This window comes from Manacus vitellinus, unplaced genomic scaffold, assembly GCF_001715985.3.
Source record: "Manacus vitellinus isolate BGI_N305 unplaced genomic scaffold, ASM171598v3 scaffold_28_pilon, whole genome shotgun sequence".
Taxonomy (NCBI): Eukaryota; Metazoa; Chordata; class Aves; order Passeriformes; family Pipridae; genus Manacus; species Manacus vitellinus.
Window position 1 is genome coordinate 3,553,317 of NW_021940122.1, and position 144,179 is coordinate 3,697,495.

General features: G+C 42.1%; 2 protein-coding genes and 1 long non-coding RNA gene across 3 annotated transcripts in view; 1 reads left to right on the forward strand and 2 right to left on the reverse strand.

The window, feature by feature from the left end:
* Positions 1–2,276: 2,276 nt before the first annotated feature.
* On the reverse strand, positions 2,277–28,731 carry DPT (dermatopontin). The gene is made up of 4 exons (XM_008922495.3): positions 28,412–28,731; positions 18,034–18,159; positions 8,349–8,456; positions 2,277–3,429 (listed from the first exon to the last, which is right to left on the reverse strand). The coding sequence occupies exons 1-4, from the start codon at positions 28,708–28,710 to the stop codon at positions 3,363–3,365; spliced, it is 600 nt and encodes a 199-aa protein (XP_008920743.1). The 5' UTR covers positions 28,711–28,731; the 3' UTR covers positions 2,277–3,362.
* A 29,510-nt stretch (positions 28,732–58,241) lies between these two features.
* On the reverse strand, positions 58,242–67,778 carry LOC108640065. Its single transcript, XR_001920913.2, has 2 exons — positions 67,531–67,778; positions 58,242–60,093 (listed from the first exon to the last, which is right to left on the reverse strand). It is a non-coding gene; the product is annotated as an uncharacterized LOC108640065 (long non-coding RNA).
* Positions 67,779–139,514: 71,736 nt separating this feature from the next.
* The window catches only part of ATP1B1 (ATPase Na+/K+ transporting subunit beta 1), a 24,867-nt gene continuing 20,202 nt past the window's right edge, over positions 139,515–144,179 (forward strand). Inside the window, exon 1 of the mRNA XM_018074473.2 lies at positions 139,515–139,570. Within this exon, the coding sequence (XP_017929962.2) occupies positions 139,515–139,570 (56 nt within the window). The remainder of the gene's footprint in view (positions 139,571–144,179) is intronic.

Here is a 144,179-nt window from a genome sequence, read left to right on the forward strand (position 1 = left end):
TCCATACTGTTGTTATTTGTTAAATAAATAGGACTTTATTTCCTGATATCTTATTTTTTAAAAAATAAGGGCTTATTTAAAATGTTAGGCTTTGTGTTGGCTCTCAGATCAGGGATGACTTTTACTCAGTATAGTATAAGTGTAGGTGGGGTGCTTCTGTGTCACAGAACACATGAGAATAAAGAACTGCTGTGGGCTCCCTGTACTGGGCATCTGTGCTCAGTTGCACTTGGTCTGACTGGGCACAACTCTGTTCATTTCCCTGCACTGCCATCTGGTTTGTGTTTGCACGAGGGAAAGGTGGTTCATGTTCAGTAGGGTGTCCTGAGCAGGTTGAAAGGCTTTCTTATCCAAAATGGCTATTAGGAAAGTTAAAGCTATCTTGATCAGGTTTTGAAGCTGGCAAACTTTTGCAAGGCAGGCTCATCATCACCTTACTCTGTCTTGAGGAATTTGGGCTGGAACCTTATCGACTTTGGAGCAATGTCTTCCCACACACAAAGGTTACCTGAACATTAAAAGCAGATGCTGCAACTTAGATTAAATCTTAGACAAAAACTAAGTTCAGTTCCTACTTTTGCTAACTAGTTGTCCTAGGACTTCACAGGAACCACTCTTTCACTTCCTTGGTTCTGCTTTTTGGGTTTTTTTGCACATCTCATTTCTGCCCTCCCCCAGGATACATTCTGTTTCCCACCCATGCCTTTCCTCATCTCAGAATTACTTAACTTTCTGAAGAGGAGTTCTGTGAAGTGTATCCTACACAGATGCACTGGTAGGGTGGAGCTGGGAATAGAGCATGGGCAGAAACAAGGGTTTGGGACAGGGATGAGAGAGAAAGGTGGCATTAGCCAGCAGTGTGCCGAGGTAGCCAAGAAGGCAAACGACATCCTGGTCTGTATCAGAAGTAGTGTGGCCAGCAGTACTAGTGAAGTGATTTTCCTTCTGTACTCAACACTGGGAAAGCTGCACCTTGAGTCCTGTGTGTAGTTTTGGGCCCCTCAGAAGAAGAAAGATGTTGAGGTGCTGGAACAAGTTCAGAGAAAGACAACAGAGCTGGTGAAGGGTCTGGAGCACAAGTCTTATTAGGAGCAGCTAGAGGAGCAGGGGTTGTTTAGCCTGGAGGAGAAAGAGGAGGCTCAGTGTGGGGGGAGACCTCATCACTCTACAACTATCTGAAAGGAGATTGTAGCCAGATGGGGATTGGCCTCTTTTTCCAGGCAACCAATGATAGGACAAAAGGCAATAGCCTCAAGCTGCACCAGGGAGGTTCAGGCTGGACATCAGGAAGAATTTTTTCACTGAAAGGGTGGTTAAGCATTGGAATGGGCTGCCCAGAGAGGTGGTGGAGTCATTGTCCCTGGGGGTGTTCAAGAAATGATTCGACATGGCACTTAGTGCTATGGTTTAGATGCCATGATGGTGCTCGGTCAAAGGCTGGACTCAGATCTCGGAGGTCTTTTCCAGCCTTAATGATTCTATGATTCTATGATATGGGACAACATGACACTGCAGCTCCAGGATAAGAGACCAGAATTACTCCTTTCTGTGGCACTGAGGGTCTAAATCAGCTTAAGATGATATTGCACTGTCCCCTCAAAGGCCTTCATGAGCCTGTGGTGTGCACAGAGAATGGAGAGCAGCCTAAGTTATCAAGATACAGTTCTGTGGGAGATAGGTGTCCACCTAGAGCAGGTGTTCTCAGAGATGATCCTTCTATGCGTAATTTTAGTGTCCAGCCTTTTCCATCAACTTCTTGGCCTGTGTGCCTTCTCTTCTGGTGTTCTCTTCTGTAGCTCCTTTGGCTTCTTTTGCCTGTCTGCCAGTGTTAGCTAACAAGCTTCTCCAGCTTCCCTAAGCCTCTTGAATTCTCTTTCTCACTGTTACTTCTGTGTCTCAGCAACTTACTCTCACAGAAATTCCCTCATCACCTTTATGGTCTCTGAGAATGAGAGAGGGTTTCTTTGTGTGCAAATTAATAAACTGGTGTAAGTAAAATCAATGAAGAGCAAGGCTACAGCAATGCAAAAACTATTATTCATTTATTGGACAAGTTTTAGTGCTCACGCTTGAGGGTATGGTGGTAACTATGTTAAAAATGCTTGGAACACGGAAACTAACTGGCTGACACCACTGTTTCCCATGAAGCTTTGCAACCTTAAATTGGTACATGTGGTCATCACGGCCCTTGAGCCAGCACAACCAAAGCCACTGCTAAGTTTACCATTGGCTTCATCAGCTAAGAAACTGAGTCCTAAATTCTGGATTGTTCAGGAGCGAAAAGCCTACCTGAGATGTTCCTGAAAGAGATCAATAGTCTTGTTGGATTACAGCTGCACAAGGGTGGTGCAGTCTTGAAGCATGGTCATCTTGTACTTTACAGGGAATAGGATCTGCAAGTTGAAGGAACTGAGGTCATCTAAGTCATTAGCTTTATTTGTCTATTCTAAACCAAGAATGTATTGCCAAGGGTGGATGGATGTTGTACAGGCACCCATAGTGGAAACCCAGTCAACCTGAAAAGCAGACTCCTGATGAGCATGATATCCATATTTACTGAGGGTGTGAGTGGTCTGACCTACTCCTGGGTTTGCCCAGAGTAGAGCTCCTAGCTGTTTATGTTATTAGAGGCTTTTAAGATGATATGAAAGAGACTCTCAGTACAGCTGGGTTAGGCTTCTCTTTTTATTGATGGATCTACTCTCATTTTTATCAGATATTGATGTGTTCCAGTGTTGTAAATACCTGGAATTTCCCTGTGTAGGCAGACCTTTGTTGCAATGGAGTTACGCTGAGGTCTGTAACAGGTAACACCAGATGTAGTTACATCAGAGACCTCCTGGTGCCGTTTCAGCACACTTCCAGCTACTAGATGCTGGGAAGCTGGTAGGGATGACTGAGTTGATTCCAAGTACAAAGCAGAAAACAGGAAAGTCTAGTGTATGTTGGGAAGCTTATATTATGTTTCCAACTCATTCAGAGTCACTGTGCTGGGAAGCAATTTATATGGAGTTGCTATGTGAAAGAAAGTTGTATGTGTTCAGAATGGCTATATGTATATATAAGAAAGGTAACTGCATATGCCATAGAATTGTGTATCATTAACATGTATGTCTTAAGCAATTTTTATTGGGGTATACAACTGTCAGTGCAGCTTTAAAACATCCTCCGAACTTGCTGTTGCAAGCACATGGGCTGGCAATTTATTTATTAGCTCCAGAGGGAAAGAATTATATCTTCAGCAGACAGCTGATGAGTCTTGGTACTTTTTTTGTAGCCTAATTGCCCTTCTTCTGTAATGACTAACTCTCATTCCACCCTGTCCGTCCTCAAGCTTTCCAAGCGGGGTACATTCCTTCTTTTTAAACGTTTTGAAATGGGCAATCATAGTCTGTCATCCTGCAGACAATAAATTTCCACTGACGATCCCTGCATGAAAGAGAGAAAAGAGATCAGTGAGTCAGAACTGCAGAGGATGCTATACAAGTAAGAATAACTTTATACCAGGTATTGTGGCAACAAAAACATCTGTCTGCCATTAGCTGACTTTTGTCTGAGTGCTTTGTGTTTTCACGGGCTGGTAGTACATTAAATATGTCTGATATTCTTTCATGCTCCCTTACAGGGCAAGAAAATCGGTTCTCTGAATAATTACACCTCTGAGTATTCCTCAGAAAACAATGATTCTTGATGGTGATCAGTCCTAAATTGATTTTAAATTAGAGACCAAGAGGAAAAGGATGGTTCTGTCAAAAGTTGTTGTCATGTGATATATTGCTTAGGAATGTGTAAAAACTAAAATACTTGCGTGATTTTCAAGCCATTTCTAAGTGAGGAGTTATTCATCCAGCAAATTTAACTTCTTTCTTTTTTATATCTTTCACTACTAGGTCTTCTAGCTAGTGTCCTGTATTACAGATTTGAAGGAATCAATAGTGAGAGAAATTAAATTCATTTCTCATCCTTGATCTCCACAAGTCTCATGTGAGGAAGAGTAAGCTTTATAAGTGTAAGGAGAGTTCATGGTCTTCTCAATTTGTGAGTGGTGGATGCCTGTATTCTCTCTCAGGAGAATGATATGAAACATACTAACAATTTTTAGTAGGAAATCTTACTGAAGCAACAGGATTCAACAGTGGAGACCTGTGATTTAGTGTCCAATAGCTGCAACATTGGCTATTTCCACCTTAAACAATAAGCTGCAAATTTCCACCTTAGTTTATTCTGCATTAAATTTTCCTTTGACAAAAAGGTATGAGTTCAGAGAGGAACAGTTCCCTCCCTGCTGTGGAGGGAATGTTGAATTTAGGCTGCTTGTTACTGGCTAACATGAATTTAGATAAAAAGTTCAGTCCTTGCAGATGGCAGCTGCCATTCAAATTGGTAATGGGTAGTACTCCAAGAGGTTTCTGGAAGTTTGGATTCTGCTAATAGTGATCTCCTAAACCCAAGGCATGGGACAGGTGATGCTGCTGGCGTGACTCAGTAGGAGCCTGCTTTTTGAGACACCTGCACAGTACTGGTTTTTGAGAGGGGGAACTGGTGCCAAATCTGCTGCCTCTCAGAAATGTGCTGAGACACCTGAGCCCAGATTTTGGTATTAACTGTGCTTATGTGGTTTCATTGACTGGCCGACTCTATCCTGGAATGAGATTAACTCGACTCTTAAACTCTTCGTAGGTATAAATTGTCCCATTTCAGCTTTCGTTAACTGGGATTTTTTAATTGGAAATATACTATGCTACTTCACCAGTTTATGCTGAATGTCATTTGGAACTGGGTCTGTCTCATGCTTCTTAGCAAGTCTGATTTTATATAATGTTTGAGTTTGGTTTTCTTTAGATCTTTCCCACATGTTTTGTAATTGTAATTTCCTCATAAAACTGTTACCAAAGGTTAATGAAATGCAAGATTCATTTTTAGGTTTATTTTAATTCCTCATTTAGACTATGTGCATGCTCTTCAAAGACGGTTATTACTCTTTTGGTCACTAAGCTGCCAAGAGAGATAAAAAAATAAAGAGGACTCATATGTGGATTAACAGGATTATACTGGTCAAAATTAAGGTCTGCTAAACTAGCACCCGTTGTCAGAGAGACTTTAGTTTTAAAATCTTAGGTCAAGTAATTTTTCTAAATTAGAATATTGTAAAATTAAAAGTCAAGTTCTTTAAAATAAATGTATTTTAGTCACCTGAGTTAATAACATGCTTTAAAATATTGGAACAGAATTATTTCTGAAGTTTTCATTTAAGCTTGTACTTGCAGACACTTTAGCATAAATGCACATGGTTGATACATTTAATGGCTTGTTACCTTTTTTTTCCTCATTAATTGTGTTTAAAGTTAAGCATATACATGTCCAGCTTTTCAGGATGCAGATAATTACTTTGTACTATTGCTGCTGTGTTCTTAATTCAATAGTTATCATCCTGTTTCAATTTGTAGATCCCTTACAAATTTACCAGTGGGGGTATAGATCCCGTCAGGAATTTCCCAATATGGCATACTCTAGAATATATCTGAACTTGCCTTTGCAGATCCTTAACACCACTTTGTAGGTGTCATCCCCCTCAGCTGCTAATTCCATGTATTTTCCTTGGCTTGAGGAATCAATATTGAACTGTCACTTTTGCATTCCAGATCTCTTGTGCTGTCAGATTTAAATTTTTGATGTATAGGGAAAATATCTTTTATCTCCAAATATTGTTGAATAATCTGTTTCCAATCCAGTTAAAAAATTCTGTGAATTCCTATTCATATTGAGTTTCACAAAGACCTCTTTATTCATATGAAACTTATTAGGGACCTTATGTACCCTATAATTTAGCTCAGCTGAGCTTGGTAGATGTCCAGCTTGTCCAGGCATTTCAGATGCACTTACTGCTGGAGTATCTGGGTCTCGATTTATCTTTCAGTGATGATGTCTGAGCAGTTGAGAAGTAACTGACTATTCAGATCACCCAAATAAATGGAGCAGAGAGCAGTTTTGGAAAAGAAATGAGCTTATGACAGTCTGCATGTGCTATTTTTATACTACGTAGCAGAGGACAAGCTGTGGCACCTACCAAGCACGCCTGGTAATCCCCACCTCCCTGTCCAAGCTACTCACTTGCAGGTTGGGCTGCAGTGAACAGTGAATGTTCCAGTGGTGTTCTCTGGGCTTGAGAGGCTGATCCAAACTTGCCACAGCGACACAACAACATTCCACGAGGAAGCCATACCATCATCAGTTAGCACATTTCAGGGTTCAGGCTGAAGCTATTTTGTTGTTTGTTTCTTTGGGTTTAATTTTGGAAGGTATTTTGCCAAGGGTTTACTATGTGGGCAGTTTCAGTTGTTTACAGCCTGCCTCACATGCCCCATGTCCTTCTCTGAAACTTGGCTGTATCACTCTGTCGAACAAAAGATACTCTTTTCCTGCAAATGTTCCCTTACTTATGTCCTTAGGTCATCCCGTCTGCATCAGTGTTATCACCACACTCCCCAGTGGGTTCCCAGGGATACTTCAGGTCTCTGCTAATTTTTTCCAGCCGTTTCTGTCTTGCTTTATAGACAGTTGTTTTTTTCCTTTTGACCCATTTAAAATGAGACTAGAAAATGTAAACATTAACCACTTCTGAAGTCTGTTCTCCACACACGAGCAGGTAAAACCCCTGATGATCAACAACAACTTATTCATTCATTCCTGATACACAGGCATGGAAACTCACCGAGAACAATTACAGAAAAGGTGGGAATACCACCATTCTAAACTTTCTGCATCCTTTGCCACAAACATCACATGCTGTCTCAAATATCTGTGTATCAACAATAACCTCAGTGATGCAGTGTCTTAGCGAGCAGGAAGGGAGGATGTGATTTCTGCAAGTTTATCCAAAAAGTCTAAAAATACCTAGCTGTTTGAAGTGATTGGGAAAGCTTAAACTGCAACACCTTCAGAGGCTTTCTTTTGTGCTCAAGAACATCATGAACTAAATAGTATGGACACAAGTTTAATATGCTTGAAAATGAAAAGCAATAACAAAATGTTTACACAGACATGCTGCACATCTGCATGCTTCTGGCAGGCTGAGACTTGAAATAGCTTTTTCTTCTGTTCTGCCTCAACCAGCTGCAAAGAACCATTTAGGATGACAAACTTTGCTGACTCTTGTGAGCACGCCCCTCAGGAGGAGTGTTACAGCATGAATTTGAATTCTGAACTGGGATAGCAGGAGTTTTTTTTCACGTCATACGCTCGGCAACACAAGTTGGCTTTAGTCATTCTGGAAGCTGGGGGCCAGAGAACTCACCAGCACAGAAAAGTTTTCTAGTGTGAGATAAAACATTTTCTCTGTAGTTTTCACCTGCTAATACTGCATATAGCCAGTCTTGGCAGACCAGTGCAGCACACCTTGTCTTGCTGTCTGTGCCATGTTTGATAACAAATGCTGTAATATACTGGACTGAGGTGTCTGATAAATGACACCAGCAAAGAAATAGCTCACAATTGATGTATTAGAGGTTAGTTCAAAAGAATCAAGATGCCTCTCCCACAGTCAGGTTCAGTGACTGCTTACACTATCCATAAGCCTGCTCTGTAGTCCAGGGCAGATGGCACTGTCCAAATTCTAAAGCTTTGCAGTTCGGCACAGTAAAGAGAGAAAGACACTTCCATTTAACTGAGCAGAAAAATTATGCTTTTATTTGCCTGACTGCAACTTCAGTAGCCATAGGGCCTCTCCCAAGAGCATTAGTAAATGTCAAGAATTGACCAGGACTGATCAGAAAAAAGTAGCTAACTAATTTTCTGGAGAGGGATCAATGTGCACTGCATTACCTTAATTCCTGATGTGGCCTCAAATCTGTTAGAATTGTGTTCAAATGGATTGGGCAGTTTACAGCATTCACATTGCAGTTTGTGTGGTCTTATCTTTGCTGACAGATTCCCTACTTCTTTTCAAAGAAAAGTGGACCAAAAGAAGTCCCTTGTCCCCTGAAGGGACAGGGTGTTCAGGCTGTGTTTTTACCGACCTCAATGAAATCTACTCCACATAGAGGTAGGTGAGAAACAATACTGAAGGTCTGTTACACTTTGTGGAGCTTAGATTCACCCAAACCTCCCACTGCTATATTTTTCACTACTCAGATGGACATGACAAATGATCCCCTTGAGCATGAAGATGCCTTGTTCCCAATACACCACCCTGGACAATGAATCTTAGGACTGTGAACTTTGGTCCTCAGAAGCAACTAGCCTGATGCTGAGTACCACAGCAGATGATGTGTAGCCATGCATTGTTGGGGGCAAATGGAAAATAAAGACTTCTAAAAAAAATTTTCTAATAAAACAAGTGAAAAGCAAACCTGTCCACCGCAGAGAAAGTTGTGGTTGCCCCACGGATGTAATAGTCATAAGTGTACATCATCATGTCCATATCTTCCCCGTAGTGTCCTGGATATTCTGTTGTTAACCTTTATATTAGGGGAAAAGAAGATAATATAATTTACTATCTTAGAGAAGAATCCTGTTGACTGAATACAACTCAATTAGTAGATTTTTCCTGCTTTTTAAAAAATTCTTGTTTCTTAACAGCACCACAAGATGCAGTCTCACCTATGAGACTGCCTTTCTCTTCTATACAACCAATTCATGTAGCTATTTGAATAAATTTCAATAACTTTAGAAAGGTGAAGAGCACATTGTATACATCTGCAGATCTGGGATAAAAGCAGCCTGAACAAGAAGGTAAAGCTTGTCTACTACTTATATCTTTATTGCAGGGTTTTGCTCCAACCTCTTGTGAGTCTGTTTGGTTTGTTGTTGCAGAGTGCAGTAAATGTTGCCAAGCCAAACAGCTACAAGCATTTATCCATTTATGAATTATATTAAATGAATGTGGCAATTAATCCATTCCTTTTTGCTGTTTCCATTTTCTGCCTAATTTATAGCATAAAAGTATGGGCCTGGACAATATTTGTGCAGTGTATTTCATCTAAGAACCTCAACATGCTTCTGCAATTATTAATCAAATTATGATTACTGCTTTCCTGGGAAATAGGGAAGTAATACTGTACTTCATTTTACAGATAATGAACAGATTCAGGAACAGGCTGGGATCACAACCAGTACTTTCTGTCAACATTATGTTGCAGGTCAGGAGTGGAAACCTGGCACTCAGTCTTTCCTTGTATTACACCATTTTACATAGGAGTTGCCTGTGGTGTTGTGTCAGCTTCACTCTGAAATAGCAAAGGGAAGAATCAGGTTCCTTGTAAGGGAGATGCTGTCCCCATGGAAATAAACAGCTCAATTTCTATTGAGATTAACAGGATGAAGGTACCTTTACAGAAATTCTGACAACTGTTTTCCTGACTGAATCCAGCCCAGCAGCAGTACTTGAATGATGCTTGAAGGTGATTCCAGCACATCCCACCAGCACCCATGTACATGTTTACATTTGGTTAAATCAATGGACTTTAAACACAGGCTTAAATATTTTACTCACTAGGAATATAGTTATTGGGATGGTTTTGAATTTTTATAAGGAGGTGCTTTGGGATGTTTGGAGCCCAAACCAGTAACTGTTGGAGTACTCAGAAACTGAAAGTTTACCTGAAAACTGAGCTGCTTTCCAGGTCATTTTCAGCTTTTGAATATGAAAGAAAAGCATCATTCAGTTGGAACATCATTCCTAACAAATCATTATTTCTTGACAGATGAAAAACAAACCCGAGTGTGAAACTCAAGTATGGCCTTATAAGAACCCTAAGTCTCACTTCTTTGAGCATGTCTCATGCTTGTGTCCCCTGTCCTTTGACCATGGCAATTGTCAAACACATTCTGAGTTATAATACAAGGACACCCACCCCAAAGTGTGTTTCAGAAGCAGAAGATCAGGTCTGGTCACAGCATCTGTTGTCAGAGCTTTGACTGAGGACAGATGGATTTGCAAAGCCCTCTCAGTGCTGTGCCATTGGCAAGAAATATCAGCAGAATTTCAGAGTTCATGCAGACAGCTGCTTTGGACTAGGAGAAATAGAAGAAACCATGTCCATTGGTCCCTCAGCCAGAGTACAGTCCCCATTTTTAGTTTACTAATTTGGTGCCTGATAGCACATCTTCAAAAATATCTGAGTCCTAGAAGGTTTTAAAATGTTGTATCAAGACAAGCTATGGACCATGATTTAATTTTGCCTTCTCCCATCAACTCCAGATTTTGAGGCTTTTTTGGGCTATTATTATGAGAAAACACTAAGACGTGTGTTTATACATGTTCCACCAGTTGTGTTTCAAAACATCTGTTTGGCACTCAGCAAGGAAAATGTTCTGTGAACTTGACCAGCAGTGTGTGCTGGGCAGACGAGACCATGCACAACACAATGTTAAAAAGCTGCTTCATGCCCTACTCAGAAACAACTGAGAGTCATTTCTTTGAACTTGTTTCATGAGTTTCTCAGTTGAACAGTGAATCTGATGACAAGCTTCTGAATTGCTGTGAAGGGTCTCACAGACCTTTGGCAGAAGCATGCAGTGTTATACTGAAGTGCTATGAGAGTGTTCATTTAGCTTCCCTCTCTTTTCTTTCTGACTGCTGTCACCTCCCTCTCCCTCTCTACTAACTTCTCCACATTACCATTGAGTCTCTTAAGGCTCCTCCGCTAAGAAATGTTCAAAAAGCAAATATATGCAAATATTGCAAATAAATGATTTGGGGACTTGAGCTGCTCTGAAGTGTGTCTTGTTACATAGACAGATGCCTACTGACTCCTTTTGTTCTGGAGAGAAAAATTATAAATAGCGCTACGGCAGCAGTGTTCAAGTTCACTTGAGTCTGTGTGGTCTAATTCAGTTCTCTTTGATGTTTGCTGCACTCATTTGTGAAACTGTTCCCCTAAACCAATGCATCTCAAGGTCAGCTGTCTTGCACTGTAGCCTTTAGAAGGAAATGCAGTTGATTGTCCATGTAGCAGGGTTCTGTGGTGTGACCCAGCCCTTTAATATTATCTCCATTTTTTGAATCCTGGGGGTAATTCACACAAAATATGTGGACTGAGAAATGCTCTAGTGTTTAATGCAAACATTATTATCGAATGCTCAGCTGAAAACATTGTGTGTTTTACTCACTAATGCATATAAAATGCATATCAACTTGTGAACCACCTACCAGGGGCCTTACAGACATGTAATTTAGTTACAAACATGGTAGCATTTGTAAGCCAGATGTGGCAATGTATAGTTTGTACCTGAGAGGAGTCATGAAACCAGGGAGAGACACTTTTTGCCCTGATTAGTGAGGGCCTGCTCATGAGGGTTTAGATTTCTAAGGAGTCCAAGCCCAAGGGCAAGACTTGTTTGGGAAGAGCCATCCACAGTAACTTGCACAGTGCCCTGTAAGCACTTAATGGCACTGAACTCACAGCAAAGAAAACTTGACTAGGGGAGCAGTGAGAAGCTTAGGAATTGCCAAGTGTCCAGACAGAATTACTGCTGCTCTTTGGGGTGATATAAGTTCTCTAAGACCAAGCTGGGGTGCTTGTGGTGCCTGAGCAGGTATATCACAAAAGGTCCTAAAGAGAGACTTGCAAAGCAGCTGTGAGAAAACATGTGATCTTAGACCAAGGCACTGAGTAATTTGGTGCCAAACATATGCCAAGGGGCGTTTGTAGCCCCTGTGTAGGGGCTATCAGGGTGCTTTTAGTGGAATTGTCTGTTAAACCCAGATATGCACATAGCTTTTAAGTCTGGGGAATGACTTGTGGGAGAGAAAAGAGTACTGTGAGACCTTTAACAAGTGGTAGTATTTTCAGTCTGTATGATCTATTTGCAAAAAAATAGGGCTCATGAAATTGCTTTTCAAAGCCACTTAAGGATAGTATCTGGTGTTTGGTGTTTGATAGTTGGACACGAGACTTAAAGCACTAGCAGCGTTGTCCAGAGAGGATAAAGCAGGTAATTCTATGTTAAAAACATGGGAGCAGTCTTGTGAAAAGGGATGTAAGTAGTTTGGCCTGTGTGGGGAGTGCAGGGATTGCTGACAGAAAAAGGTATTTTCATAATTTTTTTTTAGCTAGTATAGATTTGATGTGGAATGGTTTATTTTTTGAGTGGGTTGCATCACCCCTCCCATCCCCATGTTTTTCTAATGTACTTCATTCTAATCCTATAAATCTTGGTCGGGGTAGGAAATGTATTGAAAAAAGGCATAAAATCTTCAGGGTTACTGTTGTTTTTATTCTAGCCTGAAAATCGCCGTGTTGTTTATTTTCCATGGTGAAGAATTGCTATGGTAGAGATTTAATAGAAAACAGAGTTACTCATTTAGCACTGAGAAAAATGTTTTGTGCTAATTTACAATGATCCATGGCACTCTATTAACAATGGACTTCAGAAATAGTTATCATGAGTCTATTTTTTGCCAACAAGAAGATCAAGTCACAGCAGTCACCTTATTAGTATGTACAGCCTGCTCATTTAAGAAGTAAATGGGAACTGTGGGTATGCCTTGCCTTCAGATATCAAGCAGACAAAAGAAACGAGTCTTTTAAAATATCAGAGACAGTGGTAGAGCTCAGAGTTTCTTTCTCCAGCTGTTGAATATACTTATTCCCTGCTAGTAAGTACATTTTTTTGAAATGCCTACACTTTTCACTTCTTATGCAACTACAGTGCTAACAAGATGAATGGCTCCTCTTTAACCTTTATTTTCCTCTTTGCTGTTGAACTGTTCCTCTGACAATGCCACAGCCAAAAGAAGCAACTGTCACATTTCAAGAGGAAAAAGAGCTTTAACGTTAACTTTCTGAGCTTTGAGGACAAGGAGTGTCTCCTGAATGGCCTTACTGTTTCAGATGTTATTTACAAGCACTTCATGAATGTGGCTCTCCTAAAGGTGAATTTTTTTTTCAAGAACCATGAGCCTGCAAGTTACATTCAGTGAACATGGGAATTATAAACCTCTTTAATCAATTCATTTCTTCCTCCAGCTGGAAGACAGAAGTCATCTGCCTTCAAAAAAGCAAACAATGCTGAAAAGCCAAAGAAGGTCTTAGTAAGCTGGCTACAGACATTCCTGCAAATTCTCCCAGCATAGGTTGCTGGGATGCCAGGGAACTAGGGTTGTCCTGGAGCTCCTCTAGAGATGACCAGTTTTCTTGTGTGGCATTGTGATGTGTGTTTCAGGACTGAGTTCAAGCTTCGGGCTCTAAGATCATAGATTCACCTAGACACATCACTGCTCCCTTCTGCTTGTACTTTGTTGTACTGAAAATCACAAATTCTCACAGGGATGAGGAGCCATGAGGCTGGCACAGTGGGCCCACAGTTCTTCTTCAAGGCCTACATGAGTTAGTGCAACACAGATACAAGCAACAGCAGAGAGCTCAGGGCAACCTATGCCTGTTCCTCAAGAAAGACATGCCTGAAATAACATTAGCTGGCTTTCTAATGTTAATCAAATGTGTTTCTCCTAAGATATCTGTTGAAGATGGCCCTGGAGGTCAAACTATAAGGTTGTATTTGATGAGTTATAGAAACAAAAAAACAAACCAACCAACCAACCCCAACTCCCAACCCCAAACTGTTAAATACCTTAAAAAAGGGAAAAAAAGAGGGGAAGGGAATTGGGTTGCCCAGAACTGCATGTTTCCACTGTATCTATTCTGAGTTCACCTCCTGGTTTGCATCTCTGCTATTGGTTATCTCTGAGAAACCTGCATAGGATCACATCAGTTTCAATATGTCTTGTGTGGCAGGTCGAGTCAAGAGAACAAATAAGTACTTTTAAACCCCATGACTCTTGGAAAATGTAATTGTTGCCTGGACAATGTCACTATGACAGAGAGCAGCCACAGCTCCAGACAGACCTTCTGGCATTTGGACTGCTGGTTGTTTGGAGAGGGGAAATAGTCATAAACAGTCTGTGCAGACTTGGGCCTGCTCAGTGACATGTGTTTGCTTTTGAGAGTATGGAGTCAAGCCTTCATTTCTTGGCAAAGAAAAAAGTCTGAACTCTAATGGGACCACTTAGTGACACTGTCTCTGCATCTGTGATGGATATGCTTCCTTTAGGGTGCAAATCAAGACACAGTTTATTTTATTGTGGTAGCAATCCCTAGCCAGGTAAAGTAATAGGAGCTTTTCTGTGTCCTGTGAGGAATGTTAATTATTTTCAGTATGTTAAAAATTTGCAGAATTCATGCCAAGTCTTGTCATGATGAGGAAGGAAACAAAGTACTTGTAAAAAAATTTTACAAAGCAAGTGCAAAACTATGAGACTGGAAAAGATTAGTACATTTATTTATTATATAAGCTTACTGTACAGGTAAACTAGAAAAATTAATTGTGAGAAGATGAGCTGTGAAACAGAACTGTTGGGTTTTAAGAGTAAGGATATAGATTCTACCAAGTAAAATCCTTATGCATGTATTTGACTTTAACTGTGCTCTTAGGCAAAATGTTTAAGTGTGGGTTTCAGTCAGCATGCTGGTGTCATAAATTAGTATTCCAATAAGCATTAGCAGGTCTCAAGAAACACAGGAATGTTCCAGCTGTAAAAACCAGGTCAAATTCTAGCAAACCATTTGCATAGCTCATACACATAAGGAAAACCTGCCTTTATTCATTGTAGGGAAGGCCAACTCACTGGGGGAGGAATGTACTCCTGAAATTGAGGAGCCAAGAAAAACCACACATAAGGATCAGCTGCTGCTTTTATATTTACCAGAGAGCCCTCTGTGGAGAAAACTGGAAGAGGACGGGATCAAATACCCAAGGTAAGAGCTAATTTGAAACAAAGAGATTTTTTACACCTCAGTATTGACAGTTTTCGTAAAAATGCCTTTCTACCCATATTTAAGGATTCATACTTAAGGATTCATTGCACATTAAAATTTAAGGCTGCTGAGAAATTCTGCAGCTCTGATTGTCTTTGAATATGGATTTTCCATGGTCATACATGATCCACAAGGCTCTACCATCTTTCCATATTTTCTTGATACTACTTTTCCACATAGTCATATACCGATTGCATGCAAATAAACTGCTTCAACCAAGAAATAGGAGTCAGTAGCATGTTAATAAACATTCCTCCACAGTTAGTTTATTGACAGCTAGTTTCTGGAACAGAAAAAATGCCATTGGAAGTTGGGGCGGAAACTACAATAAATAATGATACTATATACTCACACATTTTTGTTATGTCTTATATGCATATACATTTTGAGGTCTTACCCATGGCCCAGAACTGCTTTGCAGATTGTTTGGAAAACATATTCTCTCTGTCAAATGCATCTTAAACAGAAGTGTGGAGTGTGAACAATATCTTGTGACAATAACTTGGAAATGCCCATGGAAGTGAGTGAGATCTCCTGGGCTCAGGGAATGGGAATTTTAGTTGCTGTACACTGAAGTTTAACAATTCAGCCCAGTCACATCTGTAGTAGTATAAGTGGGCCTAAAGGATGGGGTTTCACACTACCCCATTGCAGTTCATGTTGCTCATATATAAGCATAACAAGTAGTACTCACCTAGAGTATTAGTGCACTGTCTTGGCAGGGTGAAGGAAATAAAACAGGAAAGAAACAATTCCCAGAAAACAATAAAAAAGAGACAACTGTTTTGGAGGGTAGAGTTTATCTGCATGATGTGGATCCTCCAAGCAAAAAAATCCCCCTGTGTGGGACCCCAGGATAACTCTGGTGGAAAGGGACCTCAACAAGTCTCTGCTACAATCCTCTGCTCAAAGCAGGCTCAACCACAAGGTCAGACCAGGCTTCTCAGGCCTTTATTCAGTTCAGTCTTAAAAAATTCCAAGGAGCCTCAGCGAGCAACCTGCTCTACTATCTCGCTGTCTTCATTGAGGAAAAGATTTCCTTTATATCCCAGTGAACAGCTGTCCTGTCCTCAAGAGTGTCAGCTGCTCTCTCCAGTTTGGAATCTTATGCAAACTTGGTGAGCATGTGCTCTGTTTCCTTGTCAAGGTCATTGACAGAGATGTTAAGCAGGACAGGTCCCAGGGCAGACCATTAGTTACAGTTCTCTGCTCCTAATGGGCACCCAGGCAGGGTATCCCCCTTTAACCACTACCCTCCCAGCCTGTTAAACCCATCTAGTTGTATGTCCATCCAGACTGTAACATCCTAATTTGGATAAATGCATGTGGAAAGAGCTTATATCCACCTTGCTAACTCTAAAGGCAGAATGAAAGCGTGAAAGAAATTGTAAGAAATATATTGTAAGGAGACGCTTCAAGAGAGTAAGGTCAAACAAGACTCTCAAGTAGGAGAAACTGTATGAGAGACTCTCCAGGCCAAGGGTGGATATAGGAGTGTCAAGATAGACCAGTAGCTTGAACAGAGTGAAGTAGGCTCCTGGTGAGTGACTGAGTCTGGTACTACATGGTACAAGATGGTTTTATAATGAACCCATAAGCACAAACTATGCACCAGAAGCTTTTCACAAGCCAGGTGACAGGTCTTTCCAGAAGTTCTACAGTTCTTCTGTTCCAGAAGAATTGTGAGCATGTGGGATTTCTACCCTGCTTAGAGGGAGAAACACTTCACCTGCCTTTGAAATGTTGCCTTTTCTGCATGGAACTGCAGCTGAATTGCATAAGGCATTCTTTTCCAAGCATAAAAATGGAGTGTTGTCACTGTTGGAAACAAAAGGGCAGTATAGGAATTCATGTGCAGCTGGGATGGAAACTAAAGACTTCAGTAACCCCAAACATTTACATTAGGATTTGCCTTACACTGAATGTCAATTTGCAAGGCAGAGGCAAAGCTGTTCCCTGTTGTCAAGACAACGTCTAAGGGAAGCAGAACTGCCAACAAAAGAAGTCAGAGAAGATTTCTCTTGTCTCTCTGAAAATACATGCAATATTAGAGGAGTAAGATAAATTGGAAGAACTGCTTAAAAGTCAGAGTGAGTTTCCCTCAGAGGGAAGAACCTGGGCAGGTATGTAAATAAGCCCCCCAGTAGAGAACATTCGTAGGCAGTGTCGGCTGGAAAGAAGACAGAAGAATGTTCAAAAGAATGTTCAAAGAGTTTGCTACAGAATTTCTATAATTTGAAGTCTTTAAAAATAATAATAATAATAAAAACATTTCTTTTCTTTCTGGCTGCAAGTAGACCAAAGGATGAAAAACAAGGCACTGCTGTTGTGTTTGGCCAGTAGCCAGCCAGCCAAGTAAGACCAAGGGGCATCTAAACAGTCTGTATGGATCTCAATGGGAAGTTACTTCAAAGTTGAGGTCTGGAAACCAAGATTCAAGCACAGATTTCCCCCCCCCCCCTTTTTTTTTTTTGTTTTCTTTTCCCCTTAAATGCAGGCAGATTATTCTTTGTATCATTAAGAATAGCTGAATTTAACCTGACTGTAACCCTGGAGCATGAAATTATGAGTTCTGTTAGACAGAATGGACAGGAGCAGTATGAGCTTTCTCTACAGTCTGCTACTGTCTTCAGTCTTAATTTAGAGAAACCACACCTGCAGATAGACCAAAGATTAGGATTTGTAGCTCATTTTTTCCACAGCCTCTGTGAAGTTGCCAGCACCAGTTGTCATATTGTGTTGAGGTGAGACCACTTTTTTTTTTAAGGTTTATGATCAGTAGTTTGACTTTGGTCTTCAAACAGCCTTGAGAGAGGAAGCAAGTTGTATGCACTACAAATATTTTTTCTGAGGTAACAGGTCTAAGTTCACTCCTGTAAGTCATCGTGGCACAAATGTATAGTGCAGAGATGCTCTTACTACTGTAAATGTGCTGTATTTATAATGGGAAAATGCCATTTGACTTTGGAGACTTCTGTCATGGTTTCCAGTATAGCCAGGTACTGTGTTGTGCTGTTCATTGTAACTGTGCCCTCCTTCTCTTCCCTTAGCCATAGATCCTTACAATCCTGTAGCAGACTGGAAATAACATGCTTAGCCCCGTAAAAATCCATTTACTTTTCTCAGACAAGGTTTTTGACAGGCCAAGGAGGCAGAGACATTTCTAGGGATTGTTGGGGGAAAGAGGTTGACAGGTTTGGTTTCTGCTTGAACTCACCAGCATGAATATGGGCATCTCCGGCTATAGCGGCAGCAGTAAAATTGCCATTCACGGTCCAGCACAGATGGAAAATACTGGCTCTGGAAACCAGCCACCAGCCCATTGTTTGAGCAGGTTTGATACCTAATAACAAGGGGAAAGAAGAGAACACATAGGGAAAACATATTAGATTCCTGGAAATTTTCAAGCATTTCTGAAAACAGCATTAAAAAATTTGATATAGTGTGGAAGCTAAGGGTTTGGCTTTGTGCTGAGAAGCACTATTTGCACTTGCTGAGTCTTGAGTAACCATTTTGTTTAAGAAAGCAACAGTAGTTAACTAACATCTAAACATTTATGTTGCACTTAAAACTATTTAAACTGGTTTAAAGTATTTAATCATTCTAGTATGCTAACCAGGCAAGAAGGTTGTTCTAGTGTTAATATTCTCAACTGTTTACAAATCATGAGACTGACTTCAAAATAGTCCATTAATATTTTTGTCTTTGTTGGTATTTGAGGAATTGGGCTTTACTTAAACAATCACTTCAACTGCTTATCTGTTAAAAAAAAAGGACTCTCAGAAACTATTTCATAAGAGAAGTTCATTTATTTTTTATTTGCTTGTTTCACAACTACCTGTCTCGAGGAGAAGGGACTCTTAAATAAAAATGTTTAGGCTTGTGATGAAATCATGATTTGATAGCAATAACATAAGGAAAACTGAAACTCAGATTTTACAAAATTCTAAGACTCACATAAATTTTATGACTGGATTCGTGCTTTCTGTGTACTCGGGAATTCTGTCATACATGTGAATGCCTTCAAGTAGAATAGACATAGATCTCAAAGCTTCTCTGTCTGCAGACCCTTCAAACACCTGCACGCTGTTACCCAAAGTAGTTCAAGTGATAATCCATTTGAATAGTTTGCTTCTTGGACGTTAAAGACCAGGAGAACATGAAAATAGACAGGTCATTAATTTAGCTATTGAGCGTTCATTCTCTCGAGCACCTTCCTAGCCTCATTGTTTCCCTATTGGGACAATTACAGGAATTTAGTGCTTTCCATTTCCTTTCCTTTCTTTTCCCTTCATCAAGGAAAACTGGCAGCCTAGACCTGCACCTGCAGCAAACCTTGTGTGCGATACCATAAAATAGATTACAATTATATATCCAAAAGACACTTTCAGAGATAACTGTAGGATTAACAAATACCAAAACTTTCCTCTAGTTTCATTCAATGACTTTGTAGTTTATTCTAAAGACCTGAAGTTCCCAGAAGAGAAAACATATCATCTAGGAGGGTTTGGTGTTTGAAAAGTCATTCTATTGTGCATACAGGTGTCAGTGCCCACAAATAAACATGAGGCTCCAGTGTTTGTATGCAAAAGCTGAAAATTTGATCAATTTTGACCAGAGCAGGGACAAATTCCTCTGCCTAACTTTTGGCCTCCACCTTTGAACCCAGGGGTCTCTTCCCTATATTCCTTCCAATGTGTTCTGTTGTTCAGACAAGAGTATTTACATTTGTTTGTATCCCTGCATCTCCCACATGTCTAGGACCACACGTACTTGCTGTGCTTTGTGAGACTTTTTCAAGGACCTTGAGAGTTAAGTAGTGATGGGGACTCTGAGTTGCTATGGTATCATACCAAGTAAGGCAGTTTGGCTCTCACTCAGAGAATTTCAGCAGGCCTTTGATAGGAAGTTGCTCTGATTTTTGTCACATAGGCCATAGGAACATATGGCTAAGACTCTGTGTAAACATATTGGATAATTGCAGATGATTGGTGTTATCCTGGTGGAAGAATGGTTGAGACGCAGAAATACAGGAATCAGTTGTACCTGTTGCAAGATGAGCATTAAACTGTGTAAAATAGAACCAAAATTGTGCCTCTTCATCTTCTTCTGCCTCCCCATCCCTTCCCAGTTGCATGCCTTTGCATGGCTCAAGTCCTTGTGCCCCTGGGAGATTTTCTAGCTCTTTTGCGTAGGTGCAATAAGGAGAGCATTTTGTTTCTCCATATCCTTTGCATTTCCTCTCAGAGGCTCAGCACTGCCCTGCAGTTTGCTCATTCCCACCAATCAGCACCTGATATTCCTGCTCATACTTGTCTTTATGGAATGTTCTTCCTTCTTTTCCTGCCTACTCACATTCAGCCTGGGAAGTTCTGCCCTCTTTCCCACTGTCTTTGCCCTACAATAGTTTTTATTTTCTTGATACCTCTACTAATACAGTCCAATTTTGATGGAAAGATTAATTTTGAGAGAGATGTCACTAATGGACCCTTCTCTCTACAGGGAATTGAAACACAAAGCTAGCTAGAATAACACTTGTACGTAGGTATTTGGGCATCTGACTTTAGGAAGGTTTGGTTATTTTTGATCCTGATTCTGTATTGTTAAGATAAGTTTTATTAAAAAAATATAATTGGACTTGCTTTAAAAATTAGTTTCTTAGATGGAAGGTATAGCTGGACATAAGTAAAGTCTTAGAATTACATATAAAATAAAATATAATTATATTTTATTTTGAAATAATTAATAATAAAATTTGAAATACATATTTAAGTTCATGTCCACTTCTCTCTGCTTCTGTCTCACCCACAAAGATGTGCAATCTGTTATTCAAGCCCAATATTGGATTCAGTGAAAGAAAGATAATAGTGATGTTGAAGTACTTTTCTTCATCTTTATGGTAACATAACAATTTTTTCTTTGATCTTTTTAATTTTCAAGTAAAATCCAAATATTTCTTCAAAAATGAAGAGATAGTCTCAGAAACTGAAGTGCTTATTTGTGAGCTCATATAAAATATTTTCTTCTCTTCCTTTTACCAGTTGGCCTCTTTGCTACAAGCATTAAGTAATTCTTCAGGGGAAACAAACAACCCCTCCCCACACACCTTTTTAGTCAGATGCTCTGTGCACCAATCTGAAAACAACACTTAATAGGTGAGAATTTTTTCCTTCTCTGTTGAATTCACTGCTCTTGTCACAGCAAATCCTGCAAGCGAGTAGGGTGAATAAAAACTAGTGATTCAGGAACTTTGATTTATGGCCAAGTCAAAAAAAGCCTTTCTCACTAGACCCATTCTGTAGCACTTTTGTTATAAAGGATAGTTCAGTATTCAGAGTTAATATCACTGGATTCTCCTCACTCATGAAATCTCTGATATTGCTAAGAAGAGAGGAAGAAACCTCTTAGAAGGTGAATGCAGAAGAACATGAGAAATCAGCTGGGACTCTGTGGGACTAAACTTGGTTGTTTTCTTTTTCTAGTTGGCTCAAGTTGCAATGCACTAAGAGTTGCCTTTTGGATCTGGTACTGGGAGAAGAGGAGGTGAGCTGGTGAGGGAGTGGGAAAATTGGTGGTGGCGAGGGTCAGGTGCTCTTGAATGGGAAGTTGCCCTTCCCTTGTCTGCAGCTGTTGGAAATGACTGCAATGTTTCACAGAAAGTAAGTAAACTGTATAGCCTTATTCTGGCAGGAGTTCTGTGTAGTAAAGGGATATGGTATCTGAGACTTTCCTGGCCTACTGCAATTGCTGTGTAAAGCCTCTCCTCTGCCAAATCTTCTTCTGAACCGGTTAATGAGTGTTTTACAGCTGAGTTCTGTCATAGCAAGCAACCAAAGCGTGCATCCATGTTACCGATTTAATTCAGGTCAGGACTGCTCTCGTTGTTCACCGGTGTTTATCTGTGAGATCAAATTAGAGCTGGTTTGAAATAAACCTGCTCAAAATGCATATGTGGATTTTGGGTCCGTGCATGACCTGTTTCACTCTACAGATGCACTTAGATTGTGCCACATTATTTGCAAACATTAATACAGCCTTAGCCACCAAGTTTGTACCCAACTGACTGAACAGTTGCCTGCCAGACTGAAGACAACTATTGCTTGCAATAGTATAATTGTTTTGAGCAATGGCACCAGTTATGGTGACACTTCAGAATTATGCCTACATCTTATTATTGCTCTCTGCTAGACAAAGCCCAGAGTGCTGTGCCTGCCAATGCTGATGCTGTGTGGTAAACCTCTCTCTAAGGCCCCCTATCCCTTGAAACATAAGCAGTAATTTATCCAAAGAGGAAGTCTGTTCACTATAAACCTGCTCAGAGAAGCCCAAGTCAAGGTGCAGTAAGTGGTGCTGCTAGAGCCTATACTGAATTCCTGCTGCACTGCTCATGATAGTGCTTGGAATAGAGCTCCCTGAAGTTCTCTGAGCCTGACACACAGCTCAGTAGGCACTGGGTCATGCTGCATTGAGGGCAATTTGTTCCTTACAATAAGGCACCCTGAGAGCATCATTCCATGCCCCTGTGGAGGGGAGGCCCTATACTTCTCTCCTGAGTTATTTTTATGGAGTATAATTTGGTTAATTGCATGATGGGAGACTTATATAAGAGGCTGAGAGAAGTCTTAGGACACCTGAAACTGGCACTCAGACGGAGGGAATGATTTTCATGACTTTTGCATGTTTGATTAGGCCATGTCAGTCTCCACTAGCCACTTCTATTAGGTGTCTTCACTATCTGTTGTGGGATGGTGAGACATGTCTTGACTTCCACTTTCCAAAGACAACCTCTATAGCATCCTCAGCAATCTTTTTCTTTTGTTTAGGGGTCAGTCATGATTTATTTTCTTCTCCCTGACTTAAGGGAAGGCAAGACCCTGTTCACCCTGACGATTTCTTTTTGACTGTGACTGATGAGGCGCCCTTATCTACAGAAACACTCCTCTTCTCCTCAGATGCTCCCACTGGACTCAGTCCATTGCAGCTGTGCTAAAAGCTTGTAGCACTAGTCCTTTAACATAAACCCAGGGCTCTGAAGAAAATTAACTTGTTTGTGTAGATAGCACAAATGGGAGCATTTTGAAAGGGCAGCTGGATTAGTGGGTTTGGGTAATACAGCCTCAGATTTGAAACTTGGGATTGGTCAGATCGAGAAGAGAAGCAGTTCCTCGCAGATATAGCGAGTTGTGCTGCCAGTGCCTGAACAGGAGGCTCCTACAGACACTTCCTTTGTTCATTAGTCTGTCTTTGCACCTAGTTTGTGGGCACAGGGGGGTGAGAATGGGAGTGGAGACAGAGAATCTAGATATCTGTTTTTTCCAAGTCTCATCTAAACACTTTCTCAGAAGTCTAAACAAGAAAAAGACGCAATAAACATGGGTTAAACAGCACTTGGCTGGAAAAGTTTCTGCTCCGTGCTTTACAGCTAACTGAGGATATGGCATGGTTTCATCTCTATCATATGGTGTAAAACAAACATTTTTTCCTGGAAGGAAGAGTTGCTTTTCTTCATTTACAAGCTTTTGTTTGTTTGTTTGTGTGATCCCTGTCTTTTGGCCTGATAATTTTCAGACAAGAAAAATAGTTTTTCCCTAAGTACCCTGTTCAGAGACTGGTCTATACAGGCAAATCTGTAGTATTCAGCAAAGCAGTGAAGAGCAGTCTCACCTGCCATCACTCAGACCTTAAGTGGTGAAATATTTATAAAAGATCACGCTTCCTCCAGTACAACTGGACCTAAGAACATAAACATTGTGCTCCCTGAAAGATGGATTCTTTGAGATGTTGCAGAATATAAATGTTGCTGCAGAATCAAGGCATGCATTGCCCTACTCCAGACGTGAGTACCAAATTATCCAGGAACTGGTTCTGCTCCCAGTTGTTCTCTCTCTATTGAATAGCATCTTGGTTAGCAGATAGCCTCTGAAGGACTAAGGTGTTGGGACAGATTCAACAAAGCTTTTGTGCATGTACTTAACTTTAAATGTGTTCACTGATTAATGAAGGTGAGAATGTATCCCTGGTCACCTGATTCAATTGATTGCCAAAGTTTTCCCTATGAATCTTGTAACATGTTCACAAGCTCCTCATGAGCATTCAGTAAAACACAAAAACACGTAATCTCTTCAGAAGTGTATGTGCATATATGATTAACTTCAGGGATGCATTTATTGAGTGAAACACCATAGATATATTCTGAAATGCCACTAGGTAATTCTAGGTAACTGTCAGAGGAGATTGTTCTTCATGAGCCTGCTTGTGGAGAGAGATGGGGTGTCCCAGAGAGCAGTTTTTAGAGCACCTGTTTCTCTCCATTGACCCTGGAAGGAGGCAAAGGTCATAAACTAGGCATTGTGATTAGATGTCTAATGTGAATCTATGTCATAGTCCTCCTTCTGTTAAATAGGTTTTTTAATATCTGAAATATTCAAAGTCTTACTGTTTAATTCTCTATGTTCATATAATACCTAGTGTTAGTGAGGGAAGCAAACTTACCAGGAAGCTCTGTCAGTGGTTCCCTCTTGCCTCCCAACTCTCCTATCCCTATGCTCCACATATCCATTTCTGCCATTTCTCCCCAAGGACTAAAGGCAAAAGAAAATAATCTTTCTTCTCCGTTTTATATTCCCACTTCATTTTCTCTCTTAAGCTTTTCTTGGTTTGTTGTCTTTTCTAAATAAACCTCTCTTGGGTTTGGCTCTGTTGTGCAGCTGCACCATAGTCAGGAATGGTGATTTGTGAAATGCCATAAACAGAATTTGTCAAAGCTAATTTTTTTGGTGTTTCTGCCAGACTAGAGTTTCTGAGATATGGCTGAGAAACTGGAGGGAATTCAGAGAAGAGCTGTAGACATGATCAGTACTTGCTTAGGAGTGTTGGAATATAAAATTTCCAGAGGAGAACTAGAAGAATGGAGATGTGTTCAGCCTGAAAGTAAAAGCATGGGAGAAGGTGTGTGGGTGAGGGAAAGGCATAGCTGCTACCTATTATAAAGTTAAAGAGACTTTACAAAAGGATGCAGTGAGCTTTTTCACATTACTTAGTGAAGGTAAAGCAAGGAATAAAAAGCCTTGATTACAGCAGAGCAGCAGCTTTTGGTACCATCTCCCATGGCAAACTCCTGGAAAAGCTGGACAGGTGCACTCTTGGCTGGGTTAAGAACTGGCTGGATGGCCAGTGGTGGTGAGTGGTGCTCCATCCAGTTAGTGGCCAGTCACTAGTGGTGTCCTTCATGGATCAGTGTTGGGCCCAGTCCTGTTTAATATCTGTATTGATGATCTGGATGAGGGGATCAAGTCTACATTAGCAAATTTGCAGATGACATCAAGTTAGGTCGGAGTGTTGATTTGCTGGAGGGGAGGAAGGCTCTGCAGAGGAATCTGGACAGGCTGGACTGATGGGCCAAGACCAAGTCCATGAGGTTCAATAAGGCCAAGTGCCAGGTCCTACATTTTGACCACAACAACCCCATGCAGGGCTACAGGCTGGGGACAGAGTGGCTGGAAAGCAGCTCAGTGGAAAAGAATCCAGGAGTCCTAGTTGATAGCGGCTGGATGTGAGCCAGCAGTGTGCCCAGGTGGCCAAGAAGGCCAATGGCATCTGGGCTTGTATCAGAAATAGTGTGGCCAGCAGGACCAGGGCAGTGGTTCTTTCCCTGTACTTTGCACTGGTGAGGCCACACCTCAATTCAGGAAAGAGACTGAGGTGCTGGAGTGTGTCCAAAGAAGGGCAACAAAACTGGTGATAGGACTGGAGCATAAGTCCTATGAGAAGTGGCTGAGGGAGCTGGGCTTGTTTAGCCTGGAGAAAAGGAGGCTTGGGGAGACCTTATCACTCTTATAGCTGAAAGGAGGTTGTAGCCCAGTGGGGGTCAGTCTCTTCTCCCAGGCAACCATTGACAGGACAAGAGGACACAGTTTTAAGTTGCACCAGGGGAGGTTTAGGTTGGACATTAGGAAGAAACTCTTCACAGAAAGGGTGGTCAGACATTGGAATGGACTGCCCAGGGAAATGGTGGAGTCATTGTCCCTGGAGGTGTTTAAGAAAAGACTGGACATGGCACTTAGTGCCACAGTCTAGTTGACATGGTGATGTTTGGTCATCGGTTGGACTCAGTGATCGCGAAGGTTTTTTCCAACCTAATTGATTCTATGATTCACTGAAATTTTAGCAAAAACTTGTCAGATTTGTAGTTATTGGTGGCACAAGCCATTGAATATCCCTGGATGTGATATGCAAGGTGAAACAAAATACTGTGTGAAATAGAGCTGAAGAAAGAATATTACAGTCCATCCTACAAGGATGGGAAATGAACTATCAAGTCCAGCAGAGTGCTGTGTCAGCTGACATGAGAGTGATATATTGCTCACCAACAGATTGGGTTGTTGGGAGTTCAACAGGGAAGAGAGCTGGCCAAAAAGGAACTAATGGTACAGATGGTGACTCACATTTGTGGTCCCACTTGATTACTGAGTGAATCTCTTTAAAACTGGGGATGGCTCCAAATAGCATTGAGCTGGGCATGACAGAGAGAGAGAAGAGAGGCAGCTACGAGAAGTAAGAATGCCAAGAGAATAAGTAGGATTTTCAAAGGTCCCACAGGCTACATCTGTGCCATCACATTCATCTGAGGTTTGAGTCTGGACTTGGACACTCCAGGCTGGCTGCCTGCTGGCCAATACTCTCACTGCAGTCTGGGATGAGACTGCTGAGTTCTTGGGCAGCAGCAGTGTTGGCATGATGAAGGATGTTCTGGCTTAGAGCAAACCTCTCTCCATGAAGCACTGTAGATACAACTAGCTCAGCCCTGGGTGCAGAAAACTAAAAACTGGAGAACCCAACCAGACACAGCTTTATGGAAGATTCAGGGAAATAGCCCAAGTGACTAGGAGCACAAGTCCATCTTTGCAAAGGGGTATATGTTCCCTAATCACTTTGGTGATCTCCCCTACCCCCAAAATAGAAGAAAGAAAGTAGATCTATGCAGAGTAGACATGTAGATGTAAGGATGTTGGACTGGGAAGGTGAGCTGAGGAAGATGTGCTGAAATAACTCCAAGAGCTAGGAAAGAGAGAGAGAAACAGAGTTAAACACATTGAAGAGGGGTTGGAAAAGAAATACATTTGAAAAAAAGATAGGATTTGTTATAGGAAAAAGTGTAGGCAAGAAACAGAACAGTGTGGAAGGATTTTTTTTAAGAGGTGAAGGAAATGAGATTCAGATAATACACTGTGGATGCAGTCATGCTAAGCATACAGAGCATGGTGAGGAATGGTTAGACAGCAGAATAAAATGCTCTGTATAGACTTATGTGGTATCCTGTTTGCGAGAAGTGAACTTGAACAATTGCTGCCAGGGATTTTTAGAAAGAGAGTAATAATTTTATTTTGAACAAAACAAAGGTCTAATTCAAAATTATTATGAAATAAGTAGAAATTCCATCAATGTAAAAAAAATGAAGTGTCACCCAGGATTATCACACTGTCTTCTTTCTCCCTGTTTTGCAGTCCTCCCCCTTTCTTTTCCGTTCATATTCCAAAATTAAGTATAGGGTCAGTCTTTTTTTTTTTCCCTTAGCAATTGCATCAGCCATAGGCATGTATCACATGGTAAATGAAAGATTATGAATAATTCAGAACAAAATTTTGAATCATTTAAAAAGCAGAAACTTCACATCTCATTGCTGACCTATTCCTACATAACCAAATCTACAGAAAATCACGTTGCAATTTCTACAACAAAACCATTTCAAGCATTTGAAAATATTCCTGCATGCATTTCATTCTATTCAAAGACTATTTCAATCTCAGAGTTTTCCAAAACTCTGTTTCACATTTCATGAAAAAATAATCAGGAGATAATTAAATACTGGGCATATGCTGTCCGCACATGAATACTATACATATTTTCAAAAATTTTTGTGATGTTTGCCTCCAACATTGATGGAAAACATAACATGTCATTAACCAGTTAAACTGACTGTATTAGGGAACTAACATGATCTCCTGCTATCATCATGCACATACATGTATGCCACCATTATCACTTGTTAGTGTGAATTTTTGGCTCCTGTAACAACAGCACAACTAGTAAAAAGCCTTTGTCTAAGCCTAAGCCAAAAAGCTTAGCAATAAAAACAAGAAGGAAAAAGCCAGTGCAATATAGAGATTATTTTTCCTGGTGATAAGAGCATGACGATGGAATGAGGAGTTTTAGAATTTGTTCCCCAGTTTAATCACTGATTCAGTGTGACTTTTCAAGAGGGACTTTATCCTCTCCTCACTTAGGGTTCCTGACTGATTTTCCTTATCTTTGAAACAATAGCAAGACTGACCCACTTTACAGCTGATGTTTTGAGTGACCAAAGGACATGGAGTTTGTAAAGCACACAGCAAGAAATCGCTACAGAGAAGACAAATGTGATGCTGATCACCTTCCATGCATCATGATTAATGAGTCTGAGGCAGTCGTTCATGGCAGTGAAGCTGCTGGTTATCATGGCATTAATATGCATTTACATTGCTCTGGCAGTATTAGAACCCGCATTCCACAGGGGTTATCAGGGCAGTGCCCTCCAGGGATGGTTGGGGGTATCCTACCATTCGGTTCCTGCCCTGTTGATCTCTTCCCACCAGCACTCTGTCGGCTCACCGAGGCTCTGGGATGCTGGCATGCAGGCATAGTTCCACAGTCTGTCAGAGCCTTCCTTCTTGCTGAAAACACTTCTGACGGCCACGATCACCTGCCCATGTGGGCACTGGAAGTTAAAACCCTGCCGGTACACATTGACCCATTCATCATTATCTCCATAATTATAGGGACCATAGTAATAGTCACCGTACTGGCCCCATGCCACAGTCACCAGAGGCAGGAACACACAGAGAAGGACAAGGTCCATCCTGAAGATGTTCCTGGCTTAGAAATGCCCCGCTGGTTTGTTGGGCTGGCCCTTTTATATTGCATCTAACATTTGGCTTCCAGATGTTATATTTCCAGATCCAAGTGCAATGTGTCATTGCTTAGCAAACCTCCTCTGAGTTACAGCCACGTCCAATTAATTTTAAGGTGGAATTCTGCAAGTACAGTGAGTCTGCAGTGCCTAAGATCAGGGTCTTCCAACTGCCACAAACCATCTGTGATCCTTTACTGCAGAGCTACAGTATAGAGCAAGCTACACATCATAGTACAACTGTCACAGACATCCCACTTTTATCCTCAAGACAGCAGTTAAGTTTGAAAACTACTTTATTTGAAATTAAAACTCTATTTGAAGTTGCTGTTTTCCATCATTAGTAACATGTGACAAAATGTGATCATGTGTGTGTGTGACCACCCTCTTTTCCCTAGATGTGTGTGACATGATTCTGCCAGTGCCTAGAAAGAAGGGAATTGGGCAAGGTGAGGGAATTCACCACAGCTGTTGTAAAAACTCCTTTAGAAATTTTGATTTGGTTTGGTTGGAAGGAAGGTGGAGCCCAAATGACTGAGACTCTGTCTTGGCATGTAAGCAGCCCACCCTGAGAAGTAGGGCATTGGCTCCTTCTATGCAGAACTGATTTTGCTATAACTGTATGTGAGCTCCATGAAACTGTGGACCTGGCAGATGATTTAATTTGAGAATAAAGCACATAAGCAAGTTACAATGAGATAACCTTCATGTGTGACCAGAGCCCACTGAAATCTTCAACACGACCCTTTAAGCTACCTTGATTTTATCATGGGATAGAAACATGCTGAGGAACTGCTGTGTTGCAAATTCAGAATCTGACTTGCCATTTGGAAAGTGTATCTACACAACATCCTTGGGCTATTTCTTTATCAGGAACCTACTCTATTCAGGAGAGTGAAATGGTGTGCTTTACTTAACTGTGTACTTGACCCATAGAAAACTCTGGGACTTGAGCATGCTTTAATAACTAAGACAGTCCAAAGTCAAAGGATCTAGAGACTATTTCTTGCTGCAAGTTTCTCCTCCACTGTTTTTACTACGTCTCTTCCCCATTTGCCCCATGCACAAAAAAAGAAAATCTGAGCTTTTATTCTGTTGCTGGTACTGACAGAAAGACCTGTGATGGGTGACCGTGGACTTGCTCTTCTCTAGGCATCTCCAAACTCATTGTGCCTGGTCATGGCCTTGCAGGAGCATAAGCATCCCAGGAGCCAGGTGCCTTTACTTATAAACCTCGGATTTCAAAAGCTGCCTCATCTCATCAACCAGGTCCTTTTGTGCATTTAGCTAATGGCTTTTCTTGTATCTGAGCCTTGTTTGACAAAACTATAGGTGGTGGTCGGCTCTTTTCCAGAAAAACAGTGCAGCGATATCTCGGTTGTCTGTGTTCACAGCCAGTGCAGATCCACATGCACCTGGCAGATGAGAGTTGCTGATACAGCTCAGTGCCTCATCTCTAGCTGTAGCAGCCCCAGATGCCTGGGAAAGGGGGCTATGGAGACAACAGAAAAGACACCTTTCCTTGGAGCTGCCTTCCTCTAGATCTTAGGTATTAGTAGGGGACACAGGTAGTAAAAGTCTAAAGAGAGTGGAAATTTAAGATTAAAAACCCTGTAGCTAAATGATGGGCACTAGAGTGCATGAGCTGCATAATCTCACATGAGTTTTTCAGCTAACTCAGTAGAGTGTTTTTTTCCCTCTTACTTCCTTAGAAATGTGGTCACATCTGGGAGCACTACACACTGTTGTATATGCCTGAGAGGCATTCTGGAAGAAGTTTTAGCAGGAAGAACCACATTATCATATAGAAATGATCCTCACCTCACATAACCCTTTATAAGCACCATGCCTTAGAAGAAAGTTCTTACATAACCCACAAAATTATGGGCAAGAGTGGGGAGGAGGGCTCTATGGAGAATAGACTCACTTTTATTTTGCCTACCTTTGACATGCCTGGGAAGCTTTGAGGAGTCTGTTGTCATTTCTTACATAGAGTCTACCCTGCCTGATCCCAGTTAGCGAATAGGGTGGCACTTCCATCCTGCACTGTAACCAAGAAGTGGCTTGGCTGGGGGAAGAAGCTGTGCAGGGAAGGTAGTGAGCACGGCAGATGTGAAACAATAACTCCTTGTAGAGTCTAGACATGTCCTGACCAGGGACTGACTGAAAATCTACAGTTCTGCGTTTCTGGATCTGGTGCTTTCTGGGAACATTTAATATTAAATTTCATGTTTCTCTCTGAACTGAAGAAAACCAGAAGAGAGCAGAATTTCTTACAGGACAGACATGATGGGTTTTAGTCACCTTGAAGATAAGTAGTACTTCTGAGTGGGAGGAACTGTGATTTGAAAATTCCTGTAGGGGTTAAAAAAAGAGAATAGTGTGCATATGTGAATTTTGTTTCTCAGTAATAATTCATTCCTGTCTGCTGTTTCACAGCTTCTTGGTCATGGAGCAAAGACTAACAGTGATGTTTTCCTAACATTTCACGCCATTGCTCCTACCTAGATAATTCCACTGATGTTGCCGGTGCTGAGAGTGGCAATTTTAGCTACATTTCCATTGACTCACTGGCATGTTAACCACTGTGCCTTATTCTGTTCTGGCCAGTGAATCAAGTACAACAGTTCAAAACCCAGTGACTAGAAAAGCTGCAAACTAGTCTGCAGCTTGGTGACTTTGGTTGGCTTCAGCTACAGTTTGCACTATGAGAAAACACTGATATTTAAAAATCAGTTCCTGTCTGAAATTACTTGCCCTTTAATTTGACTTTAAAAACAGCGGATCCATACCTTGCACATCTAATCTTTGGAAAGGCAGAAAGTGTCAGAGAAGCAGCAAATATGAGGGGCTAAGTCCAATCTTTCATCAGAAGTGGAATCTATATTGACTAATAATTTTATTCCCCACCAGTTTTTAGAAATGCTGCATTTAATACACACAAACAAGTATTTATTTTCTGTCTTGGTGGCAGAAGAAAGTGATTATTCTTGGTACCTCTCCTCCCTGGCCTAACTTTGGATTTAGCTTGACTTTGAGTACAGTTTGGACTAGAGGCGTTAAGAGGAATGTCCTTTCCAACGTGAATTATTCTGTGTTTCTCTCCTGCTGAATTTGCTGTAGATGTAGCACTACTTAGTGCTGCAGGTGTTATTACTGCTTTGGAGCCATTAGGAGAAATGCTGCACTATTCTCTTACCATGCCATGTTACAGCTATGAAATGGAGAGAAATTGCAGGGCTTTGAACTAAAATCATAGATGCAGTAGTACTTATTGAAAGAGTAACAGTAGCCAGCTTAATGAGTTTTATTTTAGTACCCAAGCTCTACACTAAAATAAGAGCAAGAACAGTAAAGCTTTATTTATTATATGGCAAACACTGAGACACTAGAGCTGCAATGAGAAAAGCAAGGGTTCCGACTTGGTCAGTGACAGGTAAAACTAGATCTGTGTCTACAAAACTGAGTTTCATGAAAGTAGTGTCATGTGGTTTTATCAGAGTATCTGTGCTACTCAGGTTCCTGTGTCTGCAAGGTCTGATTCATGGGCAGCCAGTTTTTTCCCCACTATGAGGGCAGAAGTGGCATATGAAGGTGTTACCTCACAGCACTTCATCCTTTAGATGCACAGGAGCGATTCCATCCCATATTACTCAGGACTATAGCTAGAAATGAAACTTTGCATTTTCTGCTGAGGTGAAGGAGGCTGAGTGTGTATATCCTGAGCCCTGAAGTCCCCTATATGCAAAATAGGTGTGACAGGAGCAGTGACAGTAGCAGCAGCAATATACATCTGCTTCCAAGCTAATGCAGCCACATTGTGGCATTTCACTGAGAGAAGAAAGTGTTTTTCATGTCAGCTCATAGCTACATTGAGGTTGCACACTGTGAACACATTTTCCATATTTTATTGCATACTGTCTCAGTGTGATGTTGGCAGTTCTGATAAAGCAGAGTGGCTTGGATGAGTCAGGGAGGCTGCATGATCTGGGAGCTGTAAATTGAATTCAATTACTGATTACTTTTCCCTGTCATCTTTGCAGCATGACTTTTATATATATATATAAAAGCTTCCTGCACTGTCAGTACTTACGAAAGTTTGAGGATTTGGGGTTCCTTTATTATGTTTTTGAAATGACTTTAAAGAAGCCTTGGTATTATGGAGGACGAAGCTGCTAGAAGGCTATGCTTCATAAGGGATAAAGATATATCCTAGTCAAATTTTTAGCTCAGAGATATTATCTCCTTTCAGAGTAATGTATGTGGTGAAGGCTGGAGTTCATTTTTTCTATCCCCATTTACTTGATGTTCTCGAAGTACTTTAAGTTCAACCACCCTTTTGAAAAATAGGAAAGGTTAAAAAAATTAGTTTCCACAGTAGGCCTAGTGTCCACCAGTACCTCAGGGCTAGAAACAGATTTTAAACTCCAGCATCTAGGCACCAGTTTAAAATCAGACTGCAGTCCTGGGAAAGCCCACCTTTCCCAACCCCTTTTTCTTGCTACTTCCCTACAGAGATGCTGGTTCAGCTTCTATTTTGTGTACTTCTTTCTTTGCAAAAGGCAAACTACTGCTTAAGATCCTGTGATACTGGAGGATATTGCAGAGCTGTTTTCTTCTTGGAAGTAGCTGTAGAAAATTCTGGTATGATACCGCATGGAATATTGCTTTGAAGAAAGAAAAGCACTATCTGCAGTGCTATTTTTCCAAGTTAACATAAGCCTTTGAATTACTTTTGTAATAGCTTCCTGCCTGGATGTGTAGTATTAAATTAAGGATTAAGTAATAGAAGAAAACAGGAAAAGCAAAACTAAAGTCGTAAAGTCTCTGAGGAAGGGGTAAGAAAGCTGCACTTAAACATTAGTAAAGAAACAACTGAAACAAATTTTCCTGGTCTGGGAAGCTGTCTAGGTGCCATGATAACTGTTCTTCTTCTGCAACTCTAAAATCTATTATTTTGAAAACTCAGTTTCCAAGTAATCAGTGAACAACTGTTTCATACATTGATCATCATTGCTACATCAGATTACCCCCAAAGACTGCTCACAAGCAACAGTCTTAAACCTTTGTGAGAAACGTTTCCCTGCTCATGTAAAGCTTGGAGTGGGGAAAAGTTGGAGAGTGGAAAATAGCTAAATTGTGCAAGGGAAGGCAGCCTTATCAACTTCAGGGTTTGTGCAGACATCCTAGAATGGCTACATAGAATTTCCTAGTGTTCCAAGGAGCCTATTGCCATCATTACTGACTTCCACAGATCTCTTCCCAGAAGTAATGTCAAATAGATTTACTAGGGGATATTTAACCAGTTCTGATATAGCCTTTCTTCAAACCTGGGCATACTCAGTAACTTGACTATTATGTACATATAGTAAGAAGTCATGCACAGTTTATGAACAGAAATTGATGCACCTTTTTGGTTTGTTTTTGTTGTTTTTTGTTTGTTTGTTTGTTTCTGTTTGTTTTTTTGTTTTGTTTTGTTGTGCAGATCCACTAAAAGTGAAGAACTTCCTGCATGGTTTAATCATAATTGAATTCAGGCTTTTGTCACAGCAGTGGTAGAACTGTTCCTCCCTGCTCTGCTCCTCAGGCTGGAAATTTGTGCTGTTATAGTAACTCTTACCATTTATGCTAATAAATTAATTCCCCAAAGTTGTTGCAGATTATAGAGCTGTCATGATTACCAGACTCTTTCAGGATCATTACAACAAGGAAAAGCCAATTTGATGAGTGTGTGCTATTACAGTTTCAAATGTCAGGACAGGGCATGGTATTTTTTCCAATTATATGTCACTGCTAAAAGCTATGTGTTTTTTCCTAGTGCTTTTTACTAAAAAGGTCTATTGTCATTGCAGTAGCTGTTATCAGTGTTTCTTTTAGCATATATGCTTGAAATCCATAACAAATCTCTAGCTACAGTCCCGTATTAAGTCTAGACAGGCAGGGTGCAGTGTCTGAAGGTGAAGCTGCCAAAAGAAATTAAAAAAACCTTGACGCTACAGGAAATTCAGGTGGCATTGATTCAGGAGAGAGGCAGATGCTTCAGGCTGAGTCAGTGCAGAATCTTGTCACAGATTTAGCAGACAGCATTTTACCAGGACCTTTTTATACATGAGCTGAGGAACTGAATCCCCCTTTTCATTGAAGGTTTCTTTTTTTTTTTTAATGTATGTGTGTGGAGAGGATTTTTTTTTTTTTAACATAATAGCTTTATATTTAGTTTTTGAGCTAAATTCAAGTTTGGCTATCTCTCTGCTTTTGTTGGTTCTATCTGATACAGCTGGAGAGCTTTCTTGAAAGAGCAGTCATCACCAGATCAGCAGAGACAGAAATGTTCTAAAACTTTACATGAGTCCTTCAGAAAAAGACTTCTTCTCCAGTGGTCTCGTTGGACATTTGAGTGAAATTTCTACTAAATATATAAGGAGTCTTTTATAGATCTATGATAAATTACCTTCTCCCTCTTCCATCTTCTTCTAAGTTTGACCTCAAAATTTGTAGCTTTATATGGTTCTTGAAGCATATAGAAAGTTTGTTGTGATAAAACAGGCAGGAAAAATGTTACGTTTAAATGCAGAAGTTATGAAAAAGAATCAAGGTATTCTTAAGATACTCTCCATAGTCTGCAAAGAGATACAAAAGGGCCACCAGTCCTATTTTTTTTTTTATTTTTGAAGTCTAACACAAAGCTTGTTTTCAGGTAAGGGTCGGTTAACTTTTATTTCAGTTTAATCCATGGGAAACCTTTTAGATGCGGCCACAGCAGACAGCCGTAGCATTTTTAAAATCCATGGACTACTGACCTGGGGCTTAATACGGGCCACCCTTTTCCGTGGGGGTGACTGTAGCTGTCCAATTGAACAGTGTTAAGAGATCAGTCAGCTCTGGTCCTAGCCATGGAAACCAGCTGTTGTGGATGGGGAGCAGGTTTCTCCTTCAGAGGATTTTGGTATCATTAGAAAGTTCTCACATGGCTTTCTCTAGCATAGACTGTGACCTACAGTTCATAGCATCACTGTGAAATACTGGAGGGGAAAATCTGAACTAATCACTCATTATAACTCTGCACAGACCCACGGGGTGAGTCTGAGGTCAGGGTTGAATTGATCTTTGATGTGAGAATGGCAGTAGCTGTAATTCACTTGCTGGTCATGGGAATGGGCTGAGCCAAAGCCAGTTTTCTATGAGCTAGATAAGGGAAAAAAGGGCTGAGAATGTGACTTAGAAGCGTCTCAGTTTTACATTCAAAAGAGCCTATCTCTGCTTGACCTTTCAGCCTCATGCAAAGTGAATGCTGAGTAGGAACACTTATAGCTCATGGTTTTGTACTTTCTTTGTGTAGTTTTCTTTGTGTCAAAATAAACTCTTAAGAGTTCATAATGATTTTACTTTAACAGTCACTAAAGACAGATGCTATCTGGCAGCCAATATTATGTGGGAACTGAAATGAGATGCTTACTTGGTCCCTTTTGGCCATGTGCTTTGTGAATTTGGATAGCTGGAGTGACAGCGTAGACACTGAAACCCAGCTCCTGGTGCCCTCCATCCATTTTGCATTCTAGTCATGAGAATGATTTCTCTGTACTGTTTTGCTTTTGTGGTGCTGCATATGGTATGGGAAAGAAGTGGGGAGAGAGGAAGACAAAATTTGGGGAAGGGGTTTCTGCATCCTGCTACTATAATTCATTGTGATCTGACTTTCTGGATTTTCAGCCCCGCTCAGCCATCCGTCACTCCTCATGTGACTGTCACCTCATATTATTGCAATTAGCAACTGCCAGCCCCAGAGATTTGACATTGGAAGTGAAAAAGTCCCAGGAGCTCTCTGCCAATTTAAAATTAACCCTGTCATTACAGGACAGATTGTCCCGCTCCAGAAGTAGCTCCTGGGCGTTTGCACTGAGACAATCCCATGCTCCTGCTATTGTAAACCAGCTGCCTTGTTCCACTCTGCTTTGTTGTCCTTGTGTCCTCCCAGTTCCCAGCTTGCTTCACCCTCCTGCCTCCCTGCAAGCCACCCCTCTTTGATGCCTATGAGAACTGAAGCTGCTGATGAGAGTGCTCAAGCCGGCAGTCCCAGGTCTGTGGGTAGATGATAAATGTGGTTTTCTGTGCCTGTGCCAATTGAGGTCTGTCTGCTCAGCCTCAGAAAAGACCCTGCTGTTCCGTGCACATTTCTCTTTTTCCCCTCTGCCTTGGACTTCTCCTCTCCCTGTGCCAGCATTGCAGACTACAGAACCACTGGGCTCCCTGCCTGTTTATGTGGCCATTGGTTCATGCTGCTGTACAAGAGCCTGTCTTTGTTGCTGTGGATACCTCAGCCAGGTGGATGAAAGCTAGGTCAAACCTGCCTCTCACGCTACAAATTTCTCACCTTTGTAAAGGGCTTATAGACTTTCTCCAAATGTGACTGGCAACTGCTGCTGTCAGGGCCCTCTTTACATGGTATTTACGAATTTTGCTTCATTGTCTTGTAAGCAGGGGCTGGCTGGAGGTCATCCGTGTTGTTACTCTGTATAGCTAATTAGGTGCAGCTCCAGCTCCCCTGCTGTACAGAGGTGACCGCACTGACAGCTCAAAGAAGGGTTGCCTTCCCCCGGGAAATATTTCGGGTTGCAGACAAAATAATGGAATATGGAAAGTGCAACAGTATCAGGCACCCAATCTCCAAAGTCATTCCATCTGCTCAGAGTAATAGAGCACAGTCAAGTAACAAAGGTCTTGATGGTCCTGCAGTTCAACTGAGCGATGAACTATTTCAGTGAGTATGACAGGAAGATTTGACACTGCCCTGGTTCAGATGCCATTCTGATAAAATTTGCATATAACCAAAAATATATTTGTTTAACCTATTCTGCACCATCCTGTCAAGATACAGCTTTTTTACTCCGAACTTCACAAAAACTGGTACCCCTAGTCCTTTAGGATAAGGCCATACTCCTTTGCAGTAGTTCCACACTGCTGTAATTAGTTCTGATTCACGATGTGCTTCTCCCCCGCCCACCTTGTTCTTGCAAGCAGTTACAAATTGTTACAAAATGTCTATTTCTTAGTTTAACTTGTCTATGAGTCGGGGACAGATCAGCATCTCCTCATCAGCTCCTCATTGCCCCAAGAAGCGCAACTGAGAGTCCCTGAAACATGATTTCGGTATCTGGTCTTTACTTACTTAAGCCATGAAGTAAGTTCCTGAGCCTGCTCTCAGCTTTCAAGCACGCATATTTGCCTTTGCACCACACAGCTTATCGTGCCTTATACCTCCACATGGCAGGCCACATTTCTGTGAGCACTCTTGTATTTCGTTGGTGTGCCTCACATGGCACTAGATACCAGCAGTAACTGTGTTCACCAAGGAGGAAAATGCCTACATAACCAGTACTGCTTTAAGCTTTCTAATAACAGCAAATTGTGATGGCTTGTCAACTACATCCACAGAATAATGCATCCTTTCCTTTTCTTTGTGTTATACTCTGGGTTATTTTATTGCATTGAGAGGTCAGACAGCTTTATTAGGGCAGCAGGCTCCCTGTGTCTCTTCTCAGCTTTAGCCACTGTTCATTGTCAAAAAACACTCAGAGTCTGTGGAAGAGTAGCCTTGAGAGTGCATAACCTTGGTGTTATTACATGATTTATATGCATAAATGAAGAGAAAATAGTTGCCAGTAAATATAAAGATAGACACGGAAAGAATGAAAAACAGTCAGCAGAACTCTAGAAAATCTCTGGAAACAAAGTTATGTGTTTGGGTTTTTCATGAGGTGAGGCATTACAAAAGCAGGCATGACAGGCATTAGGAATAGTTTATACTTGTATTTTTTGACTGCCTTCAAGGGAATATGACAAGATTAAGAGAAATTTCTGCTCATTACTTAAATGCCTGGCTAAATTTTATGTCCATGCAGTGCAATTCAAAATGTCAGCACTCATTGGCTCAGGAGCTCATAGTTTAAGCTAACTAGAAATGCATGTGGATAAGTCTTGCACTATGAGGTTGAGCTGTCTCTGTAGCCATAACCAATGACTCTTTCTGGTGAAGCATGGAAGAGCTTGTCTTCAGTAGTCATCAAACATTTTGCTCCGGCTGAAGGAAATAAAGGCCAGAAGCTGCTGTTCTGTTATCCATCGGCAACAACACCTCATCTTCCTTATGCTGCCATGGGCACAGCATAGTTCCAGTTGGAAGGCACCTCTGGAGGTTTGTGGATCAACCTCTTGTTCAAATCAGGGTTGGCTGAAAATCTGACCAAATTGCTTCCAGCTTTTTCCAGTCTTGAAAACCTCCGAGGACAGAGAATGTACAGCCTATCATCTCTCCACCTGCAAATAGAAAGTATAAGTTATGTAACCCTAAAGTAGTACCTTTGTGACCAGAAGAACTTGGTAACAGAAGCAAAGCTGCTGTTACTCTGCTACTTGAGCACTCCTCTGCTCTGTTGTTGTCTTTATCACTACATCCTTCAAAGCGTGAGATTGAAAACAGTATATTTTTCACTTTAGGAGGCATGTCCTGCCTCTGTGACCTTAGAATACTTAGCAACATGGTTGCACATGCATACTACACGTGCAGTGAAAGTCAAACTGTGTCTCAGCCTATATTAGGCACATTTGCCAGCTCTCACCTGGTTATTTTTATGAAGGATGCAAAACCCAGCAGCTAAGAAGTGTACATCAGTGTTCTTTATGTTAGCAACGGGTCAGACCAGTTGCCTGGAAAACTATTACTATCCCTAGCCCAGTAGTGCTGCAACTCTCCAGATGCCCTGGGAACCTTGCTCCCAATAAAAGAACGGTGCTAATTGCTTGAAACCTTTTTTATATCTTCCTTCCAACAATATTTTTGTTGGAAGCTTCAGGATATCAATACTTCGGCTGGTTCAGTAAATCCGGGAGTCCTGGTTAATCAATCCTGACACACTAGGTTAGTCATAGCTCGACCTGGCTCTATCACTTGACTGTTTGGTCTCCTTAAACTGATATGTTGACTCTCCATATTCCTGTTTGGCCTTCTGCTCGTTTTTGGTATTTCTGGCCTGATGCTGTAAACTCACTTGTTAAGTTACTGTCTCATTATGGATTTGATAATTGATGCCTTGCAACCCCAAGTAAATGCCCGTGTTCTCCAACTATTAATTATTGTTGCTTGCTTCTTGCTCTCTGTCTTTTCATGGGAAGACTCAAGAACATCTGTCTTGTGCTACTGTGGAAGAAGATGGGGAAAAAAGCTGCCAAATATTCAGCAGAAAACACAAAAATGTTTCTTAGCCAATAATTACAACTGTTATGCCCATGTCTCTCTTGATACATGACTTCCTGACATTAAAAGAATTTAACATTTACATCTGCTTTTATTTCTTTCAAGAGCTTTGTATCTTTTTCTCCCATTTTAAGTGTTGTTGTCCTCTTAAAATTGTTTTTAATATTGGCACTATGGGGGCTCCCTATTTATTATGTCAAGTTTACTCAAGTTTACAAGCATGTGGGTCGACAGCAAGAAACTTCCTGGCTTTTGTGGCCTTTGGATCATGGTGAAAACAGTCTTTGCGAACCCATAACCCTGCAAACACAGATCTCAGAATCTTCCTGCACTGTTCAGAAGTGATGGAGAGTGATGAAGGAGAACATGATGCACAGTGCTGAGAATAAGCTGTGTAAGAAAAACAGAAACAGCAGGCTTCTCTCTCTTGTCCCTCTCTTGCTGCTACTGAGGATTTATGACGTTGTAACAGGCTTTGATGTGAGTTGAATATGAAAGCACTTCTCCCAGACTGTAGTACAATCAGCATTTTTGCTGCATTCGCTTCCTTGCTTCGCTTCAGTACTCCAGTGAGCTGACTGGCAAAACCCCAAGCTGCATGCTAAGATCCCTGCAGCACCGCAGGCAGAATAGTGCCCAAGATGCAGGAATAATGAAATAATGTACCTCGTAAGTGCCCTTCACTTAGTCAGAGATTCCCTGAGGAAAAGCAAAAAACCTGGAGAGGATGTTGCCAAAATTCCTTCTTTGCTGCAGAGATAATAATTTGCGTATAGTTACTGCTCAACGAATTGCCTGATACAGTCTTTGCCCTCCACAGCAGAGAACTGCTGACTGTCTTCATACACAACAGACAGATCCAGATTCCTATAAACATGAAGCTTGGATGATGGGATCACTTATTGTTTCATCAAGATGAAACCCAATTAGAAAAAGCAATTTCGCTGCATTATGTACATCTCTTACCAGCTTACTCTATCCATTATTGTCTCTAGCTTACAGTCTAAATATGAGACTCTTGAGTAAGGATCATTAGGTGTTCACAGTGCTGAACACAATGGGATCCTGATCTTCCTTCATCAATCACTATCACCATCACATCAGCATTTATTTGTTTACAGTGTCTGTTCTTTCAGTAGGAAGGTCTGCTGGGAAACAGCGGTAGTAAGAAGAAAGTGCTGCTTTTCTCAGCCATGCCCCATTTTAAGAATATAAATAGCACAGCTGTTTATGGCACCCAAAATTACATTTTTCCACAGATCCCAGTGGTTATTTTCTGAGTTAGCTTTTCTCTTTTATGCCATTCTGATACCTTTTTACACTGTAATATTTTATAGCTTTCTAGTGTTTTCCATTTAAGAATCCTGAGGTACAGAAATGTTGTGTCTATTTTACAGACAGAGGGAACTCAGGAAAAGCATGGTGAGGTTCACTTGTCATCAAGGTCCTGCACTGAGTTTGTAACAAAACTGGGATTTACAAAGCCCCAGCAGTTTACCACCATTTCCTTCCCTATTCCCATTCTTTGTGTCTAATCTTCCTCCTGTCTTCCTTTTGTGCTACCATTTTGCCAATGCCTTATCCTCTCTTTCAGCAGGTCTTATCCCTGAAAGTGAGGTTTATTTGCCATATTTGTGAATCTGGATCTGATCCCTAAATACTCCTTTCATGTATGCATATGCCGTGCAGCACTCGCACACTGCCAGTCCTGCTAACAACTAGGAAATTCCATAGCAAACTCCCAGCTATATCAGGGACCTTGGACACTGCCAGTAATTCTCATCTCTCCTGCTTTTTCTTTTCCTGTGACCCACTATAGTGCTGGCTTTTGGCTTTGTGTTATAGGCCATTAGTATTTTCCTTTATAAACAGGTCATTCTGAAATGTTGTGGAGCCTGCAGTATGTGTAGACTTCAAGAACAATTTTCCATTGGACTTTCCATGGATTCAGTATCTATTGTATCACTATGTGCAGTAGTATGTGGGGATGAGTTCCAATCTTTTCTCAGCTTGTTTTTCAACAAAGATTCCTAATATAAATTTTCTTTCAGTATTCCCAAATTAAAAAAAAAACCAACAAATTCTTCCTGAATGAAATCTTCAGTGTTTGTCCTGCAGTGCACTCCAAAAAACCCCGCAGTCATCTGTGTACACTGCAGCTGGATAAAGGGTCGTGTTTAGGGTTTGAGTGGATTTTTGGCTTTTTCTTTTTATCCTTCTCAAAAAAATAACTTCTGCACGTGGTTATTTGAAAAACCTCTGGGCAATGTAGTCTGTGAGGTAAGAGTAGCCAATTCAAAATTCTGATTCTTATTGGTGTGGGCACTCATCGTATTTTAGGCACTGTGTAAATGTCTTTTATGGATAGATTTGTTATCTTGTTTTTAATACATTGAAGCAAGGGGCAGCTGCTAAGGAGGAGGGGAGGCTCTTTGCCAATATAAGGACACCAGGAAGCTGTCTGCCAATTTCAGTAAGAGAGGAACATTTTTTTTCCCTTTCTACTCCTCTACTCTTTTCTAGTGCTCCTACTCCCTCACATTCACTCCTGGATAGAGGTAGGAGTTCAGTCTCCAAACTGAATCAATTCTTGCTCCCTTCAATAAGGCTGTCACCAGTACAAAGTGTCACAACAGTGTTTTTGTGTTGTGAATAGCTCTTCTCTCTGCACTGGGTTGATATAAGCAGGCTTGTAGCCCTTTTCCCCTTTATCCTGGTCAATGCAACATAAACACTGCAGATCACTAAGGCTGAGATTACTTGCCTGTACAAAGCTCCCCTAAAATGCCTTTAACTCCTGTCTCTCTCCTAAAAGCACCACAAGATCTCTGAAACTCTGTCTTTTGTCTGTGTGTGCTCAGAGGAAAAAAATCTTGATTTTAAAGACCTATTTTTCTGCTAATTTGTTTTACATCACCCACCAGTTATCTGTATGAATAAGGCATGGCCAAACAGTGATAAGAAAGAGTAGCCCCACGCTGATAAGCTGGCTACTAGCTGATCTGACTTTGCAGCATGTTCCTATTAGCTCTACCCAAGAAAAGCATCAGTGACTGGAGTAACAACACGATTGAGAGAGTCTCAAGGGATTTAGTCCATTCCAAGTGGATCAGCAGACTCGTGTTAGATGGTCTAGTACTGGTGGAATTGATACTTTTCAGATGGGACAAGAAATTAGCTCCTTGTTATGCTATTTTCCACAAGAGTAGACCGTCATAATGTCTGTGCCACTTCTTGCTAGATGCTAGTTAGTTGCTTCTGTCTTAGAATTTCCCAAACACTCTTCATTTGCAGAAGCAATCCTTCCTGCTTTCTGCCCTGGACTACTGCTAAGTAAGTAGTAGTTACTGTGTTGGGGGGACATTTGCCCTGTGTGTGGAGCACAGAGTATACTGGAAATAGCTGGTGTCAGCCATGCTGTAATGGAATGATGAAACTTGTTCCTGTTGCTTAATTTTGTAATTCATATCTATGAAACTATAGTCTAATGGTGGAGTATTAATCTGAAGACAGGAACTTCACATCAGCTAGGAAATCCATGTATGGCTGATAGAACAGCATGTAAAGTTGGCCTCTTGTTCCCCCTTAAAGTTTTAAGTGCACTTCAGCTCTTGAAGCTAACCCATTCTGCTGGAGGACTGCCCAGTCTTGCTTTGGCTTGCCTGTTTCTCTGGATTCCTGCCACATAAGAGATGTTAGCTACTTTGGTTGTGTTTTAGAAACGTGGAAACATGGAAAATGTGGCTCATGTAAGCTTATGATAATGGATTGCTGGACTCCTCTGGCTGATGTTGTCTTTCGCATTCTGCATTTCATGCTCAAGAATTCCCCTTGTGTAAACCTCACCCCTGTTGTTTGTTTGCAAAGAGAAGTCCTTTGGAGAGGAGACAGGATTTGCCAAGAGTAGGAAGGGAAAAGGGCTTACTGTGTAAGATGTGACATACTCTGTATCTCACTGGAGCGGACCTCTTAAGCAGGATCGTGTTTTGCTGCTCTCTGATGTCCTCTTTGCTGTACTGATGTTTGTCAATGCTTAATCACCAATCTGCACTGCTTGAGCTATCTTGTGCCTTGCTGAGGTCCACTATCATCCTGCAGCCCACAGCAGCCTTGTTTTTGTAACATCAGGGAGAGAAGAAAGCTGTCTAACAGAAGCTTTCAAACAGACAGCCACCACAACTTTTTGTTGGTAAAGATGAGGTAACAGGAGTGCAAAAAAGTTATTTATTTAGTAAAATATCATATATCCCTCTCCCTATTTAGATATGAATTCATATATCCCTTCAAAACTAGAGACTGGCAGTGCAGATACTGAAGTGCAACATTTTGTTGTGAGGCCCTCAGGCATATGGCAAGTTTCTCTCCATTTTCAAGGCATGGGCTCCTCACATCCCTGAGAATTACCTGCATAAGAGTGGTTGTGCTAAGGTACTGTATGGCTTCACAGCTTCCTTTTCCTTTCTTTGGGTGTGACCTTCTGCCAAAGGTATGGCAATATCTTGTCATCAGACTGGTTCCAGGAAAAGAAGGTTGGCTTAAGAGTTACAGACCAGGCTCATGAGAGTTCATTTTTTATTTGGCCCTCGCCTACTTCAAGTGCTTCGGCCATTTTTTGTTTGTAGGTCAGTGTCAAACTTCTTAAGCAGATCTTAAGACATGAACACAGGGAAGAGTGGTGATGTGCACATCTATCCCATGCTCTGGGCCTAATTGCTCTAAAGAATGACATACTTTGTCAAGTCTTGTTTGTAAGTACTCTCTTGATTCAGCCTATTTTCCACCACAAGAAAGGGAAGGTGAGCCACTTGATTTGCATAGCTCTTGGAGGCAAAAATTTTCAGAAAAATTAGTGCCTTGACATGGTAATTTTTATATGCATGTGGATGTCTTGTCAGCCCATGGTCATTCTACAGAGATAGCATTTCCCTGAATGGCTAGGTAATGCCTATGTGCACAGAGTGTATGAAGTGCTTTTGGTTTCTTATAAGATGAAATGCCCTTAAAATAAACCCTGGTCCCACAGATATCAAGAGCAAAGTTCCCAGTGACATCTGTGGTGTCAGAGTATTACAAAATTTGACCTCCTAGAAATGACTGAAGTCTGGACAGGACAAGTTTTTCTAGACTGCTAATAATTTTCTCTACAGAAAAATCCTTTTTCTTAGCCTTGTGTGCTGTGAAAACACCTTCTGCTTTAGAAATGGTCTTCCCATGGTGAGCAGGTCAAGAATGAATCATAACCACACATTTGATAAGAGAATCTACAGCTTTATGGGATGAGACCATAATGCTCTTTTTTGGGCATCATTGCGTCTCATAGAAAAATCCTGAAGCATTCATCTGAAAAGATTAGGGAGAAACCCAATTCCAGATCTGGGATTCAGCTACCCTGCTGTTTTTCCAGATCTGGGATTTAGCTACTCTGCTGTTTTTCCATGGTTCAAATTTCAAGTCTGGATTGGCATCCAAATAGAGGCAAACCATCCTTATTTCCCTATAGAAAATCTGAAATTGCAGGCTGGCATTTCCCTGACCTCTGAGTTGTTCCTGGTGCTGTGTTTTGTGGCATCAGCCCATCTCACCAGCAGCATTAGGTCAAAGGATAACCAGAGGCCTCCCTGTCAATGACAAAGGAGTTATGCTTTCTTCCCAGACATACCATTCCTGCTAAGCTCTGAAATGAAGCTGGCCCAGGAGAATTGCTCAGATGTGCAGGTCATGGGCAGGCCAAAGTATGTAATCTTGAGTGAGTCAGCCTCAGAACCTCTGTGAGACTGACATTTGAGGATGGAGAGGAAAGCAGGCCATCAGTGCGGGTGTCAGTAACACTTGTGTGTGTGCACATCTAAGTGAATCTGTGGGTGAAATTCTTGGTGTTGGGTGAGAAATGTACTGCTGTGCTTGGCAGGCAATGCAAGTAGGTGGACTGGTCCTCAGAGTGAGAGGAAAGGGTAAAGGCATGTTCAGACTTGAAAAGTGCCATCACAGGGACTGGACTGGATTTCATACGATTCCATTGATTTCTGTGCTATGCAGCTGTGGTGCCTGTAGCCATATTTAATCCAAGGTTTTCCTCTTCCTCTAGGAGAGGAGTGGAAAAGAACCATAGCTAGCTTTGGAGCTGTGCTGTGGCTGATGTTCAGCTGGTGGCCTCTGCACCAAGTTTCTCACTGAAGTATGACTGGCAGGTGCTTGATACCCACTGCCCAGTGCTGCATGGGATTTGCTTGTCTGAGGGGAAATGGTTCACTCTGGGCCATGCAGGGTAGCACCAACAGGAATTATAGGAAAACTTGTGCACAAGAGGGAAAGAGAACCAAAACTGGCTGCCTGAATCTAAAAAAGGTATATTTCTTAGGAAATACATTAGTAGCAGTTAACAACAGGATCAAGATTAGTCGTATGGGCAAAGGGCAGTAATGGGACAGTTTCTACTACAAATTTCCCTGCAGCTGTTGCACAGATCAAAAGAGACCTTCACCATTCATTCCTGGGAACAACATGGAGTCCAGCTTCTTGTCTTGATTATAGCAGTGTGAATCAGAAGCGAGTTTGTTGAAGTCAGTGCAGTTTTCCTGACATAGTAAAACAGAGGATGAAAACACATAAATCCGTCAGCCAGGAAAAGAAGATGAACATAAGCTAAAATGACTGACGCTAGAGGCAGTAAGAATTCAATTCCTTCCCACAGCACTATTCAGCTGACCTTAACCTTTACAGGTGGACTGGTCCTCAGAGTGGGAGGAAAGGGTAAAGGCAAGTTCAGACTTGAAAAGTGCCACCACAGGGACTGGACCAGATTTCATATGACTTACAGAGAATCACTGTGTGAGCTTTCTAGCTGGTCATATTGGTTATTTCTTTTCCCACTGTTGTGCATGGCAAGGCTGGCTGGACAGTGCAGCCCAGAGCAGAACAATGTTTTCAGAGAGCACCCAGGAGCGAGCCCAGGACAGCAAACACCTCTGGTTCTGCTTTGATGCGCAACGTATTATGCCTACTGCAAAGAGAGGGTTTGGGATGCTTGTAGGATCTTTCTGATACATATGAAAAAGGTGATATCTTCTCCACCACAAAATATACGCTGTCCTAGCCTGCAGCTTTGCCTAATTTCCCATTAGCTAGGAGACTTGCATGTAAGGCGTCTGCTTTTAATCCTTTGCCTGCAGGAGGAGTTGGTGATGGGGCTTGGAGGACATGCAAAGATACAAAAATCCCTACTTGCTCTCCATTTCTGGTCTCCACTTCTTCCTCTTGTCAGATTAGGAAATGTCTATTTCAGGTATATTTTCCAGTTTTAATGGAGAATATCTGATAGTATTTTCTCACTGACTGCATTCATTTTAGAGAGCAGTCTTATAATTTTGTCATTCACTGTGGCCTTCTGTTCCCTCTAGTGGTAGCTGGACTCTGTGTAAGCCATAGCTATATAGGGAGTTTGTTTTGGGTCTGAGCCTTCTTTCAAGATCTAGTTTACCCTCTGTCTTCGTTGTTCACTACAGATATTCACTAGGAGGGCTAGAAGACGTTTAATCCAAGCTCTGGCGTTTGGATATAGTCCTTCTGCAGGCCTGCACTTCTCAGGACATGGTGTGTCAAGAACCAATCCACCAGCGGGTGCCCCAGAAACCCATTGGTTTCTCAGCACAGTAGTCATAGGATCTCTCATACCTGGACTTGTATCATCTGAAGGGCCATATGGATGCTCAGCCACAAGCAGGATGCTGCCAAACAAAAAGTGCAATGTACAACAGAAAAGCATGTGGATCATGGGATTGGGTGTGCTTGAGCCATGTTCTTCACCTCACCGCGTGGATATGCTCCTTTCAGGGGTTGAGGAGCCTGCTGTTGCCTTGGTGACTGGAGCTGGCGCTATTAGTACAACCAGGAGAGCCTAATTCAGCATAGTCCAGAGGATTAAAAACGAGTTCTTGCAGCACAGCACAAGAAGGGGTGATTTCAAGGATGACGTGAGGCAGATATCGTATTTTGTGTCATGTTTAGCCAACACAGAGGTGCTGGGTTGAGACAGTTGGCTGCTTATCATTCCCCTGTACTGCAAGGGAATGTTCTTTCTCATGTTCCAGAAGCCCTTTGCCTTTGAAAGGCAAGAACTTCACTAGGGACTCCCTGTTCTCTATTAGCAGTACCATTAACAGATGGTAGTTTCTCCAGCTCTTGCAATGGAAACGAAACCTCTGCCTAAAGGAAAAGCAGTAATAATGTTGTATTAGTCCACGACAAAAGCACAGGAGTATGTGCTAGCACCATCTAGCCAGCATCCCCATCATTGCAGCACCAGCTACCTCTCCCTCCACTTTTTTCCGTCTTCGAGCTCTATGCAAGTAGTTGTCCTCTGTTTTCAGCTACAACTCTTATTTACTGCCTTGAATCCTTTGTCCTTCAGCTTTGTTGCACTTGCCTCTCCCCCATGTCTCATCATCTTTCATGAAGAGGCTGCTAACTTGCAGGCAAAGCCATTGGCTATGTCCCAGTACTTGGGAGTGAGGAGGAGGTGTTCTTGTGGTATCCCAAACCTCAGACCCTCTGACAAGGGTGAAGCCAGAGTATTCCTGCATTCTGCTATGGTATGTACCTGAAATAATGTGAAAATTACTACAGGACATGCACTGAAGCAGCTACTGGAGAAGATCTACCTTGACACAAGGCACAGTCCATCAGTCCTAAAAGCAGGGAGCTGTGAAGTCCCCTTTGCTGCCTGCTGTCTCGAGGTGTGGTAGCCCCAGGTATGGGTCAGCTGGACCCAACTGTCTCATTTCAAGACCAAAGCAGCAGGGGAAGGGCCAGATCATCAGCAATTAATTACCTGAGGCAAGTAATCCCCATAGATGAGGCAATGCTGTGGGGCCAGCCATCCTTGCACACTATATAAGCAGTGCTTTGTTTCATGCCATGGAGCCTGTCCTGGCAGCCCAGTCTGTCTTGAAGCTCATCTCCTGACCTCCTTTTTCGGGGTATGCTGTGGCTGGGTGGTGACATGGAGGAAGTACAGCGGCGTGTGAGTGAGGGCAGGATATCCCTGCAAGCCCTCAGTCCTCGTCCCCAGCGTGTGAAGGTCGCTGGCTCCTGGGTAAATTTCCATCGGATGCGGCATTCTCCCGTTGCGACTCAGCATTTCTGACACCCGACTGCAGCTTCTCTTTCTCATTTGATCATTTTCTTGGTAAGGGGAACTAACAGCCGTTACTAGAGTGATTTGGCCACTGTCCAACAGTGTGTATATTACTCACACATTTCCCTGCTAGCAAAAGGGTTTTCTTTTTTCACTGTCTGGTTGCAGCCTCTTTCTATCTTCATCATTAGATAGCCCAGAAGGTCAGTGCTAAAAGAGAAATCTCAGAGGCTTTTTTTACAACCCAGAGTAAGGGAGGGCTGGTGCGGGGGGAGAAGGAAAGGGTGAGAAAGAAGGGAGGGTATGCCCAGCTGAGTTAGTTCTTCACTAGGATTGTCTCTGGTACAGCTGAAAACACGATCCTGGAAAATGTAATATTTATAGAAACCATACTGCCCCAGCTGGGTAAATCTCAAGGTCGTCTGATGATCACTGCAAAATGAATGGCCAGTTACTGCTGCTGTTGCTCTGGCATCATGAGACTGTAAGACCTTCAATTCAGCACTGAAATCTGCATACAAAATGGGATCCTACTCCCTCTCCCTAACAACCATCTATCCTGAAACTGCATTAAGGAAGAAATAGCAGTGAGGCAACTCAAAATGCCTGCATGGCCTTTTTTTTTTTTTTCCTGTGAGAACATTAAGCTATTAACTCTAATTCCCTGGGAGGCAGAGGTCTGCAATTCATTTCACATATAGGGCATCTCAGGAGTTTGCCTGAACAAGCAAAGGACCAAGTGCTGGCCTGAAGCCAGTTCTTTCATTTTTGAGCCCTTTTCATCCCTTGAGGAAATTTGCACGGACATGCTGGATGCTTAAGTCCCCAGAGAGAAAAGAGGAGCAGGGGATTTGTGTTTTCATTACATCTATTATATTCCTGCACAAAGACAAGTCCTGACTTCATCACCAGATGGACATGATCCTTCTACTGCCTCACACCTGCAAAAGTACTACTGTCAAAGACATTTATGGTAATGGGAAAAGGCTAGAGCAAGGTCATGACTGCAGCTATTTCACTCTGGTCCAAACAACTGTCCAGGCCTAAAGAGTGAGGGGTCTCCGCTGGAGAGAGTGGAGTCAAGGAGGCACTGTACTGAGGCAGGTACCGGCTTCTGAAAGTTTAAAAGGCTCTCTCCTTCTCAAATATTGAAGACAAACTAAATGTGACCTCCAGACCATCTTCCTGAATTGTCTTTCCTGAGCACAGAGCGACATCTTCCCTAATTTTTTCTGTTTCTGACACATTTTCTCCAGCAAAGTTGCTAGCAAGAGCCTTTACATTTTGTGTATGGGGTTAACAGTGTAAATTAGGGTAAATATTCATCTCTTCAAACATTTATTCCGCTGTGAACCAAAATACTTGATTGCAGTAGCAGCAATTTAACCAACACAGTGCAATGCAAAGCAGTAATAAAAAAAGAAAAATGACTGTGCCACAATGATCTGTAATGAATGTAAGGATAATAGTGTGGCAACTGCGACAGGGATCATGCAAAGCATACAGCAAAGGTGCACACTTACAAGAGCACATCCCATGAAAGGGACATCTTTGCTGTTGCATGACCTTGAGTCACATTAAGGTAGGCCAAGCAAATACGTGTGCCAAGATGTACTGGAGCATGTTCTTTGAAAAGTGTGCTCACTCAAGGAGGTTGTAGGACTTCTGCAAGCACCTCCCAGGTCCTCAGCCCCACAGTGCCCCAGGGATCCATTTTCTCCCGGGGAACTGGAAGATGGTCTGCTTGTCTCTAGACTAGAGACAAGGCACTAGAAATAGTGCCTGCCCATTAGACTGTGTTGCAGATGGGTTCAAATCTGGTATATACTCTCCTAGTGAGGGATCCTTTCGGATGTAGAGGTCATGAGTAGGTATCTGACCAGGAATATGCAGCCCAAGGGAAGGAGCAGGAAAGCACTGGAAGACTAACAGTTTTGAACACAGTGGCTAACAACCTGAACTTGAGCCAAGTTGGATGGCTCATTAAACTCAGGTGACAGGTTTTTGTGGGTCAAGGGGAAATGGGTAAGGAAAAATGCTGTGGAAAAGCTCAGCTTAATGCTGCAGCTGAAGGTGAAGACTGAATGTGAACATGCAGCATTTTACATAAAGCTGTACAAATATGAAAGGGAGATATAGGGAAGACAGTTTGAAACATTTGACCTCCAAATTCCAAGATCAAACCTCCCTGCTCTAGGAAGCAAAAATTATATATGGGTTTAAAGGTGGGTGCCATTGGAAAAGCAGTGGTTGCTTGCCATTCTGAAGAGCAGAGGCTATGAAGGATATGAATTCCTAGCCTAGGATGGTCTGTCTTGCTAGGACTTGTGTGAAATTGAATCCACCCTAGAGGATTCATACCAGAAAGGCTGCAGCTAATACACATGACATTCTCAAGGATTAGAAAGATGATTTTTCATGGGCCAGATTACTTTAGAGACATTGGCACTGCCATATCAAAGTGAATCCTATATCCATCCGGGGTGCAAATGACAAATATGAAAGCATCGCTGGGGTATGAAATATAGAGACGTCTTACTTTCATGGGATGAGATGCTTGAATGCATCAGTGGGAGAGAAGCCTTTATGTACACTGTTTGTCTTGATGAACTTTAAAAGTTTAGGGCAGTCTCTCAGTCTTGTGTTCAACATTGTCTAAGCCATACACTGGAGAACATAAGGTTGGCTTTTACTTAGTGAGGCCCAGCTCAAAGAGGCAAAATATGCATGATGCATCCAAAGTAAGGCTCCTTTATCAACTACACTATTTCTAGACAGAGGTTTTAACTTTTCTTTGAATGCTTTCAAAAGGAAAACACCTTGCCCTGACCTGCCTTGATGACTAATGAAATGCTGAGACAGTTGATGTATTCAGGTGGCCTCACAGAGGTGTCTGGTAAACAAGAAAGACAAAGCTGTAGCTCAAACATTGTGGAAACCTTTGTCTTTTTTTTTTTTTCTCCTGTGGAAGGAGAACTGTAATGTAATCATTAAATCATTATTATGCTTATGCCACAACACATGTAATGGAAGCATTAGCAAAATTCTCTTCTGAGGTCTTGTCCCTTGTGTGTAGCACCAACTCCATATTAATTTTCTCCTACTGAATGTGGGAGCAAGAATAAGTTCATACATTTTTAACAGTGGGACAACTATACCCAACAGTGCCAAGGGGGCCCTACAGAGGGTGTAAAGGTTAGGGGCATGTCAGGTAAGAGGAATGTAATCTATTCATTCACTCCCTCTAACACTGTTTTGTGCCTTTTAAATTATAAAAAGTCACAAGAATCTCCTCCTGCTATGCACATTTTTGAAAGACCTCCAAGCAGAATGACCTCCTTCTCTGTTCCCTTGGTGAGAGGACACCTTTCTGCCTACAGTGAAAGGAAGCAAATAATAGCATCTGCTAGTCCAGGGGGCATCTTTCAGCTGTGGAAGCTTACAGGTTTTGCCTGGTATTTTCCCTCTTCCTAAAGCACATGTTAATGATTTTGACCTTTCTAGTAATTTGATTCCAAAAACAGTGTCGCAGCAGCTGAGCCCTAAGCTGTCATTTGGTAGAGAAGATTATTATCACTCTGAAATCAAAGCAAAAGGCTGCTTGTTCAAGCCTGTGTGGAGATCCCCTCACGTATGGAGATCCTCCTCTCTCATCTTTCTGTGTCCTCAGCTCTGGGCCTGCTGTTAGGGAGTTCCAGTCTGGTTGGCCAATGTAAGGATAGATATGCTGTCAATTCTTTGCATCTGTGTAGTATACAAAAGCTCTATGAGAGCCAAGTTGGTTGAATATGGGATAATACCAAAGGAATCCTTGTACACAGGTACCGAAGATGTGCTGGGTGTGGGAGGGTGTATAAACATTTGTTTGTGCAATAATTGAAATAGGCTATTTGCAGGTAGACCAGAAAGTGCTCTTTGCTTGCCTTAAGCAGACACTGGCTCGTGCAAAAGTTCTCCTTCCAAATCTGTGTTCCCTTGGCTCCTCCCACAGTGTGAATAATCCCTAACATTTCTGTGACTCAGTGGATTCGCTATGGAAATGATGGCAATATTTTCAGAGTCACAGTCTAATACCTGAGCCCCGACAGGATTCTTGCCCCCACATCTCTGGCATTTTGCATAGTTATGTAACGCCTCTTACTCATGGCACCAAAATCACTGTAGTGTCCTTGTAGTGAGGAACTAGTGAAATTTGGAGTAAAATCCAAACCTCCCTTTTGCTCCCTCTTAAAAACCTTTTCATTCATGTTGGAGTTTGCAGTATTTTTTAAAATGAGATTTGCAGATAGCTTGCTCTGTTGGTGGGAACAACAAGGTCACAGCTTTATTTTAAACTTCTTCCTTTTGCATTGCAAAATCCACTGTATAGTCACTGTATAGAAAGAAAATCTGATTAGCTGCTTCAGGAGACTAACATGAGCATCTGCCTTCAGCTTGTCTGTTTCATCCCCTCTTCTCCTGGTCCCCTACCTAATGTTCCCCAAATTCTTAAAAAGAACAGTAGTTGGAAGAGTGGGTGTGCAAAAAAAGTGACAGAAGTAATCTCATCCATAAAACCCGCTAAGCCCGTGGCTTGTGTTTCTTATATCACCTAAATATAAAGCTGCTGTCCTCAGAAAACTGATAATAAAAATCATTTGGGAGGCTCACTCTTCAGTACAGAACATTGTCTGTCCTCAATGCAGTTTCTGGTTGCTCCTTTATGAAAGGTGTCCTTTCTGCTGTGCATAATAGAGGGGGTTCTCTCAGGTTAGGTGGAGCAGCATTAACAACCACGTGCAGAGGCCACAGAGCCTTGTCATCAGGCAGCTGCACTGGGGAATGGTCACAAGAGAACTATCCAAGTATTTCTGTATCAGAGAGGCTATTTTTCCTGGCTAATTGAAAGGTAGGGATAAATCACCTTGCAGTGAGTTCACATTTATGAATACAAACAAGATTTTAAAAAGGTAGGCATGCATGTCTTCTATGTCTGCACCATCTGCCTTCTCTGAGCCATAATCACCTTTTCTGAGAAGTTGTATCAGACCCACCTGCAGGCTGCCTGTCAGCAGCTGTAGAGCAGGCAGAGAAGCCAGGGCCAAAAAAGCAGTCAGGCATTGCAAAGCCACAGTCAGGCTCTGTTTCACAGGAGAAGAAACTAAGACAGATGGAGGGCAAGTGATTTTCTCAAAGTGATATGAGTAATATCACTGGCAATGCCCAGTCTTGAAACTAATCCTGGCTTAGGCCAGGTTCTGTGAAATGTGCAGTAAACTGGGCAGCAACATCCCTGGGCTTCTTCCTTTTGCCCCAGGGAGACTCGCTGCAGACATCTGTCACAGCTAGCACTGTGAGTGCATCACTGTGTTGGCTCTGATCCAACAGTACTGCTGGGGGACCTTCCCCTGTCTTTCTCCTCAGAGTGTCTGTGGTCAGCAAGTAGTTGATTCTTCACACAGTAAGCACTCTTTCTTAAATTAAAATAATCCTTTCTGGGTTTTAGTCCTGTTCAGCTCAGTCTTCCCATTTTGGGCACATGATGCAGTTGGGTGACAGAATTATTTATAGGTAACACCTGGCAGGAGCAGAGACACTGTCATGTAAAGAGTCAGTAGGCATGAAATAAAGGCTTTGTTGATTGCCGATGCTCCACAAATAGGCTGCACTGAGAGCCAGCACACCTTGTATTTCTCCTCTGCTCCTTGTCCCTTTTGTATCCCCTCCCAATCCATTCCAATCTGCAATTTCCACTTCTTTTCTCCCCATCCTTTGCTCCCTACAATAGCTTCCTCAGGAGAGCATTAAGCTCAGGTGCTCCATGCCCTGGTTGTACCAAAGTTTCAGTAGATCATAGGCAAAAGTTGACCTTTGCTTGCAGTCAGATGTATTGGAGTGTGATGGATCACAACTCTCACCAATCTCTCTAACTGTGAACCGAGGTGCACCAATTTGCCTCCTTCCTAGACCTCAGAGCAACTCTTTTCTGCCCAGTTTCATCTTTTTATTTGTTTCAGTCTAAGCATCTGCAAGACCCTTGTCTCTGACTAAAGCGCTTTCTCCCCATGAGCCCCATTTTGGACTTTGACCTTCCTCCTAGTCCTCTAGCTTGGCCAGGCCCTGAGCTTGAGGAGACTGGTCAGATAGGCAGTCCAGTCTGCACAGAGAGTGAGGGCTGAGAAGGAGAGACACAGTGGAAATCATCCCAAACAATGCTTTTAGCAGCAGTTTAGTTACCCATGATGTGATGTGTAACCACCCTGGACCACATCTAATCTGCCAGTTCTTCTTATCTTTCAGGAAAAATGGTGGGGTGGAAAAGAGCCAAACAGACTAGCTTGTGTTGGGGTTATGAGTTTTGTGACTCATATAGCCCTTTTATGGTTCCCATGGCTATGTCAGGCTAACCCATGACTCATTGCCTTTTCTAGTTATTCAGACTTTGCCTAGCTGTCCATCCTCCTAGGAACCAGCTAGTTTCCTGAAAACTAATGCTCCATGCTAACACTGCCATTTCAACCCAGTATCTTTGACAATCCTAGGACACTTACTTGCTGTTTGGTATGCTTGGGTCCGGCCAAGATAAACTAGGAGACTTTCTCATTCTTCTTTGAACAGCATAACCCTCTTTGCACTGATTAGCTTTTAGGCCAAAGTATGTGAATGCTCTAGGTGATGTACTTCGCTTTTAAAAAGAGGAAGACAGAGAAGAGCCCAAATATACACACAGAAACTACCAAATTATGAAAACCAAAAAGGTTTCTAAAGTTCTCTTTTCAGACAGATGACTTGTAATCAGTGTTACTGGTCTATTGCTCACATCTCCTGAAAAGATATTTAGAAGGAAGAGGGAGTTGCACATTTCTGGAGCTAGATATTGGAAAGGATAAGTAGCTCCATCTCATAGTAACACCAGTCAGTCAGGCGTGTGCTGTGTGTCACTCAGTGGAGGAGTGCCTGCTCTGCTGCACAGCATCTCTGCTGTCACTGACAGCTTCAGACCTGTATTCCTCATTTAACTTCCCGCTGTGACTCTCCTCTGCACCTTCCATCCTCTAGTATCAGACTACTCCCTGCTTCTGGATCATCCTCTTTCTTGACTGTGCTATGGGTTTTGTGCCTCTGTGCCTTTGCAGTTTTACATGCTGACCACTTCCACACTTTTAATCTCCTTTATTTCTTTTCTGCCCTTTTCCTCTCCTGCTGTTTTCAGCATTATAATAGTATTTGGCACTTCTTTGAGAAACATTTTTAAGCCATAATCATGTTTTCTTCAGGTTTTTATAGTTTCAGCCATTTCACAATGCCAATGGGGAAAAGTGAAACTAAGCACACTTGGTGATCAACGCAGAAAATATTCACGTCAAAATCAGAAGCACACTTCAAGGTATCTCAGTCTCATCCATGGCTCTGGCTCCCTTGCAGGGTATTAACACTACACTCTGCTCCATGCCACTTATGGGGTGGCAGTTCCTGCCATCACAGATCAGCCAATGGAATGGGCTGTGCCAGCCCCTCTGTAATCTGCTCCGGAACAAAGTCAGCCAGGAAGCCAGGCTGGTGAGCTTTGGAGAGGTAGGTGGAGTCATTTACAAGATTCCATCACCAGCCCAGTTTTGGGGGTAACAACAAGAAGCTGTCTACATAGGAATATTCCAAATCTTTTCCAGGTGTTTGAAATGAGCCTGAAAGCCACAGATTAGGCAAGAGGGAAGGATGTGATAAAGTGGATAGATGTTTTCTTTGCCCCTTCTAACCTGTATGACACTATTGTCACCTGATGCTTTGCTTTCAGAGCATGAGCAGGCCCTGTATCAGCATCAACACAGAGGTGAGTGTAACTCATCTACCTGGAAATACATACTTTAATTTATTGTGGGGGGCGAGACAGAGGGGAATAAACCAAAACATTTCTCGTATATAAGGAGGGTGGTCTATGTGTCTGTCATGTATTGTTCCTCCTTGAACCAAACTGTTGAATGGCTGTCAGCACACTGAAGTCTTTTATATATAATGGAAGGCCAACCTAAACTTTCCTCCTCTGGTCTGAATAATCTGACTGATCTCACCATTCCTGCTGAACAATGGAAAATTGCCTGAATATTTAAACATGTATTGTTCTTGGGGAAACAAAATGTTCAGCTAGTTTGGTTGCCTTAGCAACATCCACTTCTAAAAATACAAAAGAGACAATCTAGAAAATAAGTGAACATGTAGAACAGGCGAGGAGAGAAAAATACTTCTTTCTCCCTGACCCAAAGCAACTGGGTCATGGGCATGAAATGCTTTCATTTAAAACTCAGTGAAGGATTTAGGGTGTATCTTCACACACTCGTCTAACAAGTTTCATTTTTAATAGTTTAGAATGTGGCTAATATTAAACCTAGGAAAGCCGCTGTGACATCTCTTTTACATTGGCTCCAAACTGGTTTTGTCAATGTCCTTTAGAGTGCTATAGCCCAGAAAGCACAGGTTGCACAAGAAGTAAGCAACAGTTGCTGTATGTGGGGGGGCAAGAGGGCTAAAGCTGTAAAGATTAATTAAGAATGATTAAAGGCCAACCTGAGATACACCTTGTGAAGGCAAGTAGAAGAAACAACAGATGATTCCTTTGTGACATGATGTGGAAGGGACATGTTCATGCTTGGGGAAAGTAACAAGGGGATCATAGGTGTGACCCACATACAACATGAATTAAATGAGTTAACGCTCCCAATTTTCAGTAATTCCGACAAAGGAGAATACGGAGCAAGCACTGTGTGTGTAGAAAAGGAAATGACTGCATGCAGGATGAAACAGAAGCGTAAGCATTTTGATCAGCTCCAGTCACAGGGACCAGAATATCTCAGAATATTGAGATAGCTGGTGTATGAGATGGCAAATCTTACAGGGCGGATTTTTAATTAATCTGTCAAGTTGGTGGTGGCACTGTCTGACTGCAAAATAACAGATGCAGTACTTCTGTTATCTCTAAGAAAAGGAAAAGGGTGTAATCTAGGGAAATGCAGACCCATTCTCCTGACCACCACAGTGCCTACAGCTTCAAAGCCAATCTGTAGGAGAGAATAATAAAAAAACACATAGGCAAATGAACAGTGATGTACAATGCAATAGTAGTTTGTCAAAGGCAGAGCATGCCAGAATAACTCTATATTTTTCTTTAATAAGACAACTATTTTGGATCGGGGAAATGATAGACATCTTATCTGTCCAGACTACAATAAAGTACTTGACAAAGTGACATATTTGTAATTAATAGCTAAAATAGAAGTTATGGAAAAGTTAGAAGGTAGGTAAAGAGCTGGCTGATGGGGAGACAAATGCAGGTTGTACAGAAAGGGAAAGTATCGGTTTGGAAGAATGGAATTCAGTAGCTAACTTTCCTAGTACATTAGCTTTAATATGCAGAAATGTATCAGAATCTGTAACAGCAACACTGTTGTGGCTCAAGAGCTGGAAGTGCCAGAGAAGGACAAAAGCTTGCACTTACTAATACATTACACTGTCACCACAGAGTGACTGTGAGCCCCAACATGTTGTAAAGACAAGTAGTATCCTGCAACATATCCAGACAGAGGAGGAAAAGTCAATAGTAGTATGTAGGACTCAGGAGAAATCTCATCTGAAAAATGGCATGCAATCCTTGTTGCCTACTTCCCAAAAATACGAGATCCAATGGGAACAGTTGAAGAGTGAGCACATGATAGCAGGACCAGGGAGATTCCAAGCCTATGTGGAGAAACTAAGAGAGACTGGCTTTTAGAGTCAGCAAAATGAAGGATGAGAGAGCCTGGATTTCCTCTCTATAAATGTATCTGAGTGTAAAAATCAGAAGAGGAAGTTATTAAAGCTGAAGGACATCCCAAGGACAACTGGCTATAAAATGACCATAAAGGAATTTACCCTAGAAATTAAAAGAAAGCTTCTAGCCATCTGAGCAATTAGGTTCAGGAACAGTCTCTAATGGGAGAGGCAAGGAAAGAGGCCAGATGCTTTAAAAAGATTTCACTCAAATGAAAGACATTTCGTTCTGTGGCTTCCTGTGATAGCATGCAGTGACTGAAAGGTTTCCAGGGCTCTATTTGCCTAATCACAAATCAGTTTGATTTGACAGCATCCATATCCAAGAGGTCTCCACTTTATCTAAATTAAAGTCTATGCTTTCAGCCACACCAGTACAACTCAAGGTTCAAAACAATGATTCACTGGAAAACACTTAGTAGGAAGAGAATGACAGCAGGGAAATGAAAATACTATTTCAGCAGAAAGCCCTTATCCTTCCCTGGTACTGAGGGATGTGAGATAACACCACATTTGCAAATTGGGAATACAGCCCTGCAACGCTGATGCCAACAGATGAGCCAAAAGAGCTTCCTAAAAGTATAGCAATTGCATACACTGTGTATAGATTCATCATGAGACAAGCAGAAACATATTCAACGCCTTTCCTGTCTCTTTCTGTTTGCTTTCTTCCATGAACTCTGACTTTTCTGAGACTGTTGAAAGCCTTCTTTTTTATCTGGATGTTGTTCAGACTGGTTTTTTCACTTACAAGGTGGTTGCCATTTCGTATTTATAATCCCCAGGACATTTTGTAACAGTTTCTCTCACAGAAACTTTTTACAGAAGAGAAATTGGTGTTCAAACTGATGTGATGAGTTGCCTAAAGTTGTTTGTGAAGTCTGTAGTAGAACAAACTGTCTACCAAATCCCTACTCCCTGTGTAACCCTAAAACCAGCGTCTCTGCTAGCTTTCTTCTGTGTTTCATTTTCCCCTTCCATTTTAGTCTGCTTCTGTCAAGCTCCTGCATGTCCTCTTCACTCTCTTCTTCTTGCCAGCTGAAGAACATGGCTCAGATGCCCTGCTGCAGCCTCTGCCCTCTGATTTCTCATGATTTTCCATTTGCTCCATCCATCACTCTCAAAGCTGTCACAGTTGTAGATCACCACAGCAACAGCGCAGGCATGGCTAGGAGGAACATAGAAGAAATGAGTTATTATGACTCCATCTGAGGCAATATACATGTAAAAATGGGAAGAGGGCTTTGGAAGAGCGCTGGGCAGGCTTTTTTGATTTATGCAGCGGATAGAAGCTGGTATGATACACTTGCAAGGTCTTGTTCATCTAGGGTAAAACTCATGCAATTAGTTCCCACCTTGTGGTCCTTTCAGCAGTTGGCTTTTGCTTTATGTTTTTTCTGCAGCATGACAACCTCTATCTCCCCTTTGCCACCCTTGCATGCCAGGCACAGCTGGTGAGTGTAATCTGTGGTCCAGTGAAGACTATCTGGAGAAACAGGAGTGCCACAGAGCAGGACACAAACCTCTCATGCTGTCAAGTGAGCCAGTGGGCCACAGGCAACTCCACTAAGAGTTGTCAGAGAAGAAAGCAGTCTTCAGAATCGAAATTTATGTGCAGTGTGGAAAGCATCCATCAATGCTGCTGCAGGCCTTCCGGTGAGCAGGCCTGTGGAAACCTGGTGGTTTGGGTATGGAGATTTTCGCTGAACTATGAGAACTTTTATATGTTTAGGTTGTGATGAGAATGAAGATCTTTCTCATAATATGTGTGTCTTTCCAAGTAGGGAGTCTCAAAAACAACTATGATATTGTGAAAATGATATCTGACTGTACAGATAGCTACAGAGATTCTTGCCTTTCACAATCTTCCTGTCACTGTCCCATTTATATGGATATAACTTTTGGTATAATTGCAGCAATTGCTTGCAATTAAAATTATTTAGTTACATATAAACCTTTTCAGTGCTGTTAAGTATTTTGAGAAATTATTAATCTTAATGAACCAGAGCTTCAAATGAATCAAGTTAATATTTGCCTCAGAAAAGTGTGAGGGCAAGGTGACATGAGCTAACATTTTACCCAGCTAACTCTTATCCTGCAAAAAGATTAAAACATATCCAAGGATAATGTTATTAAAAGGAGTTTAGGGTTTGTGCCACCTGGGCCACTGGTATACGTCCCTTAGAGACTGCTATGGTGGCCAGAGACTTAGATGTGCTCTATCCTACCTGTTTCTAAATAACAAGAGAAACAAGAGACATAAAGCTGGGTCTTTCATGTCAGTGCTTATGAACTTGCTGTCAGGGACGACAGGTGCTTGGTAAGACATTAAAGGTTTTCTACAAAGTACTGTAAAAATACACACCTAAAGAAAATACACACCTACATTCCTGCTTGCAAGCAACAACAAAAATGAGAGGGAGGAAAAAAAGCTATTTAACTCATATAAACAGGAGGAAAAAATAAAGGTATATGCAATTTTTTTGTGTAATGTTTAGTTGACTGTAAAGGAAAAACAGTGAGCTGTATCTTTTTCTTTTTTTTTTTTTTTAATAGAGACTGGATGGCTAAGAAACACTGCTGCACTCTGCCTCAGTACAATCCTTTTGATCAGCTTTCTGCCTGCTTTGAACCACAGACTCTCTGACAAGACTCAGGCCACAGTTCTGTCCCACTCTGCCCCTCTTCCCCCCATCGTCTCTTCCAACTAAGGAGCTTACATGCTGCTGAAGACTTCAGGGCTCAGATCTCGCTATCTCCACTACTGCACTTCAGTCTTGCCCCCTGGAGAGTTATCACTTTTGTTATTGCCAAGATAATTAAAGGGAAGCCAACTTCATATATCAGCTGGTCCTTTGCAAAGCTTCATGCATGGCTTTTCGCTTGTTCAGGGAGATTCCTCTTCCCCATTAGCTGAATGACTGATGTGAGTTCGTTCCCTTTTCTCTGAGGCATCACATCGTGATAACAGCATGAGATTATAACCCTGTGGTCCAGTGGTCAAAACCAATGTTCCTGTGATGTGATCTTCTCTTGCCTGCACGTGTATTCCTGCTTGGCCTCTGTTGTCAGGCTGTCTAACTGTCACATCCCCTTCTCTGTCAGTGATTTTCAGCTGCTTGTTTCCTGCTACCCCTTCTTTGACCCATGATTAAAGTATCTGTGGGAGTTACTGGCTCTGGGGCTGTCATTACAGGCTTTAATAAGTATGTGGTGATGTGGCAATGCACCACCTTGCAGTATGGGGATACAGCATAAGAAACAGGCAGGGAAAAAGTGGTGAACTAAACTCCAGCAAAGGTTATGTCTGCTCAGGGACATGGTGGCAGGCAGCAACATCTGTGTGTGTTTGTAATTTTATATGGCTCCTCTGTGGTGGTCTCCTACACTGCATTCCACCAGGTGGGAGAATCTGCAAGGGTAAAAGTCAATCTCAGAGGCAAGACTCTAGAATTTCTCTCTTTCAATTATGAAACCTACCCAGCTGTCACCAGCTTTTTTGCTTGTAGCTTTGGTTGCAACTGATCTGTTCCTAAAACTAGGGGCAGATGTGACTAAGACAATAATAATGTCTTTACTCCTCTTCCCTCTGTAAGAAGGAAAAATGGTCTCAGCTTGGAGGTGGGGATCCAACTGGACAAGGTGAGGAGCAGAGTGAGGGTCCCTGTTGAAGAAAGTCTGTCTTGCTCTGTGGATACTTCTGGTCTCGCACTTTTAGAAAATGTCCTGACCCCAGGAATATCTCTGCAGATAGACACTAATTAGACTCTTAATATCCTTTAGCCTGGAAAAGACTTTTGGGATCATCAAGACCAACCATTAACCTAACACTGCCAAGTTTAACACTAAATCATGTCCCTAAGCGCTACATCTACATGTCTTTTAAACACCTTCAGGGATGGTGACTCAAACACTTCCCTGGTAAGCCTGTTCCAATACTTGACAACCCTTTTCTTGAAGAGATTTTTCCTAATATCCAATCTAAACCTCCCCAGGCACAGCATGAGGCTATTTCCTCTTGTCCTATCGCTTGTTACTTTGGAGAAGAGGCAAACTCCCACCTCACTACAGCCTCTTTTCAGATAGTTTTAGAGAGTGATATGGTCTCCCCTGAGTCTCCTTTTCTCCAGGCTAAACCACTCCAGCTCCATCAGCCATTCCTCATAGGACTTGTGTTCCAGACCATTCACCAGCTTCTTTGCCCTTCTCTGGACATCCTCCAGCACCTCAATGTTCTTCTTGAAGTGAAGAGCCCAAAACTGAACACAGGATTCGAGGTGCAGTCTCACCAGTGCTGATGACAGGGGGATGATTCCTGCTCTAGTCCTGCTGGCCACATTATTTCTGATAGAACTTCCCCAGGTTTTCAAAGGTTTTGAAGATGGAGTGTATGATATGAGTACAAGTTTGTGCTTTCTAGCCAGCAGTTTTTCTCATGAACAGGTCAAGTTTGTGCTTTCTAGCCAGCAGTTTTTCTCATGAACAGGTCTAGATGGCATACAAGTACACAGCAGTACCATACATGCACCATACTGCGACTACGAGCAAAAACAGTTCCTGCAGGCTTGCAAGCACAGCATATCTCCCCAGCCAAACCCAGAGTCCAGTGAAGCCTTTCTCTCTCTTGGATTTCAATAAAGCCAGAATTTTGCCCCCACATCAACTTCCATCAGAATAATCTTTTTTAATCCTCCACACTGCTCTTTAGCCACCGTGCATCCCAAACCATCTATCTGACCAGTTCCTTCCTCCCATTTAAATTGCTGTCCGTCTTCTGCAAAGAATCACTTAACTACAGCTTTTTCATTCTGTGATTATTTTAGGTATCCATAACACCTTTTGTAAGCTGTCTGGCTATGTCATACCAGCCTAGACCATGTCTCTGTGTTTATTGCAATTCCACTCCCAGATTGTGTCCCAATGATTTTCTTTCCTCTCCATTTCCCCTGTGGTAAGATTCCGGGTTTCTGAGGGTAACCTATCTAGAGGAACTCCAACCAGCAGGATTGGGTTTACCAGAAAGCTTGGACTCACATCTGCCTCTCAAGGGGGAGTGCCCCCACTATTCCTTGATGCCCCAGCTGATGTCTATGGGAATGACCATGCGTGCCCACAGAAGCATCCCACAGTGTCATCCCACGCAACCTTTTGCCTTCTTTCCAGAAAATCTGGCTGGATCACAGCCCTGCAGTGGGCACCAAGAAAAGCTGCCCTGAAGGTTGCCTTTAAAGCTGTGAACTGATGATGTTGTCAGCACATAGCGTTCATTCCCAAGTCATGAAGTTTATTCTGGGACCACTTGAGAGTTTCAAAGCTCTCCCCTTGCCAGGAAAATATCTGTGCTGTTGAGCTCTCCTTCAGATTCTCTCCACATGCCATAAAGGAAATGTTCAGAAACCTAATCTGAGGGGGATCGGGCTGTGAGTTCTCCTTGTCTGCGTCAACTTCATGAGGCACGAAATCTGAGGGTGCTGTAGGAATCAGGTAGCCTTTGTAATGCACACCAGCTGTGTCATGTGCCTCCAGCAGGGAGGCAAGCTCTCATGTGTTCCTATTGCTTCAGACTTCACTCTTGCTGGTACCCTGCTCACTTAGAAGGACCCTATCACCTATAGACTGCTGCTAAGTGAGCAAATAGGAATGACATGTTCTTCCCTTGGCGTAAGAATGAGAGATGAAGGATGGTCTTGTGACTGAGACATTGAGCTGTGACTCAGGAAAAATAAAAGTTTCTGTTCTCATCTCTGTTGCTCAATTCTTGTGTGACCTTGACAAGTCACAGTTACTGTCTCAGTTCCTGTCTTTGATCTGGGGAAGGTAACGCTTTCTTGTTCCTTTGTCTACCCTGCGTCAGTGCTTCACTTTTTATACCACAGACTGCCCTCCACAGTATCTTCGTGTGTCATCTAATACAGCTAGTTAGCCTTTAATTCTAGGTGAGCCTTTAGGTGCTATTATGATATCCCTAAGCAGGAACAGGAGTGGAGCCTAGTGTATGTGTGGGCCATGCACTGATCCTGACAGCTGCTTGCTGGTCCTGTTCTCTTGGTGCATTTTGACTCAGCAGAGGCTATCACAGTCCCTTGAGCATGAACCCCTTGGTCTGAGCTACAAATAACTACCACAGCCTCAAATAGATAAACACCAGGTGCTAAACATTCACTGTCAGATGCTGCATTGTAAGTGAAGACAGATAGTTAACCTACTTTGTGTACCTCATCCAGGATGTCAAGATGTGCTCTCAGTTCTGCTGACACAGATCTGAGGAGATAAGCTAAATCAAGCTACATAACCCTCATGACAGAGGACTTATGTGCCATCATTTGGAAGGCCACAGAAGTGCCAAATGCCTGACAGTATTTGGAAAGGAGATGACGGTAGCAAAGCAATGTCTATTTTGGAAATTATGTATAAAATTCCTATAATTGTATGGGGGGGAGGCTAAAAAAAGGAAGCCACTCCTGCAAGACAGACAGCACACAGAAATCAGGTAGGAGATGAAGGGAAAATATGTGCCTGTGCAGAAGAGAGACATTTCTTCAGTAGGACATACCTATTGGTAGGCTCTTTTTGGGCCATGTGATCCCAAGTTAAATCAGCTATTGAGAGTGACTTATGTTGTCAGAAATCAACAGGAAGGTAAAGCCCTGTATAAATGAGTACCAGAAAAAAAAATAGTTTAAGGATGTGATTCTGTAAGATCTTGTTTCAGGATCAAAAGCTGGGTCAACTCTTCTACATCCTGAACAGAACAAGAGTTATGGGATGGAATAAGGTGAACTGGGAAGGGAAAACTGAAGGGAGAACAATAGAGAAAGATCTAGTGAAGAAAATGAATAGAAATAAGGAATAGGGATGAGAAGGTTTGAGACAATGGGGTGAAAGAATGAAGTAAGTGAGTTAGTTAGGGAAAGGAAAAGATAAAAAAAACTGAGAGGAGCTGAAAAGACAGATTTTTAGTGGCCTCTGGTGATGCTTTTGTTGAACCGGCTGTACCTTGGAGCATGCCCTGAAAGACGTATCTGTGGCCCACCTGGTAGGCCTTGGAGAGGAATATCTTATATATTCCTCTTACCTTTTGATCTAGATGGGGAGGAGGATATTACTAAGGCTCAGTTTTTTCTTTAGGATCCCTGACCACCAGAGCAAGCTAAAACCAAACTCTTTTCCCAAACATGTTTATAAAGAGTAACATTTTTTCAATGCTCTGAATTCCTTAAACTCCTGTCTCTGATTTGAATAATCCCTACAAAACTATGTGACTTCAGGTATATCTAACAGCAAAGGCAGATTTAGGGAATGAAACAGCTTTACAGAGAACAGCTTTACAGGCTCTTCCTGTTGTTTTTATAGGCCAGTTTGAAACTCACTGCTGGTTTAGATCTAGTATGACATTATCTTTGTTTCAGTTTTCTCCTAGGCCAGCCAGCTGCTGATTCTTCCAACTCAGAATATGCTCCGTGTGTGTGTGATTCCTCAAGAGCTGTGGCAATTATCTTCAGATTTCCTTAATTTAATGCGAGTTTCTCAGTAATTAGAGGTCCTATGTCAGAGTTATGGGCTTAACCAAAGGTCGACTTTCCTTTTATTGAGTTAGTGTATGCTTTCCTGATGGCTTCTGAGAAGAGCTTTAAAATGTGGAAGTTAGAGATTTGAAAGCCAGGGGGGTAAAATTTAAATAATTCCATCTTTTGGAAAAATAGTTTTACATGAATACTATCCTTACTAGTTGCCTAATTTGTGATTTTTAAAAAAAGATTGTGTTTTTCAGAGATTCGGAAAAGGGAAAATGAGATGGTAGCCAGTGTATTTGTGTAATAAAATTTCTGCAGGATTTTAAGATAGTTGAGGCAAGAAATGTGCAATACAAATTCTCAGGTTGATTTATTTCAGTGTATTTTCTTCCCAAAAGCTTTTCACTTTGAAACAGAGTGGCCAAAACCAGTGAAAAACTTCACAAAAGTAACTCGCTAATGACAGTGAAGATGAGGGCTTCTTAGCATCAGGCAATCTGCATAGATAAAAGTTCTTCTGTTTCCTGAATGAATCACAATGGGATTGCACATGTACCCTGGCTTTTCCATCAGCACACCTCCAGCTTTTAAAGAAGCCTTAAAATGTGGTAGTATGCTGTGACAATGTGTCAGAAATTGTGCTGCCCAGTCCCAGGAGTCACCTTTGCCTCTGATTCCAGCAGAGGCCCCTGGTAACGTGCAGCAACATTGCTTCACACATACAGGTGTTTTGCTTGACCTTCCAGGCAAGCAGCAATGTCCAACTCAAGTTAATCTTTGGCTGCTGTAGCAAAACCTTAAAATAGTTCATGCCTAAATTAGCAACTTCTATTTACTGTTGCTTTTACTACAACACAATTCATTAATAACCCATAAGAGCCCTCACTATGAAAGCACCCCACTGGCTGTTACAAGCTACACCACAGATTATAGAAATACAATTGCAGAACAATAACCATGCACATAGCTTCAGTCCTGGCTCTATCCACCATGCCTGACATATCCAACCTGTAAATCTAGACAGCATCTAGGAACTTCCATGGTCTCAGTCCCCCCGAGCCCCCAGGAGCAGCCAACCAGTGTCTTCTCACCTGCCTGCAACCTGCCAGCAGCCCAGGGCCATTGTCCTGTCGATGCTACAGTGAGCCCTCGGACAGGAGTGAAGTGCTGTCGGCCAGGGGGTTGCTCGGTAGTGGAGGCATGGAGCTAGGGCATAGCACTTGGCCCAGCAGAGTCTTTCTTATTTTTGCTAACACAGTCTTAGCTGCCCTTGACACAAGGGCAAGTTGACTGCTGTGTTACTATTTCTCCTGCGTGTAGGTTCTCAAAGGCTCCTCTTCCGCTTCCATCTGGTTCCGGATAGAAACATACCAGCCTCTGAACGCAAGGCTGATGAAACCTGGTCCTTCCTTGCAGCATGAAGTGTATGGTAATATAATCAATAGAAGGGACTGCCCAGAATAGCAGGGGTGCAAAAATAGTATGTCCTCTGCGTATGCTTTCCCTGTGGCCCTCTCCTGTTCCACAATATAGTCAAGGCAGTGGTCTCTCTTGTTTCATTGCTTGTGCCTAGATCACTGTAGATGGTCAGGCACCATGTCAAATACTCCCCATCTGCCAAGAACCCAGAGTCTGTGGCTCCTGTGCAGTCTGCAAAACTAGAAGTTAAACCCACTGGGCAACAAAAATAGATGCAGTTGCTCAGCTAGAAGACTAGACCCACTACCAAGGAAGAAATGAAAGATTACTGAAATTAAAAGCATTTATCCTAAAAGCCCATTGGACACAATTCCCCAGGTTATTTGGCACCACGTGCAGTCTCCATCACAACAGCACCTACACAAGCTGTAATTAGGACCATGTGGTCACACTGGTGGCTTCTTTCCACACCTCACAGGCTGCAGTGCAGTAATAACAACATCTCTTGCATTTCATGTTTTCTGCAGCCTTAGGATCACCAGCAGAAAACAAAATGGTATAAAGAGGCTCTTTCACTGAGACAAAGCTGATTTATGGCCTAAAGGTAATATGAGGACAGATCTAAATAATAATTTTGATATGTGCTTGACTCAAGCCCTGCAGCCATATACACTACTTCCCTGCTGGTGCTAATCTGGGCCCATTCTGGCATTTTTCTGGCTCCTCTTGATGTACTTGAGGGCTGCCACCACAGAGAGTATAGGAGTGTCCTGAAAAAAGAGGGAAGAGTGCATCTATTCAAGCCCAGACAGAAGGACACAGAAACAACACTCGACGAGAATACAGAAGTCTCAGTAAAGAGAGAGAAAGCATAAAGAAATTAGCAGTTTTATGGTATAGGGCTGAAGTTCTTGGAGCCAAGGATTTATGATGTCTCACCAATTATGAGAAGGACGAACTTTTTATCTCATTTAATTGTTTCTAAATACATGGTATATTATGACAAGACTCTCTTGGCAGTGGATTTGTATGAATAATGTGGCTGTACTCTACCCAAGTAAATTATATTTTGTTCTTAAACATTCCCAAATGGTGTTTGTGCAATTCTGGAGTCTCAAAATGCTACCTGCCTGGCACAAGTTTGGATGCGGTAATCAAAAGGAAGTGATTCACGCTGGAAGACAGGAAACCCTCTTCAGGACTGCAAGAATGTGGAGATTCCAGGGCTGAAGAAACTTCACCCACTGTGGGTCTGTAGCTGCTTCTTGGTTGACAGCAGCTGTTAGATATTGCATGACATCATGACAGACCAAATTGCTTCAGGAAAAAGAAAACTGTCAAGCAGATGCTGCTAGGACATTCATGGTGGGAGGAAGTACTAGGAATTTTTATTTAGGTACATCATTTCCAATAGTGACACTCCAGAAAAGGCATCTTTAAAGAGTTGGTCTGTTGTTGCTTTTACGGCGCATCGAAAGCATCTTCGGAAGTGTAAGACTGCAGGATACCATGTGAGAGCATTGGATCAACCTTTGAGCAGGGTTTTCTTCAAGGTCTCCCATCCAAATACTAACAAGTGAAACTCAATAAGAATGAACAAGCAAGACCACAGAAAAGTGGAATAAATAAGTAAGTATTATTTCAAGTCAGTGAGATAATAACTAAATGAAACGTGCCTAGCTCTTTATTTCTAAAAACTTAGTCAGAGAAACCAGCTACCAGGCAGCAAACACCTCATAAGCTGAGTATCTCTAGAAAGGGAAACACAATATAAAAGTGGTTTGTAACTAATTAAACTGGAATTTTTTATTTTTTATTTTCAATTTAAGGTTCTTTCACTGCTAACAGGAAAAACAGAGAGGATGCTGTGGCAACTTGAAGCTTCTGGTGTGACTAAGGTAATTAAAGCGGCCCATATGGATTTCAGACCACCCACCTACCCACCCCAGCCCTTAGTCAAGTCAAAACAAAGCATTACATTTTTGAAGAGTTGCAGCTATGGAAAAAATACAGGTCTCTAAAAGGCTTGTTATTAGACACTGCCAAGATAGTTTTGTGATGATCATTTCTGTTAATTTGGCAGCATAAATATCAGAGTTTTTATTATAGTGCATAATGTGAGGTGGAGACTCTTTGGCAGGTATTCCTCTTCAGGGCTTGTCTCTCAGGCGTAGGAGATGCAGGTGGCAGGGCATGGTGGCATCTTCTCAGAGTTGCCAGTTTTCACACACTCATCTCAGTGAGCCAGATTGTCCTCTCTACAATGTGATAAACTGGGAATAATCCCATAGAAATCACTGGTATAGAGCCAGCGTGAGGTCATCACTAGGAATGTGAGGTCACAGGCAACTTTTCCATATAGAGTAGCAACAGACAGTCTGTTCCCAGACAGCTGAGTTTCTATGGGTATACAAAAGAATCTGTGGCCTCTGGCCAGGACTACTGCTCCTGCACGTTACAGATGGTCCACTGTGAAATTTTTTAACCTGAGTGATCTAAGAACCTAATTGCCATCTACATGCAAGATTGGACTCCTAAGAAATTTGTGCCATGACTACAGTTAGGAGATCTACAGCTGCTAGATTTCTTGCTTTGGAAGCAGTGCTTTTATCATATCCCCAAAGATGGTACTTTCCCCAAATGTGGCTTGTTGGCTGAAGTGCCCGGTGAGGGTCAGCCAGTGCTGTCCTTGGAGCCTGATGCAGGCCGTGTGGGACATCTTTCCAGAGCATTCCTGGAGGCTGTTGCAATACTCAGTAGTGGGATTGTTGTGCCAAATTCTCCTGGTGTTATCTTCCACAGGCCTTCTTTCAGTATAACAGCACCTGTGGTTTTCTGCCCCTGAAGGTCTTGAGGTACCGGTACACCTCTGTCCTCACACTTCTATTTGGGCACATCATCCTTTTACCTTCTACTCTTATGGGATTCCTCTTTCATTAGCCAGAAACTTTTGAATAGGATGAGCTCTAAGACACAATCTACATCACACTGGGTTTGGGTTTTTTTTCAGGTCCAGGTATGACAAAACTACATGAGGAGTTGAGCATTTCAAGGATACACTGTTAGGAGTGATTAGTTTAAAAAAAAAAGAAAAGAAAAGAAAAGAAAAAAGAGACAATAGAAATGTTAGGTTCATACCAGGAATCAAGAAAAGTTATTGTTTTTTATTTCTAAATATTTTCTGTAATCATCTGGGGGAGATGCATGGAGGTGTTTTCCTGTCTTTGGAATTGCTCAGCTTCACATTATCCTTGTTGTCCTAGCTGTCACCTTGCAGCAATAAAGTAGGGAAGATTGATAAGGTAAGTCCCAGCTGAAAAGCCAAGGAATGTGGCAGGAAGTGTTGCTCTGGCTGCTGTGGAGTAAGGTGGCTGTGGCTCACTCATCTCTCCTGGGGCTAACAAAGAGCTGGCGGGAACAGATGCCTTCAAGCTCATCCCAAGTCGTTTACTGCCCACCTGCTTTCAGCATTTGTCCCAGCCAAGCTCATCCTTGAGGCTGTGAAAAGGAGTCCTCAGCAGATGGAGGCAATAGTAGTGCCATTTCTAGGGCCGGGGTTAAAGGATCAGAGCACATGGGAGCAGTTTTGAGCTATTGGGACTGGATTTGCTGTCTACCTGTTCCAAAATAATTTATAGCACTGAAAATCAGTGTAATTCTCTCCCTGCTAAGAAGAAAGTTTAGCATCCTCCACAGACAGTCATGTCTTCGAAACCTGATGCAGTGCATTCCAGCTTCTCATGACAGAGAAAACACAAGCCCATTCAAGGATCACTGAAGGACACAATTTTAGATTTTTCTGCTAAGAAGTGTTATTAAGAGTGGAGTTTTTTAATTCCATAATTTCACTTGTACATACACACTCAGAGATGAATATTAAGACATAGATAATGACTCAGAAATGTCAGACAGAGCAGAGCAAAGTCTACAGTGCAAGAGTAGAGGGAGAGAATAGCTGCAGCAAGTACAGCTCAAAGTCAGCTTTGTGGAAGAGAAGCAAAAGGGCTGTAGGCTTTGAAAGCCAGTGGCTCCTGGGTGTAACTTGTACCTGCTTTTATGAAGCAGTACTGTAGGGAAGAATCCTGCACATTGTGACAATATTTCATGACAGCGAGTTTTGGGAAGCTCTCCAATACTGTGACAAGCCAAATCTCAAGAACTGTGATAGATGAATCTCCAAGTGTTGGAAATTATGTGGTTTGTCTACACAAAGAATTTGCAGTGGCTTTAAATATCCTGATGGAGTTAAAGCTCTGTGATCTTTCCTTTACTGTGAATGAACATTATATTTGTATAAAGGTGTATGATGCCAATACAACCATTTCAGTATGTGGGGGGAGAAAAAAAAAGAGACAGAACACACTTCCAACTGAAATAGTTGTGCCTGTAGAAGAAAAAAAATGGCTTAGAACTACTTAAGCAGAATATGTTGATGATACCAACTAGCTCCAAAAAGCTGCATTATATTCATTGGGAGATGAAGTTTATATCTTAGATTAAGGCTATATTTGAGACTGGAGTAAACTGATCATGTCCTTTCTACTGGCTTCTGCCACACCTGCTAGCTCTAAGGGGCTGCAGGAAACTGGCCTGAAAAAGGGATCATTTTTTACTTTTGCTATCCCCTCAGCAGATATGGCTGTGGAATTCTTTATTGGCAACTATATGTATAATAGTTTTGGTAATTCACATGAGAGTGGATTTCTGGTTAAAAGTTAACCAGATAAACTTAACATTTTTCCTCAAGTTCCCTGGCTTCTCATACAGACATGAATCATTCTGGATTTTCTCAGTTTTCTCAATTTTTGTTAGGATAGATGGGTTGACTACATAGAGGTATATACCTTTCTGTGCATACATACCTGGACTTGGGCTCCACTTCAGTGGAGTATAAGTTGATAGTGGAGTAGCAGCACATTCCTAGTTTAGCCTGAATTTACTTCATTTGCCTCATTCCAAACATAATTCAGAAAACATTTTTCTAGGCAGCAGTGAAAGTCATCCGCACCTGCACCTATATCCTCCCTTGCACCCTCGTCTATGGGTGCAGGGGAGGATATTTCTACAAACAGATGTCACAGAGATGGCTGCCCTTGAAAAAAATAATGTCCCAAAATAGTCTCCCTCAAAGACCTAGCAGAAGAAGGGGAAAAAATCAGGTGAGTAGATGGGGTAAAGGTCTCCAAATAGATAATAATCAGCTGACACAGTGGCTGGTATTCTGAAAGGGAAACTTTGACTGCCTGACTGCCAGTTTCCTTGTCTGGTTAAGAGATGAACAAAGAGTTTCAGTATTGTTCCTCCACAATGTTTCTTTACCTTTCATAAAACCTACAATTACATGAACTTACTAGATAGTCACTAAATTTCATGTCCCTTAAACCTAATACCTTAGCAAAGTTCAACCAGTTTACAGTGATGTTTCTGAATTTATCCAAATCTCTCCACTAGCATGCGTAACTTAAAACAGTGTTATGTATTAGTCTGAGTGTAAAGCACATTATTGTAGCTTTATGTAGTATAACAATGATCTGTGTAGCTCAATAACCTACATACAGGAAAATGAATCTAGCTTAAGTCTCCCACAGTGAATTGCTGTATTTGACTGTAGCGTCTCTGCCTCAGTTTCTTCCCTGTAATGAGACCAGACCTTCTTGTGTCCAGGGCTTACATCTTTCTGAATGACAGACCAATGTTAAAGGTTAAGAGCAGCTTTCTTGCTTGCTCTAGGAATTTTGACATCCACAATGTATGCAGCTTATCATCTGAAATATTTATGTGTTCATCCCTATAAAAGCATCTATCTTCTTTGCAAAACTGCAGTGACACAAAATACACTTACTATTGCTTAGAATGGCTATCAAGGGCGTTCTAACCGATTAATGTGGATTTCAACTTAATTTCTTCTTTAGTTCTCTTTACTGCATCTTCTCTTTTTAGAGACCAGATCAGCCTTCCTGGAGGGCACACAAGACCTCATGGAGTGTAATGTATAAAAACAAGTCCCATTGCAGAAAATGAGTTCCAGCGTCAAAGATCTTGCACTAAAATTGTCTGTCCACTGGACCATTTTTACTGAAGTTTATTCTCATGTTTGATGAGTTTAGGACAATAAAACAAGCAGAAGTACACAGTTGAAAGTCCTAATGCATTTCTTGGGCTACTCCGTGTCACAGTGGATGTTTAACAAATGGAATTATGGATGGAAAGGGAAGGAAGATTAAAAAATTTAAGCATTAGTTCAGGATTCAAAGACCTGCATTCAGTTCTTAGCAGCCTCTCCATTCCCAATCTATAAAAAACTTTTAACAGCTGTAGCCTTTCTCTTTGAGAATTCTTATGAAAATAAATGCATCAACATCAAGAGAATGTCTGGGTACTATACAGCTGTAAAAGCCAGTAATGCAAGCAATGTATTGAACAAACCATTTTTTGATTTACCATATTAAACTATGAGTCTTAGAAATGGGGGAGTAGTGGGATCTTCTTCTTCCATTGGTTCCCATCATTTTAGCATTTTTTGTAGCCTTCTGTAGTCCTTTCCAAGGTTCCTTTCCAAGCCAGAACATAACTCAGGTATTACTTCTGTACCTTGCACACAGGACACACAACACCAGGACATGGTGAAGAGGTGGTGGGAAAGTGTTGTGCAGACCCATGTGGGGACAAGAAATTTCCCCTGATGTCTCTGTCTGCCTGGTCTGCTGTAGGAAACCCAGAGCACTGGAATTATAAATATGTTTCTCACTTGAGTTCTAGCGACTTGAGGAAATTGCAGATACTCTCATTTTCTCTTCCCTGAAGCCTCTCTCTAACCTGAGCTGATATAGCAACAAATACTTTCTTTGTTGGGAGGGAAAACTAAAAGGGAATGCAAAAAGTGGGTAAATAAAATTATCTGTAAAATGTAGTGGGAGCTGATGATGCAATAAGTTCAGCCCCTTGGTTACTGCTTTGCAGTTCTTTGTTTTTTCTGCCATCACCCACTAATGCAGTTGAAAGGCTAACTACTGAAGTAATTGAATGCCTTCTGATTTATTTTTTCCTCTGTTCTACATCTAGTATATCTTTTCATAAGTTGGGCTATCATTACAACGAAGGTAAAATTTCTGTCCTTTTTCTAGAGACTAATTGCATAAGAAAATAAAACCCGAAAATATTTATAGTATCAATTGCAGTGTATCTGAGTATACCTAGCATCTAAAAATACCTATTTTAATTAGCAACCTCTTGGGGGTAGGGAGAGAGCTCCATTTTAAGTTACAAGATATTGGTGGAGGTGGAACTCCAGGACAGTTTCAGGGCAATAAGTAGCACGGATCTGGGTAGCATATTTCCCAGCCCAGCAGAGGAGTGAGGAAGGTTTGTGACTATGCTGTTCAACATCACAGCATGCTTGCACTGTAACTACAGTGTGACTGAGACATCTTTAAATTCACAATGTTCTATATTAAAAATCCTGGTGATGCCTAAGTGATTAAAACACAGGGGAGTTAAGAACTGCTACAACCTGCTGTTATGGGGAAGCAATTATGTATTAAGTACCAAAAATATTTGATGGAAAGTATTGGAACTGGGCTTGTAAAGAATACTTATCAGTTTATCAGTGATATAAATCAAGTTTTTCAAACAGTTACATTAGAGAATTCTCCTCTCAATTCTGCTTTTGTGTTCCCATTAGCATAAGTGTATGTGTATTCCTAAAGTAAAAGGCAAAATAACACTAGGGTGTCAAACTATTTGCCAGAATTATAGTCTGGTACATTCTGCCGTCTGACTAGCCCTGCTAGGCAAGGTTAATATTACTTTGAAAACTGAATTTAAGATTATCTGATATACTAAATCTCCATCTTATTCTTAAATATTATATTACAGAAGTGGGAATTGGGAGTGGAACTTTTATCTTGCACAATGCTATAGAACAGTAATTATAATTGAAAAGCAGATGTGTCTTGTTATTTTTATTGTTCTGAAACAGTAATGACAGTGGACTGTTTCCTTGCTTGTATCCAAACACGTGCAGCTGTTACTGCAGGGTAGCTGGAGAAGGAGCTACCATTTGCTACCAGGAGTACCAGCCTGTGCGCATACTCTGACCTTACAATATGTTTCAGTCAGCTGGATCCCTTTTCACTAAGCATAAGTTCCTTCAAGCTTTTATTTACTGATGCATAAGAACATGTGAAAAAAATAGATAATATTAACCTATTCTCATGCTTGGTACAATAATAGCCCTGCACTGACTTCAGAAGAACAATAGCAGGTCCTGAAATCAGAGTGGGATCCACAGGCTGGAGTTTATGCCACAGGGCATAAAGGAGTGGGGTCAGTATCCACTAGCCCATAAAGCTCCCTTACACTCTTATGAAAGTACCATGTGCTGTTCTTATCTCTACATGCCTAGTTTTTAGCTACAAATAATTTAATAACATTGAAGTTATTGCTCCATACTATGATCGGTATGATACACTGTTCATGTGCTATCATCTGGTACATCTGGGTCGTTTAGGGACAGGTACAGCTATCAGCAGTAGGTTAGGATACATGAAGGGCTTGAGCAAACTCTGCTGAAGCCAGTGTGGGTTTTTCCCATGACTCTGATTTGAAGGCAGATAGAGACATATTTTGGCATGAGATTTATGCATACTTCTTAGACAGTCTCCGTGTAGGACAGTGTTGAAATACAACATCGAAGGAGGGCTTAAGAGAAGATTGTGCAGCCATGATCAGTATTACACTTAAGACTGTTCTCTCAGCAAACAAGTTGGTCTGTTCCAACTCGGTTTACAGTGGGACCTTTCTTTTTTTCCTAACAGAGGTGGAATGTTTGGTGATTTGTCCTTTCAGATGCTCTTTCTCCTTCAGCTATTGTCAAATACACTGAATTGTTACACAACTGCTGCATTTGTTGTGTTGTTATATGACTGCATTTGTAGGGACAAAAAACCCCAATGGGTCTGAAATGAGCCTTGTTTCTCAATGGCAGGAGCAGTGGCAGCAGGCGTTTGTTAAGAATACCTCCGGAAGAGAGAGGAAGAGCAAGTATGCCTGCACATATCACTTTGCACAGGGACACTCCTTCCAAGGGAGCTGAGGAATAGTTAAGCTTGAAAACTGCAGTTATTTGATGATCCTTTTGTCTGATTCTGCAAAGGTTTAACCAGACCTCTGAGTTTGTCACAAGATTCATTTCAAGAAACAACTGCTTAAAGAATTCCTCTTATCTGTGTGCTGTCAGTCAGAGTCTCAGTTTGCTGCCCCAGTGGTAAACATTCACCCCCACGCTGTGTTTATGTTCCCAGCTCTTCCAGTGGGAACTAACACCAAGGAGTCAGCACATCTTTATTACTGGGAAGTTGTACTATCTGTGTGCAGATGTTGCTGCTGTTAACTTGAAAATAGGGCTGTGTAGTGCCACAAAAAAGAAACATTTTTAAACCTGAGATTCTCTTCCTGAGTCTGCTGCTGAAGCCCGATCAATCGAATGTAGTTAATGGAGACCTCACAAAAGGTACCCCAGCAAGCCTGGTACAAATAGTATGCTCAAAAGAAGTATATTTTTGGGTGATCAGAGGGAGCTGCTCAGGTGCTTTTATTGTGGGTTAGAAAGTTCCCTTGAGGGTAAAATCTTCTAAGTAGTCACAGAACTGGTGCAGCAGTGGTAACAATTTCTACCAATGTGTTCCAGCTCTGATCATAATTAGACTCAGTCACGGTATTTGTCCTTGAATTCATACCTGCAGGATGTAGCAATGTGGTTTTATACAGGTAACTCTCCACCAGGAACCAGATGAGGATGTTCATTTGCTCTGCACAGTCATCTAATTAAATTGTTGAAATTAAAGTAGATGTTGGCCACAGTACCTTGGGCTGATGGATGAGAGCATAATAGGTCCCATTTTTCTATGTTAGAAGAACTGGGAAGAGGGAGGAGTATGAGATGGTAATGTTTGCTGGTAATTAGCTTGTTTAGGTTAGATAAATCTTGAAAGAGTGAGAAGCTTCACAGTGATACAGCCAAAGATATAGGGATGGGCAGCAGGCTGGCCAATCTGTGCATGAATGTGTATTAGTAACTACTGGGGAGCTAGAGGCAGGTAGGGGCTATTAATACATCTCATGTGAGTTAAATGCAGCCACAGAGCCAAGGCCATTACTACCACTGACTGTCTCATGGGGCTTCACTGGCACCATGCTTTTGAAATAAATTCTATCCATTATGGATTACAGGACAAATTCATACCATTTCTCATATTTTGCCCACATATTGGCCTCTCATAGAGAAAATAACATGGACTGGATGATCTTGCATGAACTGATCTGCCACAAAAAAAAACTTTAAAAATAAAGGGCTCTGTAGTCCACTGCCACTCTTCTGAGTCTTTCACATTATTAATTATAATGCCTCCTTTCAACAAGAAGCTATCAAATGGATCCCAAGGATGTGGTCATTCTGTCCCAGTTCATTCAGATTTACTTATCTCATTATAAAAAGTATAGCCAGAATAGACCAGGTGTACAGAAGAAGATAAATAGTTCAGATGTCTATTTGGAACCACCATAAGTAGATCTTTTCTCTCCAGTAATGTAATTTTATCCTGCTGTATCTAATTGCAGGTAGTTGCTGAATCTAATGATGAGATTGCTCTGTTTTCTGTCTTAACAATGTCTCTAAAGCCCGAAGCAATAAGAAAAATCAAGATTATTTAAAATTGTCTGGAGTTATTGATTCCAGTGCTGTTCAGAAGGATATTTTTCTTGGGCTTCAATGGATTTGTGTAGTTCAAAACTATACTGTCTTCTTTTATGGAAAAGAAGTTCTAAAACCTCCTGTAAGGTGAGAAGGGTCATTAATTGGTTCAGTAGTCAACCAGAGACATGTGAGACAGGCTGAACTAGCCAAGTATTCTCCTAAATACATTACACCCAAAATCCATTTCTGACACTTCTGAAATGTAAAATTATGATGTGATGCTTCTGTTTTGGTGATATTTTACTGATTAACCTGTGGTTTGCATGAGAATTTCTGTCTACAGCAGAAGACATAACTGGCTGTTCTGCACTGTTAAAGTAGATTGGTGGCCTCCCATTCATGGCCAGTGTGCCTGGAATACAACTTGGAAGTCTCCTTGCCAGCCATAGGCCTCTGATACTTGAGCACAAATTGGCTCACTGTTCAGGTCCAGTTGTCTGTTCCATTTGTAGCTATCCCCATCTTTTAAATTATTCAACACTTGTGATCCCTGCACTAGGGGGCAGTCAGAGTCAGCTGCACCAGCTGGTAGGTATGTCACACCAGCCCCAGGAAGAGTGGGCCAAGTCTCAGGACCTGTATTAGCCCCTTAGTATTAGCCCTTTGCCAGGGCAAGAAGTGAGCAGCACAGGCACTGCCATTTCACAAATGGGGAACTGAAGTGAGGTGGCTCCTGGATCCCTCTCCATAAGGCATTTACACAAGTCGATCCCTCTTCCTTGGCTATTCTTAACCCCAAATTTGCACATATGGGGTATTTTTTGGGCCCACCTGATAAATTTTTAATGTGGATAAACCAAAAGGAAAATACATAGATGGGAATGAAATGCTGAAAACCTTTGCTGAATTACACGACTCCAATTGTCATTGATAACAATAAACATTTAAGTACTTGGGATTGTCTGGAAAATTAAGTGTGAATATGTTTATATAGCTCCTTACACCACTGTAGAAGTCATCAAAGCATTTCTGTCTCCTGCAAAGCTTTGTGCAATTCACAAGTCCAACTGACCTGCTCCACATGAGCTTCATAAAGGACTACATTCACTTGTTTGGAAGGTCCTGCAACATTTCAAGTCCTGTTTGAGTTGTAAGCAAGACACTAGGAGTATCCATTCACTCACCTTTCTCCCCAGGGCAGCTGAACATGCCTGGCTTCTGGCTGCAGTTTGGTATGGGCTCTTGGGCTGTGTCCTGTGATGTGTGGCATGACAAGGGCAAGGGATTTGCTAGATCCTTTTAGAAAGAGTGTGGGCTCTCATGAGACAGAGTTCACCCAAGATTTGGAAAGGAAAGCTATCGTGTGACTGGGGAAGTGTGCGTGAAGCTCAAAGCAAAAGTGAAAATGGAGTTTGATGGCAATAGGTCTGGGATGCCGTGTAGTTGATTTATTTAGGGAGAAATAAATTTCCCTCCCTCACAGACAGTGCTGAATCATCCATGAATTTGCCTCTTAAGAAGCAGGAATTGTCTGATGCCTCAGACAAGATACAGACTTGGTGGTTGCTAGTGTGACCTGGCCTTGCAGATCCTGTGATATGTTGAAGGGAGAAGTCTGGCAACCACGTGTTTGGATATTTCTGCCCTCGCGTGCAGCCAGATTTACAGCACCACCAGGATGAGGAAATCATATCAAAACAGAAATATCATGCTGTTGAGGGAATGGCAGCTTTTTTTAAAGAGCAGTTGAGTTTGCAGACTGGCTCCAAATAGATTTTGGATAAGAGCTGTTCTTCCATCAAAAAGCTGATGAAAGGCAGAGAAACAGAGGTCTCTTTATTAGCTCTGGTTGAAGGCCCATGTCACTAAACCATCTTGGTGAATCCTCCTTCTCCCTTTGCACCTCTCATGCACTGCTTAGGACTGTCCACAGCCCACTAGCTGCCAAGCCTGATTTCCCACCCTCTGCAATCTTTTCTTTTGGCTTGCCTCTGCTGTTCATGGCTCTGTCAGTTTGAATGGCAAACATGGATACAAGCATTACCAAAAGCAAAGTCCCATGTGGAGGTGACGGTGTGCATCTGGAGCTGGTCAAAACTGAGTAAGTGTTCCTTCTTTTTTCACATGCTTAAGCAGGAACCAGGAAATATGTTCAAGGGATTTTTTTTTTCTAATTCCTTCTTATTCTATTTATAAGGGACTGGCAATTTGTAAACATCCCCAAAGCATAAGGTGTGCTCTGAGCTTTTGCTTGCTCAGGTTTCATGACTGTTTACATTATGATAAGTCTAAATAAATGAAAGGCAATAGTACCATCTCTTTGCTTTGTTTTCTGGCTGGCATTTCCAGTCTGGTCCGGAATAGGTGAACCCAGGAAGGGATTCCCACTGTTGTCAAAGGGCTCTACATGAATATGTTCCAGTGCCCATCCTACGTTTCTTTTATTTTGCATGCCCTAAACTCCCACTAGTTTCACTGGGTGCTGACACTTTTTGCCCATGACAGTGTCAAACCCCTCAACAGGGATCTATCTCCAGTGTTAAGGCTAGAGGAGATTTATGTCTCATTTCCCTGTGCTGTGTGTAATCCTCTTGCTGAAGCAAAAGAACATAAGGAGTCCTGCCATTCTGATTCCATAGTCTTTCACAACACCTTTGTACTCTTGGATTCTGTAGGGGACTGCATGTGATGCAGGGCAGTGAGGAGGAGGCCTTGGGAAGTGCTTGTCCTGATCATTAGGCTTACTAGTTCTTGGGCATGAACAAATTAATAAAAGAAACCCAACCCAACCAACGAAAAAAACCTCTAACCAAAAAAACAACAAATTCTCCTTTGAAATGTTGAGGTCCTTTCCTTTGTCTCCTTTCTCTTTCCCTTTCCCTTTCTTACTTTCTTCGTTTTTTTTTTACTTTTCTACTTCTCCTTTTTTAATCTCTTCTCCTATGAGCACCAAAATTTCTTTTAACCTTTTCTTACAAATTTTCAGACATCTCTGGCCTCAAACAGGAGTTGATGTACCAAAACCCCATGAGAGAGGTCTATTCTTACTGTATTTCTGGCCTATTTTTGTTACAAGGAGAGATGGGTGCTCTCTGAAGCTGAGAATGGTATCTAGAGTTTCAGATGCTTCCCCTGACTACTGTGGCACTCGCCCACCACTTGTCCAGAACACACAGTCTGTGTAAAATATTTGTCCACTTACAAGGGAAAAAGAAGACACTACAGAGGTGAACTGCTCTCAGCTTGGAGAGTGGAAGGGTGGGAAATGTCACTCTGCTTTCTCTTTTTTGGGGAAAACAAAAAAGAGAAAGTGGGAGACCATACCATAAAATGAGCACTTGAAAGGCAGTAAAGGACAAAAGGACAGAATTGCAGGTCACATTTCAGGTCAGTTAGGTGCCTGCCAGGTTTTCTCCTGTCCAAGGTACATTGCTTGTTTCAAGCATTTTTCTTCATGGCAGTAACAGCAGACAAGGTACTTGATTTATGAATAAGAACCTGAAAGCCAGAGAGATAAAGCAGGCACTTACTCCACAACCACAGAGCTGGGGCTATTCCCGAGGAGAAAATACTGGCTTGTGGAGATGGACCTAGGCCACTTTTAGGTGAGGCACTTCCATCAGTCCAGTGCTTACTCTGGCACTGACAATAGGTCCTTGGGTAGTTATGCCTTTTTCTGTAGCTTTGTTGGCCAGTCTAGAACTAGCCTGTTTGTGTCTGTGCAGGCTGAGGTTGAAGATGTGATTTGGGTTGTGAAAGAAATGGCAGACCAGAAACTGAGCAACACTCACAGATGCTCCACATATTCTCTTTTTCCTGTACTATCCAGTACTGCACCCCCTTTGTCACCTTGCACCAAAAGAAACATCATGTCGGATTGATTTCTGGGATATCATTTTGGGAGCAAAGACATATTGGCCTCTGTTGATGAAGTTTATATAAAATGAAAAGTATCTTTAAAAAAAAAGAGTCCTACAGTCCTTTAAAACCCTTCATTGATCTATATCAAGTCTTCCACATAAACATTCTTAAAGGCTCTGCAAGTCAAATCCTGCCTCCTCAGTGCTTTTTACCATGGGCCCATTATATTGCACTCACAGTGCATAATTCAGGCAAGGGCAGAAGGGATGGCAGAGCAATAAGCCCTACTGCGTTTCACTGAAGTGAGAAGAGTTGCTGTAGAACCATTTCCATGGCAGCAGTTCTGTTGATTTAGTAGTAATTTTGCATAACACTTTATTAGACTAGAACTCCAATTCCAAAAACCTCCAAACCCTTTAATAATAAACCCAAGGTTTAAAGTAAGATTTATTTCACCTTTTTTGTCTCTTTTCCTTTCATTTTCCTTTGGAAAAATGCCTAACAGAAACGGTATGTGTTACTTGTACACAGTAGTACATAAACTGAGAAAACTTCTCAGAAATTTTTCTCTTCTTGTTTCAGAAGTGGATTCAGGCCTGTAAACACATGCATTCTTTACTGTATTAGCAGTTTATTCCATTTTTAATCAACCACGTGATGCTATCCAAATATCATTTAACCTATAATCGTCTTTTGTCCAGAAGCCCAAATATTTGTATCGCCAGTAAGAACTCATTAAGGTGTCACTCAGGGGTTTTTTTGTCCCCTGAATCCTGCCAAGTAGTTAAGTTGTAATATATTCAGAGATTTGAAAGGCTACAGTCTAAGTACTCTTCCTAGTTATAAAATGACTATTATGAGAACTAACCATCCAGTTAGTACAATTACTTATTTCCAGTAACAGCAGGTCCAACCTGGTTCAAAGGTAATACACCTGGTGATGTGTAATATCGTAGTCTACACGGAAGTTCCTCTCTGAGAACAACTACGATCACCTTGAAGCAAGTATTTTTAAAATCCTTGAAGATCTGTACCACACATGGTGTTGCTAGCAATACTGCTTTTCTTAAATCCTAATCTTTTATTTAAGGAAAAAATTGGTAGACTTTTTTCTTCATTAATAGATTGTGGCAATGTGTAGGGCAAAGCCAGGTGACACTGAATTGTAAAATGCCTGACTTAGCAGAGCTGAAGGGAAAGTCAGGAACAACACGTGCTTTGCATGGTAATCTAGGACTGTACACATAAACAAATATTCTAGTACCATGGATATTTCAGATCTGAAATATATGAGCAGCCTTTAGATCAAAGGATTCCCAAATGTTTTATTATGCCAATCTCTCTAATAATATTGTGCAAATTCCAAAGTACCAGCATTTGGTAAACATTTACTTACCCACCTCTGATATGGAGCAATTGCAGGAATCAATCATAGTTACTCTCTAACAGCATGCCCCAAACTAATTTCAGTTTTGTGGCAAGGAGAGTGGAAGCTTTTATTCATATATGAAATGACAGGGGAAAGTCTTGCAGCTGAAGTTCTTGCCATAGTTTCATGTATACATACCTCAGTCTTTCCAAAGGAGCAGAAGAGACTGGATGCAAGGTTGGGGCAAGGTCTTGAGTGCTGCTTGGATGTGGAGATTGCCCCGGGGGTTCTCATGGGGCAGGGGGTAGGGAGTGGAGTGGGTCCACAAGCACTGGCCCAGCACAAGGAGACCATTAGCAGAGATGAAAGTACACTGAGCTTATGAAGAGTGACTGGGGGATGAATTGGGGAATCAGACCTTCAGTGGTAGGTGGGTGGGTTTGGGAAAGAGGTGAAGAAGTGCAAGTGTTTGCAAGAAAAACACTTCCCCCCTATTGTCTGGTGCTGCACAGGTGGCTGTGCAGACAACAGCGGGGACTTCACCGCTTCTATCAGGTGTGTGTGAGTGTCAGCTGCAGAGACCACACTGAAATGGCTGGCACTGAGTGTACAGAGCGCCAGTTGGTGTTCAGACTGGCAAGTGGTATTGGTGGTATTAAGTGGAGCTGGTCCAGAAGTGGCACTGCTGGCTTAACCACTGTTGACCATATCAACACACAAGGCAGTGCAGCAAGTGACTGTAGGCTTGTCACAGCAGGTGATTGTGGAAGGCTACGAAGGGGCAGCAGGTTCACTAAAGGACAGGGCAGCTTGATCTTAAGAATACAGAGAAGTGGCATGAAACTAGTAGAGGAAGAAAAGGAAATACCCATCCCATGCTCCTTGAAATCTCACTGGGACTTCATTCATAAGGCTTAGTGGTATTGCCGTGCTTTTCTGACATTTGAATTGTGATGAGTTCAATGTTGTTCTCCTGTGGTTGGCTGGAATACTGCAAATCAGCCAGAATCACCTTTTTCCTCTGCCAGTGGAACAGAGAAGCATCACATTTTTTCCTGTGGTGGGGAAAAGAAAAAAAGGAGTTAAGCTGTTGGAGCAAGGGTATATCTTTTTTCCTAGGTGTGGTTGGGTTTTCATTGGTTGTTTTTCCTCCATACCAAGCTTTTTCAGGTCTGTATCATTTTAGTTAGAACATGTTACTATTTTAATCTCTCATCAGTCCAAAACATTGACCTAACACGTCTTCTGAGATAAAAATGCATTATTTGATATAGGAAAATTTGTGTCAGTTAAAAAATATAAATTGCAAGCTCACTAACGAAAGAGAGAGAACCCTTAAGGGTCAAGTCTCAGGCTCTGAATTTGCAAATGAGTGCTGATTCAGGTAATCCCATTTTTTACAAGCTAGGCAGCACCCCACAATGCCACATTGAGGCCCATAATATATTTAAAGCAGCTGTTTGCTAAGATCATGCATGCATCCACCCATTTGTTTACAGAACTATCCTAAAGAAGAGGTCAAAACTTCACTGTAGTTTAGCTAAGATTCTGAAAAGAAAGAAAATCCAGCATGATGTCCTTCTCAATTTCAGTGTATTATGTCTTAATTTGAAACTTTTCCATTGCTGTGGAAAGCAAAAAATGAACCTGACTAGCGGCAGTGGTGAAGATAAAGACTTTGAATTATTCTGACCCTGCAAAGAGAAAATTCCAAGCACATGAATCAACTCTACTAACAGTAAAATAAATCAGGTCCTTAGCATTTTCACAGCTATATCTGAGTCATGGCATTTTAATAACACCACTAAGAATGCTATTGCAAATTATCTAATTATTCAAGGAAGAAAATCCCCAGCCTAGGCTTTCTACCAAATCTCTTCTCACCATTACAGGAGGATTGCTCTGAAAAAAGATGGCCTTACGCTGGCAGAACCCTGTGGAAGTCTGTGGGAGTTTGCTTTCCTTGTGAGTTGCAGGAAACAGTTGGTGAAAAACTAAGTCTGATGGTAAGTGCTGTCAGGCAAGTGGCCAAATCCAAGAAGGAATGCAGGCACCTAAACACTCACTGATCTCTGTGACAGGCTGTGGCTTACATTTCTTCAGGTGGCTGGTCCTGTATCTTCTTTTGTCTTTCAGGATGAACACACCAAAGTTCAAAAGCTTGTTTATTTTCACAAAAAATAAAGAAGGGCTTTGTTTTCAAGAGCTGTGGGCAAATTGGGCAGCAGTGCAGAAAACAGAATCCTGGGCAGGATGGTTAGAAAGCCAGGAGCAAACTAAGATTACCTGACATACAGATGGGCTGTGGTGAATGCACAGTGCTTTGGCTGTGCCGGGTGGGTGGACAGACGATGACAATGAGTGCTGGCGCATATGCAGTGGTACCTCACAGCTTGCTGATCCTAGTGATGCAACAGGTACATCCAAGGAATTAATCCCAGGGCAATTGGAGCTGGTACACTGGTGCCTCTGAGTGTCTTGTACAACCTAGCTGCCCCAGGTTTCCTGAAGAAAACCGTGGCATGGGAGGAATGAAATACCAGGGCAAGTTGTATCCTCCGGTTTGCACCCTTGTAGAAGTCCTCAGAGGCCACTAAACCTTACAATCCTTGGAGCAAGAAAATACAGTGTGACTGAAAAAGCTTTCTCTTCCAGAGATCTAGGAACTCATCAGATCTAAGTATGGGTGGTCTACTGAACTGCAGCATATATTGCTTTGATTTGGGAGTTGACAAGCCAATCTTTCATCAGTATCCACCACATATGCAGATTTCCCCAAGAATTCTGTGACCTTCAGAGGCTGTGCCTCTTCAAGGTGGCATCACTGTCTTCTTAGAGTCACTGCAGCTTATTGCTGGGGACACTCATTCCATGCTAGCAAAATCCTCACACAGCACCTTCCTTCCAGTGCTGTTGCTTCTCTACTCTGCGTGGAAGGTCTTTCAGGCCAACACTCAGGTACAGAAAAACATTGCACAAGAAATTAATGTTTCCCAGGGTAGACACAGAGCAAAGAGGATTTGTTCCACCCCTCATCTGGTATCTAGAAGGTTGGTCTTGGTGGCAACCTGAGACATGCTCTTTCCTGACTCCCACCTTTCATGATCCACGTGAACTCTGTATTGCTTTGATACACAGTTTCCAGGGTTGGATTAACAACCACCTCTCATTGGTTAGAGAGCTAACAGGAGCACAGTCCACAACAAAGTCAGCAGTTCTGCCTCCTGCACTTCACTTGAAGCTGCTGTGAAACAATTTGGCTGTAAACCCAACCAGGCAGGTTGAATAGAAGTTTTACTGAAGTAAGATTAACAAGTTCAAGCCTTTATTAGCATCTAACTTCCAGAAATGGATGTGGTCTAAGGAGACACATAAATTCTATTATTCTTTGTGAGAAGGTACAATGTTACTTAATTCTTTGTGACAGGTCAAGATTTCTGTTAGAACAAGAAGCTTGAAGAGGCTTTTTTGAGAGAGGGAGTCAGAAAAATAAATACAGTAAGTCATCACATATGTATAGCTACTGGAAAAAGAAAAAAAAAAGAAAAATCCAAATCCTACAGCATACGCACAGCAGAAATCACATAATTTTAAACATTTTAAATGCACCACTCATGTTTGCAATGACAAATTATCCATCTTTTTTCTGTCTTAGAGAAAAGTATTTTAATAAATTGCAGGCCTTGATCAATGGTAGATGAGTCATCTCATGACAAACTGTAGCATCTAGTCCAAACCTTTTAATTCAAGTACATTTTAATCTCCTGTCCTGTTTAGTTATCCAATTACGTTAACTTGGAAGGAGAGTGATAGACTTTTCATTTCAAGTGACCTAAACTCCAGATTTTATTTTATAAACTATCAGTGAAGAGTGCAGGATCCTGACCTCTCCTGAGTGGTATTGCACTTACTTAACCCAGATGAACAACATGCCTGGAAAGTTAAGAGGAGTTCACTAAAACTTCAGTGAAACTGGGGAGTCATCACACTTTGAAAGGAAGAAGGAGGAATATATGACAGCTTGCATTACAACCTAGAAACTCGGTCACTGCATTTTTATAACCCTTCTGCTAAAACCAGAAATATAATCCTGACCTGCTCCAGAAATTATGATGTCCTATCATACGGCTTGTATGGAAAATACAAGTATACTCTGAGCTTACAGTAGCCCTTTGTTTTGGTTTGCTTTGCTTTTTATCCACCTTGTTTCTCCTAGTCTATAGTCTTCTGTGTTTGCTAAAGCTATTCAAGAATACAATGCCAAACAATGCCTCATTACTGCTGGAAGATTTTGTTTGAGAAGGCAGCCTCTCAAATGTACTCATCCTAGGCAGCAATAGCTACCTTCACCCACAGTTAGGGTTGTGCAATCATTTCTATTACAAGAGTCTTTTCTTTCTTCTTTTTTTTTTTCCTTTTTTTTCCCCCTGAAGTTGCTGGTAACTCTGCTAAACTTGATCATTCAGGCTGAAATTTTCCATGCTGGGTGTCTTCCTTGACCTCTTTTACTTAATTTAAAACAAAATAAATTCATTATCATCCATTTCAGAGAACAAGATGATGCAAAATGTGTACACTGCCCACATTAGAAATCTTACTGTAAATTGAAGAGCACTGGTGCGTTCACTCCTTCACCTTCTTTGGAAGTCAATACAAAGCTGCTCTGCTTTTTAGATGTGCCTTTGTCATTGCTGTAGTACTTCTTGAAATTTGAAGAAAAAAGTAGCACTGAAACACCTAGGCTGTGCCTGGTTAGAAGAGAGTTAGAGTTTGGAAATTAAATTCTGTAAAAATGTACCAGCCTTTCACGTGGAAACCAGCATAACCTGTAGTGTCACAGCAGTGGCAGCACCTGCCTGGCCTCAGGCAAAGAGCACAGGCATCAGAGAGAAGAGGGTCAGCCACAGGCAGGATTTTCCTTCCAGATCCAGAAATAAAGTCTTGGCCTGTTGTTCATGTTCAGCACATGATTTACTTTATTTTCTTCTTAGTGAAAGTCTTCAGATATGAGTTTTCCACCATGAGTAGTTTCTCTGTTGTCTCAGGTGGGGAAAGGCTGATGAGGAGCTGATGTTCCAGCTACATAAGATAAACCTTGTGAGGACTAAGGTGAAATTTTGATGTTGCCGTTGTTTAGTTTCCTTTCAATATTTTGGAAGCATTGTCGAATGTAATTCACACACTACCATTAACACTGTAGCCATTCAAAAGCCACATCTGCCATTGCAACTGTATTCATCTCCGCTTTAGGGCATGACAGTGGTGTGGAGAGTATAGAGAAACAGTTCAGAAATTATAATGTCAAGGTGACCTACTAGAGAGCTACATCCACCTCTGGACTCTGCTCATTAACCTGTATCCTCTGAGACTTCTAACTCTTCCTTAAGAAGCTTCAAAGTGTTACCATTTTCTTTATGACAGGCTTCTTCCTCTCATCCCCTCTCCCTCTGGTTTATGTTAATGAAAATATTACTACATAGTGAATAAAGAGCATATATGTGGCTAAAAGCAAGCATTATGGCAAGATATCAGACCTTTTGTCATAATAATGAGGTATCAAAAAGAAAAGGCAAAAGTGGGGGTTTTGATGTGCATATGCTGTTTTAGTAACATTTTTCATCTTCTGACAGAAGCTGTAGGAGCAGGTCTGATACTACCACAAGTCTGGAGAAGCTAGAGGCAGATCTACTGCAAGCACAGAGAAAGCAGGTCTGCCTGGGGCAGCAGACTGCTGTGGGTGGAAAAGTGATGATTGCCACAGTGCCTGCTTGGCCAGTACAAAAACTTTTGAGTACTGTTGGAGTGGTTGCTACTGCAGAAGGAGTCAGAGTCCTTCTCTGGCAGCTGCCATGGGCCCTGGTAAATAAGAACAGAGTCTCAGCAGATCTGTCCCCTGTTCTCCTGTTTCTTTCTCTCCTCCTTCTGCCCTGACACCTGCCTCTCCTCCCACAGCAGCAATGGTAACTTTGCCTGTGCAGCTCAGATAATTTGTTCTCTAAGGAAAGATGGGGTTACTGCTGAAGAAATAATAGAATAAGCTTCCTGGAAAAAATTCACTGATTTAGAAGTATTTAAGAGTTTTTCCTCTAAAATGCAGAACACGAAGTTCTAGGAATGAACTAGATACCTTTCTGAGGCTTTGCCCCTCATCAGTAATGCAGTTATATCAACCTCAAGCCATCTTAAACTGTCATAGGTGTTCTTCAATCCTCTCCCCAACACACTTATGTAAAAAATTATGAAAAATGCAGAGACAAATGATGTCAAGAAATAATATCCATCTAACTCTTTTTCAGTATAGGAACAAAACCAGCAAGATAGTATTTCACATTTTCTGGTAAAGTTTGTTCCTGGGATAAATATTAAAAGATGGATAACCCCAGCAGCTTAAAATTTTACTTGTGTTTTGGACTGCATTAAGATTGTTCGTCAACAAACAATCACAGTGCAGATCTTCACTTGTGCTCAACTTACAAAAATTTGCAATGCAGTCATGAAGCTGAAAATGTTTTTGTTTGAGAAAGTTGCAGTGCTAAAGTGTCTGTAATAGAGGATCTCCAATACCCTTTTGATGTTGTTTAACTCTTAGTACTAATGAGTTTTAAGTGGCTTAGTTATCTTAAACTGCTCTTAAGGCTTAGACTGTTATAAGCAGTTTAACTTATAGTTGTGCCAGTCATGGTTTGCATGGTTAGGGATCCCAGTGTATGGTCAGGACATGTCAAGACATACAGTTCAGCTATGATGAATGTTCAACATGTTGAAGAAACCATAATTTTCAGGCTTTTTTTTCCCTGATTTTTCTTTCAAATAGGGGACTATCACATGTGAACATAGAGGCTTTGCAGCATCAAGGCTCAGAGCAAACACGAGTTTCCTCAGAGTAAGGATGTTCCTAAATATCAACTGTGGAACTAAGAGGTGATCTGAAAATCTGAAATGATTTTTACCATCTGAAGTGCTTTTTACCATACTGCTTACTTTTGATTTTTCACTGCTGTCTCTGGATTTCTCCCTAGATCATTGAATTAGGTCCCAGCTCTTAATTAGTGCTTCGTATCTGCTCATTGAAGTGGCTGTTTCCATTGCCCACTCCAACTTGAAGAAAAGCAGTTGACAGAAGTTTTAGAGGTTTGCAACAGCCTGCCTGGAAGCATTCATGTGAGAGGCAAAGGCAGGTGACCATCCATTGCATACAGAGGAGGCTCAGGGCACATAGAAGAGAAATGGCAGCCAAGACCTGGATTGGGAAGGAAACACAGAGGGCCCGACAGCTGGTGACACTGAGCACACATCCTGTGGCTGTGTGTTGGAAAATGTTGGCTTTGCTAATAATCATCCGTATAGCCTAATTTTTGCTTACACAAATTATATTATTGCATTATATTCAGTTGTGCTGAAAGGCTTTCTGGAGCTCAAGCTACAGAGGAGGGTTGCAGCCCTGTGTTTCTTGTCTAGTGTTGAAGAGGTCCACAGCCAGATGATTGGCCTCACCATCCTATCACAACTCCTCACTTCTCCTGAGGGTTTATCTGCTCATTGGCAGTGAGGTCCTCCAAGGAGGGATGGCTCTGCCATTGATTCAGTTGGAAATGTAAGAATGGACCTTGCTGAGTGGGTATTGCTGTCTGGAAGATGCTGAACATGCTTGGCACATTGCTAGGAATACTTAATTAATAATAGCATTAATACTGTCTCTCTAGTAAAGATCTTTACAAACACGGAAGAGAGAAAAAAACTACAGCTGTTCATTCACCCTGGGACAGTTTCAGGAAAATCCTTTGCCAGGGACAATTTTGAATTAAAAGTCCCTTTTACTAGTGCCACAAGCTCTATCTGTGAAAAGAAAGGGGCTGTTTGCATTTGTGCTGAAGAGGTAATGCTGATGTGTTCCTAATTTTTAGATAATACTGCAGAAACTCCTGATAAGAAATACAGCTGAATAGCAAAGAATAAAACCATGCCAGATGTGTTCCTGCAGCTTTTAACTTAGTTTTTAGAGTATATTGGGAACAGATACATTAGTCATAGGCAAAGATGATTGGGGGTTTGGGCTCTGCTTCACCTCTGTCATTTTAGGATGAGACTGGGAACATTCCCCTGCTCCCCTTTCACCAGTCATTCCAAGTCCTTCAGCACCATCATGACTTCACCACTTTACATTATAAATACCTTACCAACTTCCTTGTGAGGAAAAATACTGTTATTGTGTCCATGTGACTCAAAGGAAACTGTATGACAGGAGTATTATGTGGATTATCTGATGCTACATTGAAAATGTCAGCAAGTCAGAGAGTTGAAACTGCATCTGACAAATTCCAGACTTTCTTTAAGGCCACTGGACTTTAGCAAAGGGTGTCTGCATGCTACTAACAAGTTTGTCAACTCACCTACTTAAAATCTCCAGAGTAAAACATACACAGAAATTGGACCCTTTGTGTCCAATTTGTGTCCAGATCAGAATTTAGAAATAAAAGACATTAACTTTTTAAGTCTGAAATGTTAATTGTTGCCTTTAGATAGCCACACTTAATTATTGAGAGCTCTGGATTGTATATCCAGATTTACGTGTCATAAAGGTGCAATCATTCTGGAACAAAATGCAGTACCAAGCTTACTGCATCCAGCAATTTTGTAAGAAATTGCAGAACAGCTTACATAAAGGACAGAGAAGAGATAAATTGTGTATTTGTAGCCTGGCTTGAACTTTTCTAAAGAGCTAATGTTTTAGAGAGACCAGAAATTTAAACAACCTACCATGTTCTGCTGGTTCCTAATTGTCCCCACAAGATCCCTAATTATGGGAAGTCACACAGGAACCAAACAAAGGCACACATAAAACGTTATCTGGAACTGCAGAACAAAAATAGAAAGCATACTGAGAATCCAGAGAAAAATACCTGTGCAATTAACACGAAATAAGAAAATGTAAAGCTGTAAAGGTTTTACTGCTCTGTTATTTGAGACAATAGGGATTTAGTAAAGAAATAGTTTTCATCAGAAGGTGAATGAGTAAGACCACTATCAAAGAAAAACATTTCAGAACCAAAATCTTCACTTGGTCTGTGCTGTCAGCCTGTCTCTATAAAGCTATGGAGTAGTGATGAGCTCAGCATAGTGCCTGCCTGACATATAAGACTTTGCTTTCTTTTACAGAAGAGCCCAGAGAAAGTGAGAGAATCAAAGGTGTTTTTGCAGAGGTGGTGGTCTCCCACACTGCTTCTCTTGTCATCAGGAGAAAAGATGGAGAAAATGAATCAATCTTAGAGGCTGGAATGAAAAATGTAAGGAAGTCAGAAGTCAAAACTAGATCCAGAGGACAGGGAAGTCCAGGAGGAGATGTAAGGGTTTACCCCAATGCTAGAAAAAATTTTTGTGGACATGAATATGTAGTATTCACCCTTGGGCTGAAAGTGTGAATCCTGGAATAATTCTCCAAGGCAAAGAAAGTAATCTCAGCATTAAAAGGGTTTTCTAATTGAAACATGGGCTGAGACAAAATACAGGCTTTTTCTTAGCTTGTCCTCAGAAGCAGATTCAAAAGGCAACTGAAGAATTTTTTTAAGGTTATTCCTGTTCAAAGAATGAAAAGAGCTTGAAATAACTTGCTGAATATAAATACAGAAGACTTATAGGTCAGGAGGGTACTTTTTGTCCATGCTTGCATCCAAAACTAGATAATCTTTCTTGTCAAACCTCTGCTTCTCAATTCCAAAGGCTGGATGATACTCCTCACCTCTTGAAGCTGAAGCAAAAAACACTATCCAGAACGGAGTGAGCTGTATTCTGTCATCACAGCTATTGAAATTGCAGTCAATATAAGTCTGACGTGAAAATTGGAAAATAGAGATCAGCTGTGATTTTCATGAAGTTAATCTCCTTCCCAGCAAGGATACTTAATAATTCTTAAAGTGTCCCTTGAATTCCTTTACTTTTGTCCCTGCAGACTTCAGGCAGGACTTCTCTATGAGCCTTATGGATGAATGTTGAAGGCAGCTTTATCCTCTGTTATTTGCAGATATATATCAGCAGGTTAGTGTGGATAGAGGGAGAGGAAAGAACGTGCTATCTAACAGACATGAGTACCAGAGACTAGTCCCATAGTGAGCCTTGAAAGATCTATACAACAAATCACGTCAAAAAAAGCGAAAACTAATGTTTACCTCCCCCTCAGTTTAATGCTCTCAGGTGGGAAAGGGAAATAAAGCAGAAGACAACTGAGGAATAAAATCCAATCATCCATGTGCTGTCAAATGGTTTCACCTGCTCTTTGCAGCACAGGTTGACACAGCTATGTGGTACTGATTCCACCACTATCCTAGTCTGAAAAAAAGAATTGCCTCAGAGGGGCAAGCATTGCTGACAGAAGTTTTGTGTGAGATAAATAGTTAAGTGAAGCTATAGTGGACTATGTTTTTTTCTTTAGGAATTCCACTTTATAGAAGATTACAAATTGCACTTTTATTGAATGAGGAAGAACCCTGAAAAAAAATAATTCCCTTTATATCTTAGACCTGCCGGACAGAAAGAGTTAGGGCTCAGGTTTTCTAAGAGCTGGTCCCAGTAAGTTGGCCTAGCACTTCATTGTGCTGCGGAGACCTGCGCTGTGATACTGTGCTGAGAGTACCGTGGAGAAATACCTAGAGGGAAAATACTTGTTGTGCATTCAAAGCAGGGCCCAGCTTGGTGGACAGCATGCAAGGTGCAGAGATTCATGTGGAATGAGGGCAGCAAGGATCAGCAGGTTTGTTTATTCGATCTATGACTGTATGAGATGGTGAGTCCAATTCTGGGACCAGGGCGAATGTACCAGGGCTGCATGATGCACAGTGCTGAAATGGTGCATACTTACTCTGCTGTGTTAAATGCTTTTTAAAGAAGTAAAGGGACACTCTGTTCTGGCAGACTGTATATCATGCACAGTCTGTCTGCGCTTCACTGACTTCATGATGAGTCAAGTATGGTCTGTCCTTCCACAGCTGGTGTAAGTCCTCTATATGCATTTAACGCTTTCTAACGGCATTAAATCTTGTGAGCTTTGGCTGAAAAGATAATTAAAATGTGATTTTTATGCTCGCATCTGATCCAAATGGAATCTATTGCATAGTGACTCAGTAGTGTGCAGGCCATGTATCAATGGTTGTAGAGTCAGTGTTAAAGTTCATCCCTTCCCTGTGCAGACTGTCATATGGGTTCCTCAGACAAAACAGTTTGTGATCCTGCAGTTGTAGATTATATCACAGTGCCTTACCTCTAACAGGGAACAAAGATTCTAATCCTGACATTTCCTATCCATGACTGGATAATTTTGCCCCTTGGTGATGTTCTTTTAGTGTGTCATATGATCATAAGTCTACACCTGTGAGCGTTTTCTATCCAATACTTGGATAATTTCTCTATAACTCTTCAACAGTGTGCTTTTGTATCTTTCTTTGCAGAGCTTTTGCTACTGCTCAGTTTGTAATCTTTCGTGATCAATTCTGCTATGAAACAAAGCAATCTAAGACATGATTGCTTAAGCATCTACAATAATGAGACTAAATGTTTTGGCATGGAGGAGCTGCCATAAACAGAGCTTCTTTTGTGATGGGTTCCTACTGGAAGTTATTGAAATTTCATATCAGTATTTTTCGTTAAGTTTTAAAACATACTGCTTCCTTTATTACCTGCATCCCTAGCGATTGTCTGTCATTCAACAAATTAATAACACAGCTGTGTTAGGAGTAAGCTTTGCATGTGAACTTGAGGGTGACTTTCACCAGAATGCAATTCAGCTGCATACTGTGCCAGATGCCAGGTGTTGAGGCCAACCTGGGACAAATACTGAACTGGCTTGTTACAGAGCTCTTGGAAGGGAGGCTGCTTTTGTGCCTCTGCCAGAAAAGAAAAGGATGAGCAGCCTTCCTTGCTGTGAGGCTACTCATCATACCTCTAACCAGAGACTGCTGGTAGCAGTCCTCCCATTAGGAGCTAAAGCAGCTAACCTGATTTTTAAATGGGAGCTTGTCCTTGGTAAGATCAAAAGCCTTCACACTGGAAATTGAGCACACTTTTAAATAAATGCATCACCTCTCCAGAGCAGTGTCAGGTTTTCAGCGACATAACAAAAGTTAATTTAGCTGACATAAGAGGAACAGATACTGAGATATAATTATAGAATGGTTTGGGTTAGAAGGGACCTTTAAGATCATTTAGTTCCAAGCCCCCTGCCATGGGCAGAGACACCTTCCACTAGACCCTGTTGCCACATCCATCCATCCAGGGACAAGGCATCCACAACTTCTCTGCACAAACTGTTCCAGTGCCTCACCACCCTCCCTGTAGAGAATTTCTTCCTAGTATCTAATCTAAACCTATCCTCTTTCAGTTGAAAAGTCATTCTTCCTTGTCCTATCACACCATGACCTTGTAAAAAGTCTCTCTCCAGCTTTCTTGTCAGCCCCCTTTAAGTATTGGGAGGCTGCAACAAGGTCTCCTCTGGAGCCTTTTCTTCTCCAGGCTGAACAACCCCAACTCTCTCAGCTTGTCATCATAGGAGAGGTGCTCCAGCCCTCTGATCGTCTTTGTGGCCCTCCTCTGGACTCTCTCTAACAGATCAATGTCCTTCTAATGTTGGGGGCCCCAGATTTTGATGCAGTACCTACCATGGGGTCTCATGAGATCAGAGCAGAGGAGCAGAATCACCTCCCTCGACGCTGTTTTCGATGCAGCCCAGGATACGTTTGGCTTTCTGGACTGTGAGTACACATTGATGGGTCATATCCAGCCTCTCATCAACCAACACTCCTCCTTTGATCTATGATCCTAAGATCTACTCCTATGACAGAAAATGAAAGGAAGGGAGGGGTTATGGATGGGAAGAGAAGTGGTGGTGACACTGCGTAGAGATCAGAGGAGCAAGGACAGATCATGCTGCTAGCCCTGATACTGGAAATAACAGCTGTCCATATATTCTGTACCCAACCAGAGGTGGTGGCAGCAGAAGACAGTGTGACTCTCCATCACTCTGGAATAGCAAATTAGACAGCTGGGTCATAGCTGGTTCACATGCTTTGGTTTCCTGCTCTGGGAAATTACCTGCTTTTTTCATTCCGATGTCCAGCCCTGCACCTGTGTACACATGACCTCAATTATTTCTCCTTATGCTTCCATTGCACTACTTTTTCCTTCTCCCAGCTACATCCCTGCACATTCCTTTTCAGGTCCACTGAGAGGGAAAGACATAACCAGCACTCCTTTGTAGGAAGGATGCCCTTTTAATTCAAATGGTAGCTGTGTGTGAGATCATACTGAGCATCTTTGCTTCCATCTCCAGCTGCCTGAAGGTGGGCCATTGCACACATGTCAGATCTAGCAGTAATATGATGGATTGTCTCACAGCAAGCACACCTCAAGGATATGAAAAGACAACAAGCATTCCCCCAATTTGTCAGTTAGGGTAAATATTAGCTTAATTAGTGCGGACTTCTCTCTCTGGCGTGCCAGCACATACTTTCAATTTTTGCAACAGCATCTTTACTTCTTGTCTGCAAACTGCTGAGGCCATGCTGACTGGGAAACTACCCATGTGCCTGCACCCAGGAGAGCAAGGGGAGCATTTTTCTCTGTGTTGCAGCCAAACCCACTCTCTTCCAGTACAACAAAAGCCCGGTACGCAAGCTTCATGCTGGAAGTGTTGAGAATAGGAAAAGATAGAAGTGTGACCAGAAGGCCAGTGCCCCAGATATCTCTGGCCTGGAAGCTATAACTGTGATTCAACAGCAACAGAAAAAACCAAGAAAAGTGAGCAGCTTCTCTTTTGTCCCAAAAGAGACCAACTCTAATCCAGAGAATGTGATGGAGGCAGCCACAGTTCTGTCTGGACCCTGGGGACCTGCCAGCTGTACCAAGCTGGGAGCCAAGGCAGTGCTTCCACAGGAGTGAGGGAGTGTGGGCATCAGCCGGAGGGAGATGATGAACAGGAAGGAATCAGCAGAGGGAAACAGAGAGAGTGTCTGTTGGGGAAGTGGTTGATGTTCAGCAATACTTGTCCTGGGAACAGTGCTGGCCTAATAAGGGCATTGATTTGGAGATTGCAGTGCCTTCTGTGGTACAAAGGTTAGAAAGAATATTAAGCTTAGCAAGCCCAGCAATGAAGTAGGGAAGCCAAGCTAGCTCACAGAGTAAAATCCAAGAAATTGTTTAACTCTATCATAGGCTTGCATAGAATTGCTTATTAAATTGCTAGGCCTTGCTGTTGAATGTGAGTTGCAAAGCTTTAAAATACATCCTTCCATCCTATTTTCTGATACACAAAGTATGTATGGCAGGCTTGTTTGGATCTCATAAAAGGCTGGGGGGGTGTTTCTGTTCCTCTGGAAAAAGAACAGGGAGAAATTTCCCCCAGTGAGTTGTGGATTGGATTGGAGCAATGCCCCTGCTGCTCCCATGCACCCCAGTGTCCAAACAGCCTCCCACACAGAGGGTACCGTGTGCTTGCACACAGGGAGTGGGTGTGGAATAGCTTGGGTTCTGCAAAAGATTTCCTCCATCATACATATAGGCTTTTGTCACAGAAAGCTAAGCATCCATGCAGACATTTTTACCATTTCCACTGTACCAGTTTAGTGACACATCTGAGACTGTGCACTACTGAGGTTTCCTCAACTGAAAATTAAGAGTTAGTTACACAGCCCTTTGCACTGTTTTAAAACTGATCTCTAGAAATTACTTAAAAAAATTTTTTTAAGATCCCTTTCAAACCTAACTAGTGCAATTTTCTTGTGGTAGCAGAGGCAAAGAGAAAAAAGGAAGGGAAGAGGGCAGACATGGATCATCTGTGTGTGTATGTGCATGCTGCCTTTAAAAACAAGGCCTGGCTCAAGCATTTGAATGTCATAGTTTCTTTTCTCTTTAGAAGCCAGTATAGAAACTTTTATGAGCTGCCAGCTATTGATAATATACCTGGGTGGGACAGCCTCCAGTTGGATTTGTACTAGTTACTTTTTCATTGTGATTTCAAACAAGACAGCAGGGCAGAAGTGTGCCTGGAGCTGAGAGAGGGCATAAGCAGGTGTCACCACCTCTTAAAATTATGCTCTCTGCCAATAACTTGCTCTTTTCCTGTGGAAGAGTAATTTAGTTTCTCTGTGCTTGGGATGGGGCTTGATGACAAAGTCTTCTTTGGTAATGCATGCTTCAGGTATTGCTTCTTCACTTCCCACCATCATCATCCTCTCCTTTACTTTCTCCTTCCTCCACAGCTCATTCCTGCTCCTCTGACATTGCATGCTACCTCTATGTTCATCATTAGTCAGCATTTTCCAAGCACTATTGTCACCCTGGTAACTACTGAGACTAAAAAGCAATACAACACTAACAAAAACCCCTATGTTAGGTTTGTTTGTTTTTCAGTTGGAAGTTACACCATCTGGTTTATAAAGTAGCACACAGTTCAAGGTCAGCCTGCTGGGAGGTGGCAATGGCACAAGGAAGGAGTGAGAACGAGGTAGAAGCAGCAGTTGGTGAAGGCTTTGCTGCCATCACTTTCTTTATACTGTCAAACTCCATTTCAGCATTAAACAGCATTGAGAGAAGGTGCTATGAGTCATTGCTAAAGATTGTTTACAAAAGGTTTGGAGATCCTTACAGTTACCTTGCAAAGAAATATCCTTGAAGAACAGATATCACTATTGTTACTCTACATTTTCCAGCAGAAAGTAATAAACAAGAATCATTGCAGGTCATGGCTAGTTTTAGAGCATGAACTTCCTCTTGTGAGGAAGACGCCTGTATTGTGTAAGAATCATGTTTGGAGAAAAAGGAGGGAGGAGGGGTTGTTAGTTGGCTGATACATTTCTGTTGTTTAATTACGGGAAGGTAGAGGGAAGACTCACAGCTATGGGTCAAGCTTTTGACCCTGTTCAGTATGCAGTTGGCTGAGCAATTTTTGTCTACCAGGCTGCAACTGTTCAGAGCAGTGAGGCCATGATTTGCAGTAACCAGCTGAAATCTTACAATTCTCACATTTCACCAAGTTGTTTGTTGTCATTCCTCTCCCTGAACTCAGTTGTCCCATCTGTGGTTCTGGTACAAGCATTTATGTGGTATGTCAGACAGCCATTTTGAGGGGAAAGTTATTTTTCATCCTGAGATAAATGAGCAGCCAGGTGAACAAACACTGGGTTCAGCTCAAGCAAGACTGAAGTGCCAGGAGGATGAATGAGTGTTTAAAGGTGAAAAACACTAAGGCTTTTTAAGCCAAGTTGCGTAGCTGTGGCATCTCAGTCCAACCAGAGTGAAAAAGGGAAATGAGCTCTTGCCTATCTTCTGGATGTTTTGGCTTTTGCCTTTTTAAAAGGCAAATGAACAGAAAACTTGCACCAAGACTTGACAGCTAATTACAGACAGGAGAGAAAAGGAGGAAGGGAAACCATAAAAAAGTTGAGCAGAAAGATCTTATAAAAACATTTTCTTTTGCAGAAATCTGTTTATAGAGGAACGTGCAAAGGTAAACCTCTTTCAGTGGGTTCTCTGATTTGTCTGCAGGTTCACTGCCCTCATAACACTCATCACACTGATGTACTGGAGATTCGCCATCAGATCCCTGCACCAACCACTGCACAGCTCAGCTGCTACTTTGGGTAACCCAGAAAGCTGGAATAGGCTCTAAGGCTGGTAACCCAGCTTTGATCTGGCTGCAAACCTTCTTAGCAGAAATCTCTAGGTCTAACACAAGAGAAGGGCTGGAATCATGCAGCAGCCCAGGGGCTGAGGAATTTGAGCCAACTGTGAAACAGCCAGGAGACAGATCAGAGACCCACATTTCTCCATCCCATAGGATACCTAGCATGGGAGCAAGAAAGTAGAATTTGGTGAACGCAGTTGGCCATGCAGCACACTATACATTATACAGCACATTGTTCCAACCAAGCAAGAGCTCTGTTTTACAGAAACACTGAGATTGGGGTATCGTTGCACTAAATGTTTTGTGCATGAGACTGAGATAGAGTGTCTGTTTAAAAAGCCTGTAAAGCCTCCAAAGACATCTCCGTTGTGGTGGGAAAGGCTATTGTCTGCATAGGACCATTCAGCAGGTAACAATTCCTCTCCAGTTACATTGGTGCAGGTTTTTGGGGGATTTGATATGGGAGCTCAGTGAGAAGGGAGTTGCTTTGATGACTAGAAGGAGTGGGGGAAGATTAAGGAGAAAAGAGGGAAGAGAAGTGAGAATGAATTGTGGAGGGGGAGTGGTCTGAGGGGATCAGAGAGGAGGATGTAGGAGCAAACCGCTATGTGAGAAAAAAATACCTGATTTAAAATGGCATTGAGAGAATATGGATGACATTGTGAGTAGAGCTTTGAGCATGCTGGTATGATTCTATGTCTGTTCCTGCCAGCCTTCAATACAACAACCAGTGCACCCTGCTCTTTGCAATACATATTTTATCTTTACTTTTTCTTCTTTTTTCCACACAGACCTGTATGGCTCTGGGGTAGAAGACTCCTCATGGCTCTCTAAAGGGAGTCAATCAATCTTATAGAGTTACCAGTGTGAGGAATATTTGTTTTTAGAAGAGTTTTTGGAAGTGAGGGGGCAAAAGAAGGGAGGACCCAAGCAACAGTAAAAATAACTTTTTTTCTTATATGCTGCTGCTGTACACTGCTAACCTGTTACCCCAAATATGGCTGTGTTTTGGGAGCAGGAAAAGTCCTTGTAGCACCCTGTGGGATCTCATGAGATGGAATGCACTAGGCCAATGTGAAAATTATACAGCACTTGTCCTTTAATTACCAGCTCTGTCCTTGCTCATGGGGTCAGCATGCTCTTCTGATTGGACTTTCCATTTCTGTAGAAATGCCAGCCCTGTTCTGTAGAAATTCTGCATCATTTTGTATGGTGGTTGTTTTGTATGGCACAGCTTTAAACACTGAAGGCTGCTTCTCCTTTTGCCCCCCTTTATTGCTTGCTTGCTTTTATTTTGCTCTTTGTTTCTTCCACCGTATTGTTCATTTATTTGCACTCTCTTTGTGCCTTGTCTCAAGGCTGTGAGCAATGTCTCAGTGCAGGGAATTCATTATGCTACCACGTCATAATGAAAAGAGCTCCCTTTCAGAGACAAAGAAGTGTTTTTTTAAAGGGAAAACCATGTTATCCACAGCTTCATGTTTGTACAGTGCAATGTACAAACAGTGTCCCCTTTGGCATGACTTTATCTGCTACTGTTTATGACCAGGTATGAACTGAGGAGGAGAGAAATTATGACAAAGGAGCAAGTTGAAGCCTGTTGAAGGGGAGAGTGAGCAAGCAGGGCAACTGTCCAAAGCCACAGATCACCTCATAGAAAGCAGCTATGATTTGGCACAAGGCATCTGACAAATGGGTGGGGCCAGAGAGCAGGATCTACACCTTTGTGTGAGATGTCACAGCTCTGCTTCTGAGCTGCTGCAGTTTACAGACAAATGCATTTCATTGGACTTGATGATCTTAAGGGTTTTTTCCAACTTAAATGATTCTACGATTACCTTGAGCTTACTACTGTTAGAGTGAAAAAGATGAACAGGGATGCTTGGAAGGGGAAAGTTAAGGATGCTTTGTCAACTCTACCACACTACATTAAAAAAATGGTACCTTCTTGAGCCTGGACTGCCAGGTGGGTAATAAAAGCCCCACTGGTGCTCACTGTAGTATACTAGACTTGCCCTGAGTTTGGCCTACTAGAGCTCCATGGAGAAATAGGAGATGTTACTGAAAAAGGTAATGGAGACTACTGTTGCCTGTGGACAAGAGTGGGGAAGGAAACTGAAGGAAAAGTCCTGAAATTAGGCAGAGCCATAGCACAAAAACTTTATAAGCTAGGACCTAGATTCCATGTGGCCGTCTGTAGGCACTTCTGCTGATGCCAGTGTGCAGTCTCTGGCTGGGGAGCACTCAGAAAACAACATATTCTGCAAGACAGGAAGAGAGGGTAGTTTGAGCTGGTGCTCTGTAGTGAAAGTAGAACTTGCAGAGTTGCTTGATACAAATAGAGTTCCATGAAAATAAAGCTTCCTATTTGCGCTCCCCCTATACAAATACTTGCCTGGCACTGTGATTTGGTATTGTTCTTTGGCAAAACTGGGGCCTGAGAACTGCTCTTGTATAAATTCCCTTGCTGACATCCACACCTGAACACTTAGATTTGGCTCCCAGGCGTTGGTGCTGAAATCAAAGAATCATTTAGATTGGAAAAAAACTTTAAAATCATTCAGTCCAACCTTTAATGTGTAACACAGTGAAAGAAGTTGTGTGCAAATACCTATTCCTTGTACCCAAATGAGCTTTTCATATTTATTCTTCAAGTTGTGGATATTTCTTTACATATCATAAGATTTGTAGCCTCCATTTCAGACATAGGTGTGACTTCTAATAAGCAATTAAGTCCATGGTAAGTTAATCAGTCTATAATTAGCTTCAATCTGTGTTTCCATTACCTGCAACATCCTTTACCTGCCACTGAGCACCCAGCAGTAAGAGGTGTAAAAATTCTCGTGACCTTGGAAATGCATCCTAAAAACTGAAGCAATCTTCTCCAGACAGATATTTGCAGACTACTGAGAACACATAGCAGGAGCTGTGTGGTATCCTCAACTGTAGTATTTAGTGAAGTTTAGTTCTTTTATTAGTCTTCAGAAACTATGACAGATAACTGATGAGAAAGTAAGAATAAATGATCCCGATTAAGACACTTTTTGTCTTGATGTGTATCAATTTTGAAATAGCTCTGGCTTTACAGTCAAGAAAGAATTTTTTTAAAGTCGAATAGTGATGTAAAGACACAGGCACTTAATAGGACTTTAGGTTGCTACCAGGCACAGCAGGGAGGACAGATACCTTAGTCCCACTAAGTCTTTAGTTAGATATTGTATAAACCAGCTTGCAGCTGGGTTTGGTTCTTTCCCTGCTGTGCCTTTATGTATCAGTTGCTCTGAGTGGATCCTATCTAGTGTTTCTTTAACATGCCACAATGCAGGGTTAAGCTTGGACACTAGCTATTCCTCTCAGTAGTATTCTCGTGCATTTTTTATAATCTAATGGTATTTTAGTGTGTGCATTTTTCATCAGATGCAAAAGACTACTGAGAATGCATTGCCACAGAAGAAAGCATCTCTCCTAGAGTGTGGGCAAAGCTAGAGACAAGCAGGAGCTGGAAGGAAGAGTGCTTTCCTCATCAGTGCTGCTCCCTACACACTTTTAATGGTAAAAGTTGCCACTGACAGAAAGATACTAACAGTGAATAGTCTAGACAGCCCATCAGAACCATTCAGAAGGTCTATACAAAGCATGGGTATCTATAATCAACTAATTTTTAACTCCATGATTCAAACAACTGTGTTAATAGCAGCATTATCCTAATAAGAGGAAAGTTCTTCCTCTGCAGAGCTTCCTGGTTTCCTAAGTCCTCCTTTACATTCAGTTATCTGCCCCAATAGAGCAAAGAGCTATGATGAAAAGGGACAGAGGTTATACAGAGGTTTCCCCTCAAAGCACGGGGAAAGCTTTGAGGTGTGGTAGGAAGATTCACATGTAAAAGGTGAAGTGAGCATCCAGCACTATAGCAAAGAGCAGAAAACTTGTGAAGGCAAGGAAAATAGCCAAGTTAGGGAACTGATCCCACAAAGACTTTTGGGGTAGTAACCTGGAGGAGAAAAAAAAAGAAATTTTATTCTACAACATTTTTATTTTTGTGTGTGGTTTTTTACTGAACCATAATATTTTCTCTAAAGTATAATTTTTCAAACGTGTCATTTAGGTTCATCTAGAGCACTCAGAGTGTCTGAGAGTGCTTTTCCTCCTTCTCATTGTTGATTTTTTGCTTCTTAGAAAGTTTGAAAATGGAAAATTCTCTTTTCCATTCTGTTTGACACAATGTAATTGCCATCAGCGTGTGCTCTTGCAGAGACGGTGCAACTTTACCTTGTATTTTCCAAAGGAAGATATTTTGCTGAAATATGTTTGGGACTTCACTATAAGTGGTTTGTGCACACCTTGTAGAAGACTTGGTTGCATTATGGGGAGCTGGAGGGGTCAGAGGAGCCCGCAGCAGTTCTCTGTGCAACAGTTTCCTGTACATGGGAGATTTCATGTGATTTAATATGCTGCATTCTCCTAGAGCAGTGTCTCCTTCAATTTACTGCCTCATCCTAGAGAAACTGATGTGTATGGTCTAGACAAGGGGTCTGGGTAGTAGGTAGTGAGCTGACTTGCAGGCAGCACCCAGAGTGTGGTAGTCCTTTTCAAACTAGTAACCTGTCACAAGTGGGGTCCTTCAGGGATCCGTGTTGGACCCAAGGTTGTTTACCATCTTTATCAGCCATCTGGATGATGGGATCAAGCATACCTTGATGAAGTTTTCCAGTGATGCCAAACCGAGTGGGAAAGTGAACACTTTGGAAGGGAGAGCTACTCTGGAGGAAAACCTGGATAGGCTGGGAGAGTGAGCTGACAAGAATCTCATGAAGCTCAATGAAGACAAATGTAAGGTTTGTGAAAACATAATCTGGGAGTGCAGCACAGGCTGCAATCCACCCAGCTGGGGATCAGCTCAATGGAAAAGGACCTGGAGGTCCTGATGGGCAACAGCTCAATGTGCCACAGCAGCACTGTCTTCACTTAAAGCAACCCAACAGGATGCTGGGTTGCATCAACAAGGGCATCACCAGCAGACATAAAGAAGTCACTGTCTCCTTTTACTCAATGCTTGTCAGGCCACACCTGGAATACTGTGTTCAGTTTTGGTCCCTGCAATACAAAAAAGATGTGGACAGGCTGGAGAGGCTCCAGAGGAGGGCCACAAAGATGATCAAAGGTCTGGGAAGCCTGCCTTATGAGAAAAGGCTGAGGAAGTGACTGGATTTTCTCAGCCTTGAGAAAAGAAGACTTAGGGGAAACCTTATCACTGTGTTTATCCAGCATTAGAAGGGTGGCTGCAAAGAAGATGGAGACTCCCTTTTTGCTCTGGGTCCCATGGAAAGACAAGGGGTAATGGGTACAAGTTACTTCTGGGAAGATTCTAGTTAGACACAAGGGGAAAATTTTTCACAATGAAATCAATCAGCCATGGTGATAGTCTCCTGAGGGAAGTGGTGAACTCCTCAACATTGGACACTTAAGATTTGCCTGGACAGGGTGCTGGCGTGTCTTGTCTAGACCATGTTTTTGCCAAGAAAGGTTAGATTAGATGATCCTTGTGGTCCCCTCCAACCCAGTATTCTGTGGTTCTATGATTCTATAATTCTGACACTGGCTTAAAATGACCCCAAGCCAAGCTTGCCATTCATATAGGATGTCTCATCCAGTAATGGAATAAGAAACAGCTGCTGAATACTCAGTGTACCCATAGCTATGTTACAAATGCTGCTTTCACAGACAGGTGCTAACTAGGCACTGCAACTGTTACAACTTGGCGGAGTTCCTCAGCAGTTCCCCAAAGTTCTGTGACTGAGGGAACATATCTTATTACATCAGACAAACGGTTTTCAACATTCTTCCAATTTGCCAGCCACTAAAAATTCCAGCAGAGTGTAGGATCCTGTGGAGAGAGTAGGTTTTCTTTTCTTGGTCTTTATCCCTGGGTTCCTAATATATAATTCACAGGCCCCTGGGATCTCAAATACTATGGGTTGAAAACCACAGTACTAGATCAGTAATCAGATCCGCTGGTGAAATGAACAGATTTATTCCTGGCTGCAAGTAGTGCAGAAGTAGGATGCAGAATCAGTCCTGTTCCATTTCCTTGTTGTTAGGCAATGCGTTCTTGTGGATAAAGCACTGGTCTGGCAGTCAGGAAATGGGGTAGCAAGCAGGACCTATACTTGCAACTGTATAAAGCATGCTGAAATATGTTTCTGCTTTGCAAAGCAGAAAGCGTGATTGATACTTGTGGAGAGGTGAGACAAGTACATAGCCCAATATTTTTGAGCCATAAAAGCAATATTGGATAGAAAACTGGTTTCTGAGAAGGCAGGTAATGAAACATGTTCTTTGGCTTGAAGTTCTGAAAAAGACCTTTCCTGAGGTACTGTGTTACTACAGAGAGACATTTTCCTGGGACGCTGACAAAAGCGGATTTCCTAGAGTGATGACAGCAGTAATAGTGCTGAAGATTTTGTGTTTCCATTTCCTACTGCCACCAGAGCAAATTTCCTTTTCTGTGTGTAGAAGACCTGTTTCTCCTGTACTACAGGAGGCAATAGTAGCATAGTACTCCATCGAGAAGTTCTGTATGTCTCCGGTTAAACTGCGTGAGCTGGCTGTGGGTCATCCTATTTGTTAAAGACACCATCAATCTTTTAACTTTGCCAACAGACTTCAGAGGAGCATCACGTTTCCCTAATAAAATACAAGGACTAAATTTTTCATTCTCTTTCCAAATTGCTGTGTGAACGCAACCAGCAGGTGGGACATCATCACTCTATCTTACACCTCCTCAGTGAGCTACTGGGCTGATGAAGCTCTGTAAGAGGTCATGAAGGTTTTTGCAAGACTTACGTGGAGAATATTGGGTGTAGGAGAAAGTCTCATCTTCTCACTAAACATGCCTTTTAGCCCTATGGATAGAAATATAGGAACAATCTGGATATTGCTTTTCTAAGATGGGATAGATAAATGAGGGCTGCTCTCTTGCTGATTGGATATGCATTAAAATGCTGAACAGGTTCCTGAAAACCTTCATATCTCACAGTGCCAGAATGTTTTAGGTGGTTCTTGCTGCTTTCCTCAACAGCCAGTTCTTGCAGCTGGGTGTTTGGAAAGCAGACAGTTTGTTTTTAGTGATCAGTTTTAACTGTGCACTAAAAAAGGATTTATCTCAGAAAGGGAGACAGTATACGAGGATCTTAAAATATTTCCATGATTGGAAATGAAAGCTTCTGAACCTCTTCAGAAAGGAGTTTCTGAAGGAGAAAATACAAGGAGCAGAGGACTTTCTTCTGTCATCTCTTCAAGGAATCAGCCCTAATTTGGTGGCTGAAGAGAACGGCATGCTTTAGATTTAGTCTGTGTGAGATACAGAAATAAGAGATAAAGGGGCATCGCTTCTTTTCTAGGTACACGGAGTATTTCAAGCATAATATCTGTACTCTGGCTGTCCTGCACCAGAATGAATCTGGATTCTTTCCACTGCAGACAGAGACAGAACACCCTGTGATTTACAGCTGAATCTTCATGTTTGGAGGCATTCAGGGACAACCCTAGACAATTATCCGTGACCCACTGTACTTGTATGCAGTTTTTATTCTACATCTGACCTCATGTCACCTCCATATATCTACTAAGTACTGCTGATGTCATATTGAGTTCTGGAACTTGCAAGTGTACAGTACTTGTCTAATAATCTTGTAACTACTGAAAGGCTTCTCAGGAGTGGGATGTGCTGTTTGTTACTGCCTTTAGTGTGTCCGGTCACCACCTTTCTTTTATCCCACATACTCATATGGCATTAGAGAGCTGCCTCACAGACACTCCTCTGCTGGTTTGGTATAGGTCCCTGCTTTTTGGAGTTGAAATAAAGTGATACTTGGCATTTACAAACCATGCAGCCCACGCAGAGCGTTGTCCAGACATGAAGCTGCTGACCCACATGCCATTTGTACGAATTAGGTCACCCTGGCTCTGTTTTGTCTTCATAGTACAGATAAGGGAAATCACTTATCCTTCTGGAAAGTGGGCTGAAAATCAGTACAAGGATTTTAGTCCCAGCAGGACTTGTGTTGTTTTATTTACCAGCCCTAAGTGAGAATAATAAAAATGAACAGAGGGGAAAGAAGTCATAAAGTGCAAGGTGCATATTGTGCCCCAGCGAGAGTATGTTGTGTATAGGAGCAAGGGCACTGCCTCTAAACAGAAGGCTGTGTTATCCTGACAATACTGAGAAATCACAGCAGGAGACAAATCTTATTTTACTGATCTGCAAGTAAATGCATAGGAATAGACCGTTCTTGCCCCACAGCTGTTACAGTACATTTGCAGGATGATGGGAGGGAATCAGGAAGAGGATACAACCCATGGAGAACTGAAAGGAGGTATGGCTTTTCCCAAGTAATATTCAAACCTGTGGCAGAGCCAAGACTTAAACCCCTTCCCCCTTTCAGTGTTTAACCATCTCCTCTCCCAGTGTCCCTCTGTGGCTGTGCTTGCAAAGCTGTCATTCTGAGGAGCATTAGGATCTGCCTCTGAAGTGACTTCAGTGCAGTTTCTCTTTTCCTCACCCCCGCACCCCATCTCATTAGCTTGAAAGCTCCTATTTATAACCCTGCTCAAGCTTGCTTTTTCAGAAAGGAGGAGCCGAAACACTCCACACACAGACTAGGAGACTCAGCAGAGATGCAGGCAAGAGCTACTTCTCACTCAAAGGGTAATAACCAGATGGAACAAGTCAGCAGGAAGAGTGCCTGAAATGTCACAGAAATGAGATCAAGCAAGAGCTGTGTGTGCAGGCAGAAGGGGGAGAATCACAGGATCTCAGGAAACAGTGAGAAAAAAGGGCTGAGTGGAAACAAAATATTTAAGGGGTAAGCACATTGGACTAAATGGCCTAATCATCTCCCCAGACCATCACAGTTCCATTATGCATTTTTTACCCCTCTCCCAGCCTCTCTGGCACTGATGAACAGGATGCCTATAAAGTTGGCTTGCTGTGAAAAAGTGTGCCAGCCTAGTAACTGTGGAGTGACTTGTCACCTCTTGTTAAACAGATCATTTGTGTCCCTGAATCTCACTGGGATGCTGTTTGTAAGCACAAAACTTGTTAAACTCAGGCTTGCCTGCAATTTCTGTAGCACCTAGTGATTTTGTGCTGGCAAGCTAGAGAACAGACTGATGACAATTTGAACCCCTGTGAGGGGAGAAGTGATTACCTAAATAGCTGTCCTACATTGTATGGCACGATATACAATAGCCTGACTTACCCTAACTTTCCTCCTGACTATGTTTTATGGTAATGACCTGGACACAACCTTGCTATCTGCTTTTCTGGAGAGCCACAAGACAATTATAAAGGACCAGACAAGATCATCTGCTATTAAGATAGAAAAAACCAAAAAAATCCAAAAACCAAAAAGCAAAACCAAAGCAAACAAAACAAAACAAATGAAAAAACAAAACAACAAAAAAACAAACCCACAAACCCCCCAGTTTCTAAGTTTTATGTAAAGAATAAACAAAACTGCAGTAACCCATAAGGAGCTACATTCATGGGGAGAAACAGAATCACATTGTTCAATAAATCAGAGGAGAACAAAGAGGTTCAATGACAATCCAAGACCAAAGCCACTTCTGCTAAGGAGCTGCATCCGTGTACTGAACATAACCTCACCTCTTTCCCTTCCGGCTTAACAAGTGATTTCATGGAGCTCTTTGTGCCAGCATGCAGGCAACTCCCTGAGCTGCTTCTGTTCACTGGGCTTCTCAGTACAGGGCAAAGGACCTGCTGTACTGAGTGCTCTGCTCTGCTCTTTTTCAGCCTGAATTCTTCCTGTTAGTTTCAATGATACCAGATTAACTCTCCTTGACATCTATGCTCTTAGATGCTTTGCCATCTGATACATCATTATGCTGCTTAAAAAACCATGTTTTAGTGCCCACACTCTTACCAGGTTGAATTCCCAATGTATTAAGTTACAGCCTGCAGATCTAGTAAAGGACAGGCATTCCCACCAAATGCCCATGAGATGTCAAAGATGAGACACAACCAGTGAAGGAAACAAGTCGACTGAGGGAGTGAGATCAAGAATTAGGGTAACAGAAGTAATGTGATGTGTACAGTTGTGGCATTTTAATGATTTTAATTATGGTGTGCTGGACATAACAAAATACTGGGACACTCTTATGATAATACCAAAAAAATTCTAAAAAGAATGTTTCTGTATTTGCCTATATGTACTTGCTCTCTTCGCTGGAGAGACACAGTATGTGCTGAACTGAACCCACCCTTTAATCCTAAAGTTCATCTGCCAGGGCCGAGCAAGCTTGGATGGTGACAGCATTGCGCAGGCTTGAAGGCTTTACCCACTTTTGCAAAGCCCTGTATCAACATGTTCTACAAATGCAGTCACACAAAGATCAAAAGACAAAGGCATATACACCTTTGCTGGAGAAAACCTGATCCAGTTGGTGCTATCATCTGACATATCTTATGTATTTAAGAAGCTCTCTGCTAACATCAGAGAAAGAAACCATCAGCCTATCCAGAGCATGTCTCTGTGTCAGATAGAGACTAAGGTGGGTTTATAAATGAGCAATGAAAACTGTCACAGGTCCAGAAAACCTGTTCAAAGAAAAATTATTGAAGAAATTGCATTTGCTGGGTTTAGGAAAAAGAAATTTGAGGAGGAACATGGAAAACCGTCTTCTAATGTAGCTATAAAAAGGATAGGGATTAATTTGTTCTCAGCTTCCGTGACAGGAGGGGTGTGCAAAAAATAGTGGCCAGCTTTGTTTACGTAAACAAAGATTTTGGTGAAGTATCAGAAGGAGATTTATTCTGAAAATAGGAAGAGAGGAGTGGTGAAGTCTCTTTTTATGGAGTCCTTTTAGAACAAAGATTTGTTAGTCAATGACGGTCTTGTCATGTTTATTTCGTGGTAAGGAAGGGATTGCTGAGGTCCTTCCAGCCCAATATTTCTATGATTTCTACTAAGTCTGCAGTTCTAGAACAGCTAAACTGCAAGCTATAATCTCACATAAATAAATGGAAATCTCCATTGTGTTCAAAGTAACCAAATCTAGAAAGGGAAACATTTGGGGGAAAACAAATGCCCCAAGAATATTTAAAGATTATAGGTGTAATTTGACCCTGTAGTTTTATTTAGGAGCATCTGTGAAGAGTGGCCTGGATTGAGTACATTAAAGAGGGAAAAAAACTCTACTCCTTGTCCTTAGTTTTGTGACAGGACAAACTGGAGAAGATGGGCTTATCCTGTGTTTAAACAGGTGGCTTCAGGGCTGGCAGTGGGATCCAGCCTACATCTCAGTGACTACACTCACGAATGTACAAATAACAAACATCAAGTAACAAATTTTATGATGAAAATACCCTGATATAACTAAAGTGGTTCACTATTTCAAAGTTGGAATAAGAGAGAAATTTGTGAAATTAGGATGTCTATACTCCTTGTCCAAAGTCAGGAGGAAAATCTGAACAGCACACAGGTAAAATGCATGGACTTTAAATTACATTATCAGTAACCTATGGTATAAGCATTACATTTAAGATTGTTGACCATTTTTAAAAAGTATCCACTGGACTTGAGTTGAAACATTGGATTTACTCAAGAGTAAGTTCTCTTAGTTAATAAAACTCCATATGGTTTGCTACTGTATACATGAAAATCTAGTATGTTTACTTTGAGATAGCTTCATTAGGTTTCTTTCTTCATCAGGTTTGTTTCTTCATCCTGAGTAACTTACTAATTGTTCATTTTCTGTGGTTCTGTTTCATTTTTGGTTTTGTCTTTTATGCTTTCCTGTTTAAAAAGGGTTTTCCATGTCAAATATAGATATTCCTAAACAGTCATAGATCCTACCTCAAGCTCTCAAGCATATGCATAGGACTTGAAACACTGTGAGCTTAACTGTGAAAAATGATAAGAACTGTGGCTCCAGTCCAGCAAACTGTATTTGTCCTGGGAATAGTCTGATTCAGCTGAATTATTTGTGTGCTCCAATCTAAGCATCAGGAAGGAGAGCAGTTAAATCAGGACCAGTTGAGACAAAGTGTAGCAGTGCAGATCTGATCATAGCAATGAATTGCACCCCCTTATCTTTGGTGCAATTCCTCTTATGTATGCAAGGGTAAGTGAAACTGGATCTGCATCTGTAAGATCATTTCTCACTTTAGACTCCAGCTTTTAACATGACCTCTTTCACTTGGAATAACATCACTTAATTGAGGTAATAGGTACATATCACTGATTTATGCCAGAAAACAATTGCCCACATTCTGTAAAAATTATTTGGCTTTGTGTTAACTGAACCTAATTAACTTATATTGTCCAGAAGATTAAGCTTATAGTACCTAAAAGTCCTGTCTAAAGTGCCCAGTGGTGAAAAGAGCAGGCTCTGTCATACTGCCATGGTTAATGGCGTGGAAGGATGGACTGCTTAGCCAGGTTGGCGTGAATTGATAAGTCTTGGTCCAGCTCACAACGGACTGTGGTTGATCTCACAGCTGCTCCATATGAACATCCTTGCTAAATGAGGGACTCATTCTGGAAATCTTCTCAAGCTGCAAGACTAAAAATGCTAAGGCTGCTCACCTGCTAAGGATTACAACTTTCATTGTTGTTTCCCTGCCTCCCATGTTGTTATGTGATTAGATAGATTATATTTTTCTAGGAGTCCCCTGAGATAAAGCAGGTTGATGTAACTTATCTGTGAAGGCATCAGGAGGAAAGTACTTCCCAGCTCCCTTCACAGGTATAAGGTATGTTAAGGATAAGGTATGTTGCTATTTATCTTTAGATGACATCTTCTGTTATTTTTGCTCCCTGATACCTGGTCTCTCTCTCATTTTTTTTGTCACTTCCTTCCCTAACCAACTCAGATCTGAAAGCAGTATGTTGTGGGCCAGAAGTGCATGAAAGTAGCTGTATTGTATCCACATTTAAACTGAGTATATCAGCACAGAAGCATGCTGCAGGGATCTGCAAAGGAGCCTTGGCTCAGCTCTGCCACAAGCAGCTCTGTCCCATGCTCCACTGCACAGGGCAGAGAAGTCCAAAACCTGATGGGAAACCCACAGAACAAACAGTTTCAGAGTTCAGATCCATCCTAGGGTCTAGATGTTTGTCAACACTTCTCTGTCTATCAGGGGCTTTGTTCAGTGTGGTCCAGAAATGAATAATGCAAAAGACTATTTGAATCATGTGACCTCTGCTTGCTCTCAAGTTTCTTGGATGAACAGCTGTTTACTGTAATACTGCAGCATCTAGGTCCTGCATCTAGGACTATTTTTCATCCCTTTCTTGCTTTAGAGAGGGCTTGGACCACTGAAAAAGATTAATGAAAATGCAGAACAACATCAAATCCAGAACTCTTGGCTTAGAGAAATGGACACTTTCTGTATCCTGCCTCTCCCATGCAAGCTCATAGCCTGGATCCAAAAGCTGGTTAGCTTGCCTCACTGGGGGTCAGCTCTTTGCATTTAACCAATCCAAAAGGACCCAACTTGGTGCAGAGCTATAGGGATACAGATTGTCATTCAGTAGTGCTTACTGATGTTGACCAGAAAAGGAAAAAAAAAAAGAAAACAACTAACACAAGGTTGTTATAAACTGCAAAATAAGAAGGGAAACCACTGTTTTCCATACACCTACAATTCTCTGTTCTTTACTCTACTTGCTGTTCTCTGGTCCTTTCATAGTCTCTCACTGTGTAAAATCACAATTGCATTACATAACTTACAGTGCTGATGTCACTGTGGAATTTAGTCCTTGACTGTTGGATTTATTTTTATTAGATGTAGTGATTGGAATCTAAGTAGTGATCATAGCTGTAAAACTTCTATAAGTATGTATCATTTTCCAGTGGGATTTTCTTTGTACTTTTTAAATATCTATTTGATTCAGAAAATTTATGGCAACTTGGAGAATGAGTGTGTATGGAAAAGTAATGGGAGGGAAAGTTTGGATCTTAAAAGCCTAGTCAAATGACTTAAGGGCAGCAAATTTGTACTGTAGGGTAACACTTTATTTCTTAGGTTACTGACAACTGGAAAAGAGCTTCTAGAAGAAACATATGATCTCAAAATTATTGGTAAGGAGGTATGACGTGTCTTTTCATTGCACTGGTGAACCAAATCTAGCCCAAGGTTTGTGAGACCTATTATTATTGAACTTGCTGGGAACTGTGGAACAGGGGTTCAAATCCCAGTGCCTGGATTCCCAAACACCAGGTCACTAGTGAAAGATCAGGAATCAGTGTCTACCTTTCCTTTACCTATATGAGATGAAGAGGGGTACCAGGAAGAGGAATAAGGAAACTGCACTTGGAGTGAATCCATTTCTGTACAACTGATTCATCTGCTTATGTGGGGGTGACCTGGGCTATCCCACTGAGGGTAGTAGGCTAGGTCACATGAGGAGGGAAGGCTGTCCTTCTGTATGTATTTGATTTGTTTGGTTTGGCAGGCTGTATTAAATCCACATGCCACAGGAATGATAGTCTTGGAAGAGCTGATTTTCTCACTAGGCTAAACTTAGTGTTTTCTGTGTTTCATTTTGGTGGTGCTTTTCCTTGACATATCTGGCTCTACCTGCAGTTGTAGTTATTCCAGAAAAGGAGTGCCCTTTTCTGGTTTAAGATAAGCCACTCCTGTACTAGGTTATAGGTGCTGCTCAGTGTTACCTTGATGGATCTCTTCAGTACTGTTTGCTCTGCTTTTTATGGCCATCTTGCCTCTTCAGTTTGACGGTTTTTCTGTCTTCAGCTCTCTGTCTGTATAGTCGTTGGAAGAGCCTCTTATCATGAGAAAAATAAAATATTTTTGGACATTTCCCAGCATGTGTTCATGGACACAGGCAGCAAGTATGTCCTCGGGAGCTATCAGCTCAGAGTCCACCTTTCAAAATGTGTTCTAGCACACGTTGTTCATTCTGGAGAAGTCATACATACATACTTCTGAGACACCTACACCTTGTTTATCAGTTCAATGTCATTGGACCTTTTCTCTCATCCTTTCACCAGAAGGAAAAAAAACCCTGCAAGTGCACACAAAGGGGTCAATGTTTTTGAAAGGTCAGTAATTCCAGATGAAATGCAAACCTAAGGCTTAAAAAAAAAATCTCCATTGAGCAATAAAGCACCTAGAGTTTGACTTTGTTACGCAAGAGAGAAACTTTCCAGCTGGCTGGCAGTGGCTCCAGAGGGTGTCTGTGTGGTTATTGATTAATTCAATCTATTGTTACTCACTTTTTTCATTAATCCAAGTGTTTTCTCTTCACTTATGTCCCTGCACAACCCTGTTTTAAAGACTTGGAATCTGTCAGAGACAACTGCTTTGAATATCAGGTTGCTTATTTGAAATGCTAACTCTTCCTGTCTCAGAAATTTCTAGGTGTGGCATTTTAGACCTCAGAAGAATGAGAAAGCTTCTTAAAGTCAAGGGTGTCTTCAGTCTCATGTTCAGTCCTGGCACTCTGTGTGCATCTGTAACAGAGAGGAAGGGTGCAAAAGGCTTGATCAGAGAGGTGGCTCTGTTTCTTTCTGTAGGACTGCACTCAGTTCTAGTGCCAAAACACAAACTTTATAGGGCTGCGTGAGGGGCAGATGCCTCTAGTGGCTTGACACTTGTTGTTTGTGATTCTGAATCTCTGGTGGCATTGTGTGGAAGATAAGATTAGTAGTGTCAGCAAGCCAACAGTAGAGTTTTGCTTCTCTGTATGCCCACCTTGGCCCTAATGAAACTTCCTAAATAGCCTTATACTCACACAGTCTTCTGCTTGCAGTCCCAACAATCAAAAAACCCTGAACAGCAGCAGGAGGCTGTGTCTAAAAACCCAGAGAAGAGCCCAGCTTTTGCTAGGCCACCCGGTCCCTAGTGTCTCTGTTTGCTGTACTGAGGTACTTTGTTTGCTGGTCCCTGGCCCAGCGCCATTGACTCATGTCACACAGGAAGCTGAACCCCTGCCAGCTGGGAACTGCTTCTGGTTGCTATCTCCAGCCATCACTGCTTGATTGGAGCCTGTTAACCAGGCTCCTGATATGCCAGCCTTGCAGGTCCCAGGCATTTACTTTCCCTTGCAAGCCCTTGAGATAGCAGCCTGTTCTACTGAGATGAATGTGTTTAGGAAATGCCAAATCTGAACTAACTACTGCCGGGAATTTTTAGCTTGACTGGAAACATTTGCCAGAAACTAGGACGGACTGAGTTTAAGCCCAAGAGGAGGGCAGACCTCTTTGATAAAACTTTCCCACAGCAGTAATCCTTTGTCACAGCAGTGACAAGTCACTCCTGCTTCCTCCTATGCTCTATACTTCCTTCCTGCTCTATACCAGTGAAATACAGGAGTCATTTCAAGGGTAAGCTGCTGCCATCAATCAGGTTAAGAGAGCACCATCTCTGCCTTTCTGAAGCAGGGAATGGGAGGAGACACTTTCAGTTCATAACTATTTGGCTGCTTTATAGTTTTGTTTGGTAGAACATAAAAGAGACATGGAAATTTCAGAGGGCTATTTCAGGAAATCCTTTACCAGTTCCTTTAGGAGATGGTTTTACCTCAACAACTCAGCTAATTACAATTAGTCACCTGATCCTGAAAGCAGAAGGAAATCGTATCATGCATATTTCATACAGGATTTACTTAAGTATTCTGGTTTTTAGCTCTTTGGCATCTGCTGTTAGTCCTTTTGCCTGTAATTTCAGCTGGCAGTAACACTGATGCCTTTGTACCAGAGAAATGGGCTTCCTCTTCTGAAGAGTAACAACAATAGTGTCTGCTGACAGGCTCTGTTCTTGCAAAAACTGGACATAAACAAAATACGTGTACATTGGTCTTCCAGTCCAGTAAGGTAGCACAGGAGATATTTACACCTGGGGACCTTTCCCCAATTGTAGAGGGAGAGGGAGGGAGGTGCCCAAAGGTTACCTTGCTGTTAACAGTAGATCACCCCTGTTAGAGCAGTGGCGGCAATAAACTATGTGGTAAACAGTCATGCAACATGGTATCAGGAAGGCCACCTACTTCCCCTAAAGCATTTTCAAATAGCACTTTTTAACCAAGGCTAGCCAGAGCAACGTGTTGGCCATTGTGAGAGTCCTCCAGAGGAGGTGAGACCTTGGAGGTGGGCTGGGACAGCTGATGGGGAGGAGCACCTGGTGATGTGTTGAGGCTGTGTGCTGCTTAGCAGTATAAATGCGTTAAGCACTGAGGAAAGTTGCAGTCAATTTGGTGACAAAATAATATATTTCAGCATAATTGCAGTAATTAAACACGAACGCTGCTTTTAACTAAACGTTTGTTACCTTCTCCTGATTGAATTAAATAGTTATAAGCCTCTGGGCTTGCTTTTACTCTCTCTTTCCTTCTAGCTTAACTCTCATTTCCTGTCGTCAGTTTTATGAATCAGTGATTATGCCTGAGGGTTTTGCAGTGTCTCTCTTTGGACAGATTAGAAATGTTTGTGGTTTCCTGCTCTCTGACACCCTGCACACATGAAGCAACTTTCTGCAGCCATCTTGGAAGTGCCTTTGTGCCAGCAGCTACCCACACTGCTCCGCTGCTGCCCCACTGCTGCCCTGATCTCTGTGGAAGGGACCGATCCTGGAAATAATTTGATCCCGATCTGAGTAAGGCCATCAGTAGAAGCAGACAAATCTTTGCTACTCATACGGTGGTATCTAATACGTAGGAAAGAAAGCTCAGCATTTCCCTGAATTACAGTGGTGCTTCACCTGCTTTTGTAGTTGTATTAAAGAAACATAAGGTTCTACAACCAAAGCAGATGTAGGCAAAACCGTTTAACTCTGTACTATGTCAAAGAACTGGATTGTTACCATCTTCCTCCATAAGAGTCACCACACCAGTGTCATGGGTGGTGATGTTTGCAAACTGCACCACTTGATCACAGGGCAGTAGCAGCCTTGTATCCCTTCAGATAATTTTCTGTTGCTTTCTCATAATCTTATCCTCATTGACCTTCAGTGTTTTTCTCCCTGCACTCTTCAAATATTTCCCTATTGGAGATTTAGGTCACCTTAGTGAAGCTGGAAGAAAAACTGCTTTTGATAGAGCCACGGTGATAGTCAGCTCAGCAGCACAACTCCTGTGTACTCAACACCACTAGGTTCCCTCGAATGCAAGTGCCTGGCCTCACCTGACCTGTGGCCCCAAGCAATCCTGTCTTTGTGTTGGCTTAAATTTGCTGCAAATAGGTCACCCTATCTAAGAAAGACCATACGAAAAGAATCCTAAACATTTTAATTTCTGAACTGGCAATAATCTTGGACAGTGCATGATAGAGCTTATAAATAGCACTTTGAGTGCTCGTGATGTCACAAACCACAAGAGCGTCTGACTTGTGATTTATTACATCAGATCATGGCTTGTTCATAGGCTTATAGCTTGCAGCTTATTTACAGTCAGCACACCCACTATTATTCCTAAGCCATTCCAGTGTTATGCAGATACATAAATGCTGCCTGGAATCGAAACAGTAAATAACCAATTAAAAGGTTAACCTCTTCCTTTCTGATCTCTTCCTATATGATTAGCCGAGGGTACTGTTGCATAAGGTTGTGTCAGATAATGACTAATTGGTGTTCTTTCATTTGCCTGTGTATCACATTTATACAGAAAAGACTTGTAGATTTTTTAAGTATTTATGCTCACAAATAATTTATTAAGACTGCATTTATTTGAATACATGTTCTTTCCTTTTCTTCACTACGAGATTGTTGTTTTACAGGATTTTCTAGAATAAAATAGCAAAAACTAATTTCTAGAATTTAATGAAAGAAGAATTTTAGTTCTTTCTATAGTTCTTGACACTGCACAAATATGCACACAAATTAGTTTATCTAAACAGCAATTTGCAAAACTAGAGTTGGGCAATGTAATTAGAAAGGGAAAAGCTTGCTCTTCAGATTAATTAAGCTAAGGAACATTCAAATTTTATGTCACATCTTTTTGGCAGAGGGGGGTAACCTCTTTTACTTTGGCCACGTTTTGGAAGAGGTCATCATTAAGATTTAAATACAGGGCAATATAAATCTCAGGCATTAATGAATCCTGAATGTAATGATTTTAAGATTGGAAAAATTCTTTGTTCTGCTCATGATCCCTATCTATATCACTGAGTTCCAGGGATTATTTGGTTTCTAATAGCCCAGTTGCAGAGAAAGGCACCCACCTCGAAGTCTACAGGAAGAATTAAGCCATTTCAACCAGTGCTTGTCCAACCAGATGTATTTTAAAATAAAGGAAACCACTCTGAAAAAAAAATGTGTGATTGTATTCAGTTATCTAAAGACTAGTATGTCCTGGTATCTAAGAGTAGGCCAGAAAGTAACTGCATCATTCAGAAATGGCAAAATGGGAAATAATTTAGATAGCTCATCTCAACTGAGTATCAGTGAATCTCTAGCTGGTACAGTGGCATGTGTTCTCTATCACAGGTTACTTTAGAGCACTCCTAAACACATTGTTGTGATTTATTATCTTTTTTAAAAAAAAATCCCTCAGGTGAATCTATGGCTATAGGAGAAGAAAAGTAAATACTAGTACCAATTTCCTGTACAATATCTCATTCTGTGACTGATAGTTTTGTAGTCTGTGATCTCAAAAGCATAGTCCTCAGAACAGAAGCCGCTTTTGTGTAAGTAATAAGTACCCTAAACCAGCTAGTCAAAGGAGATCAAACACTGTGCGTCAGTGTGATTTGCAAGAGGAACACAAAGGAAATTTCTGTGGCCAACTGCTTCTTTCTAAGCATTCATTTGTGTTAATCAAAATATTTACGATGTTAGCGGCCCTTCCTGGAGTTGGTACTGAGTGCAGATACGATGGTTCAAGGTGCATGAGAAATCAGGTTTATTGCAGTCTTCTCTGTAAAGATTTTGCATTTTATATCTAATCTTGTTTTATAAGTAGTGAGTTGGCTAGCTAAGGTGTACCAGTGGCCATGAAGGAGAAATTTAATGCACAGCCCATCAGCAGCATTTCTTCTAGCTGAGTTTACATACATCTGCAGGTGGCCTTCAGGATGTTTTTCTTTTTTTTTTTTTACTGGACCTGCTTTTAAATATGAGTGTTTTCAGACTCTTGCTGGGGTAGGCAGAGGGCTTAGTGGAGATCATAGGAGTGCTGTGTGCTTGCTGTCTCTGAAAAGAAGAGAGCCAAGGTGCCTTAAATTGAAGAAATATGTTTATATTTGTGCAAAGAAAAAATATTTGAGTGCACTGCTACTAATCTCAGCTGTTTATTCATCAAGGAAGAGGCCTTCAGAATTTAGAAATCAAATTATTAAATAAATAAATAAATAGGTAAAAAATCCTCTTTTTATGCCCTCTTAATATGGGTGACTTTGGTGTACAGAGACTTTCTGTTTTCAGGATTTTCTACGCAGTCATGACAGCTCAAATCCCATTTCCACTTGATCAAAGTACCTATGCAACCCCTTGATACCCGGAATTGCAGCTTTAAGGAAAATATTGCACAGCTTTCCTGTATAAAAGTACGCAGATTTTTAGGTAACAACTATCATCCAGTTACTGGCAAACTGCCACTGGCACAGGGGAGTGCTGGAGGTTCACTGGGTTCTTCCAACAGCTATCAGTGTATTTTTCTATGTCTTACCACATTCTTGGATATGTGGTAGGAGACACAGTCAGAAGATGGGCAATGGCTAAATATGCCTCTGCTGGGGCCTTTCCTATGTCTTATTTTGGATTTGGAAGAGTTAATAAATATACAAATTCATTTTTCTTCCTCCGTAATTAGATCCCAGAGGAAAAATGCCACAAGCCTCCACTACATCCTTAATCTCCTGAACAATAGAAACTGTATTAAAAAGAAAACAAACAACCTCTTTTCCTGGGAAGGGTTGATGCTAGTCTGTGATTCTCAGCTGGATTTCTGGTTCAAACCTTGCATGGGCTGGCTGGGGACAGCAAGGGGGGCTGCCCACGGCTCGGGGGTGCAGAGGCGCCTCCTGCTTAGCTGGGCTGGGTTGGATTCCTGCCAGGCGGGAGATTGTGGCTGAAAAACTGGCAGGGCAATTTGCAGCAGTGAGGAGAGATGTTAGGGAAGGGGGAGCCTGGGAAGTCAGGCGAACAGCTTGCTCACCTCTGTAAGAAGCGTCTTTTTTCCAGGTTGGCAGTGCTTTGGCAGAGGGACAGGGTTGGCAGACACCCTGCACTTGCCCAACTCAGGCTTGGAGAAGTGCCTTCCCTTTCCAGGTCCATCATCTCCCCTGCACTAAAAATACCTCTCTGAAACGTGCCCTCCTTTGCACTCAGTTGTGCAGAGAGCCTGACCCTCAGCTCGGCTGGCAGAAAGCAGTCTTCTGGCACTTTCTGTGTACTTCAGGAAGGGCACAATCAGCTGCCTGGAACCATTATCAAAAGAATTGGGACAGAGAATAACCCGACCTCTCCTCTCTTCCTCCTCCCTCTGACTCAACAAGTGGTGTAACCTGCAAACAGCATCTTTATCCTACAAGCATGTTTTATTTCCATAACAAATTGAGGTATTAGGAATTTGTAACCCCAGATGTTTTTCAGAGTTATGTAAACCAAGAGGCACCCAGATGCTCACGTAAGAGCAGAGGGAAAATCCCTTTGGGAACATGTGCCTGGCCCATAGCTGCTCTGGGCTGCCAGGCAGTGTTATTCAAACTGTGACGTGCAACAGGCTGAGATAGCAAAAGCCTAAGAAGAATGAGGTGAAGGTGTGAAGTGACATATTGTTCCTTTTCTTTTCCCCCAGGTTGGCCTTGGGAAAATTAGAATATACTACAGTTGTACCTTCCAAATCAAGAGTCAAGTTCTCCTATGCATGAACTCAGGCAGAAACCAGCTAACCAGAAAGAGGCCCACATGTCAACAAGTATCAATAGAAAAAAGATGTAACAAGACAGGTAAATATTAACATTCAGTGTTTCCCAGTGTACAGTATTTCATTTTCCTCTCCTTGTTTCATTCCCCTTTTGAGAAAGAATTGTCATCTGGAAACAAGAAGAAATTTCCTCTTGTTTTGTTGTATTAGGGCATATAGGAATGTTCATAGAAAATGTTTAGGTTTTTGAAAATAATTTTCAATTTTTAGAACTTTCACAAACACTGAGTCTGTTTCTTTGATGTCTTTCGTGGTGGTCTTGGGATGTTGATCATGAAGTCTTTGAGTTCTTAGAGAAAGTTGCTTGGACTTTATTTCCTTCCAACTGCTTATTTTGTCCTTTCAATTGAAGAGATATTAATGAACACACACTGTTAAAAACAGTTGTTTCTGCCTCATACTAGAGCTCATCTCCACTGTAATAGCCCTGCTGAAAAGAGAAAAGCAATCTCCTGGTCTGGATTCAGTCCTGTGTGAGCTTTTGCTCTCCTTTCTTCTGTGAGGCTCTGTCCCTCATCCAGAATGGGCTACCTGCCTCTATGTACCTCCTATCTGCCCTGGGATGTCCTGTGTTACAGGGATCAATGACACAACCTAGCCTTATCTTGTACTAGGAAATTATAGAGCTATTAAGAATGCGGAAAATACCTTTTCTCTCCCTCACCTTCCACCAGTCTACTGCAATCAGCACAAGCTTTACTGTAAATGCAGTGATAAGAGGCAAAAGCGGCAGCAGGAGGCTTTTTACTGGTGTGGTTTATTATTACTGTCTGAGAAAATGAACTGCAAATACAGTACTGAGGTTTGCTAGCTACACCACTGCCCCGGTAGCTGTACCTTGTTTGGTGGAGGCAAAGAATGAGATTTGAAACTGTGCAACCAGTAAGTTAACATTTTATTAAAAGTTGCAGCATCCTGAGGAGTGAAGGAACTAAGCTGTAGGTACCTAATAAAAGCATTTGATGATGTTTTGAGGACATCCACAGGCATACGGGGCCTTTCTAAGGGGAGCTTCACAAAACTCCGTGTGTGTGTCTTCTCATTCCAGTTTGACCCTGTTGGGATACCAAGAAATCCTGGGTTTGGATACCATCAGGCCCTTCTGGCTGAAAGGTACTGACTGTATTAGTAAGTGGCTGTCTCAGTTTCAGCCTAGTGACCTCCTAAAACTCTCAATATGTGCCATTTATAAAGAACTCTTCATCGTGCAGGTATCTCCAAAGAACCAAATTGAGGCCAGCATATCCTGGCATGCAGAGTACTAATCAGTCCTCTGAGGCTGAGTCACCATTGAATCTCACCAGACCAGGCTTTGAATCAGGTCAGAGGAAAATTGTTTACTGTCAAAATGCTTAAACTCTCTATCCCTCCGTGCCAGTAAAGTTATTTAGCTTTCCGGCGCTGTTTCAAAGTGTTACACTTTCAAAGTGGCCTGTGCTTGACTTCTCCTTAATGCTGCTCCCTGGAGAGAAGCACACACAGCGTCACCCTTGGCCAGGGCTCCTGAGTGTCCGTGACCTTTACCATGCTAACCTACCCTCATCTTGCCCGGCAGCATTAATTGCCTCTTAAGGCAGCTTTGTTGCCAGGTCTGGGAGGTTAAGACAGACAGCTCATGCTTCTGATAGTTAAGAACTAGTAATAGCCAGTTTGGGTACCGGTATGAGGGAAGGAGAGGCTGGTAATACCCTTGCTTCAGTGCCCCATTAGAGCGGAGGAATCCTCAAAATGTGGGTTAGTTTCAGCTGAGCCCCCTCCCTCTCCAGCCCAGGCTCTTCCTCATCTTCTGTTTCAGCTCTGCACCACAACCCACGTGAGGAGGGCGTGATGCTATTTATTCTTGTTTCCTCCCTCTCTGAGATCCTATCAGAAACACCAGTCTGAGTCAGAGGCAGAGGCTGTAACTGAAATGAGAGAGAAAACTCGGAAATGCGCAGATTTTAGTCCAATGTGGCTATCCCAGCTCTGTGAAGGAAAACTGGGCCTCAAAAAATGTGTGAGATACTCAGCAAAACAGCAGCTAAAGAAAGACTATGTGAATTAGAAACTGCCTAGCAAGCAACAAGAAAAGGAGTGGCTGGCTTGTCGTAGGTAATGAACAGCACTCAGAAGAGTGTTGTAGCATGGGTGTTACGTGACCTTCTACCCTTCTGCAATATCTGCTATTTTTGGACATTTGCTGAGAAGAACCCCTCCAAGAGCACTCTGCGGCTTTGTTGGGTGGTGATAGCTGGGTTTTCCAGCACAAACAGAACTGTGCTACAGTGAGAGGTTTCCAGCAGGGATACTTTTTCACATGCATTTGGATGAGAAGTCATCTAAAAACCTACTCTCTGCATCTGGCAGATAGGGGCAGGGTACCACAAACCAACATGTGTCCAAATATTCCAGTCCCAGACACATAAATCTAGCTGCTTGCAAGGTGTTCCCGTTACACACTAAGCAGCACAGATCTGGAAAGACCTGGAATAACTTTCCATATCCAGATCTCCCCAGCAAGAACCATGTCTTGGGCAGATTGCATTTTTATTGCCTTCATTGCCTTGCTGAGATAATGTCCCTGTGCTTAAGGTGAACTGTGTGAGTAGTAGTACTTCAGTAAAATGGAGCCATTTACTTCTGCCCAAGTGAATTGGTGCTTAATGGTCTGTACAGTTATATGACCTCTGTTTGCAATCTGATCAGATAGCACAAACTAAATGTAGTGGAGTCTTTCTGATAAGGGGAGAATGGAGGGTCGGGTTCTAGGGTATTGCCCCAAGTAAGGACAATTGGTCAGTAGGTGGCAATCTCATATCTGAAGCAGGAAAGGCCCCCACTGCTAGAAAAACCTGCTGCTGACCATGTCTTCAGTGAGATATGTAATCATGAGATCTGGACACGTTGTGCGCTGGTTCTAATCACATGGATTTAATTTTTCTTTGCAGTTTGTCAGCAGTACACCTTTGGCATGTCCCAGATGTTATGACTTGGTTTCCCTTCCCTCAGTTTTACTGTGCCCTCCAATTGCATATCTGATAGGTTATATACAGCCTTCTCCTTCACCAGGCAGCAGCACAGGGCCAGACATGTAGCCTTGCTATTTGCAGCTAAAAAGCTGCTATGGAATGGATGCATGATGCGAATGTAAGTCATGTATTGTCATTAACCAGATCTGCTGTTCAGATGGGTGAGAGGAAGGCATCTCAGTCCTTGCAGAGATGAATGACTCACTGACTCATGGACTGATTTGTTCGTGCAAAGTCAGTCAACTGTAGCAGTTTGATCAACACCACCTTTAATTCAAAACTTCAGTTTAGGCATCTTTGCTCTCATAGTGCTGACTTGAGAAATGCTTTCATTTGGGCTTTTTATTATATACAGAAAAGAGTGCCACAAACCATTTCCAGAGCATTTGACCTCATTTGCAGCCTGTCAAGTGGGAGGGAGGCCGTGAAGCATAAGGAGAGTGGTTGGGACCAGGCAGGGAGCATGCAGCAATGGCAGGGTTTATGATACATGTTGTCCTAACAACAGCAGCTTTCTCTAACCCAAGATTTCCTGTGCTAACATCTCAAGGAATCCTTGGGTATGGCCTTTTACCTGAAAGACACTTCATGCTCTTGTGGGGAGGGAGGAGGTGAGAAAAAAACTGATGATACTGCTTTTAAAGTGAATTTAGCATTGATGAGGGTAACTTGTACCCAACCCTGGTGCCTGAAGTTTTTTCTTATCCACAGGATATGGGAAACAGGCAGGGCTGGAGTAAATGTCCCTGTCCTGCATTCGTTCTGGGTGAACTGGGACTTTGCACCCATACACGTGAAGTGCTGAAGGAAAGGGGCAGGTGTTAATTCTAGCCAGTTCTTTCTTGTAGACCTTTCTGGGGCACGTGTCACCTGCAATGGCCAAACTTCTTACAGACCTCAGAGTACCAACCCCCAGCAGCCTGCTGTGCTTGCCCCGATTTCAGGGAAGCAACGTGAAGGGCTAAAACTGGGTGACTTGGGCATGGTTATGTGGCGGGTTTGTGGCAGGTCAAGCAGTTATGCCAGAGCCTCCCAAATTCTTGCCCTTTCTTTTGGGTTAGAGCAGTTTCAGTCACCTATTTAGGTCTCAGCCCCATAACCAAACAGCTAATTTGGGCCCATTGCAAGTGAGATGTGAAGCACTGAGGATTAAAAGTCATTTTGCTCATCCTGCAGGCAGTCAGTGACTGGAACTTGACACCTGATCACTGCTAGTCTGTGCTTCACTTAAGCTGTCAGCCTTCTTGCTGAAGTCAAGGTCACTGGGAGTAGTGCAGTAAGGTGAAGAGGCTATTAGAGTATACAGGAGCCACTCAGGCACCCACAGGGGGTTTGATTTCTCACCCCTTCTGCTGCCTGTTTTTCACAATGCACATCTAAGTTATAACCCCAAAAGTGTTGCAATAAGTTATGGCTTGGAGCACATTTTGTCTACAATGTTTGCATGGTCTGTCCTGTGAGCAGCCAGGGCTGTCCCAGGTACGTGGGCAATGCAGGTGGCAATGTCTGGATGAGGCTTCCAGGTAGCCAGTGGGACTTTAGCTCCCATCCCTGTAACCCAAATGGCATCAAGCATAAACTCCCTGAAACTGAGACCTCCCTACCTACTCCTCACCCGGCTGCCCAGAGAGCTTGGGACACCACTCCAGTACAGATCAGTGATGCATGGGAAAGAAAAGGCAAGCATTAGAGCTGCACGGGCTCAGCCAGCTACCCTCACCCTACAGTGATGGTTCAGAACCTGAATTCTGCATTCAGAACCTGACCCAATTTCAGCCCCTGCCGGCTTCAGAGGAAAAACACTGCAGGGTTTCCAGGAAGCACTTGCACAACAGCCAATAGCAGGTGAGCTGCAGGCCAAGGCAGGTGCATCGTCAAAGCAGTGCTGCCACGTGTGTTGCAAGGATGAGTGAAGGACATTGGCATTTTGTGTCATTCGTACCCAGGGAACCATGTTCTCTTTTCAAATGCAGTCAAAATGGAGGGGAGAAGGGGATAAGCATGGTTGTGACTTCAAAACAGCAGTTATGTGTGGGAATGTGTGCCTGGCATAAAGTCAGTTCATTCAGTAATGCTTACGTTGTTTTTATGCTTGTAGAAAGCTCATCAATGGATTAACACCTAGAAAAGGGTAGGGACCTTTAAGAGAAGGGCTTTGACCTGGTGGTGTGAAACTACTGTGTTTTGGAAATTTTCCCTTCATATCTGACATTTGCTCTACATCTACCCAGGAGTTCTGACCCCAGCAATCATCTCTCATGAAGGGCAACCTCTGATCACCTGTAAGTGCAAGTAGAGGATAATATACTTTCTTTCACAAGGATGAGGAGGAAAAGCAGTGAAAACCACAGAAACTGATAGGAAAAGTCCACCCTCTACTATGAACCAGATGTCTTTCACGCTGAGAGCTGATGTATGGCTCACAGCAGAGTGGAGGGTGTTGGGACAGACAAGAGGACTTGAAGCCACACATCTGACCTGGCCTGGTCATGCATGCTCCTTGTCACCTTTGGTGAAACACTAGTTGTTTATCTCTGAAAGCCATTTGCTTTCTACCCACCGCGTGAGTCCTCAGAAAAGCTTGCCATGGAAAAAATGCCTGGTCATCAGCCTGGTAAGTCAAGCTTCACATCTCCTCTCTCTCTCTCAGTCTCTCTTCCCAGCAGAAGAACATTTGTCACATCCCCTCAGAATCCACAGCAGAATCTCTGCTTTACCTTCTCTGAAACTGGGAACAAGCAGAGCACTAGAAGAGGGAAATGGGAGGAGAAGATGGGTTAAGGAGGTATCAAAAGAAATGGACAAGAAAAATGAAATCAGTGCGTGATCCCAGGCTACAGTAGGGATATCTGAAGGAAAGGAACAAACAGGACTTCTGGAAAGAGTCCTGGCCCTAAGGGAACTAGCTGGGAGACATGGGAGATTTTACTAGAAAGGTCTCCAAGGCCAAGATGTTAAAAGGCTGTTATGAGCAGGGGGACAAAACAGTATTCATCTTGGAAAATGGGAGGCATAAGGATAACTAAGGCCCTGTGGAGAGCTTCACATTTGTTTCTTTAGATGGTCTTTGCTTAGTTAAGCTGTGTATCAGTACTTATAGCACAGCCCTGTTTATGCTACAACTTAACCCTGCAATGTTAGCAAGTGGGTGTAATGGCTGGCCTCAAACCATGTGAGTCAAGGTACCACGTGGCTTTCCTTCTTGGATAATACCCAACAAGGAGCTGCAGCAGCTCCACAGGTCCCATCCCCACTCCTGTCTGCCTGAAGGCCTGCCAGTGTCCTGGCGAGCTCAGTGTGGGGGCTGGGAGGACAGCGGTGCTGGTGTAACTGGTTTGGTCAGCATACCAGACCAGAGCAGGTGCCAGACTGCTCCAGCCCCAGGGCTGTCCTCCAGCACCTCCTCAGGGCACGGCAGCAGCAGGGTAGCAGCACCCTGCTCCTCCTTGGGATTTTTGCAGAGCTGGGCTGGGCCACGTAGGCAAGGGAATAGGTTTCCACTGATGAAGGGCCACATCCTGGCACGTGGGCGGTGGGAAGCCAGTGGGGCACCAGAGCGAGCAGGAAAGAGTATGTGCGGGTGCCAGGTCCAGCTGCAGGTCAGCCCAGGTGACCGATGGAGCAGGGGCAGAGTTATCGCACGTGAGGTGTCTCTGCAAGGCCAAGTGGAAGGACAGAGGTGCTTTACGTCAGCTCCAGCCACGTGTGCACAGGGTCAGTGCCTGGCACTGCCCTGGGCAACAGCGGGTGCCACGGGCTGGTGTGCAGGGGAGCAGTGTCCTTGCAGAAAAATGACTCTCACGGTCACTCTCTTTTGCTGTCCCAAGCTGCCCTTAAAGGTACTGGAAAAAGCCAAGGGTGGGAGTCCTGTTCTGCAGCATTTTCTCCTTGAACTCCAGAAGGAAAGTTGATGTTGCTGTAAATGCAGCAACACGCTTTGCCACTGAGGCAGTTCTGTGTGGCTGACAGGAATTTTGCCTAAATGTCATGCAGGAGGCCAGATATATGTGGTCCTAGCCTTAAAAGCTTTTTGGGCCCCTTCTGCTCTGAGGACTGGCATTAAATGATGAAAAGGGCAACAGGCAAGAACAGCTATCCCCTGTCTTCTACCAATCAGTCTCAGCTGGGATTTCCTACTCTGGAGGTCATTAAGCCAAAGAAGCCTCCCTAGAACAAGCAGAAATATCAAATCCTAGATCTTGAGCCAAGACTTGGTCTTTACTATTATCAGGTTAGAAGGATGAAGCCAGATTGGATTATTTCCTTTTCTTTTTTAAATTCCTTTTGCCTAGAGGCCCTGATGGTGTGGACAAAATTAAGAAACTTCCTCTTGGGCCTCTCTTCTTTGGGAATTTTCACAGGCTGCTTGTATTCTGGGAGCAGGAAAACTTCCCACCCCTCTTACTACAGATTATATGGTCTTTTTAACCTCTTGTTTTCCACAATGCATTCCAGTGAGAAATGTGTCCTGTAAGTGCGTTGTCTCAGATCATTCTGCCTTCCACAAGCCAGGACTTGTGGAAAGGAAGTCAGTCTATTCAGGCTAGGAATGTTAAATGTTTGCTGCTGACTCCCCCATCGGGGGCTGTGAGCTGTGCCAGGGATTTTCCACCAGCTCTGCCTATTCCAGCTTTTCAACTGGGTGCATTTTCCCACAAAGATGTGGCCTCAGAAGGGCCATCTTCACTGCTTAGTCACTCGGGTGAAGAAAATGGTTAGAGCGTGGTTCTCATGCTGCCTTCTTTCTACCAGGCACTTGGCTTTATCTTGCATTATAATTGAGACTAAATCTTTTTGAAAATCTATGTGTCAGCGCTGAATTATTTATAGTCATGTCAAACATTCCAGAGTACATGGATAAAACCCAGGATAAAGTATCCTAGTGTGCCACTGATGACAAAGAAATGTTTTGCCAGTCAGAGAGCTGACCAAAATATGATGTAGACTAAGATGGTTTTGCTAGCTGGGGGGCAGGTGGGGGTGTGTATTTATTTTAACAAAGTCAATATGTCATATTTTATGATTACCTTAACAATCACATATATAATAATGTAATTTTTTCAGCAGCAGACTCCAGCAGGAGATAAAAGCCTAGAATTATGTTTGTGAATTTGACCGGAGGAGATTGTAGACTGTTCCCAGACCATGTTTGTTCTCTTTGCCAAAGCAAAGTATTACTTAAATAGAAGGCCAGAAACACTATGCTGCAGCTGAAATATGACCCATTAGAAATGCCTGAGAAACCGCAATTAAAAACTCAAGGAATTTTAAATAATTTCTCCCAAATAAAACTAAGGGGGGGAGGTAATTGTATTGGTGCATAAGTTATGAATCCAGATCTTCCTTTGTAGCTGCTTATTTTCTTTATGTGCTATTTGTCCTTTTTTAAAGAATAACACAGGCCTTATATATCTGCATACAAAGTGTACAACAATATATCATTATTCCGCTTGTCCCTTATTAATTTCCTATTTAAAAGTCTTCCAGCACTTCAAGTGCTCACCCTTGTATTCAAAAACTGCTTGACATTAGTTACTGCCCTGTCCTGTTCCCAAAATAATTAAGATCTCCACATCTCTAAATTTTTAATCTCATTTTTGTCTGTGTTCTGACATGTATTGACCAGTCCACTCTCACTACCCTCCACTAAAGTAAACTGTGATTGATAGATCATGTCTTCAATTAGAAAAGCTCTCTCAACCCTCTCAACACAGGCATTTAGGAATTCTTACTCCCTGCTTTGCTGTGAGTTCTCGTGTATTGTTCACATGAATGGGCTGGACTGTTGTCAAAGGAGTGGTTAAATCTCAGCCAGACCTGAGAGGGTTCAAGTGGGCAAGGAATGATAGCCTTTCACCTGTTTTGGTCTTCTCAGTCTTATCATAGCAATATATGCTTACTTGGTCACTCCCTTTCGAAAAACAGTCAGTCTGCTGAAAAAATAGATCCTTCGGTTTGCTCTACATTTAGGCAAAACCAGTTTTGTACCCAGGACTATAGAAATGCATGCTTTTCTTCCCACCTTTCAGCTAAGAAAGAAGGGAAAACAAACATTTGTGCAAATTCATCCATAGTAGTGTAATATTTTACATGTCTGTTTAATAGACAACTACAGCAGTGAGGGAAAACCGACAAGTCACTGCTTGTGACTTGGAGGAGTTCAGGTACTTTGTGTTGTTTGTGCTCTGAAGGCTGTTCAGCTTCTTCATTGTCCTGCAGAGTTTGCAGATTGGATTGTGAATTCTTGATGGGTTTAGTTCATGGGTATAAACTTATTTTCTGGTAGTACTTAGACGGAGGTAGAAACTTCTCAATCATAAATGAACCATTGGCATCCTCAAGGTCCTGAGGGCTGAAAACAGACCACTGAAGGGAAAAATTAAATAAGAAGTGGGAAAATTGGAGTTGCTGCTGTTGTCTCCTCAGCAAAGCTGTGTGACTTCTCACACTGGAGTGAATACTTGTCCCCGGGTTTGTTTTTCCCTTTCTAAAGGGTAATGGTGGTATTGATAATATCCATATGGATTACTCAGTACTGAAAATTTTTGCTGTCTGGTTGGGGTATACTAGCTGGGGTATACAGGAGAATATGCGCCACACTCATCACAGTCCTGGCTCTAAAATAATTTCAATTATGCTTTAAAAAAAAAAAAGGCAGCTTAGTCTATTCAGGTAGCTGAGAAAATAACTTCTCTCTGGTATGAATGGCATCTCCATTACTGAAATATTTTTGTCATGGCTCTAGCAATATATACATATGCTGTAAAACTCCTTTTAGTGTAGACACACCCTAGAGGAACTGAGTGTCCAGCTTGCTGAGAAGATCACCTAGGTAGCTAACTCTCTTAAACACATTCAAGATCACTACCTAAAGGTTCTCTTTCAAACTGACAGTTTAACACGTTTCACCATGTTCCCCCTCACCCCAGTGAGATCTTGATGAACATTATGGTATCATCTTCCTTCAGTCTCAAATTCAGCCTACCTGCTGGTCACCCTGCCTTCAGCACTGCCTTTCAGACATACTCCAGGCAGCAAAGCTGGCAGAGGAAGCCTGAGTTGGTCTGGAGAGAAAGTGGAAGGGTAGGACTAGTTCTGTCAACAACAGGAAGCAAAGCATATGTTTTTAACGGGCAAATAGGGAGACATTTCCCTCTATTAGTGACAAGACCTGCCCCTGTGATGCAAATTAAGTGGAAGATTTGCAGTGTCATACCAGTGGGTGTAGATTTCACTTTCTTTAAGATACACAAAACCTATTTTTCATCTTCTTTTCTGCCTTTGGAGCTAATTCATTTAACTCTCAAAGAGGACACAGCTGGTTGTTAGCTTCAGCTTCTCTTGATGTTCATTTTCTTTTTAAACAAGCTTGCATATTATTCTAGCTTAATTATATCTTTCTGCAGATAAAATCATTGGAAAGGGTCCATCCCTTCCCCCCATTCTGCTCTGTTTCTTCCTTGATTTCTTTCACACATCCCTTCCCCGGTGAATACATCTGAACCTTACATGGTGTTAATTAAGGATCTCAATTGCATATTTGCCTTTGCAAAGCTTGCCAGTGTGCACAGGCAACCGTGATTGATTGACAGCACCCAAAGAACAATGGAGAAGCTTTAAAAAGGCTTGGCAAAGCAGTGCAATCAGTAGGGAGCATGCAGAGAGGAAGAGCTTCACATAAGGACTTCAGGAAGAACTGTGTTTGGTGACTTTTATTTCCTTAATCAACATCAGGAAACAGGTCAGCCCTGCTGCAGCTGATGATAAAGTAGCTCCTCCAATGCCCACCATAGATGAAATAACCACATGGCTTGATGTAGAACAAGTTGTTCTGGAACATGTACTTTTGTGGTTATTTGGGGAAATCTTAAGAAACTGTAATTCTTCCCAGCAGTGACCTGGAGGTGGGAGATGTTGACGTTGGGCTCTGCAGCTGTGCCAGGACGAGGTGCTTGTGATGCTGGTGTAGAGTCCTCTCCTAGCTGGGATACTGAGCTATTGACCCAGCATTACACAGGTCAGCAATCTATCCTGCTGCCATTCTAGGGCAAAGCTTGAGCATAGTGGAAGAGACAAAAGTCTGGATTTACCTCAGCTCATGCAGGAAGCCTGCCATAGGCAGGGTGAGCCTCAGTTGCAGCCACCTGCCGTGGTGAAAATGCTCATCCTGGTTCTGCTCATCAGGTGCCGTACACAGGGCTTGCCTGTCTCATGTGCTGTGGTAGTCTCTGGTACCACCAAATCTGAGTACCTCACAGCTTCCCTCAAATCTTTGCATTCTCCTCACATTCCTGAGGGGCTAAAAACTGCCGCAAGCCCTGCTTTGCAAGAGAGAAGTGGAGGCACAGAGATGTCACCTCTTCAGTTTCCTAAACAACGATGAGAAATCCTAGGGCAGAACCAGAAATAAAACCTGCCTTTCCCAGTGGTGTTCCCTGGGGAGTTACCTCAGGGGTTTCCTGCCCATGGGGCCAAGTAGCACATAATAAGATGTTACAGTGGTTCAGGGAAAACTCGGAGGAATCACAGCAGACTGGGATCTGTTACATTTGTGAGCAATAGAAAAATGTAGCAGCATTGGAAACTCCTTTCCCTCCATCTGTCATGCCCGGAGTGGCATTTACGCAGGCAGATCTCTATGCCAAAGGGTCATGTTACAGCCCAGTTCTCTGCTAACCATGTTACTGCATGTTTTTGTCTCACCTGTGTACCCGAGTCCAACCCGTGTTACAGCTCAGAGGACAAATTCCTTGCTAGAACAGAGTTTGACCTCATGTATTCCAGCAGTAATGACCACTATTGCAGCACAATTCCCAGGCATGTTCAGTTTTCTGTGCAGAGAGGACTGCTCACACTAACAAAGAAGGCCATCAAAGTGAGGTGTGCACTGTAAACCTCAGGGATGGGGTGTGGGGTTGATGATATGCCAACCTATAAAAGTTTGCAATATCCTTTTAGCCAATTGTACAATTATTATTTCTTACCTATTTTACCTCCTTCTCCTTCTCCTGCACTTATCTCCTGAATTGAGAAGCACAACAGATCAGGTGTTTGGGTGCCAGCAAAGCACTTGGGAGACCTGGAATCAATATCTTTGCTTGCTGCAATCCTTTGCATCTGAGTTGGGTGAACCCCTTAGGGTATGCCTGCAACAGGTGAACTAAGTTCCTGAGAAGTTCTACCTTCCTAGGGGCAAACAGCTGGATAAATTAACCTGGGGAGAACATGACATGACTATCTCCTGATTGATTTAGAGCTGGTCTCTTGAAGAGGTTGCCTGGGCTCCATGGATGGCTCAGCTACTTGTAAAACAGTTGGTGAATCCCTGCGGTTCACAACCCTCATCATTAAGGTAAATCATTGCCAATGTAGGAGGTTTTAAATCAAAAATGGGCATATTAGATCACTTTATATGTCTGTCTACTCTAGTATCCTCTCTTCATCAGTGGTTGATAGCAGATATTTAGAGAAAACTATACGAGAAAGGCAAGCATGTAGTGGTAATTCTCTGGTGTAGTTGCCAGGCTGTGGGTTCTTGAAAGCTTCCTAGAATCTTGCTGTTTAATAGCACTTAATAGCTCTGTCCACAGCTTCGTAAAATCATTTTTTGAAATCTGTTTTAGGCATCCATAGCACTGTTGGCAGCAAGCTCCAGAATTTAATTATGCATTTGATGAAGCGCTTCCTTTTGTTAGCTTTGAATCTGCCACTTCGTAACTTTATTTTATGCAGTTCCTTCTGCATAATCCTGCCATGTGAGCAAACTGCCCAGAGGTCGCCAAGACTTTTCAAGCTGGTGTTTCATCTACAGCTGCATGCCTGTGCAAAAGTTGTGGTTATGCATATGTGTCAAGAGGAGGTTGTTTTTCACTTAACCAAATCCATACCAACACAACTCCCAATTTTAAATAGCATTACAATAGCGTGAATAGGTCTGCCAATGTTTTAACTCTTCTCTCTTCTTGGAAGTGAAAGCTTTACCAATGTAGAGTACTGACATATGAGCGTGACCATGCTTGCTCAGAGAGCAGGTGTAGTCCAAAGAGCTCGTCTTTCAGCCATAGCTTTGTACAAACACTTTTCCAGGGTGTTTCTGCTGTGGAGGTGGTGTGTGTCAAGGCTGTGCTCCATACCAGTCTATAACTCACTGGCAGAAAACAGGGCTTTGCTGCAGGACTGATGCCAGCAAGACAGCTCACCCACCTTTGCTGTCCAGACCCGTACACAGGCCAACAGAAGTCTCTGGTAATCCAGCCTCTAGGGCTAAACCAGCCTGATGGAATGCAAAGCTGTCCCTCAAGTGATTTGAAAGAAAAAGCACAAACATCCTCATGAGGTCTAAGGAGTGTCCCTGCCCAATACCTGTACTAATGGCACGAAGTTCACTGAAGGCCTGTGCCTATACATAAAAAGCCATGTCCCCAAGACCATATCTGAAAGTCTGATAAAAGACTTGATTTTTCAGGAACCCCTGAGTTTCTGTTAAAAGCAGTGAGAGAGATTGTGAGCTCTGCTCATTTCAAATTCAAGTCATTTACTCAGAAGTCTAAATATGGAGTTGGACTTTTATTTTATGATATACTGGCCTTTGTCTTGGGCTGTTGAAAAGAGAACATGATAAGCTAACAACTGGCATAAAATTTTCAGTTACTTTGTAAATGTTACAGCGGCAGAGAACCAAGTAGAATTACTGAAGGGTCAAAGGCATAGATTAGAAACATCATTAAGGAATGGTAAGAATTACTGATAAGTTCTAGTGTCTTTGTTTTATTACTTCCCTATATCAGTCAGGTCTGCAAACACACTGATTCACGTTTAATTGAACAACAGCTTCATTGTGAAACCTGCCATTCTTAGCTGCAGTATAGAAAATATCTTTAAAAACACCACCCCCGCTTTCTAACATTGTACAGGCAAAGAATTACAGCTCATCTGCCATAGGATATATACTACAAGTGGCATCATCTTCCTTAAGTCTTGTTTTCTCTGTCACATGTGGTGTGACAAACAGCAGTCTGGGGACCTGCGTGCTGCGTGTGCCTTTGTGAGGAAGGGCTTCCCTGCACCTGCAACAGGCCCTCTCCTTCTCCCACTGCTCCCTCATTCCCCTTGTGTGTGTGCTTTGGTCACGACCGGCAATCTCTGGGTCGATGTCCCAGAGCTGCAGTCCAGGGCAAGGCAGGTGATGCTGTGTGGAGATGTGTAAGAGTGACCTTCTCTTTGAGTTCCCAAAGCCCCATCCATGCTCTGGATTGTGCACAAGCAAACACGTGTCCCACTTTCCCGAGAACAAGCAGACAGTGAAGCATGTTCTGCTTTCGTTGTCCATGGGCTGCAGCATACATTCCCTATGGTCAATCCTGTATATTTGATTGCTCTCATATGAATAAAAAGGATTAGCTGTCTCTGCAGAGCATTTGGCCTACATTTCATCACTTTGCTTGTGAAGCTGAGCTGGATAGGAGTGTGAAAAAAAGAGCTTGTTAAAGCCTTGGTTTTGACACGGTTATGTCAGCCAAAAAAAAAAAATATTTGTCTCAATACCTCATTTCATTTTAAGGGATGTATTCCTTTGGTGCTCTTAGCTGTGGCTTTCACTGCTGTACCAGCAAGCCCTACCTTGAATATATCATGTGGTGCAGGCATGGTAGGGTACACAGTCCAGCTTGGCTGCGACTCCAGCTGTATGGTGCTGGCACCTACTCAATCTAGGTGGTAATCTGGTGTCCTTGGTGCAACTCCTGGGAGAGGTAGGCATCTATTGCAAAGTTAGGCTTGAGGAGGACACATGAGAGGCTTTTAACCTGCCTCTAATTTCAGACAGTGCATCCATGCGATCAAGAGTGCATTCAACTCAGCTTACTTCATTTCCAGCACACAGAGCACAGTGCTGTGGTTTGGAGGAGAATGGATGGTCCTTTAGGTCAGAAGACAGATGCAAACATGTATGCAGGATGCCCCATGCTATGTAATAGATCCCTGTGTCTGCCTCAGACCATGTGAGATTTCACAGCTCTAGTGTCACCATAAAGTTAGCTCACCAGAGTGATCTAAAGTGACATAACCAAGGTAAAAGTGAACTTCAGTACAGATAAGCCCTTCATCTTTTAAGTCGGTTATTTATATTAGATCAGTCTGTGTCAGTCACAGTATCTGACCTAACAGCCCATTCCACTACCGGGGTAAGGATTTGTCTGGTTCTGTCATTTTTTTGGCATTGTTAAACTCCTCGTGCAGTCAAGACTGCTAGAAGGAGGCTGGAAACTTCTCTGGACCAGTTACACCTTCCCTCCTGCTCAGGATTTTAACCTTTAGTCATTTTATTTTTAGCTAAAATTGCTGAAAGCTCTTTCCTCCCAGTCTGTGCACTGTAGATTATGAAAACCTAATGAGAAAAGCTAAAACTCATTTGCTCAGAAAGAATAATTCCAACTCTGTCCTTTGGCAGATGAGAAAATTAGGCAAACTAATGCATTTGTCATAGACTCAGTTGAATATGCTGTTTTATTCAACTTCATGTAAGGGTGCTGTAATAAGGGTCTAGGCATAGGTCCCTGAGAGGTTAATAACTCCAACGTTGTTTCTATAGGGCTTTTCAGAGCACTGTAGTTTTCCAGATGGAGGACTGGCAGCCTGAGGAAAGATCTAGATCCAAGGGATACTGGTAATAGAGAAGGCAAGATGGGTGGGTATCTATGAGTGTTACAAGAGAATTGTGTGTCTACAGACCTCCACCTGAGGACTGTGCCCAGCTCTGCTGTGGACCTTGTGAGCTTCGGACAGATGGGTCTATGTGTTATGGTGCCAAACAAAGTATAACTATAGTTTGATTTGTGAGTGTTGCCTCCAGTTCTCTGGTAAACATCTGTCTAGTGTGGCCAAGGCCAAGTCACTTTTTCCCATTTCTCACTTTCTGCCTTAGGAAAATGTAAGAAGTAGTGCTCTTGTCCTAAGTATTGTGTGAAGATCCAGCACTGGAAAAGTGCTTATATATATGTTCTGAACATTACTGATGATCCCAGAATGCAGAAACAGTCCAGCACAGTAAGTCTAGTCTGATATTTGAGAATAAATAAATCTCAAATTAAGACTATAATATTTGAGAGTAAATTACCTAGCCTATAGATGCTATTCACCATTTTTCTGTCTTGCTCATTTTTATGTTTTATTCCAATGTATATTTGAATCTCTCTACACTGCCCAACCTCATTCTGCCATTTGGTTGGGGGAAGAGAAAAGTCTAAATTTGTGGCTTATATATGAAGAAGTCTTTAAGCTGCCCACCAGATTCTCCTGTTGGCTCCTGTGGAGTGCCTGAGGCTGGGATCATCCTGTAAAACTTGCAGGCTTTGGTATTTCTGTTCCGACTGCTTTGCTGGCATATTAAAGTAGACAAACGGACTCACTCTATGTCCTCAAGAACCTAGGCATAGCAGTGACAATAAGAGAGAGGTATTTGAGGTTAGAAGAAATTTGCATTCATGCTAGTGTAATAATTTCAGGCTCCTGGAAAGATATAGGATTTTCCCCTCTTTAAAAAAAAAAAATAAGTGCTATAGGCCAAAGCTGCATCCCCAAGAAAGCAGTGACTATGGTTTTGCACAGAAAGGCATGTCTGTCAGAGGGAAAAAAAGATTATAAAAAAGTAGTTTTCTAAAAGGAAAATTGGTTTTAATGGAAAACATGTATCCAACGAAATGCCTGAAAAATTTGACTGCAGCAAATTTCTGACTTTATGTTTCAGTCAGATAAACTATCAGCCTGACTGAAGAAGTAATGGAATGAAATTATACTGTCTGTGTTACACTGGAAGGGCAGAATAAATGATCCCTAGGCTTCAGTCTCAAAGGACCGTGGCATTTTCATGAATTTTCTACACTGTGTTGCTTGGAGCAAGACACCAGCTAGTTCACTCTTCCCGTCTTGCCTCTGCTGTTTGAGTCTGTTGCAAAGCCTGATCTGTAAGGGGCAGAAAAAGAGTGCAGTGGGGCTAGATCTGCAAAAAGCACTTCCAGCAGTTCTAGAATGACAGTGGAGAGAAAAGCTTCTTACCTGAATACTCATGTATGTCTGGCCTCCCACAGTTCTGCTCCTGGCACTTCTTTTGGATGATCCCAAGCAAGTTCCTTCTCTCTCTTGAATGGCTTCTTTACAATGGAAAATGGAGGGAAAAGTCATCTAGGTGAACTAGAAGCATGCATTTCAAATAGGTGAGTCATCTGCATTAAAGTGGACATTTTTAGTAAGAATAATGGTGGGCTAAATTAAATGTTCTTCTTAAGTTAAAATGCCCACATGAGGCTTTAATGTGATTTAATTAAGTTTTTAAAAGTTTCATTAGCTTGCAAAGTTCATTCAAATTAGGATTCTGGAGTATCTTCATGTAGGTAAACCCATAGTTTTTCCCTCTGATGAAATGGGGACTTCACCACCTTAGAAAAGCAATGCTGCCAGACTCAGTTCACTGATACCTAGAAAGCACTTTGTTCTGTCAGAGGCAGGAGGCCAAATGCCTGTAGTTCTCTCCTATGAGTGCAGCACACACAGGCTTTGGGCAGCTGCACGTGGCTCTGTGTGAGGCTCCCAGCTGCAGCCTTCTCCCAGACACATACCAGCTAGCAAGGACGGTGCCCTCACCTGCATGGAGCCATATCCAAGGTACCAAAACACTGGTTCTGCTCTTTCTTCTGCCACCAGCTTCCCATGTCCCACACGTACCTACCAGCAAGAAATGGGGCCATAACAATATATATGCATTTACTCTTCACTGTGTTTTGAAGTCAAGAGGAGAGAGGGGGATTTGCAGGCTTGTTTTGAGTGCCTGATGTGGGTGACTTTGCTGTGCCATTTCATTATGGGAACTCAACTGCAGCAGATTTCTGGAAACCTGATCCCTGAGATAAACGTTGAAGAACTGAAACAGCAGTATCTGTCCAGTGCTTTAGACTGTCAGTTCAGAGGCAGGTCAAAGCCTCCATGACCTGAACAGGGCTGTCAGTATAAGGACAGCTGCTCTCAGTCATAGGCACCCAGTGGACCTAAGTGGAGGCAAAAGTTACATTAAACAGCCACACTGCTTTCCAAGTCACATGAGGCCTACTGACATGCATTTTCTAAGAGACTAATGACATCTAAAGCTCTTTGAGTAAACTATTTGCTTTACGTTTATAACAGGATAATCATTTATAACAGGATAATCATGCTTGTTGTGGGAATTAAGCCACTGATCACCATTCCAGTGACCAAAAACATTCTCCTTGAGAATAAAATACACATCTTTATCATCAAATTCTGCCTCATTAATAATGAAAGATTCTCTTACAAAGCTATCAGGTTTAAGAAAGCAGCCATCTTACAGACCATGCCAGCCTCTTTCCAGATGGCATTTTGAATACAATATAGACCAGGACCTTTGCTCTCCAATCCATTATGCAATAATCAGTGCTTATAAATTAAGAATGTGCCTAGCAGAATGTGTCTTTCCATGTGGCAAGCCTCGTGCAGCAAGGGCAGACTGTGAGTCACCACAGGTGACATAGAGGCCACCTCAGTTGGTTGTTTTAGCTGAAACATGAGAGGCAATTCCCACGGGCTAGGAGGCTGCATCTGAAGAAGGAGCTTGGGGTCAAAGATTCAGAGCTCTTTATGTACTCTTATAAGCTAGTATGTTGTCTGGTGGTGTTGACATGTGGGTAACTGCTCAAATACCATCATGACAGTAAGATAGGTACCTCACTCATCAGGCAAACTACCACATGTCCACTGAAGTTTATGGTTCACTTGTCACCGCACACCCCATGGGGCAGCTGATCTGTGGGCCCCCTGAGGCTTGTGGTGACTTACAATGCAAGACTAGGGACAGCTTTCAACCATCTTGTTAAACCACAATGAGACGCAGCAGTGGACAGGCCAGGGCAGGCTCCAGCTGTGCACTGCCGTCACCTCCGTGCAGTTGTTGGCCTCTAAAGCTCACTCAGGTGAACTTGCAGAGTCTGCAGTCACACTGCCGAGCTGGAGGGTGGTGCAACATGCTGGATACAAACTGCTTCTCCAAAGTGAGACATAGATTAGGTGAGGACTACGCCCAGTTTACTTAGCTGTCAGTGTACTGCCTGGTTTGGGAAATCCCTAGGCGGGGGGACTACTGGCACCTGGGAGGTCACACTGGTCACTGTGTACTTGCCCTCTTCTTAAGCTCTTTTTCTAAATATTTGGTACTGACCTCAGCTGGAGAAGATGCACTGGATTAAATGGACCTTTGGTGTGTTCCAGGTGTTGCCAGTCTTATGTTCTTACAGTCGCCAAAACTAGCTTATAATAAAACAGGTTAGCTAAGGCCATTTTGATATTGAGTGTTCATTTGTGAAGTGCTTTGAATATTAGGCAATAGTAGCTAATCTTTGATTACCAGTAGTGACTGCTTTTTCAAAAGAAAACATAGGTGGGGAGAAAAACGAATTTCTGTTCAGTTCCTGGTCCTGGTTGCCTGGTGAATTCTTTTACCGCGCAGAAGAACAGATTTGCATGTTGGTATTTTGGGGATGTTTCCCATGAGAAAAAAAGTGCAACTCAAAACTCTAGATGACTTGAGTGTCTTGTCACGATTATATCCTCCAAGGGTTTCTGTCATTCAGATGATAAATAGGGTTTAAATAACAGAAAAACAACAGTACTGCCTCATGTAAATAACAGCAGCATCGCTACATGCTACCTGCCGCATTGTTAGTGCAGACATGATGGTTTGCTGATGGTGTTCACTTCCCTGTGCCCAGCACTTGTGTCCTGCTCAGCCAGAACTGAGATTTTCTGAGAAATGCCTGATCAATCTGTGGACACCAGTGACACAAGTGCCCAGATCCCATCATGCTGTTGCAGAATGGATTCATTTTGACACAGGTCTGCTACAAATGACCATGTCAAATGTATCCTGATTATCTGAGCACAAAAGCAAAGCAGGTTTTCCAAGGTACACAAGCATCTAAACCCACAAAATATCCAACTTTTCAAGTCATTCACACAGTTCAGGTTCTTAGCTCCTACTGATTACAATAAGAAATTATATGAGAATTATAATGAGAAAAGTGCTTTTTAAACACCTGTTAGATGTGTGTCTGCCTCCTTTGGCCTGTATGTGAATGCCTCAGCTATGTGATCTGCTCCAGTTCACAGGACTGGTTGAAAGAGAAAAGGTAATTTCAGACTCCAATGCGGTTACCAAGCCACCACATTTGTATCAGCAGAATGAAGACAGGCAGTTTCCATCACAGCTGCACAATGTCTTTTGTCATGATAACTGCATGTTCGGGACTGTAGAGAGATTCTCCAGTGGAAATGTGTTTGGTTTTCACCTGTGATATGTCACTGTGTTGCAAGTGATGGTACAGTTTTGGTCATCCCAGAATGTCACAGTGGAACCAGACAACCCAAAGCAAAGCAAAGTCCACCAAGAAGCCCACAGTGGGCAGCAGGCTTTTCTGTTTGCAGAGACATCTACCTTCAGTTGATAAGAACTTTTAGTGAAAACAACGCTGGAGTAATCTTTAAAATTATCACATACATCTGTGAGTTGTTTTAGGGAAAAGACCTCCCATGAGGAGAAGGAGAAAGGCCTCTGGCTGGCATTGTAAATCATGTAGCATCCCACTGATATTTAGGAACAAGTTGAACCTTAACTTACTATTCCCATTGCCAGCTCCTGTGTGGTGTTGCTTAGATGAGTCTTGCTCCTGATGGCTAAAGATAGAAATGTTTTTCCACTCTGATTTTGTTTTTAAGCTCCATTAGAGCAGGCCTCAAAATAGTTTGGGAGTTTATTTATTTCTCATTCTTTGACTTGGTTTCATGCTGGATATCCCAGGCTGGCTGGTGCTGTAGACAGCAGAGCTCTAATTGGAGCAGACAAGCAGGCTGGTGCCCAAATAGAACCTGCCATCAGAGTTTATGGTTAGGACTGAGTGGAGAGAGAAGCTTCACGATCTTACTGCCAAGACAGAAAACTAAAGGTAGCCTGTTTTACTGGTGCACCGTGCTGCTATCTCCAGTAGGAGCTGAATGGGGACCATTTTGTTAGGACCAGCAGAGGTGAGGCCGTATCAGTCCCCCAGAATTGTGGCTGAGTTCACATAGCTGCCTAAGTTTGGTGGCTGCATACCAGAAAACTGGTTGCTGCTGCAGTAAGGGCTCCAGGTGTCCACTGTCACAAAACACATGCTGTTCTTGCTAGCTTCATAGCTACTTCCTGCATAATGCTGCTTCCTGTGTGGTGATCACTTCCAGATGTGCCAACGAAAACAGGGTGGATTTCATGCAAGAAAGTATTTTCATATTATTTTCTCTGAGATCAGAGTAATTTTTCCCGCATCAGTCTAAAAAAGAAATTCTGGTGATATGATTTTACTTCTGCTGCCTTCACAAGTTGCTTTTGTCTCCATGTGTTGCCTCCATTGTTGACAGCTGGCAGATTTCACTGTAGCATCCAACAGAATTCTGTACCGTCCACCAGAAGTATCCATCCCAGTTATCAAACATCAGGCACACAGCACATCGTCTCTGTTGCATCTCCCTTTTCTGTCTCCACCTGCCAGCCAGTCCACCACAGAAACCTTCCCTTTTTCTGCTCATAGTCACCAGTTCAACACAAGGTGAATCTTTTTTCTGTCACTGAGCATATAGGCCTTCTCCTGCCAGGACTACTGAAAAGCCTTCACCAACTGGTCATTGAGGCAGGGAAAAATGGTTCAGCTCACGTGGGTTAAACCAAATCAGGACTGAAATGATTTATTGATTTATTAAGGATATTCTGTGCACTATACATTCAGG

Excerpts from the sequence above, each read along its gene's own strand:
- DPT (XM_008922495.3), bottom strand. The coding sequence starts at position 28,710 with ATGGACCTTGTCCTTCTCTGTGTGTTCCTGCCTCTGGTGACTGTGGCA. Across the intron at positions 18,160-28,411 it reads AACAGGGCAGGAACCGAATG|GTATCAAACCTGCTCAAACA; the intron begins GTAGGATACCCC and ends CCTTGTTATTAG. Across the intron at positions 3,430-8,348 it reads ACTTTCTCTGCGGTGGACAG|GGATCGTCAGTGGAAATTTA; the intron begins GTTTGCTTTTCA and ends TCTTTCATGCAG.